This window comes from Amblyomma americanum, chromosome 6, assembly GCF_052857255.1.
Source record: "Amblyomma americanum isolate KBUSLIRL-KWMA chromosome 6, ASM5285725v1, whole genome shotgun sequence".
Lineage (NCBI taxonomy): Eukaryota > Metazoa > Arthropoda > Arachnida > Ixodida > Ixodidae > Amblyomma > Amblyomma americanum.
Window position 1 is genome coordinate 115,940,722 of NC_135502.1, and position 144,179 is coordinate 116,084,900.

Sequence of the window (144,179 nt, forward strand, 5' to 3'; positions counted from 1 at the left end):
TACAAAGGTTACGCGGCCTGAAAAGCACCATCAGCTAAGCGCAAATGAGTAAAGTCACATTCGTGAAACTGATAATCTTCGTACAAACAAGTCTTACGTACCTACACCTCCGCCTAGAGGCCGAGCATAGCTTGTGTAGAGGTAGCAAATGCATTATCAACGCCAGTTTACAGAGAATAGGAACGCGTAAAAGATGCCGCCATAAATATTCCTGAACCAGCTAAACAAGGTTATTTCACCTAATTCGTGTTTACGCAATACATGCTGGGAAAGCATGCGCGAAAACTTCACGAATATTTTATCAATTTTGAATGTTTTGTTTCATTCTTTGTTTCTGAAAAAATGACTCTTCATCGTGTCCAGATTGCATCTTTGGCGCACTTTGGGCACATGACATTCTTAATTGTGTTGGTTAAGTCCAAGTGTTAGCTACAACCAGTAAAGCGGGACTGACCGCATATTGCGCTCACACGTCGCGCATTGTTCGCGCCTGATTATATTTCAGCATCTAAAATCACGAAAGTTTCCTTTAGTCGGATTTCTTATGGAATCATCACTTTAAATAAGCCTAATTTACCGAACCCTCCACCAAGACTCCGCTCAGCCATGTAGCCGGCTCCGGGGTTGAAATTTCACACGACATTGGCTATGGCGTAATGCATCGTGTCACACACCGACACCTAATCGTCAGGAAATCCCGAGGCCAGTAATAGGCTTTTTTTAGTTTTCGACTTTGTCTTAAAGCATGTTTTGAAGCATGAACAAAGGATGAAGCAGCGTGGTTGCACAACGATCACATCGTATCTGAGGCAGCAACAACAACAATGATCTACCACGATGTAATTATAGCTAATGAACAACATTGGAAAGCAGTGAATCCCGATTATACGTGTTAAGCTATCTGGTAAGCACTGCAAGCAAAGATCGAGTCTGTGAGTCCCGACTTTAAGCCTTCCGCTTTCTTTACACCTCAATAATTGTTTCTGGGCGAAAGAAACAAAGCTCCTTTTCACCAAATTATTCATCTATAACAAGCGCCGTAAACAAGAGCCATATCTACTGCTGGTGCATAAAGTTATCATTTATATTCGTCCCGTAAGCACCACGTCAGTGTACACAAAAATGCCATTTGCATTAGGGCTGCAAGTACCATATCAGTTGACACACTCAGGAAAAAGGTACCTTATCTGTCACTAGAAATGGGTATAGAGTAAAATATTTTGAAGTGTGCGTTTTTCTCTTGTGCCCCGTTTCATAAAAATTCAAAAAATGACACACGTATTAGCAATAGTGTTTTATTTGAGTGCACAATTCTTAAGAAAGATGTCGTTGCAAAGTATCGTAGCACGCCGCCAAGCCAGCTCTACCACAGCTTTTCAAGTTTGTTATACGGCTTGGACTACCTGCAGAACAGCATCAGCAAATCGCTACAAAATGCATCCAGCGTTCTTGCTTTCCGCATTGATTCTACCGAAAAAATTTTCCTCGCCAAGAAGTTGAAAGCGCTCTTTAATCAAATCGATAAGGGTATCATCAGTGTAGGCGAGCGTAACTTACCAACACCACCGCCTAGCTATCGCCCGGCTTCTGTGTAGAGATAGCATAGACATCTGTAGCCGCAACATAGCAACTGCAGACACACCGTCGAGTGCCACGCCATGACCCTGCTTACGCAGAAAAATCAGTTAATTTTCTCTCGCACCTTCCCGTGTTTTCCTTGCGTGGTCTTTTGAGATATGTACAAATAATGCACAAGTTATTCACTCTTAAACAGCGTTATTTTCGCAGATGCTCACATTCGTAACATGAACCCCCTAAGCCTACCTGCAGGAGAATATTAGTAAGTAGTCGACAGCCGAATCTGAAATTCATGGTTTCTGTTTTGCTCATTAGTCAATAATTTTGATTTTACATAATGATAAAGGCTCCATTTAGATCTAACTGACAAGGGAATCACGGTTGTAAACTAGAGTCATTTACCTACACCTCCGTCTAGAGGTCGCCCGGCTCCTAGAAAGAAATATGGTACATTAGACACAGTAGGTCTTAAAATTAACATGTAGAAAACCAAATTAGTGTTAAACAGTCCCACAAGGGAACAGCAGTTCACAATTCGCAGCGAGGTGCGGGAGGTGGTAAGGGAATAAGTCTACTTAGCGCAGGTAGCGGCAGCTAATCCGGATCCTGAGCGAATATGCTAGAAGAATAAGATAAGGCTGGAGCACATTTGGCAGGCTCTCTCAGATAACGAATGGTTCTTTACCAATATCCCTCAAGAGAAAAGTATACAAGTACTCACCTATGGGGCAGAAACGTGCAGGCTAACGAAAACGGTTCAGCTTCAGCTAAGGGGCACGCAGCGAACTATGCAAACAAATGACAGGTATAACGTTAAGAGGCCAGAAGCGGGCGCCGTGGGCGACGGAAAAAACGCGCGTTAATTACACCCTATTCGAAATCAAGAGGAAGAAATGGGCTTGTGCAGGGCATGCAATGTGAAGGCAAGATAACCGCTTGTTCTTAAGGTTAACAGAGTGGATTCCAAGAAAATTCAAGCGTAGGGGAGGGCTTCAGAAAGCTAGGTGGGCGGATGAGATTAAGAAGTTTTTGATAATACAGTATATACAGCTGGCACAGGTCTGGGTTAATTGGAGAGACATGTGAGAGGGCTTTGCCTTAAAGTGTGCGTACTCAGGGTCGATGATGATAATAAACACGCTAATAAACTAACAGCAAACACGCTGCACAACCTGCCGTAGTACAGGCTCCATAGGAAGATTTAACGGTTAATTTTAGAAACTTCTGTGTCGGTCTTGCATCGTTATGAAGAATCTACGAATACTGAGTTAAAAGTTTTATTTATGCGCAGAATTTTTCATCAGCATAGACCGCTAACAAGTAGATGTCGGAACTGACTGTACGCGTGAAACTACATGGGAACCGCTAGCATCAAAGTTTTGCACATCATTTCCCGAGTTCATGCTTTCTGCATAGCTTCGGCTTCAACAGTTTTGACTCGTCAGAAACATGCAAGGTTCCTTGAATCTATTGCATAAGAGATCACTGTGGTAAACAAGCGTTAATTACCTACACATGCACCCAGAAATCGCTCAACCATGTCTCCGTCTCTTGAAAAAACATGTCATAAGGATGACTCATGGCTATATGCCAACAGTAGAACACCGTGGAACTTAGCTCTAAATGCATTCTAAGAGAAGAATAAGTAGTTAATTTTCATTGGTTAGCTCACGTGTCTTCAGCCTTTCTTTCAAGCATTTACGAATAGTGCACCAAATAATTATTCGCACATGGCTTTCTACCTGCGTGGATTTTTGTTTAGAGACATCAGCCTTCAGCACCCACTGTTGGCGGCTGGAGCACATCATAGCCAGAGTGTGGAATCTCTTTTGTACGGGTAAGAAAACTCGCCATAGACCATTGGGAACTTCAGTTTATGCTTTTTGCATTGCTTTTTCTACAACAATTTTTAGCGTTTAAGATGATCAAAAGTATCCAGCCAAATTCGTAAGTTTTCCATCAGTAAGCGGTACGTACCTACACCACCGCACAGAAATCGCCCGGCTCCTGCGAAGAGATATCACGGACACTTATAGCAGAAACGCCACTACAGCAAAAGCAGTCAGCACAGCACATAGCTCAATTGAAATTAATGACGCCGACTAATCAATAAGTTTTTCAAAGGGTTCTTCCTTATCTCTCGCGCTCGTACGCTGCAAGAACGAATATTTAGACATGTTCGGCAGACTATTTTTTGTTATACGGCTTAGCCTAAAGGGGAAGCACCAAGAGCAAAGCGTGCGACATTGATTCACGACTACATGCATTTCTCATTGCTTGCACATAAAAACCGTGACTGGGAAAAAGGACGCAAAGTCTCTTAATATCTGATTCATAAAGGTATCAGCATTCTTAAGCAGCGCTACTTACCTACAACAATGCTGAGATCCTTCAGCCATGTCTCCGGCTCCAGCGTAAATATATCATTTGCTATAGTAAAGCAAGAATGCCGTGTGTAGAAACGCCACGCAGGATACCGGCAAGGGCTTGAATTAAACAGGTTACAGAGGTAGTTTTTAGGTGTTTGATATTTATATTGCATCGTTTTTCGAAGAATCCGAGAATAGGGCATCGACTAGCAACACTTGGGGTTTTACTTGAGAGCAGTTTACTTAACAGGCATGTCTTTGTAAGGACTTGTAGTTACAGCTAAGGTCCTTCTGTGGGATCCTGTTACACGCGTTACATTACGTGCAAAGAACCTCAAGTAGAGCGCTGTACAACTCATTTCGAGTTCTCACAATTTCGCATTCTTTGTACCTCAATAATAATAAACAGCCAAAAATATGAAAGGTTTCTTGAATAAAATTCTTAAGAGAATCGTTTTAAGCCAGCTTCACTTACCTACACCACCGCCCAGAAATCGGTCGGCTCCTGCGTACAGAAAACATTCACACTAGCCACGCCAACATTCAAGCCGTAGACAAACAATGAGACAAAGTGGCATGAAATACCAGACGCACAATAATGAGAAGTTTTTCACGAGTTCGCGTGCTAACCTTGCGTCCTGCCGTGAAACACGTTCAACAAACGCAACAATTTATTACAATTCAAGTCCTTTATTGTACTCCATATTAACATGAAAGCATGAGCCAACCAGACGTTCCAGCAAATAAAGCCAATTAGTGCCTGCAGCAGACTTTCAAATTGTGATTATTTAGGTGTGCCTCCCTGAATATCAGTAACCTCTCGGAAGCCGGATCAGTCATTTTTAATGCCTAAAATGATGAGGGGTGGCTCACTTACGAACACCTCCGCCGTGAGATCGACCCGCTCCTCTTGACACATGATAAATTAATCGCACCAATATAGCCGCAGTGCACATGGTGCAGAATGTTGTGGCATATAAGCTCCGAAGCGGTATTAACCAGTCAATATTTCGATTTCGTATGTTTCTCTTGAGCCGCTCAGAAGGATGTACAATTTTTGCATCAGTATTGCATGAATATCCAGTATTTTAGCTAAGCGGAATTTGCTTACAGGTGAACAAGCAGTAATGATCTCCTAATCAAAGCCAACGCATATGTTTGGAATAGGTCGAAACTCATGACATTGGCTAGACTGCGCGGAAGGCACAAGCAGAAAAGCTCTACACACCGTATTTTCAGTTCATGCTTTGGATATTGCTCGTACTTTAATCGTTTTCACTTCGCAGCACATAGCTACATAAGATTCACCAACAAAACTAATTAGTTAAACGTTCATGCCTGCCCGGTTTCTCTGACATAGTGGTGCCGCTAATTATTGTCATTAATTTAGGTTCAGTTTCACTTTGTGTCTTCTGTTGAAGCATGAACCGCCACGGAATTCTTACGACGGCTACGCCCCTGCTACGACTGACTGAAACTAAATTTATACGGTATAAGCTACCGGGTAAGCAACACGAAAGAAGTGCAACCCACCGAGGCCGAACTTCATTCTTTTTGTATTGCAAGGCGCTCATTTTCTCTGGTGTTTTCAAAACGACGATTTTTTTGCTTAATTAAAATGATTGTTCTGAACTAACTCCTTACCTACGACTCTGCCAAGAGATCGCCCGGCTCCTGAATAAAGATAAACGCTTTAGACACACATGTTTTCAAGTATGCGCAGCTGTTGGAGAAGCGAATAACTCAATTTTTAATGGAGCGGACGTTTTCTGCATTGGCATGGTCAACCGCGATCTTATGATAGCTAATGAACAACTTTCGCAAGCAGTGAATCTCGAATATACGCATCAACCAGCCTGGTAAGCACTATAAGCAGTCATCGAGAAACTGTGTCAAGGTTTCATGCATTTCGCTTTCTTTCTCTCTTACCGCTGTTTCTCTTTCAAGCCCATAAAAAGAGGATTTGAAGTCACAGGCTCCTTTGCCAGGCCTCGCTACCCTACCAAGTAGAGCACCAGGCCGAGCAAAGCATGTACTTCTTTTGGGGAAACCGGTGGGTAACCGGCCTTCAGCGGTAGTTACCACAGTGGCGGCCAAGGGTTGAGCATCCACCTCGCGTGCGGGAGGTGTGGGGTTCGATGCCCAGTGCCGCCGAGTACCCACTGGTGAAAGAATGGGTACAAGCTTCCCCTGGCCTGGTGCTCGGCTTATTTAGGGTGAAATGCTTGGGAGTTGGGTCTCTGATCCCACCTTGAGAAGTCGGGAATACCTTGTGCCATGGCGCTCTTTGGCCATAGATGCATTTGCGTGTGATCATATGCAGGTAACGATATCACTTACATTAGGGCCACAGGTATGCCACCCATAGACACAGAGAAGAGTCAATAAATTACAGAGTCATTGATTAATACAGAGTCAATTAATTAGAAGTCCACGTTTGTCTCTTGGGTTCTGTTTCACAAAAGTTCCAAAAATTCAGTACCTAAAAGCAACACTTAGCATATTATATGAGCGCACTTTTCACAACACATCTGTCATAGGAAAATCTCAGTAAATCGGTAAGCCAACTTTTTAACATCCCGTAAAGTTTATGTTATATGGGCTGGACTGCCTGCAAACCACCATGAGCAAAGCATATATAGCAAGAAGAACTAGAGCTTGGCCAAGTTGTATCATGATTCACAAAGAAACGGCGCGAAATACGGGGACAAAAGAGAAAAATTCGCGACGCGCTGGTCCTGTCGTGTGTTTGTCTTTTGTCCGTGTGTTTCGTGCCGTTTTGTTTAAAAATCAGTATATAGCGCAACCTGAGTTCTTGCTTCCCGCAACGCTTACAACGAAAAAATTTTTCCCAGCCAAAAATTGGAAAGGACCCTTTAATCAAATTGATAAGGAAAACATCATGTACGCGAGCGTCACTTACCAAAACCACCTCCAAGAGAACACCCAGTGTTCATTCTTTCCATATTGCTTATAAGTCAATTAATTTGAAAGTCCAAAGTGATGGGTGGTTACATTAATCAAAACTGATAAAAGAATCAGCGTCATGAACAAGGCTTCCTTAGCTACTCCTCTGCCGACGAGCGCCCAGCCTGTGCATAGAATGACATGCTAGCAGCGCTAATATACCCGTAGTAGAGACGCTACAGAACATGGAGGAGTAAAGGTTCCATAGCCAGATTTACGAACTAATCTTTACGGTTTGGCATGTCGGTTTTCCGTCGTTTTGAAGATTCCACGAGTAGTTCCCCAATTATTCATGCTCATTGAATCCTTTAGTAACGAATGTTTTCGGGTTGATTATCAGATAACAATGCATTTTCCTGATTATATCTTAAGCAAACTGTCGCTTCCTTCTCACACCGTTTAGGCTTCCTACAAAATTAGACCTGAGCCACATGTTCGGCAGACTACGGGCTGATTATACGGACTGGGCTACCTACCCAGCCAGCGTCATGTGCAAGGCGCGAGACAAACGGCTCCGATTTCATTCATTCCTTATTGTTAGCACATTAATAATCGTAACCTTAGAAACTTCTTAAAATCATCCCCCCAACAAGCCGTCTGCAGACCCCTGCTATGCTTGTCTTTTCTTTTAATCGCGTCCATTACCCTCAAGTACCAGCGGTTATCTTGCCTTCACATTTTATGCTCTGCCCAAGCCCATTTCTTCCTCTTGATTTCGGTAGGATGTCATTAACAAGCGTTTGTTCCCTCACCCACACTGCCCGCTTCCGGTCTCTTAAATTTACATTTACCATTTTTCTTTGCAATGCTCCCTGCGTTTTCCTTAACTTATCCTGAACGCTTTTCGTTAGCCTACGCGTTTCTGCCCCGTAGGTGAGTATCGGTAAGAGACAGCTGTTGTACACTTTTCTCTTGAGGGATGTCGGTCAACTGCCATTCCTGATCAAAGAGAACTTGCCATATGCGCTCCACACCGATATAAAAGTAAACCTCAATGAACAGGCCGAAATGGCCTCGCTGTAGCAGATCAACCAGTTTATTTTTACGAATACGAATGTGTGTCTTGGAATCTTGTTTTAGTCGCAAGAATTGTTATACCTGAGAGGCCCTTATTTTTGCGGATGTTTTGTGTAGAAGCATGAGCCACCACCTTCTTCAACTTTTTACAGCTGAGCAATATCTCCGCTAAATATGAAATCTTCTGTTCACTGTTTAGGCTACATTGAAAGCAATCTTAACGGATCATGGTACAGCAGAGCCCGGTTTAATGCTTTCCATTTTGCTGGCTCCTCAGTGATTTAACGTTCGAAAATAAGAGAGATACATTATTGGAATGCATTAACGTATGATTGCTATAAAGAAACGTGATTGTCCTACACTTCCGCCCAGAGATTGGCCTGTTCCTGTGCAGTGATGCACCGGACATTATTGATATCAGCATTCCGAGAGTTTGCACCTTAGGGAACACACCGTCGTAAGGTTAATTTAAAGCAGATTTTTCGGTTACTTTTTAAAGTGCAGGAGTTTATCTTGAGATCGGATGAAAATATGCGCCGATAGTGCACCAAATATTTATACATAATAATTAGCCCTGTACTTTATAGGACGCCTTTTAAAGATTCCTGAGGCCCAAGAAGATAGAATTTAAATAAAAGCGCATCTTTGGCACACTGTGGAATCTTCATTACACAAGATATATTGCCTGAAAAGTTCCACGAGCAATCGAGTGACATCAAATGCTCAGTTCACGCTTCACATAATTCATTTCACTTCACTTGTTTGTCATTGTACCGAGACCCTTGGGATCGTTTCAGATTAATGTATACGGGAATCATTGCTGTAATAGAAAGTCACGTACCTATACCTGCCCGCAGAGATCGCTCCGCCAGGTCTCCATATCCTGCGCAGGCAGAGAAAGCTTGAAAATTAGCCAGGCGAGTACAGCAACAGTCGTGGCCTCGTCATTCTACTTCCGGCTACCGTTCGGTGCGGACGCGGAATCATGAGCTCCGGCGGAGCGGCGATAGCGGCCCTTGCTTGCCGCGGAAACAGGTTTGCCAGCGACGCTGATAAGGATTACGAGATCGTCCTGCCTACCCTGCCTACTGAACGTGTGGTTTTAAACACGGTTTTTCTGCACGGGGACGTGCGTGCGAGACCCTACAGGGTCGAAGACTTCAGGGACGCCCTCGCCAACGCTGGTGCGCTCCCCGACGTCGTGGCGTTGGGGGCGTACCAGATAAACCACGTGTGGGCGGTGACCTTCAGCACCGCTGACGCCGCAAAGAAACTGGCCGCCACGAAGGAGCTGGAAGTCAAGGGACGCCGCTGCATTGTTTTCGATCCAGAAGACCACCATGTAAAGCTGCGCCTCCACTGGATGCTTCACGGCGTCGCCGACGAGGACATCCGTACGGCATTCGCGGCGTTCGGCAACGTGACCGAGGTCACCCGGGAGCGTTGGCGCGTCGCCGGCATGAAGGAGAAGGGGTCCACCACGAGGACCGTGCTTCTGAAACTGAAGCCAGGTGTGAAGGTGGCCGACCTGCCCCACCAGGTACGAGTCGCTGGCGAGTTGGCTCTCGTGGTGGTTCCCGGGCGGCCGATGCAGTGCCTTCGTTGCGGCGGCACGGGGCACGTTCGCCGCGATTGCAAGGTGCCCAGGTGTTCGAAATGCCGGCGCTATGGACACTCGGAGGCTGACTGCGTTCGTACCTACGCGTCGGCCACCGGGCATGTAGCAGCGAGCGTCTCCGCAGAACTGATGGACGTCGTCGAAGCAGAGGAGGCAGCGAGCGGTGCCGACGACACGGGCAAAGCGGAGGGGGTGGCGGTGCAGCCAGCTGTTGCGAGCAGCAACTCCGACACGGCTGTGGCTCAGGAGAGCGGGTCGCCAGCTACTGACCCATCTTCGACGCCTGTGGAAACGCCCAAAGATGGAGCGAGCTCGTCCGTGCACGTGGAACGGAAAGCCGCCAGCGAGAGCCACGACGAAAAGGACGACTCCCGCATGAACGTCGGCGTGACTACACCTGCGAAGCGGCCACACGCCGAGACCAAGGCCGACGGGGAGAAGGCAGCGGAGCCCAGCGTCGGGGAACCGCCGGCAAAGACGCCCCAAGCACGACGGGCCGGTCTGAGACCGCGCCCAAAAGTTCCGGCTGAGAAGCGTGGCGGCGACAAGGCGCCTCCTGACCAGGAGCACGTGCTCGCGCCGGATGACACCGGCGGCGACGGCATCGTCTAGCGACATGCTTGGCGCGGGAGGTAAGCACCGTGCTTTCGGTCTCTTCTTCCTAAGTTAAAATGGCTTCTGCAACTCCGTTTAAAGTCGCCACCCTAAACGTCAGAGGCCTGGCAGGTAAAAGAAAACAAAGCCAGCTGTACAGACTTATAATGGAGCAAGATATTGATATACTGGCAGTGCAGGAGACTAAAGTCGATGTGAGGAAGAGACCGGGAGCATGGTGCGACGTTTCACGTCTAGGTATTTTGCCGTCGTTAGCCATGCTGTAGGCACATCGGCTGGCTGTATTCTTTTTGTTAAGAAGTTGCCGGGAATAGATGTTCACGGTCATCATTCGTGCTTGTCGGGTCGACACGTGTCCATAGATTTTTCGCTCAGTAACATAGACTGGCGCATTGTTTGCCTCTACGCTCCTAATGTGGTTAATGACCGAGCCGCGTTTTTTGAAAGCGTCGAAGAACGGCTTCGCACTGACAGATAGCTGATTGTTATGGGCGATTACAACTGTGTCCTTAGTGCGCGCGACAAGACAAGCCTCCGAGGTTTCCGAGACAAAAGCACCGAAGTGTTGTTACGAATGATTGTGAACTGCAACCTCGAGGATGTAGCAGAGTGTCTTGAAGGAACGCGTGCTGTAAGGTACACACGATTCGAGGGCACAAGTCACGCACGGCTAGACCGCATTTATGCATCCGCGGAAACTGTACCTAAATGCAATAGTTATGTAGTTATGCCGGTATCATTTTCTGACCACGGTTTGGTTCAATGCTGCATAGGATTCATTAAGAAGGGGAATGGTTTTTCATGGGAAATGTGGAAGTTGAATGACAAGCTACTTCAGGACGAATTTTATAACCGAGCTGTAAGGGAAGAAGTAGCAAAAATAGAACCAAGTAGCAACATGAGGATATGGCAGCAGTGGGAGCTCACTAAGGAAACTTTAAAATTAAAAGCAATAGAAAGAGCCACTTGTATACGTCATCAAGCAAAACAACAGGAAATTGAGCTAAAGACACTGCTTCAGAAGATGTTAAAACAGGAATGCCGAGCGCCTGGTAAATGGATGGAGGACATAAGAAAAACCAAACAAAAGCTAGAGATAATCGAAGAAGAACGTTATCGGGGAGCGTTGGTGAGGGCAAGGGCAGAAAACATGGCTGCAGGGGAAGCGCCAACGAAACGAGCACTTGGTTTGGAAAAAACCCGTGCCGAAAGAAATCACATTAACGAAATAGAATGGGGAGGTGTTTCCAAACCGTACATCGATCACATCAAAGGAGCCTTTTTCGAGCATTACCAGGCGCTCTTCGCATCGCACCCGGTAGATGTTATCACATTTAAGGAGGCGTTTCTAGCCGAGATGCCGCGTCTGGACGACGAAACTAAAGACAGATTAGAACAGCAGATAAATCAAGAGGAAGTCGAGCAATCAATAGATAGTTTAAACCCAGGAAAGTCGCCTGGACCGGACGGTTTCAGCGCGGCATTCTACAAAGAATTTAAACATGTAATTTCCCTGGTCTTGAGGGTAATCTTTAACGAAGCCTTTAAAGTCAAAGCACTGCCTCCGTCCTATGGGTCGTCCCATACTGTGCTGATTCCCAAAACAGACGACACAGACAGATTACGACTGGTGACAGCATACCGACCGATAGCACTCACTAATGTTGAGTACAAAATTTTTATGAAGATTTTGGCGCGAAGGCTGCAGACCGTGATTCATCACTTAGTTGGTCCGCATCAGACCTGCGGGATTAAAGGGCGGTCTATTTTTACAAATATTCACGTTGCGCGCAGTGTCTTAGAAACCTGTGATGACACAAATGGTAAGGTGGCTATTCTCCAGATCGATTTAGAAAAGGCTTTTGACTGCGTTGCCCATGAACTTTTGTTTGCAGCATTAAGCCATGTTAACGTTGGTTCTGTTATTCGCGAGGGTGTGGCCCTGGCGTACCGGAACTGCACGACGAAATTGATCGTTAACAAGAGTCTGGGGGCCCCCATTAGCGTGCAGCGTTCGGTGCGCCAGGGCTGTCCCCTCAGCCCCCTTTTATTTTGTATTTATGTGGAGACCCTTTGTTTGAAGCTACTGAAAAACAGAAGTATTACCGGATTCAGTTTACAAGCAGCCGAAGTAAAGGTTCTGGCGTACGCTGATGACATTGCTGTGTTTGCCGTTGACGAGGGAGGCATAAGCGAGGCCGTTCAATGTGTACGAGATTTCAGCCAAGCTACTGGAAGCGGGGTTAACTGGTCGAAGTGCCTCGGACTTTGGCACGGAAGGTGGGCATCTAGGCCGGAGCGGTTTGCCAGCGTGCCTTGGACGACGACGCCAGATAAATACTTGGGCGTTCCACTCGCTGCTTACCGTGACAGTGAACAGTATTGGACAGGACAGATTAAAGAGATACGGGAAAGAGCTGATAAGTGGAAAGGAACGACCTTGTCCATTTTCGCCAGAGCCACTGTTTGCAACTTGTTCTTTATCAGCAGGCTCTGGTACGTCATGCAGGTGTTGCACTGTTCACGGTTAAGTATTCAAAAGCTACACCGAATTTTCGCCATCTTTGTCTGGTCGTCTGAATGGGAGCGCTGCAGCCGGACCAACCTGTTCCGACGGGTTCAAGACGGCGGGCTGGGACTGGGCCATTTGTTTTTGAGACAGCTGGTCAATCGTTTTTTGTTTCTTCGGGACACAAGAGACCCGTTTTTTCGTACCGTATGCCAAGTTAGGCTGCGGCATCGGCTTCCAGAGTACATAGTCGGAACTGCTGACGTTTACAGTAGGGTCACCGGTTTTTACCGGGAAATCGTAGCCAGTGTAAGGTTTCTTTCCGCGCGGTTTTCAAATGACTTTCTGTCGACTGTGAAACGAAAGAAACTGTACCGTGCTTTGTGCGATGTAGTTTTCCCGGTGCCCTTGTACAGGGCCTTGTACAGTGGAGGCCAAGGCAAAGATGTTTTAAAGAGAGTTAAAAACATGCAGGTGCCATCAGGAACCAAAACCTTCTTTTTTAAGCTGCACACCGGAACCTTACCGGTTAAAAAATTTTTAGAGGGAAAGGAATTATTTTTACCCTGGGGTTCTCACTGTTTAATTTGCAGAAAGCCTGAAACAATAGACCATGTATTTTTACACTGTTGGGAAGGGGTTTATTTTTGGGATGTATTACAGCGAACCTTAAAGAATTTCCACTAGACCCGTATGGCATCCGTTACTTATGTGTTGAAAATGAGGATGGGGTGCCTTATGATTTAATAATGCTGACAGGCCTCCACTGTATATGGCGCTCGAGAATGGCAGGCTTTCACTGTGACCGAGACGCAAGACCAGCCCGAATCTACTTTCGAGAAAGTATGGACATGTTTCTGGCCATTCAGAAGGCCGCAGCGGAGCCTCCGGAGTGGCTCTGAAGACTAGAGCCACTCTTTACACTGCGTGAATTTTAAGTTGACGAAGCCAGACTCATGCTGGCTGACTTCGAGTCGGGTGTACATAGCGTTTGTCTTTTGTTGATTGTTTGTTATGTGCAATTTTCTGTGTCAAAGCCAGGCAATAAAGAAAAAAAAACACTCGTGGCCTCGTGGTAGAGCACCCGCCTCGTCTTCGGGAGGTAGTGGGTTCGACTCCCGCTGCCGGCCGGGTACCCACCGGTTTCCTCAAAATGGGTACAAGCTGTGATCCGGCATGGTGCTCGGCTTGCTAGGGTTACAGGTTTGGCAAAGAAGCCTGCGCCTTCAGATCCCGTCCTTGTGGCCTTGGAGTTGATAGAGACTTGACTGCCCACGGATTACTCCGACAAAGACATTTTCTAAGGAGTCGCATCACGTATTTTAAAAGTATTTTTCTTCTGTTTTGTTTCGAAAAATGTGATAACACTGCTACAGTTCTGTATACATGACCGGTGCTTGTTTTCTGTGCGCATGTCCTGCACATAATACAACTTACAAGGATTCGTGCGAATGGTTATTTACTTTATGGCAGATTGTAGATTTGTAATGTGCAGGTTGAGCGTCGCGAATTAAGGAATACCGATGCAAAAATCATCCAAAGTAAATAATTAGCGAGACACAGGATTTCCAGTCCATGCTTTGTTCGTTCCTTGTTCCTCAAAAACCGGGAGTGCTGATGAAGAAGTTAGCTTCTCTTTATTCAGGGCAGTAAGTGAATATTCATAACCTGCAAGTGTCACCTATCTACGCCATCGCCCGGAGATCGATCTGAGATGTGCGCACTATATGCGAAGGAATACCGTAAATAATATAGATGTGCGAATGTATCAAAACGAGGCGCATTCTGGCGTTTAGTGTAAATTCCTTTCCAGCCACTGAATAACAACCTCAATTTCGGCAATATTCTGTCATTGAAATCTGCTGAATCAATTTCATATCTTAGTGGGAGATTTTCTTTGTTACATTAGCAAGACGCTTTTTACTTCTCATGGGCTGAAATTTATGCTGAATGTATGGTTAGTGTGCTAGTTATTCATTCCTATTTTATTGAATAGAAGCTGTTCGGCCCTTTAAATAAAAATTCGCAGTGAATGTTTTCCTCCGGATGATTGCTGAAGGTTGCCCTTCGTGTAATAGTCCCTCCGAGGCATGACAACCTTGTGCATTAACTTCGATGTCTTTACTGGGCATGAATTTTCAAGAAGGCCGAATAAACCAAGTTTTAAAATCTCTTATCCCCCCGCTCACTCCCCCCCCCTCCTCCTCGCGGCATCCTTTTATTCTCATGTTGCGTGCAGTGCACTAGTATTTAACCTATTCTATTGTTGTGTGGTATGGGAAGCACAATTCCCGTGAGTACAAAATGACCTCTCAACTACATCGCTTCCGATTACTGTATTCATTTTTTTACCAATAAGTATTGAAGGTGTTCATGAGGGACCGCATATTTAAGCAGGAATCCAATGGGATGCAGTCCACCGCATTAAAGCAGAGGCTCAATAAAATAATATGTGCATGATTTCGTTGCTTTCTTCTCCGTCGTGAACATTGCACAGAAGACCGCGAAGGCTCTGTGAAAGCTGCTTAGCATTCATTGAATTCGTGTGGCTGCGCTTGGATAGACGCTAATAAGCAATTGCTCCTTTTGAACACTTCAGTTCTGTTTTCATGACAAAGGTGACAGGAAGCTTTCATATTTTGTTGCAGATTATTTCATTTTCTGTGCGGTGTGACATTCTTGATAGCAATCGACAATCTAAAAAAAAGCAGAAGTTGCGCCACCCAGGGTGGCAATGCAGAGCCCACACTTTTTTAAAGTTAAATTTATATGCAGCCCAGAGTTCCCACGAGAGCAACGAATTTCGACAAGCCCTGTAAAGATTCCTCGCATACATACCGGCTGCGCAGCCGGCCAAGACATTTCAAAACAAAAGGAACTTGATAAGTTAACCAAAAGCGCACTGCTTTTGGTCAAAGCTTCTACAGCAGTGGTATTATAAAAGCTTGAGTGTGCGGTGTCAATGCACGTCAAAAAACCCCAAGCCGCCGTGATGGATGCACAGTCCTCCGCATGGTGTCTCTAGTACCCCGTTTCCTATTTGGGACTTTCAACCCGTCATACCATAGCCCCGACATATCATACTATACCATACCGTACCATGCCATACTGTACCCGACCATACCATACTTTAGAATACAATCCTATACCATACCATATTAGACTGCTGCCTGCTGCCACGGCGCTTTCGCGCGACTGTGCACATTATCTTACAGCGCCGAATTGTTTAATGGTTTGGTACCATATTCTTTGAAAAGTATTCTTATTCAAGCTACTGCCTTTGCCGAAAGTAACCAAGCAAAGCGGTTGTTTTAAACGCCGCGTAATGGAGTCCACAAAACACACCTAAAGACCAAAAGGTCTAGACAGGTGAGGACAAAGGTTCTCCTTACCTAGCAGAGAATTATAAACTTAACGCCCTACAGTACAGCGAAAAACATAACCCGAAGACCGGCTAATTTGGCAAAGACAGTACAAGCTTTTTAGTGAAGCCCTGGGGCGAATGAGTGCGTATTAATATTAAACATCATCGCTTATTAGCGAAGTCTAATAAAAGCCCAAAAATTATGAATAAACGTGCTCGCGTTGTAAGGGATTTAGCAGTTTCTAGATGGATCTTTTTTTTGCAGTTCCATTGCAGTCTTTTTGCGAGAACTCTGCTCATTATATTCTTATCAGCGCACATTCATTACAGTGTCAAATTACAAAACAATATTCAAAGTAGTAACCTTTAAAACCAGCAATTTATCAGTTAGGATTCAAATCAAAATCTAGCCATAGCACTGTCACGCGTTTCATACAACCGGACAATTCTGGTTGTGTTGGCGCTTGAGCGATCGCTACTGCGATTCCCTTGTGAGGCTGCCTGCAAATTCTATTATCATAATTCCGTCCAGTTATTTTCACTGCACAAGAAAAACCACTGGCACATGTCTGCAAATTGTCTGTGTATTCTACCATCTGCAACCCTGCGAAAAGTCCCTGCGAACTACACTTTAACGCAGCCTCATTCAATGAGCCCTTTCCTCCTTACTGTCTGGATCTGCTCTCGCTACTTCTCCTAGATAAATGTCATACATAACGACTTCCTTTATCTCACTACGTATACTACACTGGTGTTTCCTCCCATGCTGGAGGATGCTCGCTTCCTTTATATAAATTTGCTTTTCTAGCGTGGTACTTCGGCTTTTATGTTCTCAATCATGCGTTGTATTGCTTCCTTAGATTTACACACCGCATTAATTATTACAACTTTAACAATTCCTTCCACAGCTATACAGAAAAAACGAGACCCTTTTTTACTAAGGGAAGCTCAAAGCAGGATGTACTCGCATAGACTAAGCACCAGAAGTGAAAGGTAGAAATAATCATCAAAGGAATAATCTGAGCAAAGGGTTGCTCAGCCATCTCTAGGTTGCTGTTTAAAGGCCTGACTGTTGCTCAACTGACAGTTGCTTACCCACGGAGAGGAGAGCCACCGTAGCAAAGACAACGAACAAATGTTGCGTGTTCCATGTCCAAGGCCTCAAAATTGAAATATGAAATGGCAGTCATACTCGGTTAAGACACCACAGGTGTAAAACGACGTCCACTCAAGTGTGTGCAAATAAAACACCACCAATTACCGAAAAAAACATTCTGTATACAATGAAACTTGGAGGAAATCATGCTAGGGCAACTTTATTGATTTATTTTTCGTGCAGTTCTTTCTGCTGTTAATCTGCAAGTATTAAGGAGCCCTGCTGTTCTTTCTTGGATGCGCTATAGCATTGCTTTGAGTTGCAACTTTTCCTCGGTCTGAAGCTAGTTTTATATGTTGCAAATAAGAAACAGCATGGAGCGGAACAATAACAAAAATAAACTTTGCTGCTGCAGATCTCTTGTGCACGTGTTGGTAGTTTCGAAAATGTCTTTGCGACCAAATAAGGGCTCATTGGGCGCGACGTTGTCTTCATACCGGGTGCGTCGCAAAGTTGGTTCCAACTTAAATGGTGACTTGTTCTTCAGTTGCAGCATGAATCAGAAGATGTTCAGTCCTGTATTACGCGCTTCACTTGCAGTACAGCCGAAGGAAAGTGCTCTCTACACTCATATCTTTGTGACCAGTATTTGAGTACATATATGAATTGCGGGAAACGCTCGAGCCAGAAATGAAATGCAACAAGTCTTCGCCTTTTCGTTTGCATGTCTCAATATTCTTTTCATAAATGAAGTTTTTCTTGGGTTTGTTGGTTCATGTTGCAGTATTAGAAACAGCGCGAAAGGAACGTGGACGAAGAAAGGAAGCCTCCTCTGTAAGTGTTCTTCTTCGTCCAAGGCGTTTTCTTTCGCGGTGTTCGCAATAATGAATTTACCCTGAGAATTTGTTTGCCGTACTATTCTATACATCCAGTGATTTTATATCTGCCGCATTGGCCTTGCGCGTGCTTCTAGCGACAGAAATATGACGTCGAAATGGTGAGCGAACAATAGAGATATTGAAACTTTTTAACGAGATGTTAAGATGCAAACTCAAAAGTGGGTACTGAATATCACATATTTCGGTCCCCGCACTTACCTGTCAGCAATTTGATAGTGCCTGCGTCTGTCTGTGAAAAGCAGGAACATATTGCACCCACTAGACTGTGATCCTTTACATAGCGGGTCTCAACTGCACCAAGCGGGAAACGTTAGCTACCCTGGCTCGTAATTAACCTGTGCTTTTATCAAAAGAAAAAAAGCAATCACATCAAGAACATACTGAAACTGAATGCTCACCGGAACTGTTTTACTTTAGTTCCTTTAATTAAAAATATGCAATGAGGTGCCAATCACATTGACGTGGTTCCTTAACACACACACACACACACACACACACACACACACACACACACACACACACACACACACACACACACACACACACACACACACACACACACACACGCACACGCGCACGCGCACGCACGCACGCGCGCACGCACACGCAAACGGGCACACATTTATGCGGACGATTAAACTACTTTTCTGCTAGCTCATATGATGTTTTTAATTAAAGACACAAAAGTATAGAAAGTGCAGCAGTGACTGAGAGCTTTCTGTTTCAGTGGTATATATATATATATATATATATATATATTCTTCAGAGCAGCATTGCTAAATTTTCTTGGCTGGTTGTGCAGGTTAGCTTCTACAATCCATATTGTTCAATTCGTACCAGCCATTATGCAGTTATGATCCTGCCATGACCTCAGAAGTGTGTTTGCATGGTGTTGACTGCTGGTCTGCTCTTATGATTACGTTGAGCCTAATCGAGGTCCCGGACAAAAGGAAACATTAAGGATAATTCTGAAAGAATTGCATTATATGAAGGCATGTAACGGGAGTCACGATGCAACATTTTCAGAGATAAACTTAAAACAAGCAAAACTAGAAGGAGTTCTGGAATTATGCAAGCCTTACGAAAAAAAGATACGGCAACTTGAGGAATCAGTGAAGCATTTGCAAAAAGCCTTGGCAACACAAGGCTAGAAAATGGTGGATTACGAGGACCACGCCCGCCGGAACAAGGTCGTGGTGTTTGGTATAAAAGAAAGCCCAAAATAAACGAGAGCTGACTGAGAAGAAAAGGACCTCTTGAAAGTGTGTGAAGACAAACAGGCGTCTCAGTGAGCACAATTGAACGGGTCCACCAAATTGCCAAACCCAACAACGATCCACCCCAGCCAGTAATTTTCGTCTTTAACTACAATGAAAAGCTTGCAATCTTTCCAAACTGTTTGAAACTCAAGGGTTCTGGGGTGTCGGTTTCTTACGATTACTCATACGTCACACAACAGAAAAGAAAGAAATTGCGGCAGTCCATTGAAGATGATCATCGCCCTAATGATAAAGCAAAGCTGGTCAATGACAAACTGCTGATGAATGACGACCTTTATGCGTGGGACGATGAGAAGCAGTGGAGGGTGCTGTTGCGTAGCACGAAGCAGCCTGAAGAGCTCTGACGCCTTGATAATCACGGGTTGACTGAGCTGAAAGATTTTCGCCTTATTTGTTTGAATGCGCGAAGTGTGTGCAACCAGCAGGAACGTCTTAAGCATGTTTCACTTTCTTACGATACACATGTGATGGTTATCTCTAAAACATGGTTGCAGCCTCATGTGCTTGACAGTTGCATTTTCCCACCTTCTTACATTGGCTACCGCAAGGATAGCTTATCGAGGGCAGGCGTAGTTGCGATTCTAGTTAAATATGGATTATCATCTCATGCTCTGCCTCCCATCGGCAGTGAGCATGAAAGTGTGTTGTGTCAAATTGACCTTTTTGGTAATCCTATTGTCATCGTTGGTGTCTACCGAGCGCGTGGAGTTCACCATGACTTTATGTTGAAACTGTGTGATCGGCTCGGAAAATACCGAAGACACAACATGACAATAGCAGGTGATTTGAAACTTCCAAATGTCGACTGGGAATCGGTGACTACTGGCACGCATGAAGTACCAAGTCCAGACACCCTTCTGGGCATACTGCTAGCTTATAATCTTACGCAGATGGCTCTATTCCCCACTCGTGTAAGTGAATCAACAGATTCAGAGTTAGACCTAGTCCTTTGTCCAAATGGCATAACAAACTGTACTACTGAAGTGCATGTAGAATCTCGGACCATAAGTTGGTGTTTTCTGGTTGCTCACTTCCACGTCGATCCCTGAAGATTTCTTCCAGGATCGTAAAGGTCAAAAATTTTTGCTTTAGCGGATCATCCTTGCATTGTTTCCTATTCAGAAGATTCACTACAATCATTCGAGAGTGGTGATGGTAATACATTTTAGGTAAGGTTCAGGACTCTCTGTCACTTCTGCCGGCGCAACTTTATTCCAGAGAGAAAAAAGAAGGCAGAAAAGAGAAGTCCTTGGATATCTAGAGAGATAATTCACGTTAAACGTAAGCTGAAACGATATCCGAGATAAAAAAGCGCTGCCATTTCTATCATTAGCAGCCTAAAAGCTAAACTTGCGCCACAGTTACAAGAATCAAGAGAGCGGTATTTTGGTGTGACGCCGGTCGCTTCGTGACAAAAAATCCCAGTAGATTTTGGCAGTTTCTCTCAAACAAAGTAACTAGAAAACTCGGCAAGATAATTGTCAACGACTCGGCCTTTACCGATAAAAAGGAGACAGCCGATGCTTTTAATACTTACTTCCAAAGCGTGTTTACCAAATCTAATACAACGTTTAATGACTGCTGCCTGAAAAGTCTCCAAAGAAGTATTACTATTAGCAGAGAAGGAATAGTAGAACTACTCCTGCGGCTAGACCACAAAAAATCCCCCTTCCCCGATAAAACTCCCTCTACCTTTCTTATAGTGTACGCTGAAATAGCAAAGAATTTTTTGATAATATTTATTAAGTCTGAAGAATCAGGCTTAGCACCAAATAAATAGAAAAGTTCCCACGGGGTTCCGGTTTCTAAAAGTGGCAACCGACTGCAAGTTGGTAATTACCGCCATATTTCACTGATTTCCCTTCCTGAAAAGTGCTAGAACAGGTACTCACCAAATACCTTGACAATTTTTTAGACCAGCCGGGAATAATGACCAAAGCGCAACAACGCTTCCGTCGAGGATTCTCCACAACAACACAGCTAGTGGTCACTGTAGACGAACTTGTCAAAGTGTTTGACCAGCGTGGCCAGGGCATGTTTTTTCAGGTTATTCCAAAGCCTTTGATAGAGTCCCTCATCATAAACTGGCAACAAAATTGAAATTAATAGGCATTCCAGATCAAATATTTCATTGGGTCACATCATATTTATTAAAACGAAACAGTTCGTCAACATTGATGGAGCCATCTCTCGATTCTTAGAGGTTTACTCAGGTGTGCCTCAGGAATCGGTTTTGGGTCCAGTACTCTCCAATATCTACATAAACGGCCTAAATGAAGCTGTTGAACCTTCTGCGTTCATAAAGTTGTTTCCGGATGACTGCAGTATATTTAATACTATCAAATTTGTGTCTGACCAGCCTATTTTGAACGCAAATCTACAATTATTAGCAAAATGGTGCAACGAATGGATAATGGTTATTAACTTTGACAAAACAGTTTCTTTCTGCATCAGTAAACATACTACTCAACTTAATTTTACATACAACGTAAATAACAACGCCATCAGAGATGTAAAAGGATATAAGTATCTAGGTGTCACAATAACGTCTTGGCTAAAATGGATGAAGCACATCGATAATATATCTTCCTCCGCCCGCAAAAAGTTAGGACTTCTCAAGTTTTGGATGGGTGGTTGCCCTAGTGCCCTAATACTAATACTGAAGGGATATAAATTCATTTTAAGGCCGAAGCTCGAATATGCCAGCATTGTATGTGATCCCTACACTACAGATGACACCCAAAAACTAGAAAAAAATGCAACGTCTTGTGGCTCACTTTATTTTCAACTGTTACTGGCACCTAGACTCTCCTTCTGCCCATGCTGAAACTTGCAGACTTAAAACCATTAGCAGATAGAAGAAAGCTCGTCTTAACTTCATTCATTCATTATACGTTTATCGACTTCGTATTCGATCCGAAAATCACATCGCTAGTGATTCTAGTCGAGCCTTACGCGAAAAGAATACCCTTAGCCTGAAACCTATTTTTGCACCCTCAAATACATATAAGTTTTCTTTTCTACCAAGAACAGTTGCTGAATGGAAGGATCTACCGCAGAACTTTTCGTTGCTGTCCAATCATTCTTAATATCTTCACTGCTGGCTTAGTAGTCGCACTATAAAAACATTTTCAATTGTTTTTTCATTGTTTATTTTGTGGCATCTCTAGTGTTCGGTACTATCGTACTTGCTTTGCTTTACCCCTGTATGTATTTCCCTCTTCTGCTTGGACATACATCATGCCCGCAGTACTCTTTTTCAGTTTTCGAGAGCAAGGCGTACATGCGGAAAACGTGGGTCCACAGACACCGCCGCCTATCCCGGTGGAGCAGCAGTTTGTACACGACGGTCTGTCATTGAAGGAGACATGTAGGCACTGAAGCCCGGAATCGATGACAAGGCGCTTGTTTCCTGTAGCAACATGGCCCATACCTGGAGCTTGTGAATTTGAAGTCGGGTCTTGAGCTCTCCCACCTTCGTGGAAATGCCTCTGAAGTTCCACTGCAGCACACCAGCACGACTGGAACTTGCCTTTCTGGTTACTAGCCCATGCTCTGTACAATAGCGGACGTCACGTTGGTCAACTGGTTGACCATAAACCGGAATAAAGAATTCGCAGAGTTCTTCGTGGTATTGCGGTAATCTGGGAAGAGGCGACAGGAAATGACACTGGTGAGCGGCAGGAAGGCGATGTTGCTGCGTCACTGATAGATGTGACGGATGATTTTGCTTGGAGTGTCAGCGCTGTAGAACATCAGAATACAGCTCAGGTGGTCTAACTAGCAGGCTAGGTAACTAATATTGAATAGTCAGCTTTTTACCTATTGCGGATCGCCTCCTTAACTATTAGGAGGCATGTAGCGCACCGTAAGTAACATCGACATCAGCTGTTAGAACTTCGAAAACGCAGTTACCATAGGCGCTGCAGCGAAAGACATTTTGGCTATTTCGATGAGTTTCGTGCACCTTAGTGAGCCCTTTGCCTGCAAGCTTCTCGAAAGCGCATTTAATTTGGCGCGATGTAGCGAATATTTGTTGGGCCACAGCGGCCAGAGTAACCGTGTGTTAGAAATTCTGAAAACTGATATCGTTGTTACTTACTGTAGGCCACACTCCTCTCAATAATTAAGGAACTTAACCGGAAGTGTTAAAGACTTTACAATTCAATATACGATAACGAGCCTAATAGTCAGCATGTCTTATCGGTGTTAAGATGTAGTAGAAAGCTGAGAATGCTATTATAAAAAAGAGATCTTCTAACTCAAAAAGCCTGTTTTAAAATTCTGTAAAACCTTAGGTGAAACACCCCTTATGGATGAAAAAAGGTTGAACAAAGCCTGGAACACACAGGAATCGTTAACGATAACATCGAACATGTAAGCGTTAACATTAGAACGCTGAACTCGTTAATGTGTTACGTTCGCACATTCAGGTAGAAGGCCTTTGTGCGTTGGCGTGTGATCATATCTATGACAGGAATGAAGTGCACTTCTTTAGATGCTCGGTGCGGCACACGTCAATATTAGTAGTCTGTGTGTGGTCGGTTGTGTATCGTATTGCGTTCACATGTGAGGAGGTGTACACTGAACAGGCGTGATATTGTTTGCATATTAGCTGAAAGGCCACGAAAGAGCATTTTCGGGATTTTCAAATAAACGAAGTGATTGTGAAAACAAAGGAATGTAAGCCAATATTTGAAGAAACTGTCTACTACAGCTGCATTGTAAGCAACGCGCGCTAGAGTCAATGAATGCGGTTAATATCAGAAAGAAAACCGGAGGCACGTGCATCAGCACGCCATCTATCACATTTGATGATGCAGAAGTACGTTTCTTGGGTAGCTCATGATGTGTCCCAGGCGGTATCAAACAGCGGCATGCTAAAGTTTTAAATAGATTGCCTCGTGTTACTGCTGCGCGTGCACCTTATTCTAAGCTGATAACTGTCGATTTTTTCTGAACGAAACTTTAGCTACCGGACAACGCCTCTGTTGTGTAGTTCTTATTATTCGTCCTGAATCCTTGTACGCGTTGAGGTTTTTCCTTCGACGTCACCCAACCAGCCCAACTTCCGATTCTACCGAAGTCAAGTATCGCCTTGCATGGACGCAATGTAGAGATACAACTTACGACTACACATACGAGTTCATTCGACACGCATCACATTTTAACTCGAGATCACATGGGATGGTGCAAGGAGTCTAACCTTTGCACCACAAACCGGCACACCGAAGAAGTCTATTATATGTGTTGTGTATAATACGGTTCCGCCGACCAATGCATCGAACGACTGAGACATGAAGCATATGCTCTTTTGATGCCGCAAATGTCATGCTTCATGCCATTCGAAGGTTTCTTGCCCGTACGAGAATTGAAGATAGCTGCTGGTCATGTGATCAAATTGGTGCAGCATCATGCAAAACGTAACCTCCCATCACGTGAACACGCGCGCAAAGCCGTCGGGCCCACATCTGAGCCGGTTTGCCCACTATGCTGGCGTTCCGCCATTTATGCACCATATGAGAGGGTGCCGAGACTAGCGCCACGTGGGACCGCCATTGGTGACAAAATTGTGGCCCACCCGTTCAGTGCAGAGAGTCCGGAGTGGGGCAAACGAATCGGCACTATTTGGCATACAAAGTTTTTAGGCGAGTTAAAACCTGGTGCGTGCGAGGGATTCATACCGACGACCTTTGTTCCTCGAAGCCGTAATTGGGGACGACATTGAGAGGTCCATGGTGGGCGAGCCAGTGGTCGCAGAAGATGCGGATGGTATAAGGTGAATTGTCGTTTCTGCACATACACGTTTTTACCCGAATTTGTTGAAAGCGTTGGTCAAAACGACTTAACTAACGCTCTTCATTTGGTATCGCATTCGCGATTCATTCATATAATTTTTTTCTGGCTTTATGGTGCATGGTTGAAGCACGGTTCAAGACAAGCTGCGTTCGAGTTGTGTGTCTCTGTTTTTGTGTATTTCGCCTTCTGCATTTCTTCGTTGCAGCTTGTGTAACGACTAATTACGTCCCGTTTCCTTCTGCAGCTTTGACGCTGTGTTTAAAAAATCTGATTTAGCCAGTACTATTTAACGGAGGGGTAGAAGCAAAAGTCTGGGCGTCATTTAGAATCACTCAGCCCAACATGACAATACGAGTCACAGGTGGCGATTTCAAAGGCACTTACATCGTAGCGGTTAGAACGAGTATATGATTTCCTCTCCGAAGGCATTTTCATTTTGATTTCCTGACACATTCAGTTTGTTTTCATGCCAGAGCACAAATGAACCTGTGCGTTAGAAAGAAGAAAACAACAAGAATAAAAAATTGGCTGCAAACAGGTTGCCACTCTAGCCTCGCGTTGACGGAATGCGAAAATTGCTATTGCAAAAGCAATGTTCATCAACTCAAGACAGCATGTAAGAAGACCCACATTTTGACAGAGCCATTTATTCTTAGACTAATTCATTTCGCTTCAGTGTTTCAGAAGAATTATGACGTGAAAGTCAAAAGAATGCACTAAAAGGGCTGTTGCGGTCTCCGTAGCACGCATTTCTATTATCCTCTGGTGATTTATTTTGTTTTTTTTCTCTTCGTGATGGATCATGACAAAGCTTTATACATACATAATCCTTCAAGTTTATTTAGAGTGATTTCTCTGCTAGGATAAAAAAATCTTGTGCGAGGGGGGGGGGGGGGGGGGCTACAAAGTCGAGCAGTCATTCTGATGTCCAACTTCTCGTTTATCCCAATAGACATAATTAGGCCGGCGTTTTGATGTTGCATTTTGTGGATTTCTGCAGCGCATCACATCGGCTCATGTCTGACTTGACATCGCAGTGAAATGCTTCCAGCCCCGTCTGCTCTGGCGAACCTGTATGCCCACTGGGTTTCTGCGCAGCCGGTCAAACCGTTCCAAATTGTCGCATATTCAAGCAACGCGAAATGAAGCAGAGAGGGTCCTCTTGTTGTAAAAAAAATTGCCATTTATGTAAACCAGATGTCTGATAACAGAATAAATACTGTTTCTCTGAAATAAATAATTGTGCTGATTTCATCGTGATGAATTTTCTACTCACTGCACTTCGCAACATGGACGACCAGCTCCTCCAGCGTCGCAGGCCGTTCCCTTGAAGGGTATTGTTTGGCTACGTCCCTGAAACCCGTGGAAGATGGCGAGACAGACGTTCGGTTACGAAGACTGAAAAATGAGGCAGATGAAATTTTTGCATCGTAAAGCAACGTGTATGCATGTCTCGCATTTGTCGCAGAAGTCAGTAGATTCTTTTTTGGCGGAGGCATCCTTGCTCTATCAATAATTTCTGAAAGAGCCAGAGCACCAATCAGTTTCTGGTAGAAATACGATAAGTTTTAGTCTGCGAATATTGACATGGAAAATTCACAAAATCAAGTAGCAGATAAAGTAGGCGTGAGGCGGCGAAGACGGAAATGAGGTTGTAACGCCGACAAAAATATATATCACATCGTAAGATAAGGCAAGTCCGTATTAAAATAGTATAAGTTGAAATCTCGTGCAAGAGCTAGGCGTAGAACTAGGCTGTCATCAAAACTGCACAAAAGAAAAAGAGAATAAGAGGAAAGGCAGGAATGTTAACCGGAAGGGTGTTCCGGTTGGCTACCCTGCACAGGAGAGGAGCGATGAGGTGACTGAAAAGGGTGAAGGAAGAGGAGCAAAGGCACGATTGGTTCCTCAATCAAGTCGCTCTCAGGAAACAAAACAGTGCCTTGTATACCTTGAGGACAGTCGTTTGATGTGGTCATAATCCTAGGATGCTATCTTCTGTTAAAGAGCAAGGATAGAGGCAGAGCAGGCCATAACGCAGCCTATGTGTTTAGGCAGCCAAAGCAGGGACACTCACAATGGAGATGTACAATTGTCTTTACGCAACCGTGCACTTGTTTCAGAGGAAGGGCTCTTGGCTATAAAAATCCGGAATCTGCATTGCTTTGTAAAACAGCACCGAGCCACAGACGGCAGAACAACCTTGTGTCGCGATGCGGTATATTGTGGGGAAGACGAAGACGAAGCCACCGTTCAGGGTCTAATGTCCTGACGCGACGGTTGAAAAGCTGATTGCTATTCCCAGCAGAAAGTGAGAGTCACAGCGCCAGCCAGCGTAGTGCAAACACTGTGTCAGGTCTGGATATAGGAATACAGACTGGAAGTCTGCAATGAGGACAGTTCAGGCAGCATCGTCCGCGTGGTTGTTCCTTTGATGCCCCATACAGATGCTTCAAAGTAAGCTGTTTGAGAGCAGCCAATGATGCACCGGCTATGTTCGCAATTGTAGGAATACAAAGGTGCGCCCGATGTTTATGTAGACTACATGAAGCAAACGACGGCCTTGTGGTAGAGGTGAATTGCGATGGAATTAGGCTAGGCTCTATAAGCATCAGTGTGATTTTGACGAATGTCCTACGCGGCCTAATTACCGGAACAATCACGGGATGATGGCAATGAAGCGTGTGAGGTGTCGAATATGTGCTGTCATTACGTCAACAGCAACGCATGCAGTAATTGTTTTTTTCCCACGCGAAGAGAACAGTTTCTGCTGTAGGGGCACATTTTGGCAGTCCAAGGCAGATGCGCAGAGTTTGCGCTTGAAACTCGTGAGAGAGAGAGAGAGAGACAGACAGAAAGGCAGGGAGGTTAACTAGGCAGCGCCCGGTATGCTACCCTACATGTTGAAAGGGGTACGGAGGGAGAGATAGAAAAGGGAGAGAACAAAGGAACATGATCACTTTTCCACATGTCTGTTGGCCGTTACTTGCAAGGTACTCAGGACACATCCTGATAGTTCACAATCTCGCACTCAGTCCTGAGTCCTTCAAGAACTTGAAAAGTGTCTTCAAAGCTGTCGCCTGCGATGAAGGCTTACTCTAAGGACCCAGAATCTTGGCTTCAGTAAAGGGCTGAGGATTTAAACGGCAGAGCGTTGCAGCAAGGAGTGCACGCTCACGCTGAAACCGAGGGCAGTTACAAAGAAGGTGTTCTATAGTCTCGTCGCACCCACAGATCTCACACGCAGGAGAGTCTGCCATTGCGATTAAGTTGGAGTAGGCATTCGTGAACGCCACTCTCAGCCACAGGCAACACAAAAGCGTAGCATCGCTGCGGGAGAGGCCGTACGGAGGACTGAGTTGGAGGAAAGGGTCTAGGCGGGGCAGACGGCATTTGGAGTTGCTAGTAGAGAATCATTAAGCTAAAATCTCTCTTCGGCCAACCATTCGCAGATGTCTTGCTGCATCGGCTCTTGTCAACGGTATCTGGACAATGTTGGCACTGCCGTGAGCCGCTCTAGCTACAGCGTCAGCTGTGCCGTTTCCAACGATGCCAGAGTGTCCCGGTATCCACTGGAAGACGATGTTATGACCCTCTTCCTGCGCATGGTGTTGGAGATGTCTTAATTCAGCTACGAGTTGATCGTGATCGCCATGGCGTAAAGAGGAATTAAGACACTGTAAGGCTGCTTTTGAGTCACAGAACACAGCCAATTTGTGGGGTGTTTGTGCACCGATGTACTGCACAGCCGCACGAAGAGCGGCCAATTCTGACCCGATGGAGGTTCTCCGATGCGAAGTTTGCTAGAAAATACTGGTCTGTCTCGCAGGAATGACCACGGCGTACGTTGAACTTGTACCTGAGACCAAACCATCTGTATACACATGAGTGCGGTCACAATATGCGGCTAGGAGCAGGCAGAGTGTCAAGTGTTTAATGTCCAGTGTCGATAAGTTCGATTGTTTCGTTATGCCAGGAATTGTAAGGCGCACGCATGGCTCCCGCAGCGCAGAGGAATGCCGGGCTGCCGGGGTGAACTGCGCTGGGATGGACGACTGGAGGGCTGCTATAACCTTTTAAAATGTTGCGTGTGGTCTTTGATTCGCCACTGACACAAGGTGGTGCTGGGGAATCCTTGTTAGATGCCGTATGCGGATCCGCAGGGTGTCAAGAGTGGGTAGTCTTGGGTGATTGCAATGGTAGCGACTGTTGATGTGCTGCGAGGGAGACCCAGGCACGTGCGAAGTGTCTGACCTTGTATAGCTTACAGGGCAAGCAAATTCGTCTTGCATGTGCTTGAAAGCACTGGTGCACTATACCGCAAATATCCCATAAAAGTGCTCTGTAAAGTTGCAGCATTGATAGAATCGAAAATCCCGATGATATGCCGTCAAGAAATCTGATCATGTGTGTGATAGACATTAATTTTTTCTTTACATTGCTGCAATGCGGGCTCCATGATAAATTCCGACCTATAACAATTCCTGAAAAACGATGAGATGCATGATAGGCAATGACATCGCCGTCAATAGTTAGCTTATAACGAGTCATACTTTTTCGCGTGAATGCCACTATAGCGCACTTCTCGGCTGACACACTGAGACATTGCACTCAGAGATAGGAGGAAGTTACGGTTGCTGCCCCCTGAAGTCTTGCTTGCACCTGGAGACGCGTCACAGAGTTGGCCCAGATGCAGATGACATCTGCATACATTGAGATATGGACGGTATTAGGTAGGTACTCCTGGAGTCTTATAAGTGTCATATTAAACAAGGTAGGACTGAGCACTCCGCCCTGGGGCACGCCCCAGTAGGTGTAATGAGCAGGAGTGGAGCCATCTTCACACATAATAAAAAATATAATTTTGGTCAAATAGCTTTGAATCCAGCTATACATCCGTCCACCGACTCCAACAGCCTCTAGCGCATAAAGGATGGCCTCATGTGCCACGTTATCGTATGCACCTTTGATATCAAGAAAACGTGCCGCGCACATGCGCTTCTGGCGTCTCTGTTACTGTGCTGTGGACACGAGATCAATGACGTTGTCTATAGAGGAGCGACCCCTTCGGAAACCCGCCATGGCATTAGGATACACGTTATTGTGGTCAAGGTACCACTCAAGACGCGCCCGAAGTATTCTTTCCATGGCCGTACCCACACAGGTCGAGCAGGGATTTCCCTGGTTTTTGAATGGTATCACGCGACTGCATTTCCACTGGGGAGGGACAACTCTATCTTGCCACGAGTGGTTGTAAAGGCTCAGTAGCTCTGTACGCGCGTCGTTGCCAAGGTGGCACAGCGCAGCATATGTAATGCCGTCCGGACCTGGTGCAGACGAATGCTTACATTCTGCAAGGGCAGCATCAAGTTCCTCACGAGTAAAGGCAACATCCATCGCTGAATCCCGTGATGCAGGAGTAACACGCTGGAAACCCGAGCTGGTCACTGCACCCGCGATCGTCCTGGTGAAGTCATTTGCAACTTCAATCTGATGGCGGTTTTGATTTTTGATGTAGAGCCAACACATAGAAAGGCTGTCTTTGCTGTAGAAGCGTACGAAGCCCCCGCACTGTCCGCCTAATGAGGGACATGGGCTTTCGAGGATCCAGAGATTGACAGAAGGACTTCCAGCGCTGTTCCGCGAGCGTGTCCATTCGTCGCTTTATTTTCCTTTGCACACGACGCGCCTCTCTCATGTCCCTTACGCATTCGGTCCGTCCGTAACGTCTTTCTGCACGCCGACGAGTAGCACGTAGATGGTCTAATTCGACATCAAATTCGATGCGCATTCTAGTTGACATGAGGAAGCCTCAAGCAGCCTTCACTGCTGTTGCTATAATTTCCTTCAAACTGGAAGTGAGAAAAAAGAAACTCGTGAAAATATGACTTAAAGGAAGACTGTAGGGCCTGTAATACATCGTAAGCATTTTGAAGCATATTTAAGAACTGTTTAGAAAGGAACCACAAATATATAGCTCTTTCCAGTTTAATTTTTTTGCGTGTTTTGTCGCGTTCAACTGAAATATCTTATTGGTCTGTTACGATGTTTGATAACGTTTTTACCGGAAAGTAGCTCTCTTGATCTATCGCTAAAAGTGGGAAATTGTGAATCTGTATAGATCGAACCAGACAAATCTTTCTTTTCACTGGATAGAAAAAAAATAGTCATTGGCTGCATATACCAGTCACCCTCGTCCCATGTCAAAGATTTCTGTTCGGCTCTACACTCAGTCTTAGGGGTACTGTCAATGGAACGAAAAAATGTTATAGTAATGGGTGACATCAATATTAACACATTAGATCCCGACCGCAGCTCATATGTAGACTATAATTAGTGTTAAAACTTTAGACGATCAAGTATTTCCCAGTGAAATGTGGGTGATGTCCTTAATTATGTGTTTACAGCTTCTTTTACTAACGATTTAATTACCGCAATTCCTCTTTACCCACCCACCCCACGACTTCTTGTCTATGAATTCCATTATAATGGATTTTGTTGGCATCGAAAAAATAATTGACCAGCTGAAGACATAATCATCATGCGGAGCGGATAGCATAGACTCGAAAATTTTGAAAAATACCAAAGTGTACAGTGCTATTATTCTTGCTGAACTTTTTCAACAATCTCTTGTGTCTGGCTGTATGCCCAGCGACTGGAAGGTGGGCAAGGTGGTTCACCTGCACGAAGCTGGTGTCAAACATTCTCCTAATAATTATCGGCCCATTTCACTTCTTAGCATCCCTTGTAAGATTATGGAACACGTCATCTGCTCTCACCTTGCCAATTTTCTTGAGTCAAATTCTTTTTTCAGTCATTGCCAACACGGGTTTTGTAAATTATTCTCATGCGAGACGCAACTTCTATGCTTTAGACAGGATCTTCATTTCATTCTTGACCGGGATTCCATGGCTGACTGTATATTCTTCGGTTTCTCCAAACTCTTTGACCAAGTCTCTCGCCAATTACTACTTTTCAAATTAAATAACCTAATCTCGACCCTAACATCATCTCGTGGCTTCAGTCTTTCCTCACTAATCGTTCTCAATACGTGACTGCTAATAAATCCAACTCTCCTTCCTCTCCAGTGGGCTCAGGCGTTCCCCAGGGTTCTGTCCTAGGGCCCCTACTTTTTCTCATTTATAATAATGACTTGTCTAACAACATTCCTTCTTCCGTATGTCTTTTTGCCGACGACTGCGTCATTTACCGTTAAATTAACAGTGACTCTGACACTTCTGTCCCGGAATCTTATATTAACTAAGTTTCAGAATGGTGCAAATTATGGCACATGGAACTTAACTTTAATAAGTGTAAACATTTGCGTGTTTCTCGACGTGAGACTGGAATAGCCACTTACGACCTTAATAATATTCCTCTTGAAACTGTGTCTTCGTATAAGTACCTTGATGTGCACATAACTTCTAATCTTTCTTGGAATCTGCATGTGGAATTTATTACTAACGATGCTAACCGCATGTAGGGTTCCTGCGCAGAAACTTCTCCCTTTCTTCTACATCAATAAAATTGCTCCGTAATAAAACACTTGTTAGGACTAAATTAAAATATGCAGCATATATCTAGAACCCTGACCTGTCATCATTAGCTGCTGAAATCGAATCTGTTCAAAACCGTTCGTCACGTTTTATACTTTAAAATTATCATCGTATCTTCAGTGTTAGTGCTATGAAAACTACTTTATCATTGCGACCTCTTTCACTCCGCAGAAAAATTTCGCACTTATGCCTATTTCATAAGATTTATTACTACAATCCCGTCCATAAGAGCCGGCTACTAACTACCCCTACATATGTTTCAGGCCGCATTGATCATCTTCGCAAACTAGGTGTTCCGTCATTCCATTCTAAACACGCTTTTTCTTATTTTGTCCCCGAAACTTCTGACAGTTGGAACCACCTTCCCAGGCACATTGTCGATATTTGTAATTCAAGTTCTTTTAAGACTGCACTATGTAATCTTTATTTATTGATTTTAGTCAGTTTTTCTGCGTTCGTTTTCGTTTTCTTTTGCTGTCTGCCGGAAATATTCTCTTTTTTTGGGAATTGCTGTTTTTTCCCCTTTGCCTTCTCGTATGAGCTTTGTTTTGTGTTCTGTTTTGTTCATTTTTCGCTGCGTTCTCGTTTCTTTTATTTTGTTTTTCTGCTGCACTGTATCTTATCCAATCTATGTCCTTCCCACTTTCCTCTTTAATGCCTTCCGGCCCTGAGGGTTTTTGAATAAAATATAAATAAATAAATTGACAAAACCAGACGTGCCATTTACCTGAGAAGCATCGCAAGCAGAACTCTTCAAGAAACTTCAGCGTCGTTTACAGTCCCCACGGGCCCTCGCGAATTTTGACGATAACGGCAATATTGAAGTTCATACCGACTCAAGCAGCGTGGGCCTAAGCGCCGTCGTTCTGAAAAGCGAAGTATTGGAGATCGTAATTGCGCACACGCTTGCCATTCTCTTTCCAAAGGTGAGGCTAACTATTTGAAAAGTGAGAAGAAGGACCCTTCCGGCAGCCTCGCTCGATAGAGTCAGCACCTCCGGGAGTCTGACGCCAAAGTCGTTTACAAGCACGGAAGTAAGCACCCTGATGCCGATTCCGTGTCAGTAGCCCCTACAGATGCACCGCTCCCGGACGACGATGAGGCCACCTTCATGGGACCAATCAGCTCCAGCTCATTTGCATAGCAGCAGCGCTCGGACCCCAACCTACACTTCATCGTTTATTTGGAAGTCGAGGTTTCTTCATCCCCCGCCTCGTTCAAGCGAGCAATGTCTTTATTCTGTGTACAGAATGATGTCCTCACGAAGAATAACTTTGCAACGAACAAAACAGCCTACATACTTGTTTTATCTGCAAGTCTCCGCGAAGGAGTTCTTCAGGCTTAACACAACAAGCCGACAGCTGGACATCTCGGGTTTTCTCGCACCTTCCGCCGAATTCAAGACAAGTATTACTGGCCCCGACTCTCTGCCGATGTCGCACATTATGCGAAAACCTGCCGATACTTTCACCGACGAAGGACGCTTCCAACCCAACCAGCATTATTGCTGAACCCCATTAAACCCCTCTTAATGCCCTTTCAGCAGGTCTTCATGGACTTGCTTGGCCCTTTCCCCAAGTCAACCTCTGGAATTAAGTGGATCGTCATAGGGACCGACTACATGATCAGATGCGCCGATGGAAAAGCCCCATCCAGAGGAACAGCATTAGAAGTCGACAAATATTTCGTTGAGTGGATTATTTTGCGACAGCCCCCCCCCCCCCCCCCCCCCCCCCCGCAATGTGCTCATCACGGACAGAGGAACAACATTCACGGGGGAAATGAAGCAAGTCATCTTGCGTTACAGCCAAACCAGCTACCGGAGGGCAACAGCATACCATCCGTAGACCAAGACATACCGAGGGTATGAAAAAAAACATCCACGATATGCTCGACATGTATGCCGATGCCGAACACAAGACCTGGGACGTCAATCTGCCTTATTTCGTCTTTGCCTACAAAACCGCAGTGGAGCAGACCATCTAGATGACGCCTTTTAGGCCCGTCCATTGCACGGAGGCCAGGTATACGCTAGACGCCATGCTGCCCAACGTTAAAAAATAAGATAACGTCGACGTCACCACCTACCATCAATGTGCCGAAGAACCTCGAAGACTTGCCCGATTACGGATCATAGACCACCAGTGTAGCGACGCCAGACGCTACAACGTACGAAGACGCAACGCGGAATAGAAGCAAGGAGACCGAGTCTGGGTTTGGACGCCCATTCGCCGCCACTGATTGAGTGAAATGCTTTTTGGCCACTATTTCGGCCCGTACAAGGTTCTTCGTCGGCTAGGTGAACTGGACTATGAGGTTGTCTAAGACAACATAACTGCATCCCAGAAGTTGTCCATGTCGTCCGTCTAAAGGCCTGTTATGGGAGCTAAAAATTAAATACGCTGCGTTTCGACACTCGGTGATTATTTTTCACAATCCGTTTTGTGTCTAGTCACCTTATCTTTTAAACCATCGGGCCGATACTTCTTTGAGAGCGGAGTAATGCAGTCTCTTTGTAGTGTTTGCTTTTTCAATCCTCAAACCTGCCAGCACGCTGCTTGATTGCTTTGTTTGCGATGCAAGACGCGCCGACATTTATCTCGAATGATCGCATCCAGGAGGAGCTGATTCTACGTTGTCCCAAAAAGTTGTACCTCTGTGGGCTTTATTCCGAATGTTTGCTATCAGCTCTAAATTTTGCACGGCCGAGAGCAGCGGGAATTTTATTCGACGACAGCCGAACACGATTGTTGCTACGCCGTCGCCGAGTGATTCAGTCCATTGTGGGCACAAGTCAGACGTATTAAGAAGTTTTGGTTAGACGCCATTTTCGCTGTATTCCCGGCCTACAGATTGGAGTCACCACTTCGTGACAATATGATGAGTTTCAACGAGCACGGACGCGTTTATCTCTGCTGTCTTCCTGCGTTGTGTGAGGCGTGGTTCATTGGATTTTATAAAGGTTATGAAAGTTTTGTTTCGGCTTTGTTTGGGGCTTAGAATGCCTGCGTAAAGCTGTCTCGTCCACGTTGGTTACAGAAATCTACATTTGCAGAAGAATGGTGAGTTGGGCTAGCTGGATGTAGTTCATTTTGGCGGTAAAATTCAGCGCGAATGGACGAAGGACCGTTTTGTCCCCTTTCTGCGTGCTTCGTCCGTTCGCGCTGAATTTTACCGCCAAAATGATCTACCCTTGCCACTGGCCGTGTTCGCAAGACCTGCGCGCTTGGCGTTGTTCAAAGGCCATATAAGCGATCAACATTTTGCCCACAAATCTTCACGCAGATAAATTCTTTGCACCATAGGGTCATCTTCCTAGCAATTGCTGAGCCACAGCGTCTCTATATTGCCTTCTCTACATGAATCCAAGCACAATGGCTAATGTAACTACGTCGTCTGAGAGCGCGAGCCAAAGAATGCTTCCTTTAAAATAGACACCTCCAAATGTACAACCTAAATGCACTTTTCACCCTCAGTGATGGCAACATGGGCCGAGCGTACGTCGTGAAGGCATTTGTGGTACACCCCAAACTGTACATATTGTATGTATCTAAGTCGTGGTAGGAAATCCTTTATCTAAAGAACTTTACCTGATAAAGTCTAGGCCGGGTCGCAGAGGAATCCATAGAATAATTTTGAAGCAATATTTTCATTTGAACTGCATAAGTAGCTGGTGGACTGGAAACTAATCTTTCAATGCACGTTATTTCTTGAAGAAATTTCAAGTAAGTGAAGAGTTTTGCGTCTGACTTTCAGTAATCACAAAATGTAATTGCTTTGATACATTTTACCCGTAACTAGAAAAACAAGAAAACAATCATCACCTTTTTCTTCTGATTTCTCTATACAGAAACAGAAAGTTATAGAACTATAATGTTACATATTAACGCAGTGTTTCTTTTATGATACTTAAATCAATGAAAAGAGCTACCACCAAGGTTCAAGGTTTGTTTATTGCATGTTTATGGTACAAGCTTAGAAAAACACCGCAATACAGAAGGAGGTCCAAAAAGACAGAGACTGTGGACGGGACCTCCTGTAAGAACAATTGCAAAAAAGAATTACAGTCAGCAGATGGAAAAAAATTTAAAGTTGTTGGCATCATTAAATAGCAGTGAGTGAAATACGTGAAATAATGGAAACCCTTATTTGAAGGAAAAATGATTACACACCTAATAGCGTACAGACCAATACACAACACAAATCATAGAATGATATAAATGACAAAACTAGTACCATTTACCATGTAGAATACTATTAGGGGGTTTGTAAAAACTGACGGAGAGCGGATTTAAAGGCACATATATTTGATGATTGCTTAATGCTAACTGGTAATGAGTTCCATAATGTGGCGGCAGAGAAACGAACTGTTTGCTTTCCATAATTATTGTTAGGTTTAGGGAATATAAAGTTACCGTGATTAGCAAAACGCGTGTCGTTGCGACGCGGATTTTGGTCACTGCTAGTTAGCGTAAAAGAAGTAGATCTCTAACTGATTTGTACATAAGGGTACATAATATGTAGTCCAATATTTTGGGCACCGATAAAATATTGTAGATAGGAGCAGACGAGGGGCATTTACAGAGTAGTGACTATAGGTGATAATTCGAATTGCTTGATTTTGGATAGCTTGCAGAGAAGATAAATGCGAATGATATGAGTGAATATGGGCGTGAATGAACAAGTAATAGAGGGAAATGAGAATGGGAACATGGAAATACGGGCGAACTTTAAATAATACTCTAATACCATACGCCATTTTTCGGGAAGTGGTTGTGATGTGGGTCTGAAATTTAAGATGTTTGTCAGTACCACGCCTAGAAAGGATACGTGATCAGCTGAAAGGATTCAATTTGAGCCTATGCTATTTTATGAGGTGACCTAAAAATTATAAAACTAGATTTGGATGCATTAATGAACAGCAAATTATTTCTGTACCAATCGAATACATTCTGTGCGTCAATGTTAAGTTTATCAACCACTTTATTTATATGTGAACCTGAGGTTAGGATTGTGTTGTCGTCAGCATAAAGAAAACAGTTGGAATTATAAAGACACCTAGGTAGGTCATTGAAATATAATAAAAATAGAAGAGGGCCAAGAAGGGAACCCGGTGGAACTCCAACGTTTGTAGTCTAGAATTTTGAATATGTTCCCGAGATGAACACCGCGTCTTTTCTATTGAATAAATAGCTTCTGATTAGCGAAAGTGCAGGCCCAGTTATGCCGACAGAGTCAAGCTTATTGAATAAAATAGCATGGTTGAGGAAATCAAAAGCTTTGGAAAGGTCAATAAATAATGCACCAGCAATGTTACCTGCGTCGATGTAGGATTTAATTTTATCGGTGAGAGAGATCACAGCTAATTCGGTGTAGAATCCCATTCGGAAACCAAACTGGTTTGGTGAGAGAATTTCAAGTTTTGTTAAGTAATTGTTTATTCAGATATCAATGGCTTTTTCAATTATTTTGCTGAAAAATGATAAAATGGCGATTGGGTGGCAGTTAGAAATGATTTGTTTCTGTCTCTTTTTGAAGTCTGGAACTAGCTTTCCCTTTTTCAATGCAGCAGAGAAAGTGCCTGATTTCAAGACCAGATTGACAATATGGGCGAAGACATCGCAAATGAGATGCGCCATTAACTTAATATGGGATGATTGTACATTATCGAGACCTGGAGTGGCGCCTTTCAGTATGCGTATTATTTTGCCGATTTCATCAGGAGAGGCAGGAAAAAGGAAAATGATATGGGGAGATCGTTGTAATGTTTGATTAGCGGCAGTAGTTAATACCCCTGAGGCTAGAGCAAATGAATTACTAAAGGCATCAGCAATGTCTGAGGGATTGGTATATGTTTCCTTACCGGAAGTAATTGTTGATATGGAAGCTTTCGAGTTGCTTCTGTTTAGGAAGGAATTAATAACTTTCCATTGCTAATGAACGTTATTTCGGGCGTAAGTTATTTCTCTTTCATAGTTCCTTCTTCTCGCTGTTCTAAGGAGCAAGCCTAATACATTAGAGTATTTCTTATAACGCGTTAAAAGCCTTAAGTTGAATGGTTGCTTTTGCATTTTCGATAGAGGTTCTCTTTCTTTCTCAAACTGTTTAAAAGGCCAGAAGTCATCCAGGTATTATACGGAGTTGAAAAGTTTTTATTGCAATTATATATTGTAGAACACTCATCGATAATATTAGAGATAATAAGAAAGAACGGACTGAATGCAATATCGGCGTCATCAAGAGCCTTAACCACTGACCAGTCAATAATAGCAACCCGTTCAGGGAATAATGCTGAGTTCAATGTTTCTTTACTGAACTGAGTATGCCTAACATAGTTAACACAGTCATCCAACTGTATAAACGTAGGGTAGTGATCTGCTATATCGGCTTCTATGACACCTGCATCAGGGGCGGACATTAGGTTTAATAAAGCGTGATCTATGAGGCAGCTTGAACCATTAGCGGAAATGCGTGCGGGAATGTTGATAAGATTTTCGAAGCCATGAGTATTTAAAACTGATATATAATCTACATATGAGGAGCAGTCGGGATATAATATGTTAATATTGATGTCACCGATTATTATAACATTTTTGCGTTCCATTGACAGTGCACCTAAGAGTGAGTGGAGAGCTGAACAGAAATCTTTGACATGGGACGAGGGTGACCGGCATATGCCGCCAATGACTGTAATTTTTGTATCCAGTGAAAAGAAAGATTCGTCTGGTTCAATTCATACAGATTCACAATTTCCCACTTTTATCGATAGATCAAGAAAGGTACTTTCCGGTAAAAACTTTATAAAACATCGTAAAAGACCAATAAGATATTTCAGTTGAACGTGACAAAACACGCAAAAAAAACTGGAAAGAGCTATAACTTGTGGTTCCTTTTTAAACGGTTTTCAAATATGCTTCAAAATGCTTACGATGTATATATAGGCACTACAATCTCCCTTTAAGCCATATTTTCACGAGTTTCAAGCGCAAATTCTGCGTATCTGCCTTGGAATGCCAAAATATGCCCCTACAGCAGCAACTGTTCTCTTCCCCTGGAAAAAAAATAGGTACTGCCTGCGTTGCTGTTGACGCCATGACAGCAACTATGCGGCACCTCACACGCGTCCGTGCCATCGTCCCGCCACTTTTTCGGTAATTAGGCCGCGTACAACATTCTCTCAAAGTAACTCACTGATGCTCATAGCGACTACCTTACACCTAAATTCACCTCTGCCCCAAGACCGTGGTTTGCTTTATAGAGTCTGCATAAACATCGGGCGCAATTTTGTATTACTACAATTACCAACAAAGCCGGAGCATCATTGGCTGCTCTCAAACAGCTCACATTGGAACATCTGAATTCTAACCACAATCACCGAACCCTTGTCTGCATAAATGGATCGGTCAACTGAAGCACTTCCTCTGGATCTGGGGTGATCCCGACGAGGTCGATTTTGATGAAGGTGAAGACAGCCTTCCACACGTTCTACACAGATGTGGAACTAGCTGCCCTTAGGGCTGCAGTTCAGTTCATCAGCAAAGCAATTCCACATGAATGGTCTGTTTTCACAGATTCTAAAGCAGGCTTTTAACCTGGAAGCTGCTCTACGCCGCTTGTCTCATGAACAACTGATTGCAGAGATTCGCGAGGTGTACCACTGCCCCATATCTAAAGGTCATGATATCATTTCTCAGTGGCTGCCTGGGCATTGCGGCATCAAAGGAACAACCACGCGGACGAGGCTGCCTGAACTGTCCTCATTGCAGACTTCCAGTCTGTATTCCTATATCCAGACCTGACACAGTGTTTGGACTACGCTCTCTGGCGCTGTGACTCTCACTTTCTGCAGGGAATAGAAACCAGCTTTTCAACCGTCGCGTCAGGACATTAGACCCCGGACGGTGGCTTCGTCTTCGTCTTCCCCACAATATACCGCATCGAGATGCAAGGTTGTTCTGCCGTCTGTGGCTCGGCGCTGTGTTTTAGAAAGCAATGCAGATTCCGGATTTGGATAGCCAAGAGCCCTACCTCTGAAACAAGTGCACGGTTGCGAAAAGACAGTTGTACATCTCCAGTGTGAGTGTCCCTGCTTTGGCTGCCCAAAGACATAGGCTGCGTTATCGCCTGCTCCGCCTCTATCCATGTTCTTTGACAGAAGATAGCATCCTAGGACCATGACAACATCAAACGACTGTCCTCAAGGCATACAAGGCACTGTTTTGTTTCCTGGGAGCGACTTGATTGAGGAACCAATCGTGCCTTTGCTCCTCTTCCTTCACCCTTTTCAGTCACCTCATCGCTGCTCTCCTGTGCAGGGTAGCCAACCGCAAACCCTTCTGGTTAACATTCCTGCCTTTCCTCTTATTCTCTTTTTCTTTTGTGCAGTTTTGATTACAGCCTAGTTCCATGCCTAACTCTTGCAAGAGATTTCAACATATACTATTTTAATACTGACTTGCCTTATCTAACGATATGATATATATTTTTTGCTGGGTACGGAGCAGCTACAAAATCCTGCACGCACCGTATGGCCGCCAGCATCCATGAGCAATTCAGGCGCCTGCAGGAGGCTGGATTCCCCGTAGTCCTTCTACTGGCAGTGTGTGAAAGCCTTCTGCAAAAGCTGAAAGCCCCCAAGGTTTCTTGTAGTGAGCAGGGGAGTGAAGAGATAAAAGGCAAGACTCCTGTCCAGGTAATACCATATTATCATAGGTTTTCACATAATTTCAAGAAGCTGGCAGCGCGTTATAATGTAAAAGTAGTTTTCTCTGCCCCATGTAAGCTTTCCAAGGTCTGCACTAAGAAAATGGAAAAACGAGATGACTGCACGATGAAACATCAAACAAAGTTTACGGAATGTAAAGCGAACGTTGTGTACAGAATTCCTATCAGTTGCGGGCGTCATTACATTGGGCAGACAGGAAGATGCTTCAATGACAGGGCCAGAGAACATAGATTATGCGTACGCAACAAATCAGGAAGTAACCTGGCCGACCATTGAAAAGCATGTGACACAGAGCAACAGAGTGGATGCTATCCAAAAATAGATAAAACAGAATTCTTGACATCAGCTAAAGGAAAAACGGAGCGTGAAGTCATGGAGGCGTATTTTATAAGAAAAGCTGGGAAAAAGTGCGTCAGCGCACCTTCTATTCAATTACTGGACAGTGAAGTTGAATTCCTTGATGGCTATCTGTAGGTGTGAACCATGTGTCAAAAATATTTATGGTGTTGTGAACTGGAACGGTTCCGCTTTTCCTTTGGGTTTTTCTTGCTGCTACTATTCCTTGGCATAATATTGACTTTTACCTCAGTTGTTATTTCCTTTCTCATATTTGCCCCCCCCCCTCGTTGTTTTAGCGTGGAGCCCTCTACACTCGTGTTTTTATACTTCTAGTTTTATCCTTTTTCTGTTTAGGTCTTTCTGTATTTTTCATATACATATATTTTCATTGTTTCCTAGTTTCAAACTTTTTCAATATTTTTTTCATTTGATTATGTATAGTATCACAGCCCTTCTCTGTTTTTGGCCTAAATTTCTGCTATCTTTTACTTCCATTGCCATGACCCATCAATGTTGTTTCCCCATTGTCATTCTGTCTTTCTTCACCACGTGCTTGTCTCAGTGTGGAGCCTTGTACACTCCCCTCATCTTTTAGTCGATCTGTTTATCTCCCTTTTTGCCGCGTTATCTGTTTGGTTCTTAACATTGACAAGCTTGTAAAGCGCTTTTTGCAGTAAGTTTCGGTACACGATGTCTCTTTTCTTTCAGTGTTCCCCCGGCACCGTGTTTTCATTTTGTTATTGTATCGTAATTTTTTTGCTTATTTTTCACACGCTGCAATCCTGATTGTGCTCTTCTTTGCGCATGCTCATCGCTTGATGGTGGTGATCGGCTCCTATATATTAGACGTGGTGGCTTTTCGAAATATAAAGTTGCAAGTTAGCGCCTGTCCTGTCCACTTCTGTGTCGTCCGTGTCCTTTTTGCGCTATGTTTTCTAAGTTATGGCCTCATTTCCGTCTTCGTCGCCTCATGCCTACTTTCACTGCTTCTCGCTTTTGAGGATTTTCCATGTCAATATCCGCAGACTAAAACAAATTGCATTTCAACCAGAAACTGATTGGTGCTCTCGCACATTGAGAAATTACTGGTAGAGCAAGGATGCCTCCGCCAAAAAGAATCTACCGAGTTCTCCGACACATGCTAGACGTGCATAGACGTTGCTTTACGATGCGGAAATTCCAGCTGCCTCATTTTCCGGTCTTCGTAACCGAACGTCTGTCTCGCCATCTTCCACTGGTTTCAGGGACGTAGCCAAACAATACCCCTCAAGAGATTGGCCTGCGACTCTGGAGGAGCTTGTCGTCCATGTTGCGAAGTGCAGTGAATAGAAAATTCGTCACGATGAAACCAGCACAATTATTTATTTCAGAGAAACAGTATTTAATCTCTTATCAGACATCTGGTGTACATAAAGGACAATTTTTCACAACAAGCGCAACCTCTCTGCTTCATTGGGCGTTGCTTGAATATGCGACAATTGGGAACGGTTTGACCAGCCGCGCAGAAACGCAGTGGGCATACAGGTTCGCCAGAGCAGACGCTGCTGGTAGCATTTCACTGCGATGTCAGGTCAGATATGCGCCGATGTGATGCGCTGCAGAAATCCACAAAATGAAACATCAAAAAGCCGGGCTAAGTAAGTTTTTTGGGATAGACGAGAAGTTGGACATCAGAGTGACTGCTCGACTTTGGAGCCCCCCACCCACAAGCTTTTTTTTATCCTCGCAGAGAAATCACTCTAAATAAACTTGAAAGAATATGTATGTATAAAGCTTTGCCATGATCAATCACGAAGAGAAAAAAAACAAAATAAATCACCAGAGGATAATAGAAATGTGCGCTACGGTGACTGTAACAGAACATTTAGTGTATTATGTTTACTCTCAGGCCGTACTTCTTCTGAAACACTAAAGCGAATTGAATTAGTCTAAGAATAAATGGCTCTGTCAAAATGTGGGGCTTCTTATATGCTGTCTTGATTTGATGAAAATTGTGTTTGCAATGGCAATCTTCGCATCCCGTCAACGCAAAGCTAGAGTGGCAACCTGTTTGCAGCCAATTATTGATTCTTGTGGTTTTCTACTTTCTAACGTACAGGTTGCTTTGTGCTCTGACATGTATACAAGCCGAAAGCGCCAGGGAACAAAAATAAAAGTGCCTTCGGAGAGCAAATCATATACTCGTTCTAACCCCTACGATGTAAGTGCCTTTGAAATCGCCACCTGTGACTCGTATTGTCATGTTGGGCTGAGTGATTCTAAATGACGCTCAGACATTTGCTTCTACCCCTCCGTTAAATAGTACTAGCTAAATTAGATGTAAACACAGCGTCGAAGCTGCAGAAGGAAAAAGGACGTAATTATTCGTTACACAAGCTGCAACAAAGAAATGCAGAACGCGAAATACACAAAAACAGAGACACACAACTCGAACGCAGTTTGTCTTGAATCGTGCTTCAACCATGCACCATAAAGCCAAAAAAATTATATGAATGAATCGCGAATGCGATACCAAATGAAGAGCGTTAGTCAGTCGTTTTGACCCACGCTTTCAACAAATTCGAATAAAAACGTGTACATGCAAAAACGGCAATTCATCTTGAACCATCCGCACTTTCTGCGACCATTGGCTCGCCTGCCATGGACCTCTGAATGTCGTCCCCCAACTACGACATCGAGGAACAAAGGTCGTCGGTATGAATCCCTCACACGCACCAAGTTTTAACTCGCCTAACAACTTTGTATGCCAAATAGTGCCGATTCGTTTGGCCCACTCCGGACTCTCTGCATCGAACGGGTGGGCCACAATTTTGTCACCAATGGCGGCCCCAAGTGGCGCTAGACTCGGCACCCTCTGATATGGTGCATATATGGCTTATAGGTCGGCCAGACGGCTTTGCGGGCGCGTTCACGTGATGGGAGGTTACGTTTCGCATGATGCTCCAGCAATTTGATCACATGACCAGCGGCCATCTTGAATTTTCGTACTGGCAAGAAACGTTCGAATGGCATGCAGCTTGACATTTGCGGCTAGGGATCAGACGCGTGAATTAGCGCATCAAAAGAGCATATGCTTCATGTCTCAGTCGTTCGATGCATTGTTCGGCGATACCGTATTGTACACAACACATATAATAGACTTTTTCGGTGTGCCAGTTTGTGCTGCATAGGTTAGACTACGCGCACTATACCCTGTGATCTCGAGCTAAAATGTGATGCCCGTCAAATGAATTCATCTGTGTAGTCGTAAGTTATATTCTAGAAAAAACAGCGCACACAGCACAGGGACCAAGGAAAGAACCGACGACACGAGCTCGTGTCGTCGGTTCTTTCCTTGGTCCCTGTCCTGTGTGCGCTGTTTTTTCTAGAATGACTACCTACCAACTCGCCCAGTCTTCCACATTGGCGTAAGTTATATCTCTACATTGCGCCCATGCAAGGCGGTACTTGGCTTCGGTAGAATATGAAGTTCGGCTGGTTGGGTGGCGTCGAGGGGAAAAACTCAACGCGAACAAGGATTCAGGACGAAGAATGAGAACTACACAACACAGGCGTTGTCTGGCAGCGAAAGTTTCATTCAGAAAAAAATCGACAGGTATCAGCTGACAATACGGTGCATGCGCAGCAGTAATACGAGGCAATCTATTTAAAATTTTAACGTGCCGCTGTTTGATACCGCCTGTGACACATCATGAGCTACCCAAGAAACGTACTTCTGCATCATCAAATGTGACAGATTGCGTGCTGATGCACGTGTTTCCGGTTTTCTTTCTGACATTAAACGCCTTCATTGACTCTAGCGTGCTTGGCTATAATGCAGCTGTAGTAGCCAGTTTCTTCAAACATTGGCTTACATTCCTTTGTTTTCACAATCACTGTGTTATTTTGAAAGTCCCATAATACTCTTTCGTGGTCTTTCCGGCTAATATACAAACTCTATCACGCCTGTTCAGTGTATACCTCCTCACATGTGAACGCTATACGATACACAACCGACCACACACACACTACTAATAATCACGTGTGCCCCACAGAGCATCTAAAGAAGTGCACGTCTTTCCTATCATCGACATGATCACCTGCCAACGCACAAAGGCCTTCTACCTTGAAGGTGCGAACGTAACACATTAACGAGTTCAGCGTTGTAGAGTTAACGCTCACATGTTCGATGTTATCGTTAACGGTTCCTGTGTGGTCCAGGCTTTCTTAAACCTTTTTTACGTTCATAAAGGTGTTTCACCTAAGATTTTACAGATTTTTAGAACAGGCTTTTTTAGTTAGAAAGCCCTTTTTTATTATAACATTCCCAGCTTTCTACTACATCTTAACACCGATAAGACATGCTAACTATTAGGCTGGTTATCGTATACTGAATTGTAAAGTCTTTAGCACTTCCGGCTAAGGTCCTTAATTATTGAGAGGAGTGTAGCCTGCAGTAAATAACAACGATATCAGTTTTTAGAATTTCTAACACACGGTTACTCTCGCCGCTGTGGCCCAACAAATATTCGCTACATCCCGCCAAAATACATGCGCTTTCGAGAAGCTTGCAGGCAAAGCGCTCACTCCAGTGCACAAAACTCGTCAAAATATCCAAAATTTTTTTCGCTGCAGCGCCTATAGTGACCGCGTTTTCGAAGGTCCAACAGCTGATGTCGATGTTACTTACGGTGCGCTACATGCCTCTGATTAGTTAAGGAGCCGATCCGCAAAAGGTAAAAAACTGACTATTCAATATTAGTTACCTAGCCTGCTAGTTAGCCCACCTGATCTGTAATCTGATGTACTACAGCGCTGACACTCCTAGCGAAATCATCCGTCACATCTATCAATGACGCAGCAACATCGCCTTCCCGCCGCCCACCAGTGCCATTTCCTGCCGCCTCTTCCCAGATTACTGCAATCCCACAGGACAACTCTGCGGTTTATTTACTCCAGTTTATGGTCAACCAGTTGTCCAACCTGACGTCCGACATTCTACAGCGCTTGGGCTAGCAACTAGAACTGGCAAGTTCCAGTCGTGCTGCAGCACGAGACATTCCCACGAAGGTGGGAGAGCTCAAGACACGCCTACAAATTCACAAGCTCCAGGTACAGGCCATGTTACTACAGGAAACCAACGCCTTGCCATCGATTCCAGGCTTCAGTGCCTACATGTCTCCTTCAATGACAGACCATCGTGTACAAACTCCTGCTCCACCGGGAAAGGCGGCGGTGTCTGTGGACTCACGTTTTGCGCATGTATGGCTTGCTCTCGAAAACTGGTGCACGTAGAATCAAGAGATAGTGGCAGTGGCTCCGAAATTTAAGAAGGGAACCGTTGTGGTCGTTTCATTTTACGCTAGACCAGCCGGCGGGTGCTTCGTCCCGTATTAATCTTGGATGATTAACAAGTGTTCGTCGGCAGTGTTCCGGGTGTCTGATTTTATTCAGAGGCGACTTTAACGCCCCTCACCAGGATTGGGGCACCCCACTCCGAGCCCTCGTGGAAAGCGTGTGCGGAAGGCCTTCACGGATGCCCAATTTGTGCTGATCAGCAGTCCTGGGTCTGCAACACGGCCAGTGCGTCAAATTCGCAGTGCTTCCTATGCTCCAAAACTTGGCGTGGTGGTCGGGACCGGGTACTCCATCCTGGCACATGGATCCAGACTACTGGGGAATTGATCATCACCCTATTATCATCGGTCTTCACACCTCACATTTCCGACCTTTAAGCTACAAATGTTCGGTGATCAACTGTTAAAGTTTTCGCTCCTGTATCGACAATCTCTCCTCAGATTCTTCGCCAATCCTTCTTGAGCGCATACAAAAAGCGCTCAACTGTGCTACAAATACCACCTGGACTGATGTTGGTTGACCGGCACTAGACCTCGGCCTTCTTAACTTGTGGGCGGCAGGACGTCAAGCTGAGCTGGCTGCTACACGAGACCCTTCTTCGTCCCAACTACGTAGGCGATTTCACTATCTTGCAGCTAAGGCACGCAAATATGAACGCGGGCTCTCTCGAAGGCAGTGGCATGCGTGGTGCGAACAATTTTCTGCAAAATCCTCGAATGCCTCTCACTGGCGAACATTGCATACATTGGAAGGCGGCCGCCGTTCGACTGACGCAGCAGCAACTGCATGCTTCACGGCTAAATTGTGGCCAGATGATGGAATTGCTTTCCATTCTTTATGCTGGAGTTGCTGCCTGCAATAGATGATGCGAAACGGAAAACAGCGCCAGGCCCGAAAAATATTCATTACGAGGTGCACGACAACCTTAGTAGCGCTGCACTCCCTCAACAATAAGACACCACAAACAAAGTATGGTTGAATGGCGTAGTGCCCGAGAGCTGGAAATCCGCTGTCGTGATTTTTATCCCGAAACCAGGAAAGCCTCTGACGGACCTTGACAACTTGGGAAAATCTCCTTAACTTCTACGCTGTGGAAGCTGGCAGAGAAAATGCCAGGGACACGATTGTCATGGTGGCTAGAGCAGCACGGTTTTTATCATCCATCCCAAATCGACTTTCGTCCATATATTGGTACAGAGGACGGGTTGGCTGTCCTGGCATCTGCACTTTCGTCATCTGCTCGCAGCCACAGTGTGCGTACTGTTTTAGCAATGGACGCTGAAAAGGCATATTACAACATCAGTCATGCAGCCATTCTGAACTCCATTGACATTCTTCATCTCCATCTGAGAGTGCGTAGTTTAGTCGAATCATTTTTGGAAGGCAGGAAATTAGGAATACGCCCCAGCGGCGAAGCAGTCGGATCATTTGTTCCTCTCTGCGGCGTGCACCAGGGATCAGTATTGCTGCCGAGGTTATTTATTGTTGCTTTCATCCCGCTGGCTTGGCGCTTACATGACATGCGTGACATAAAATTACTTCATTGCGCTGAAGACATCACGGTGTGGAGTACTCACCATGATCTCCGTACTCCGGAGGCTGCCCATCAATCTGCCTTTGATGCTACCTGTAATTACGCATCATCCATCGGACTTCAGCTATCCGTGCGTAAAACAACACGTCAGTCGCCAACCACTGGGGACGACGTAACCTTGCTGCAAGTCCAATCCGTCTTTGTCTACCAGGCACCCCACTACAAGAAAGTCCGAGTGTAAAAATCCTTGGCTTAATCATTCAACATTCAGGATCAGCGACTGCATGGCTTTCTCAGGCAAAAAAAAAGCTATTCCGACTTTGGGTTTGATTGGAAGAATTACTCCTAAAACTGGTGACGCAGGCTCGTTAGTTTTATTTCTTGGGGGGATAACGTCCCAAAGCAACTCAGGTTATGAGAGACACCGTAGCGAAGGGCTCCGGTAATTTCGACCACCTGGGGTTCATTAACGTGCACTGAAAGCACAGTACACGGGCCTCTAGAATTTTGCCTCCATCGAAATTCGACCGCCGCGGCCGGGATCGAACTCGCGTCTTTCGGGCCAGCAGCTGAGCGCCATAAACACTCAGCCACCGCGGCGGCGCAGGCTCGTTTGTTGCGCGGCAATTAGTGAGGGCAGTTCTGTAGCCACGAGTTGTTTATAAAGCACAGTTTCAACATCTTACAGGAGCCCAATGGGATCGCCTTGAAGCCGTGAACCGAGAGGCTATGAGGACCATTACGTGCCTTCCACGCATGACACCGGTCATACCCTTACAAGAGAACGGTCAGCTGAATACCTTTGATGAACTGGTGCAACAGCGCCGTGACGCGCACAGCCTTAAGGCCAGTCTATCGCACTCCACGCATACACTGAGGACTTACGCAACGTCACAGTCCATTCTTCAGCGGCCAACGCCAGTTCTTCCCCCATGGAAGTTTGTACAGCTTAGCGACAACAAGCCAACTGATAATCGCCGGCCAACATGTGGTAATTCGGCATTGTTGTTTCGCCAGAAATTTGAGGAACAAGATGTTTTCCTACCTGAAGGATCCATTGTTGTCTACGTAGACGCAAGCATACAAGACTGCAAAGCAACAGCTATCTACTGCCCAGACAGACCTTCCCTGAATGAAACCTCTTGGCATCAGCTTACGGAACACCTTTCGTCCTTTTGTGCTGAGCTGGTTGCAGTTCAAGAAGAAATCTGCTCCGTGGCCGAAATAACTATGCTACCTGCGGCCCGCGTTGTCATCCGCGCTGACGCTCTTCAAGTTGTCCGGTTGCTGCGACGTGTTAGCCGCTGTCTAACGGTATGTCAGGACATCCACTGGCTCGCGGCACCCATCCTGCAGCCAGTACGTATTGAGTGGGTCCCACGGGATCCGCTGACCTGTCAAAGCGAGGCAGATTTATCGACCCACCATGCGAATTCAGACTCATCACTACCTCGGCTCCTTCATTTGGAGACTTTTACTCTCCTTTCATCAAGAAAGGAACTCCTCCGGCGCCGCCCACTTGCTCTTGTCTCTCCGTGAGCGGTAACCCTCCCCCGTGGTCTTACCCGTGCAGAGGAGGTTGCGCTTTGGAGGATCCGAGTCGGGGTTGCCCTCACATCAGCCGTCACTCGGAAGTGGCCTCAGTACCGAGAATTGTTTCCTTGGCCAATGTGTCTGATATGTAAACACGAGGACATTAAAGCCGACATTCATCACTTACTGTTGGACTGCCCAGCTCTCAAGCCTTCAAGGATCCGGCACCTGATGGTAGCGGGTCTTTCACCAAACAAGCCTGCTTCATACATTGCCTGGACGCAGGGACCGTACCATCGTTCTCTGCTGGACTTCATCAAATGAGGTAGTTTTTTTCGTTCATTTAATCTCTAATACATCATTCATCACACCTTCACTCATCATTAATGCAATGGGGCAATAAATGTCGCTTTAAAATAACTCAAAATTGATTTTAAAAACTGTGTAAAGTCTTACGTGAAACATCCTGTATACTATTCTCAGAAACACTTGTCACCGAGAGAACTTTTTGTGTTATTAAATATTATATGCCTTGTAGCGTCCTTCAGAAACTTACTTCAGACCACGTCCTTTCGAAGACGGCCGTGCAGCAGCAATGAAGAGCAGTGTTTTCCTTTTGCCTGTATAGTATGATACGCTGTGCACATTCTGAGATGCAATAACCGCTATTGGCAGGAATTAAAGCAAAACACAATAAAGTGGTCGCTAATACCACACAGAATTCGTCTACAATGTGTGTCCAGTGGATCAGTGTCAGTGAGGGTCAGAAGAATTGATGTTCCAGTCGAACAGGTGATGCGCACTGGCGCGCGTATCAGGTTGCGGAAACCGTATAAGAGTAGTATTTTCAAAAGTACCACGTGAGGTACAGACGCACCGATCGTAACAACATTTGAGCACAGAAAAAGTATTCTTTTTTTTGTAAAACTGGGTCATTCCTATGACAACAAATAACATGATTCATGGCACCGTACTGGCCACAGCTCGTAGAGAGTCATTTTCGTTCAGGAGAAGCGTCGGGAGAAGACACTGATTCCACTCCTCGCTACAAGCTGCATTTACACTAAAGATGATTTGGTAGATTTCGATGTTTCTTAGAAATCAGTGAACAGTATTCTGTATGACTGCGCTTCGTTACAAGAGGTGGTAACGTTTTTCGAACTCTGCAATCGCCAAATGCATGGTGAGGATGCTATAACAATACCACTCCAATCGATTACTTTCCTCCTTTTACGAGAGGCCGAATGGGAGATACTCCCCAATTACGGCCGGATGCTGTTGTTGTGGTGTGAAAAAATCTACTGGCCAATGTAATAAACCTTCCAATACCAATGCAGATTACGCAATTGCGTAGATGCCTTTAAAACACTCCCAGTATGATTTTCTGCATAAAACAGAAAATAAGCGCCTCTCTAAGTCTGACTGAAGTTTTTGCTAGAAAAGTTTGGTGGTGGGTTGAGATGATCGGTCCTCAAAGTTTATTGCACGGGCGCTAAAATTCGCTGCTCCGTGTCTGCCTCCTTCTATACAGGTGGAATTTTTAGTGCCCCGAAAAGACGGCATTCTGAAATATTTCTTTCTCAACACGAAGAGCGCCGTGCTTTAACGGCCACCTATGCTGCCCACCCACGTACGATTCTGTTTATATTTCACTGAACTGAAGAAAAATTAAAAAAAAACACGCGCAGAGTTTTTTACCACATTGCCTCTAATAATAAACATTCCGAACCATTTCTTCTGGAACTCATACAAAAAAATTGTTTAAAATCAAGATTGCTTTAATCGCAGTATACGTAGCTGAGCGCCGATCAAATAGGGGTGGGGGCGTGCGCATTTTTTTATTTCATGGCTGAGCACAGCTATTAGCAACTAGCGTCATTTTCTGTGGTCACTGAGTGAATGTGCAGGTAAAAAATGGCTAGTCAAGCCTGTTCGATTTTTTTCTAATTTCACTACGCGATACTTCTTGTGTAGGAGTACACGCACACGCACGCACGCACGCGCGCACGCGCGCACACACACACACACGCACACACACACACACACACACACACACACACACACACACACACACACACACACACACACACACACACACACACACACACACACACACACACACACACACACACACACACACACACACACACACACACACACACACACACACACACACACACACACACACACACACACACACACGCACACGCACACGCGCGAACACACACACACACACGTATATATATATATATATATATATATATATATATATATATATATATATATATATATATATATATATATATATATATATATATATATATATATACTGAACAGCGGTTTCTTGTAGAGCTGGAAGGGCTGGCGGCATAACAGTTGCACAAACTGACCCAGCAGCGGCGGCACCCGTACGGACTTCCAGAACAAGCTCGAGCTCTCCAACGCGCGTGGCAGCCTTTCGCCGAGGCCGCCCAAACCTCTTCATCGTCGTCGATGGTGGCAAACTGTCGTATTCTTCATTGGAACTGCCCCGGCGACAAGATGGAGCCATCCTTGCGACTCAGGGCGAAGAGTAGACAAGGGCGTCGTAGTACGACTTTAGTCGGCTGACAATTCCATACCACAGAACAATATAATACGCTAAATACTAGTATATTGCACGTAATATGAGAACAAAAGGATGCCGGGGGCGGTGAGTGGGGGGATAAGAGATTTTGAATTTCTTTCGGCCTTGAAAATTCATGCCCCCTAAAGACATCGAAGTTACTGCACACGGTGGTCATGCCTCGAAGGGACTGATACACGGAAGGCAACCTTCAGTAATCATCCGGAGGAAAACATTCACTGTGAATTTTTATTTAAAAGGCCGAACAGCTTGTATTCAATAAAAATAAGAATGAATAACTAGCACACTAGCCATACATTCAGCACTAGTTTCAGCCCATGAGAAGTAGAAAGCGTCTTGCTAATGTAACAAAGAAAATCTCCCACTAAGATATGAAATTCATTCAGCAGATTGCAGTGACAGAATATTGCCGCATTTGAGTTTGTTATTCACAGGCAGGAAAGAAATTTACACTAAGTGCCAGAATGCCCCTCCTTTTGATATATTCGCACTCCTATATTATCTACGGTATTCCGCCGCATATGGTGCCTACACCTCAGATCGATCTCCGGACGATGGTTTAGATAGGTGACGCTTGCAGGTAATGAATATTCAGTTACTGTCCTGAATAAAGGGAAGCTAACTTCTTCATCAGCACTCCCAGTTTTTGAGGAACAAGGAACGAACAAAGCACGGACTGTAAATTCATTGTCTCCCTAATTATTTACTTTGGTAGATTTTTACATCGATTTTGCTTAATTCGCGAAGCCCAACATACTCATTACAAATCGACAATCTGCCATAGAGAAAGTAAAGAACCATTCGCACGAATCCTAGTAAGTTGTATTATGTGTAGGACATGCACACAGAAACGAAACACTGGTCAGGTATAATGAACTGTAGCACTGTTATCACATTTTCGAAGCAAAACACAAGAAAAATACTACAAAATACGTGATGCGTCTAATTAGAAAATATTGGTCGGAGTGATCCGTGGGCAGTCAACTGTTGCTGTACTCGCATGGCTAATTTTCATGCTTTCTCTGCCTGCGCAGGATATGAAGACATGGCTGAGCGATCTCTGGGGGGAGGTGTAGGCACGTGACTTTCTATTACAGGAACGATTCCCATATACATTAATTTGAAACGCTCAAACTTGGTGCACTATCGGCACATATTTTCAACAGATCACTAGATAAAGTCCTGGACTTTAGAAAAGTAACTGTAAAATCTGCTTTAAAGTAACCTCACGATGGTGCATTTCCTACGGTTCACACACTCGGGATGCTGACATCAACCATGTCCGGTGCATCTCTGCACAGGAGCAGGCTCTGGGCGGAAGTGTAGGACAATGACGTTTGTTTATGACAACGATACGTTAATGCATTCCACTAATATATCCTTCTTATTTTCGGACGTTAAATCACCGAGGAGCAAACAAAATGGAAAGCATTCAAGCGGGGTCTGTTGTACCGTGATCCGCTGAGATTTCTTTCGATGTAGCCTAAATAGTGAAAAGAAGATTTCATATTTAGCGGAGATATTGCTTAGCTGTAATAAATTGAAGGAGGTGGTGGCTCATGCTTATACACAAAACCTCAGCTAAAATAAGCGCCTCTCAGGCATCACAATTCTTGCGATTTAAAAAAAGAACCCAAGACACACATTCGTATTCGTAAAAATGAACTGGATAATCTTCTACAGCGAGGCCATTTTGCTCTCTTCCTTGAGGTTTATTTTATATCGGTGTGGAGCGCATATCCCAGGTTCTTTATGATCATGAATGGCAGTTTATAAACATCTCTCAAGAGGAAATTATACAACAGCTGTATCTTACCGGTACTCACCTACGGGGCAGGAACGTGTAGGCTAACGAAAAGGGTTCAGATTAAGTTAAGGAAAACGCAGCGTGCTTTGCAAAGAAAAATGATATGTGTAACTCAAAGAGACCGGAAGCAGGCAGTGTGAGTCAGGAAACAAACGCTTGTTAATGACATGTTAATGAAGGCAAGATAACCGCTGGTCCTTGAGGTAATGGAGGTGATTCCAAGAAAAGACAAGCGTAGCAGGGGTCGGCAGATCGTTAGTTGTGCGGATAAGATTCGGATGTTTGGAGGGTTACGATTATTAATGTGCTCACAATAAGGCATGAATGAAGTCGGAGCCGTTTGTCTCGCGCCTTGCACATGACGCTGGTTGGGTAGGTAGCCTAGCCCGTATAATCAAGATTACAGTCTGCCGAACATGTGGCTCAGGTCTAATTATTCAGGAAGCCTAAATGGTGTAAGAAGGAGGCGACAGTTTGCTTAAGATATAATCAGGAAAATGCATTGTTATCTGATAATCAACCCCAAAGCATTCGTTACTAAAGGATTCAATGAACATGAATAATTGGGGCACCATTCGTGGAATCTTCAAAACGACGAAAAACCGACATTCTAAATCGTAAAGATTACTTCGTAAATCTGGCTGTGGAACCTTTACTCCTCCATGTTCTGTAGCGTCTCTACTATGGGTATATTAGCGCCGCTAACATGTCATTCTATGCACAATCTGGGCGCTCGTCGGCAGAGGAGTAGCTAAGGAAGCCTTGTTTATAACGCTGATTCTTTTATCAGTTTGATTAATGTAACCACCCATCATATTGGACTTTCAAATTGATTGACTCATAAGCATTATGGAAAGAATGAACACTGGGTCCCGCTGCCCACGCTTCGCTAATATTGTGTCGCTGGTATGCAAAACCCTGTAATGAGGATTCGGCAGTCTGCTGGAGATATTACGTAGTATAAATTACTACAAGCTATTGGTGACTTATGTTCCAACTCTCAACGACCATATAAATAGGGCTTTTAGCAGGGTAAATAAACAGATATTTCAAAACAAGACGCAAGGATTATTTTGCGCAAAGAAGTCATAGCATGGTGCCCCACGGTGTATCAACTGTTTGTCGACTGGGTGACTAATGTTAGTTCTGTCTCTACACTGGAGCCGGGTGTTCTCTTGGTGGTGGTGTTGGTAAGTGACGCTTGCGCAGTGATGTTTTGTTTATCAATTTGATTAAAGGGTACTTTCATATTTTTTTGGCTGGGAAAACTTTTTTCGGTGCAAGCATTGCGGTAAGCAGGAACTGAATATGCGCTATGTACTGATTCTCAAAGAAAACGGCGCGAAACACAGGGACAAAAAAGAAACATACACGACAGGACCAGCGCGTCTCGAATTTTCTCTTTTGTCCCCGTATTTCGCGCCGTTTCTTTGTGAATCATGAAACCACTAGCCCAAGCTCTATTTCTTCTTGCTATTTATGCTTTGCTCATGGTGGTTTGCAGGCAGTTCAGCCCGTATAACTTAAACTACACAGGATGTTACAAAGTTGGCTCACAGATTTACTATGAGATTTTGCTATGACAGCCGTGTTGAGAAAATTGTGCTCATATAAAATACTAAGTGTTGCTTATATGAATTGAATTTTTGAACTTTTGTGAGACAGAACACAAGAGACAAACGCGGACTTATAATTAATTGACTGTATTAAGTTTGAGGCATGCCTACAATGCTCTTCTTCTATCTTTCTACGGGTGGCATACTTGCGGCCCTAATGTAAGTCATATCGTTACATACTGACGGCACACACATGTACGTTAGTGGCGCTGGTTTAGAACAATAAGTTGGCGAAAGGGAGCTTTCTTCAATTTTCTGCCCAGAAACAAGTATTCATGCGAAAAGATGATGATGATCACAACAGATTTTTATGGCGCAAGGGCATCTATAGCCAAAGAGCACCATGGTACAAGGTATTTTCGACTTCTCAAGTTGGGTTCAGAGACCCATTTCCCAAGCATATCACCCTTAATACGCCGAGAACTTGATGCGGGGAAAGCTTTCACCGGTGGGTACCTGGCGGCACTGGGGATCGAACCTTGCACCTCCCGCATGCGAGGCGGATGCTCAAGCACTTGGCCACCACTGCGGTAACTCCCGCTGCCGGCCGGTTATCCACCGGATTCCTCAAAATATGTACAAGCTTCGCTCCGGCCTGGTGCTCGGATTGCTAGGGTTGCCAGCCTTAGCAAAGGAGCCTGCGCCTTCAAATCCCGTCCTTGTGGGGTTGGAAGAGAGACAGCGCTAATTGAGAAACAAAGCGGAGTGCATGAAGTCTTGGCTCAGTTTCTCGATGACTGCTTGCAGTGCTCACGAGACTAGTTAATGCGTATGTTCGAGATTCACTGTCTGCGAAAGATGTTCATTAGTTTTCATTAAATTGTGGTTGATCATGCCTCTGCATAAAACGTCCGCTCCATTAAACAGCTAAGTTATTAGCTGCTCCAACGGTTGCCCATTCTTGAAAATATGTGTGATTAATGCGTTTATCTTTATGCAGGAGGCGGGCGATCTCTTGGCGGAGGCGTAGGAAAGGAGTTTGTTTAGAACAATCTTTTTAATTGAGCGACAGTTTGTCGTTTTGAAAACAAAAAAAAAGTTACCGCCTTGCAATACAAAATGAAGTTCGGCTTCGGTGGGTCGAACTTATGTCATGGGGCTTACCCGGAAGCTTAAGCCGTATTATTTTAGATTCCGTCAGTCGAAACAGGAGCATAGCCGTCGTAAGAATTCCGTGGCGGCTCATGCTTCAACAGTCGACATAGGGCGAAACTGAACCTAAATTAATGGCAATAATTAGCGCCACCACTATGTCAGAGATACCGGGCAAGCATGAACGTTTAACTAATTAGTTTTGTTGATGAATCTTATGTAGCTATGTGCTGCATTGTTTACTTTTGTTATGTCGCCGTTTGTAATATCTGTGCCCGATATTTCTTCGCAGGAGCCGGCGATCTCTGGACGGAGTTTCGGGAAGTAAAACTTCTTTACAAAGATAATACACAATTGAAATTTATTAGAGATATTTCATTATTTTGGACGTTCAAAATTTATCAAGATAAAGCAAAGTTTAAAGCATGAGTATGACTGCCGACTGTGGCGGATTTTGCTGATGATGCATTTATCGGTGTCTTACGCCATAAAAAATTCTTTGACATTGTGGGGATGCCGTACCTTAGCTGTAATCTAGCGGTGGTACTGTCTCTTTTTTCAAAACATGGCTCCATAGAAGCAAACTAGTTTTCCTTGAGCGGTATCTATACAGCTATATTTAATTATTTATATATTGTACCCTCCGTGCCAAAGGCATTACAAAGGGAAGTGGGTTAATTAGAATAAACAACAATGAAATAGAATACGGTGAAAATAGGTGTTACAAAATAAATTACCTCCAGAATAAAACAAATAACAACATCCAGAAAACGTAAATAGTATAGAAACAATGTATACAATACAGTGGAAGCAGATATAGCACAATCAACTTTCTTCAGAATAAACAGTATCAGCTACGGCGTCATGAAAGATTTTCTTATCAGGAATGGCTGCAATATCGAGGGGAAGGCGGTTTAATTCCACAGATGTGCGGGGAACATATGACTGAAAAGAAGATTTGGTGTGGCATGTTCGGATGCCAACCTTGTGGCGGTGATCTATGCGACGTGAAATGTATTCGTGGGGTGACATGAAATAGTTGTGAAGCGCAACGCTGTGATATAGCTTGTGAAATAGTGTTAGGCGACCAATTTTGCGGCGAGATTGTAACGGTGGGAGTGAGACGTTAGATTTCATGGCTGTGATGCTTGCCGTACGGTTGCAATTTGAAATAACGAAGCGAACGGAATTATTTTGGACTATTTCCAAGGAATATGTGAGGTGTTCATGCGTAGGGTCCCATATTGATGCTGCGTATTCTAGTTTAGGACGTATTAGTGTTTTATAGAGTAGAAGTTTAAGGGATGAGGGAGCGGTAGAGAAATTGCGACGTAAGTATACTAACATGCGGTTAGCGTTATTAATCACGTAGTCAATATGAATAGACCATGTTAAGTTTTGAGTGATATAAATTCCTAAGTACTTATATGTTTTTACCCAATCAAGAGGTCTGCCATCAAGATAATATGAAGTAAGAGCGTTGGATGTCCGAGAAATACCCAAAGGTTGACATTTATTAGTGTTTAATTTGATATTCCTGTAGTGCACCAGTTTGACACCAAATTAAGGTCTGACTGGAGAGTGTCAGTATCGTTGACGTGATTTATTTCCCGAAATATTACACAATCGTCAGCAAAAGGTGAATGTTAGAAGGTATGGCAGAAGGAAGGTCATCAATATAGATTAGGAATAGGAGTGGTCCAAGGACCGATCCCTGTGGAACACCAGATAGCACGTTAGCAATCGGTGAATTAGTGCTATTAGCATGCACAAATTGCCAACGAAGATTTATTTCATTGGAAGACGTAAGCATCGAGATTAAGATGGCTCAGTTTATGTAGTAGCAATTTATGGCATACTTCATCAAAGGCTTTGGAAAAGTCCAAGAAAATGCAATCAGCGCAAAATGAGTTGTCAAGTATGCGGTATAGCTTATCAGTAAAGGCAAGTAATTGAGTTTCACAGGAGTATGTTTGCCGAAAACCATGTTTCGAAGGCGTGAAAAATGAATTATCATCGAGAAAGGTAACGACATTCTAGAAAATGATATGTTCTAGTAATTTGCAGCATGTGCTGGTGAGCGGAATGGGACAAAAGTTTTTATAGCAGTGCATACCACCGGACTTGTGAAGTGAAACCACCTTCCCAATTCTCCCTTCGTTAGGAAGGCTTGCTGTGTCGAGTGACTTTTGAAAAGGTTTGGTTAGTATAACTGAACTATAAGCACAAGTATTTTAGGAATTTACCGCTAATCGCATCAAAACCAGGTGAAGAATAATTTTTTAAAGATTCGATTAATTTGGCTACACCAGGTGGATTGACAGTTATGGGTGGCACTGTCGGGAACCTGTGGTGCGGTATGAATGGAAGATTAACGCTTGAAATGGAGGGAAAGCTTTCAACGAATGTGTCATTCAGCATGGAAGCACAAAGATCATTGAGGATAAGTTTACCGGAAGCGTCTTGTAGACTGATTAATGGGTCGTTCGCAGGGTGTATAACGCGCCAAAATTTTTTAACGCTCGTTTTCAAAATAGTTGGTAATGTGGCAGTGTGCCGCAATGTTCTACTCTCGGCACATTCATATGCTTACGATATCTTTTCGAAGGAACCAGAGACTTGTCTGAGCGATCTCTGGGCGGAGTTGTAGGTGAGTGACGCTTGTTTAGAATGAAGATTACATTAAAATATCATTAAAGGAGCATTTCTTCTTACCGACAAGTGAATACGATTGGTTTATTGGTTTATTGGTTTAGTGGCGTTTTACGTTCCAAAGCGACTCAGGCTATGTGGGACGCTGTAGTGAAGGGCTCCAGAAATATTTACCACCTGGGTTTCTTTAACGTGCCCTGACATCGCACAGTACATAGGCCTCTAGAATTTCGCCGTCATAGAAATTCCGCCGCTGCGGCCGGGATCGAACCCGCGTCTTTCGGGTCAGCAGCCGAGCGCCGTAACTACTGAGCCACCGCGACTGGTCGAAGTGAAAACGACTAAAGTAGGGACAATATGCAAAGCATGATCTGAGAATACGGTGTGTAGAGGTTTTCTGATTGCGCTTTCTACGCAGTCTAGCCAATGTCATGAGTTTCGACCCATTCCAAACATGTACATTGGCTTTGATTAGGAGATCATTACTGCTTGTTCACCTGTAAGCAACTTCCGCTTAGCTATATTACTAACTATTCATGCAATACTGATGCAAAAATAGTACATCCTTCTCAGCGGCTCAAGAGAAACATACGAAACCGATATATTGACTGGTTAATACCGCTTCGGAGCGTATATGCCACTAGTTTCTACACCATGTGCACTGCGCCTATGTTGGTGCGATTAATTTATCATGTGTCAACAGGAGCGGGTCGATCTCGCGGCGGAGGTGTTCTTAAGTTAGCCACCCATCATCATTATAAGTATTGAGTATGACTGAGCCTGCCTCCGAGACTTTATTGATATTCAGGGAGGCAAACCTGTATAATCACAAGTTGAAGGTCTGCTGCAGGTACGACCTTGCTTTATTTGCTAGAACGTCTGGGTGGCTCATGCTTTCACGTTAACATGCAGTAGAGTAAAGGACTTGAATGGTAATAAATTGTTGCGTTTTTTGAACGTATTTCACCGCAGGACGCAAGATAAACAAGTGAACTCATGAAGAGCCTCTCATTATTGTGCGTCAGGTATTTCATGCCACTTTGTCCCACTGTTTGTCAACGGTTTGAATGTTGGCGCGGGTAATGTTAATGCTTTCTGTACGCAAGAGCCGGCCGATCTCTGGGCGGTGCTGTAGGTAAGTGAAGCTGGCTTAAAACGATGCCCTTAAGAATTTTATTAAAGAATCCTTTAATCTTTTTCGCTGGTTAATATTTTTGAGTTACAATGAATGCGAAATTGCAAGAACTCGAAATGAGTTGTACAGCGTTCTACTTAAGGTTCTTTGCACGTAATCTAACGCGTGTAACATGATCCCACAGAAAGACCTTAGCAGTAACTACAAGTCCTTACTAAGACATGGCTGGTAAGAAAACTGCTCTCAAATAAAACCCCAAGTGTTGCTAATTGATGCCCTATTGTCAGATTCTTCGAACCACGATGCAAGATAAATATCAAACTCCTAAAACTACATTTGTAACCTGTTTAATTCAAGCCCTTGCCGGTATACTCCGCGGCGTGTCTGCAAATGGTATTCTTGCTTTACTAAAGCAAATGATATATTTACGCTGGAGCCGGAGGCATGGCTGAGCAAACTCTTAGCGGATATGTAGATAAGTGGCGCTGCTTAAGAATGCTGATACCTTTATGAATTAGATATTAAGAGAGTTTCCATCTTTTCGCAGCCGCGATTTTTTATGTGCAAGCAATGAGAAAAGCATGTAGTCGTGAATCAATGTCGCGCGCTTTGCTCTTGGTGCTTCCCTTTTAGGCTAAGCCTTATAACAAAGAATAAAATCTGCCAAACATATCTAAATATTCGTTCTTGCTGCGTTCGAGCGCGAGAGAAAAGCAGGAAACCTTTACAAAGCTTATTGATTAGCCGGCGTCATTCTGCATGCTTCAAAACATGCTAGAAGACAAACTTGAAGACTCATAAAGTTAAGCCTATTAATGGCCCTAGTGATTTAAAGACGATCACGTGTCGTTTTGTGGCACGCGGTGTAACGCCATAGCAAATGTCTGTGAAATCTCAACCCCGGAGCCGGCGACAAGTCTGACCAAACTCTAGGTGGAGGAGTAGATAATTGAGGCTTGTTTATTGATTTCATGAAAAATTCGATTAAATGAAACTTGCTTAATTGTAGATGCTGGAATGAAATCAGGTATAACCAATACATAATGCATGAGCACAATATGCGGTCAGTCGTGTTTTGCTTGTTGCACCTAACACCTAGCCTTCCCCAGACAGTCAAGGTTCCAGCGTGCCGAAAGTGCACCAGAGATGAAATTTGAAGACGTTGGAGGCTCATATTTCTCCAGAAAACATAGGCTCAAAACAGAAGATGAACTACTGATGAAATATTCATGAATTATTCTTGACTGCTAAGTTTGAAATATACGCGAACTTGATGAAATTACCTCTTTAATCCTGTTAAGGAATATTTAAGGCGGCATGTTTCGCGCTGTACTATTCTCTGTAAACTGGCGTTAATAACGCCTTTGATGCCTCTACACAAGCGCTGGTTGATCTCTAGGCGGATTTGTAGGCATGTAACACTTGTTTTTGCGAATATTAAAAGTTTCATGAATGTGACTTTTTTTATTCGAGCTTAGCTGATGGTGCTTTGCAGGCTTCGTAACCTTTGTAACGTACACTCGACAGTCGGCCGATGTTCCTTAGAAAACATCTAATAAAATAGAAAAGTTTCTTAAGTATAAACAGATAGTGAAATATTCGTGCATGTCTCAAACTTTTGCTCAGGAGGATCACAAAATCAGAAGAAAGCTGATAGTTCTGTTCAGAGAAACTATCGCGCAGATTCGCTCAATGCATCAGCTCTTGTTGAGTTTTTGTGGCTGATGTCTTTGCTGTCTCTGTGCAGGCGCTGGTCAATCTCTTTGCGCAGGTGTTGGTAAGTGTCGTTTCTTACGAATGATGATTTCTTTACACGTTTGACAAAGGGCACCTTTCGTCATTTCAATCACTCATGTATATTGCATTTATTTCAATACCAAAAAGCATAAAGTACGGATGCGATGTGTCGTGCTTTCTCATGATGCTCAGAAGTGAACGCAATCTGTGTAATTAGGCTTCCAGTCTGCCAACATTCCGCTGTAGAGGCAACTAGAAGGCCATGGCGACTCATCCATCTCTAGAACGCATTCGCTCAAATAAGAAGCTAATTAGACAATAACAATTTGTTCACAATTCTTTGGTTTTGCGAAGGAGGATGCTGGAGATTTACGCGAACTAGAAGATATTTCCATATTGATCTGCTTCAAGCAGATCCATAAGCATGTTCTGCGCTGTCCACCATTGCGATAGTGTCGTGACTGATGTCGATGACTTTCCTGTACAGGAGCCAGGCGATCTCTGGGCGGAGGTGTAGGTAAGTGCACTTGCTTACAATGACGATTCCCTAAAGAAGATTGCTCAGTGGATATTTCATAATTTCGGAAGCTCAAAACTGTGAAGGAAGAAGCAATACGTAAATATTGAAGTTTGGAGCCGTTGCGTACCTGTTTTCTGATGATGCTAACCAAGCTGCTTGTCCCATTATTCTAGTTTTCAGTCTTCAGAACGGTGGACCTTAGCTGCAGTTAAGAGGTTTTGGCAATTAATGCTTTTAAGACAACGTCGGCTCCAATGAAATTGGGTCTGAGTGTAATTAATCAGAACACTATTCGTACATGCTTCGAAACAAAACCCAAGACAAGCCGATAAATTAGTAAAAAAAAAGCTGATTATTCTGGCCAACAGAAATCTTGACGCTGCGTTACGTGGTATGGTCTATCTTGCTGTATTGGTTTTGCTCGTTTTTATATCCCTAAAGAGCAGCCGGACGATCTCTGGGTTAAAATCTAAGTGAGTGGAACTTGTTCAGAACGATAATTTGCGTATCAATTAGTTGGAAAGAGTTCTTCACTTTGGACACTCAAAACATTGAAGGACATGCAGGAATAGAGGCTTACATGCTGTAGTAATTTTTCAAAGCCGAATTTGAATCGAATGCTTGCGGAGTTGACGTCTAGTTGCGCAAATATACGTATAAAAGAAAATATTCATGCGATAGAGCAAAATTCTAGTCAGTGATATAAATGATGTACAAAAATGTGTTAACGTCCAAAGAAGCACCACTTAACTTCAGTAGGTACGCTCAAAGTGAATCCAGTGTAACATAGGAGGGACATGCTATATGCATATAAATATTTTGTTGTGCTGCTGATGTCGACTGTGAACAAACTAGTTACAATTGTGAGTTTATCGTAGGCACTAGAGTTTGTTATAAGACGTCCGATGTGGGCATGAAGACAGGATTTTTTTAATGTTTCTGAGCTTCATCGCGTCGCCGAATCTTTAAGGTCACAAGCGTGAGTATCTTCCGACACCCCGCGCGAATGAACCACATCGTGGCACTGAACCTTCTTCTCATTCGTGACGACTGCGTGCGCTAATAAAAATTCGTGTCAATTATTTTAAAACCATTCTATAACTGCAAAACGACTTCAGTTCATCTCAAACATTTTTACCTGATTTGTGGAGCGCGTCGAAATGAAGGAAGTTGGATTCGCTGCTCGAAATATTCGAATCTTCGCCTAACCCTCTGCAAATCAAAGAGCATCAACCAGGCAATCTGCGCCGTGTTTTGCTCAGGTACTTTGGCAGGTAGTCAAAATCATATACTGATGCCGAAAACGTTTGCCAATAAAGGACTGCATGAGTATATATGAAGTTTGCGCTGTTCGCACATGCTTCAAAACAGGGGCAAGAGTAACACGGAAACTCATAAAAATTACCTCATCAATAAGTTTCAGGGATGACATGGGGCTGTATTCTATTCTTTGTGTTTTTAGGTGTAGATGTGTGATTAATGACTATGATAACTCTACACAGGAGCAGGGCGTTCTATGACGAACGCGTAGGTAGGCGAGGCTTGTTCGCGACAATGATTCTTTTAAAATTCAATTCGACTCCGACGGTAACTTTAATCGGGATCAAGAGTGTCGCGGTTAGGTTGTGGTGCTTACTAGGTAGCATAACCCGTATACTAAGGTGTGTACAGGACGACGGCTGGAGATCTTTCAATGCAGGTTATTTCTGGAAGAAATTTCAAGAAAGTTCAGTGTTTTGCGTCTTACCTTAAGTTATTAAAAAATGTAACTGTTTCGATACATTTTACTCGCAACTAGAAAAAAAGAAAGCAATGATGACCGGTTTTCTTCCGATTTATCTACACAGAAACAAAAAGCTATTGAAGTATAACGTTACACATTTACGCAATTGTTTCCCTCATTACTTCATTCCGTGAAAACATCTCCCTCCAGAGAGGTACTTTCCTGTAAAAACGTCACAAAACTTTGTAACAGAGCAATAACTTATTTCAGTTAAAAGCAACCAAACACGTAAAAAAATTAGACTGGAAAGAGCTATAATGAAGAGTTCCTTTCTAAAAGGTTCCTAAATGTGCTTAATGATGCTTACGATATAAAGGCCCTACCGTCTCTCTTTAAGTCATATTTTGGCGAGTTTCACGTGCAAGCTCTGCGTATCTCCCTGGGACTGCATAAATGCACCCCTACAGCAGCAACTGTTTTCTTCGCCCGGGAACAAACAGTTTCTGGATGTGTTGCTGTTGACGCCATGAGAGCACATATTCGGCATTTCACACGCGTTCATGCCGTTGTCCAGCCACTGTTCTGGTATTTTGTCAAAGCCGCTTACTGATGCTCATAGCGCCTACCTTCCATCGCAATTCACCCGTGCCTCAAGACCGTGGTTGCCTTTATGGAGTCTACATAAACATCGGGTGCACCCTTGTATTCCTGCAATTACGAAGAAAGCTGGTGTATCAATGGCTGCTCTCAAACGGCTCACTTTGAAACATCTGTATACTAACCACAATCACCGCATCCATGTCTGCATAGATGGCTCGGTCAACTGAATAATAATAGAATAGTCAACTGAATAGTAATCAAATAGTAATTTCACAGAAAAAGAGCACTTCGAATAATAACACAGTAAACACACAGATAGATCCGCTCCGCTCTTTCGTCACTTAGACATCACAACTTTCTTTGCTATGCGGGATTTCAAACTACCTTGTGTGGTTATACATATACTAAACCATAACATCCCACTATCATCATCTGTTTTTGAATATCCATCTCGTCCAACTAGAAATTTTTTCAGTTGTCATTTTAACCTTCAAGCTGTTAATAATGTGTACGGTAAAAGAACTATCGCCTATGCCACTGCTAAAAATTGGAACCAGCTGCCTGCTAACTTAAAAGTGGGTCAATTCTCAATCGCCGATATAAAAAAAAATTTCCGGAGCCAGCAATATTCGACTCCACTATAAGTCTGTGTTTTTCTTCGATGCATTCTTCCTTTCATTTTTTATTATTTTTTTGTCCTCCGAACTATTGTATAATTTCTTGAGCATTTCGCCTTTCTTTGTGTATAACTGCCGCATAACTGCTGTTACATGAATTCTGTGTAAAATACTGAGTTGTCTCGCTATAATTATTTTTCGCACTTCCTGCATAGGCCCAAGTCTAGCCGAGAGGGCTAAGGGCCCAGATGATTCACATGTGCTTCCTACTAGTCTTTTGAATAAAACTGATTTTGATTTGATTTGATTTGAACCACTCCCTCGGGGTATGTGGTGATCCCGGTGAGGTGCATCTTGATGAAGCTGAAGACGACCTACCACACTTACTGAACTGGTACGGAACTAGGTGCCCTTGGGGCTGCAGTTTAGTTCATCAGCCAAGAACCTCCACACGAACGGTCAGGGTTCACATATTCTAAAGCAGCCTTTTAACCTGGAAGCTGCTCTACGCCGCTGGTCTCATGAACAACTGTTTGCAGAGATTTGAGAGGTGTACCACTGCGCCATATCTAAAGGCCATGATATCATTTACCAGTGGCTGCCTGGACATTGCGGCATCAAAGGAAACAACCACGCGGACGAGGCTGCCCGATCTGTCCTTGGTGACGCACATGAAGTCTGTATTCCTATGTCAATAGCTTGCAAAATATCTGAGCTACGCAGGCTGGCGCTGTGGTTTTCATTTTCTGCGCGGATAGCAACCAGTTTATCAACCGTCGCCTAAGAATATTAGGCCCTGGACTGCGTCTTTGTCTTCCCCACACTGTACCGCATCGCGATACAACATTGTTTGCCGTCTATGGCTCGCTGCTCAGTTTACAATGCACTGCACATTCCGGATTGGGATGCCGAAGAGCCGTACTTGTGAAACAAGTTGTTGCGAGGAGAGAATTGTACATCTCCAGTGTGAGTGTCCCTGCTTTGGCTCCCCAAAGACATAAGCTGCGTTATGGCCTGCACGGCGGACTCCATCCCTGCTCTTTAAGAGAAGACAGCAAGCTAGGACCATGACGGCAGCAAACGACTGCCCTACGAGCCTACAAGGCACTGTTCTGTTTCATCGCAGCGACTTGATTGAGGGACGAATTGTGACTGTGCTCCTCCTCCTTCTCTTTTTTCAGTCCCATCTTCGCTGACTCCCAGTGCAGGGGAGCCAACAGTAACACCCATTACAGCCTAGTTCTATGCTTAACACTTGCCCGACACCTCGACTTATACTGTTTTAGTGCCGACTGGTCCTATCAATATATATATATATATATATATATATATATATATATATATATATATATATATATATATATATATATATATATATATATATATATATATGAAGGGAGCCAACAGTCACCGAAACCAAGGTGCATAGGGGAACGTTAATTTTTTTTATTTGTTATGCTTATCAGTGTTATCAGTGGGATAATAATGCTTAAATTAATAAATCGCTTAAAAAAAATTACTTATAAAGCAGCAGAAAAAACAACCATGCCGCCGGTGGGATCATAAACTTGTCAAACGGGCCCCTCATTTCATTTAACTTGTCTGCTAATAGCTTAACGAGGGTCTGGGTTCTGGCAGTCTTGATGCCATAGGTAGCATAAGAGGGCTCTCGCACAGTTTCCGCCCTCGCCGTTAGATGACGTTCTACGTCACGCTCGCGGTATTTGCTACGTCCGCCGCTATGGTCGAGTGTGGCGCTGGTGAACAATCTCAAGGCTCTCTTACACCCAGTAAACATAAATACCCACGAGAGCAGCAGATTGGACGGCCGTCACCTTAGCTTAGTTGGTAGAGCACCGGACGCGATATTCGGAGGTCCTGGGTTCGGATCCTACCGGCGGCATGGTTGTGTTTTCTGCTGCTTTATAAGTAATTTTCTTTTTTTATTGGCACTACTAGTTAAATAAAAATCATTCCCCTGTGCGCCTTGGTTTCGGTGACTGTTGGCTTCCGACACACACACACACACACACACACACACACACACACACACACACACACACACACACACACACACACACACACACACACACACACACACACACACACACACACACACACACACACACACACACACACACACACACACACACACACACACACACACACACACACACACACACACACACACACACACACACACACACACACACACACACACACACACACACACACACACACACACACACACACACACACACACACACACACACACACACACACACACACACACACACACACACACACACACACACACACACACACACACACACACACACACACACACACACACACACACACACACACACACACACACACACACACACACACACACACACACACACACACACACACACACACACACACACACACACACACACACACACACACACACACACACACACACACACACACACACACACACACACACACACACACACACACACACACACACACACACACACACACACACACACACACACACACACACACACACACACACACACACACACACACACACACACACACACACACACATGGCACATTGCAAATTATTGGCGGAGCAGGGATGCTTCCGCCAAAAAAGATTCTACCGACTTGAGTGACACAAGCGAGACGTGCATAGACGATGCTTTACGATGCAAAAATTGCAACTTCCACATTCGGTCCTCGTAACCGAACATCTGTCTCGCCGGCCTCCACTGTTTTCAGAGACTACCCCACGCAATACCTCTGAAGAGAATTACCTGCCCACCTGGAGGAGATTGTGGTCCCTGTTACGAAGTGCAGTGAATAAAAAATACGTAACGAGGAATTCAGCACAACTCGTTATTTCTGAAACACAATGTTTATTCTATTATCTGACATCTCATGCTCATAAAAGACGATTTTATTTACAACAAAGGGACCCTCTCTTCTCCATTGGGCGTTGCTCGAACATTGGAGAATTGGGTACGACTCGACCGGCTGCACACAGACAAAACGGCCGTACAGGTTCGCCAGAGCAGACGGGGCTGGAAGCATTTTGTTGCGATGTCAAGTCAGACATGTGCCGACGTGATGCGCTGTGAAGTCCACAAAATGCAACACGAAAACGCCAGCTTAATTTTGTCTGATCGGATAAACGAGAACTTGAACTGCAGAATGACTGATTATTTTTTTCTCGCAGGGAAATCATTCGAAATAAACGTTAAGGAATGTGTATTTATACAGCTTTGATATGACCACCCACCAAGAGCAAAAAAGCAAAAAAAAGCAGCAGACGATAATAGAAATATGTGCGACATAGACCGCAACAGCACTTTTTGTATTTCATTTTAAGTTTCTGACCATACTGCTTCTGAAACACCAAGTCGATTTGAGGCAGTCTAAGAATAAATGGCTCTGTCAAAATGTGGGGTTTCTAATATGTTGCTTTTTATTTAAAGAAAATGGATTTTTTGCAATGGCAATCTTCGCATTCCGTGAACGCGAAGGTAGAGTGGCAACCTGTTTGCAGCCATTTTTTGATTCTTGTTGTTTTCTTCTTTCTAACGCAGAGATTGCTTCGTGCAGTGACATGAAATCAAACCGAAAGTGCCAGGAAACAACGTGAAAAGTTCCTTCGGGTAGGAATTCATGTACTAGTTTTAACACCTGTGATGTGACTGACTTTAGATAGCGCCGCCTGTGCCTCGTATTATCATGTTATGCTGAGCAATTCTAAATGACGGCCAGACTCTTACTCCTACTCGTCCGATAAGGAGTACTAGCTCAATCAGATGCAAAAATAGCGTCCAAGCTGCACCATGAAACAGGAAGTAATTGCTGTAGCACAAGCTACAGCGGAGAAATTACGAAAGCGAAATACACAAAAACAGACACACAGCTCGAACGCAGCATGTCTTGTATCGTGCTTCGACCACGTACCATAAAGTAGAAAAAAATTAGATGAATGAATCGCGATTGTGAAATCAAGTGAAGGGTGCTTGCTAAGTTGTTTCGACATTTGCTTTAAACAAATTCGGATACCAACGTGTACATCGCGAAACGACAATTCGTGTGGTTCGCGCGCCGAGAACCTACAAATGTCGCCTCATATTTCGACTTCGAATACAAAAGGTCGTTGGTACGAATCCCTCACACCACCGGGTGGCAACTCGACTAACAACTATGTGGGCCAAATTGTGCCGATTCGTTTGCCCCACTCGGGACTCTCTGCACCGAATGTGTGGGTCGCAATTTTGTCACCAATGGCGGTCCTACGCGGCGCTAGTCTCGGCAGCTTCTCATACTGTATATATAGAGCGGAATGCCAGGTATCTAATATCTGATAATTAAAAACTTATTTAATATCTGCTACGGGTTCTATTTGAACCCATGATATTAAACTTATTTTGGAAATATGGCGGTGTGCTTGCAGCACTCCGGCACGGGTTGGTCCGGTATTTCACTGCCTCTAGGATCGGCCAGGCACATAACAGAGCGCGTGTTTTCTCTCAATATTTGCTCTCCTATCTTTCAACTCACCTACTTTCAGCACGCGGGAGTATTTGTGGTTCGGCCTGAGCCAGTGGGCAGGCCCGTGATCTTTCCTTTTCATTCTTCCTGACAACAGCAGCAGCAGCAGCGCCAACAATAGAGGGCAACCCAGCTGACGTGTCGGCCAGACGGATGCGTGGGCGCGTTCAAGTGATGGGAGGGTACGTTTTGCATAATTCTGCAGCAATTTGGTCACATGACTGGCAACCATCTCGAAATCTCGGACGGACAGGAAACGTTCTAATGCCAGTAGTAAGAGCAAAGGCTTTTAAAAATCACGCGGCTGAGTGTAATTACCTTATTGAAGTTTTTCTGGCAACATTGTAGATGTACCGGATAGCAGTCTGATTGAAAAATGTAGTTCCGAAGGATCCGGTGTTCCCAGTGCTGTCTTGTTTCTGGTGAAAGTGCCTTATGCGCCACCCTTTTTTTTTAATACTCAGTTAAAAATCCGTTTCTGAACGGGTACGTTTCGCCTTCTACAACGCGTGACACATGTGCTGTTAGGATTGCAGTTCATTTTCAAAAGCAGTGTTAGTTTCATCAATTCTTTTTTCTTTAAAGAGCATCCCTTTCTACCGAATTACAAAGCAGGATTGTCTATAAGTACAAGGTATGGCCGGTTTTTACCACCATCGGCGTGGAAATAGACGCGTACGAATTTTGCTTACAAATTGTGATGCATTTTCATGCGAATTATAATGAAAAATTATAGAATCGGCATTACTCGCGTCACCGTTAGAAGGGCCTGTGTTGCGGAAATGGCGACCGCCGTCTGTCAGTAGCCGATGGCAGGTGGTAACCTGCCCACAGGGCTAAAAACTTAGATGCTGCCTATACGGAATTACAGTACTCGGATTTACGACCTTTCATGACATAACGGATTAATCACCTCTTGATATGACGAAGCATAGAATGTCACCTCCACATAACGACCTTTAGTCTGTTATTCTCGGATACAACGAATCCATGCCCCACATTTCGGGTGTAACGAACATTAGTGTGTCCACGACGGACATAACGAACGTTTTGCTGCTAACATTTGCCGCGATCTACCCAAGTTCGCTGAAGAGATTTTTTTGTTCTTCCTCAGGAATGATAAGACGTAGATTACTGAGCGCCGGAGTTCAGTTTACACACCAGGGTACCAAAAATAAAGCTTTCTCCTTCATGGACAGCGTTTCTACAGCCATATTATCAATGCTTCAAGTTCTATGCATGGCATGAAGCCAGACATTTGAGGCTTAGGTTCGGACTCGTGATTTAGCGCATCAAAAGAGCACATTCTTCTCCGTCTCAGTCGTTCGATCCATTGTTTGGCGGGACCGTACTATACCCAACACAAATAATAGACTTCTTCGGCGCGCCGGTTTTTGGTGCAAAGTTTAGAGCCCTCGCACCATCCCGTGTGATCTCAAGCTAAAATGTGATGCGCGCCAAATGAATTCATCTGTGCAGTCCTAAGCGTATATACACTTTGCGTCCATGCAGCGCGGCACTTAGCTTCGGTAGGAGGGGAAGTTGGGATGGTTCGATGATGTTGAAGGAAAAAAACCCATCGCGAACAGAGATTCAGGACGAGTAATGAGAAGTATACAGCAGATTGAGAAGTACCCAACCAGCCCATCTTCCCGCCCTACCGAAGCTATATACCGCGTTGCATGGACGCAATGTACATCATGAGCTACCCAAGAAACGTACTTTTGTGTCAACAAGTGTGATAGATGGTGTGCTGGTGCAGGTGCCTCCTGTTTTCTTTCTAATATTAAGAGCCTTCATTGTCTCTATCTTGTGTTCGTTACGACGCCGCTGTAGTAGACGGTTTCTTCAAATATTGAGTTACAGTCCTTTGTTTTCGCAATCTCTGCGTTATTTTGAGAAGCCAGACAATGCTCTTTCGTACTCTTTCAGACGAATATTCTAACACTGCCAGGTCTGTTCAGTGTATACCTCCTCACATATGAATGGAATACGATTCACAACCGACCACACACACACCACTAATCTTGACCTGTGCCACTCCGAGCATCTAAATAAGTGCACTTCTTTCCTTTCATCGACATGATCACTCACCAACGCACAAAAACCTTCTACCCTGAAGGTGTGAGCTTAACAGATAAACGTATTCAACGTTCTAATGCTAATGCTGATATGGTCGATGCTACTTTATCTTTTCCTGGGCGGCATGAGGCTTTCTTTAACCTTTTTTTACGTCTACAAGGGGTGTTTTACATAAGATTTTACGCAATATTTAAAGTAGGTTTTTTGAGTTATAAGAGCAATTTTTTTACTACAGCGTTCTCAGCTTTTTAGTACTTCCTAATACAGAAAAGGCATGCTAATTACTTGGCTGGTTAACGTATACTGAATAGTAAAGGCTAACTCTTCCGGTTGAGGTCCCTGATTATTGAGACGAGTGGAGGCTACAGTAGTTAGAGTCGATATCAGTTTTAGGATTTCTTTACCCTCGGCGCTGTGGCCCAACGAAATAGCCAAAAATTTGTTTCGCTGCAGTGCCTATGGCAACCGCGTTTTCGAAATTCTAAAAGCTGATGTCAATGTTACTTACGGTGCGCTACAGGCATCTTAATAGTTAAGGAGCCTAACCACAATAATTCAAAAGATGACTATTCAATGTTAGTTACCTAGCCCGCTTGTTAGCACATCCGAGCCGTATTCGGATGTACTACACCGCTGGCAGTCCTAATCCGAAAAAGGCAGTCTTCGAAACCAAAAAGCTGATTTTTAAAAATTGTGTAAAGTAATAAGTGAAACAACCTGTATACTAGACTCAGAAACACTTGTCATCGACTGAATTTTTTTTTTTTTACCGTAAGCAACACTGGCCCAGGTTGAGCGGTTTCACGTGGCTCCTGGAGAGCTGTGCTGCGCATGCGCGAGGAGCAGTGACGTCACTACACGGCGCACAGCTGGCGCGTCGGAGCCGCCACGCCACGCACGCCTCGGCGGTCTGCGCATTCTCTGGAAGCCACATCACGTGATAAACCACGTGATTGGTCACGTGACCAACCGAGTGACCAGCCACAGCGCCGTGCCGTCGGCTGCTGCTCCGCACCACCTGACCGACCCCGTGGCCAAACCCCCGCACACTTACTGAATAAAAAAAAACTGTGTCGAGGCTATGAATCGAACCACTGCCTTTGGCGCTTGAGGTTGAGACGCTACCACTACGCCACAACGGCTCTTCTTTTCTTTGCTGCATGAAAATAGTGCCGAAAAGAAAAGTCTAAGCACGCTTCCGCCACAAAACACCAGGCCACATTACCCCTGCATGAACCCGCCTTCCAAAACATGAAAAGTCTTGGAGGCACACACATGCATCCAGATAGGGGAGCCAGCTAGGCGGCTTTTAAAAGGGCAGCATATACTCCCAGCACCAAAGTGCATTGTTCACGAAACAGAGATTTCGACGATCGGGTCGATTCGGCCTGGCGGTCGGTCATGCGGTTCTTCCAGAGACTAAATAGTTCCAGCTACATGAATAGGTCAAATGGCGCACTGTTTTTCTCAGCGGTCAAAAAACGAATACTGTAGGGTGTGATGTCAATTTCCTTCTTAATTTTTCTTTTTAAAATGTCCCAGAAGATAGCATAAATGCACAAAAACAATCGTCAATTGTCACTGGTGCATTGCACAGGTGACAATTCACCGTCCACGGCGCAAGCATCTCCTTAGCATGAAGCCATGCCTTCACAGGCAGCGTGGATGTGTGCAGCTTAAAGAAGAATGTTTTTGCGGTAGAAGAAATGCACATTCGCCTAACACGTTTTAAAACCGTGGTGTCAATGCACTTCACATATAAACAACGGTACAGGGAACAAATACTCTGTACGTGTCTGAGCCATTTGTCTTCTGCAGAGGCTATACAGGTAGTATAAATAAAAGCGCACAGTGAGGAAATTGAAGGTGTCCGCAACTTCCTTAAGGAATCCCCATAAAGGCCCCTCACGAGTGCGTCCCGTCGGTGCGAATAAAGGCAAATGAGCACTGAGACGCCTATTAAGCACGGCTACTAAAAAAGGGTGCTATGAAGATTTGAAAAGGAAAAAAAATGCACGACAAGCTGATGCGCGAATAAGTGAACAAGGCCGATTCCACCAGACTGTTGAGAAAGAAATAGGTTATCGCCACGAATGGGTTCCCATTGGGAACGCCATACGAATGCAGCAAATATTCTGTGCATCACTTGCACTTTCTTCTTCGTACAGTGGAGAACCTGCAGCACATAGGCAAGTTTTCAAATAAAAAATGTTGCAGACTTGGGCCCGAGCAACCACTGATAGTTCCCTACCCATCCAAGCCTGGGATTGTCTCCTCATGGAGGCTATCTGAGAATCCCAGTAGGCGCCACTGTTGCGAATTTGGTGAAGGGGAATCCCTTGGTAGTGAAGAGGCCCGCAGTCCCAGCTTATGCCACTCCGCCACGACGGCTCAAGGCTTGACTGTGAATAAATGCGCATGTAATAAATGCACGCCTTGAATATATTAACTTTTACGAACCAGATGTCGCCGCGCTTACGCTACATATATCCTGGCCTAACAGGGCAACGGCTTCATCAGTTTTCGTTATAAACATTATGTGCGCTGCAGCGTCCATCAGAAAATTACAACCTACCACGTAATTTCGCAGAGAGCCGCCCAGTAGCAATGAACAGTTTTTTCTATTCGCCTTAAGTATGGTACGCTGCGCTCTTTCTGAGATGCGATAAGCGCTGTTGGCAGAAATGAAAGCAAACTCAGGAAAGCGGTCGCTAATATCAGACATATTTGGTCTACAACGTGTGTCCAGTGAATCAGCGTCAGTGACGGTCAGAAGAATTGATGTTTCAGTCGAACAGTTGACGCGCACTGGTGCAAGAATCAGGTTGAGGAAACCGCAACAGAGTAGCATTGTCGAAAGTATCACTTCAGATATAGACGCACCGATCATACCAATCTTTAGAGCACGGGAAAAATTACATAAAGTTAATTTTTTAGAAAACTAGCTCATCACTATTAAAACAAATAAGAACCCTAGCACCGTACCGAAAGCCACTCGTAGAGTGTCATTTTCGCTCAGGAGAAGCGTCGTAAAATACGCTCATTCCGCTCCTCGCCACAAGCTGCGTTAACACTGAAGGCGATTTCATAGATTTCGATGTTTTTTTAGAAATCCGTGAGCAGTATTCTGTATGACCGCGCTTCCTTACAAGAGGTGGTACCTGTTTCCGACTTCTGCAATCGCCAGATGCATGGTGAGGATGATATAAGGATACCACTCGAATAGATTATTTTTCTCTCTTTACGAGTGGCCGACTTGATGATACTCCCCAATTATGGCCGGATGCTGCCGTTGTAGAGCGAAGAAATTCTACTGGCAAATATAATTAAACTGCCCTATCATTGGTGTTTACACAACTGCGTAGATACCTTTAAAATATTCCCAGTATGACGTTCTGCAGAAAACGAAATTAAGCGCCTCTCTTTAAGCAGGAATGAATATTTTGTTAGATAAATTTGATGCTGGGTTGAAATAGTCGGTTCTCAAAGTTTATTCTACGGGCACTAAAAATCTCCGCTCCGCTCCGTGTCTTCCTCCCTCTGTGCTTGTGGATATTTAGTGCTCCGAAAAGATAGCATTCTGAAAAGTTTCTTTCTCCACACAATGTGCGCCGTGCCTTAACGGCCACCTATCGCAGCCACCCATATAAGATTCTGTTTATATTTGAGTAAAATGAAGAAAAATAACAAAAAAACACGCACAGAGTTTTGTAGCACAATGCCTTTAATAGAAAACATGCTGAACAATATCTTCTAGAACTCAAACAAAGAGAACATGTTTAAAATCAAGATTGCTTTTGTCGCGATATATGTTGCGGTGCGCCGACCCAAAGGCGGGGGAAGGAGAGAGGGGGGCAATTTTTCTATTTCATGGCTAAGCACAGCGAATAGCAAGTAATGCAATTTCCTGCTGTCACTGAGTGAATGCCCAGGGAAAAAATTTCTAATCAAAAAGTTCTAATATATTTTTTAATTCACTACGCGATACTTCTCGTATCATTCGCAGTATATACTTACACGCACGCAGGCACGCGCGTACGCACACACACACACACACACACACACACACACACACACACACACACACACACACACACACACACACACACACACACACACACACACACACACACACACACACACACACACACACACACACACACACACACACACACACACACACACACACACACACACACACACACACACACACACACACAATATATATATATTAAAGCAATTACATCAAAACACAATGAAACCGACTGGTCTCAGTCACTGCTTTACTTCAGTGCCTGTAAATAAAAACATCCAATGAGTTGCCAATCATTTTGAGATTGTTGCTTGACATGTATATATATATATATATATATATATATATATATATATATATATATATATATATATATATATATGAGGACGAAACAACTTTTCCGCCTCAAAAAATTTGGGAAAACGATGTCAAAATGATTGGCAACTGATTTCATGTTTTCAATTTGAAGGCACCAAAGTAAAGCAAGTTGAGCAGTGGTTGATAAAAGCTGTCTGAATGGTATATATACGAAACAGACTTTCTGTTGCAAAAATTTTAGGAAAACAATGTCAAAATGATTGGCAACTCGTTTGATGTTTTCAATTAAAGGCACCAAATTAAAGCAAGTTGAGCAGTGACTGAAGTAAATCAGTGACTGAGAGCAGTCGGTTTCAGTGTGTTATTGATCTGATTGCTTTTTATTATTTTCATAAAAGCGCACATTAATTAGGAGCCAGGGTAGCTAGCATTTGCCGCTTGGTGCAGTTGAGCCCTGCTATAAAAAGGACCACAGCCCACTTGGTGCAATACGTTACTGCTTTTCACAGAGAGACGCAGGCACTGCCGAACTGCTGACAGGTAAGTGCGGGAACCGAAAACTGTGAAATTCAGTACCCACTTTTGAGTTTGCATCTTAACAGTTTGTTAAAAAGTTTCAATATCTCTAATGTTTGCTCTCCAATACTACGTCGTAATTCTATCGCTAGAAGCACGCGCAAGGCCAATGCGGCACGTATAAAATCACTGGATGTATAGAACAGTGCGGCAAACAATTTCTGCAGAGTAAATCCATTATTACAAACACCGCGATAGAAAACGTGGAGGACGAAAAGGAACACTTACAGAGAGGCTTCGTTTCATCGTCCACGTTCATATCGCCCTGTTTCTAATAATGCCACATGAACCAGCAATCCCAATCGAGAACTTCAACTATGAAAAAAATATTGAGGCATGCGAATGAAAAAGCAAAGGCTTTATTACATTTCAGTTCTGGCTCGAGCATTTGCCCTGATTCATATATGTGTGCACATATTGGTCGCAAAGTTATGATTGTAGACCATACTTTCTTTCTAGTGTACTGCAAGTGAAACGCGTCATGCAGAACTCAATATCTTTTTATCGCGCCCAGCGAGCTATCTTTGGGTCACAAAGACGTCTTCGAAACTGCAAACACCTGCGCGAGAGACCTACACCCGCAAAGTTTCTGTGTGCATTGTCCCGCGCCACCCTGTTTTTTATTTGAAACATACAAAACGAGCTTCAGGCCGAGGAGAAGTTGCGACTCAAGGAAAGACTACAGCGCGTTAAAGAAAGCAGAAAAGTGCTGCTTAATATTTTCAGAATAACTGCAGGAAGAACTGTACGTATTTTGAAGTCAACAAGCTTGCGCTAGCGTGGTTTCATTGAAGTTTCATTGTGTACAGAAACTTTTTTTCTTTCGAGTAATTGATGATGCTTCGTTTGCACACGCTTGGCTGGACGTCTTTTTACGCTTGTGGTGTCTTAACAAAGTGTGAATGGCATTCCATATTTCAATTTTCAGGCCTTCGACATGGCTCACGCACAATTGTTCGTTGTCTTTGCTACGGTGGCTCTCCTCTCCATGGGTAAGCAACTATCAGCAGAGCACCAGTCAGACCTTTAAACAGCAAACTAGAGACGGATGAGCAGCCCTTTGCTCTGTTTATTCCTTTTCTCTTCTTTAATAGCAGTTTTCTTCTGCTTCCTGCCCAGTTGATTATTTCTGCCTTTGACTTGCGTTACTTAGTCCGTGCAGGTATACCCTGCTTTGAGTTTCCCTTAGTAACAATGTGCCTCTTTTGTACGCTACTTTGTACCCTACATGTGGGTCTGCATGAACACTTTCAGTACCTTATGCTTACAAAAATGAGCACAATAGTGGAAAGCGATGCAGCTTGGAGGTCATTTTGGACTCACGAGCGTTTTGCTTGCCCATACTGTACAACAATAGAACAGTTTAAATACAAGTACACTGCGCACAACATCATAAAAAAGGATGCTGTGGGGGATTAAGCGATTTTAAAACTTGTTTTCTTCGGCATTCATAAAAATTGCGGCCACCAATTTACACCGAAGTTAGTGCACTAGGTTGTCGTTCTCGAAGGGACTAGTACATAGAGGGCGTGTTTTAGCAATCATACGGAGGAAGACATTCACTGAGAATTTTTATTTAGGATAGTTTCCTTGAATTTAGTGTAGCTATGTTCTGGGTTTTTTAGTTTTTTTATGTTGCCTCGTGAAATACCTGTGTCTGATATTTTCTCGCAGGGGTCGAGCAATCTCTCGCCGGAGGCGCATCTCTTGGCGGAGGCGTAGGTAAGAAGTTTGCTTGGAGCACTTATCCCGTTATAAATTTTAATCAATCAACAATTCGTTGTTTTTAAACCACAAATAAATTGAGTGCCCTGCACTGAAAAAGTATGTAGTCGGGCTGCAGTGGGTCGCACTTTCTCTTTGTGCTTACCCTTTAGCTTAAGCCATATCATTATAAATATAGTAGGCGAAGCAGGGCCTTAGATGCCGAGAGAATAATTCCTTGGCGGCACGTGCTTCAACAGCAGACAGTGCAAACTGAATCCAAATTAAGTTCAGTAATTAGCGGCAAAATTATGTCAGACAAAAAGCTCAAATATGAATATTTAACTCATTGGATCCCTTGATGAATTTAGTGTAGCTACGTTCTGTGTTGTTTACTTTTGTTATGTTGCTGCGTGTAATATCTGTGTCTGAAATTTCTACGCAGGATACGAGCGATCTCTTGGCGGAGGCGCATCTCTTGGCGGAGGCGTAGGTAAGGAGTTTGTTTGGAACAGTCATACCGTTATAAATTTTAATTAGGCAACAATTCGTCGTTTTTAACCCCAAACAAACTGGGTGCTCTGTACTACATAAGTACGAAATCGGACAGCGGTGGGTCGCACTTCTCTCTTTGAGCTTACACGGTAGTTCAAGCGGTATCATTGTAATTATAGTAAGCGAAGCAGGTCCTTAGACGCCAAAAGAATAAATCCTTGGCAGCTCGTGCTTCAATAGCAGACGGTGTCCAGGTGAATCCAAATTACGTGCAATAATTAGCGGCACAAATATGTTAGATAAAAAGTATGAAAATTTAGCTGATTGGTTTCCTTGATGAATTTAGTGTAGCTATGTTCTGTGTTGTTGACTTTTGTTATGTTGCAGGGTGTAATACCTGTGTCTGTACTTTCTACGCAGGAACCGAGCGATCTCTTGGCGGAGGCGCATCTCTTGGCGGGGGCGTAGGTAAGATTTTTCTTTGGAACACTCATAATGTTATAAATTTTAATTAGGCAACAATTCGTTGTTTTTATACCGCAAACAAACTGGGTGCTCTGTACTACATAAGTACGAAATCGGACAGCGGTGGGTCGCACTTCTCTCTTTGAGCTTACACGGTAGTTCAAGCGGTATCATTGTAATTATAGTAAGCGAAGCAGGTCCTTAGACGCCAAAAGAATAAATCCTTGGCAGCTCGTGCTTCAATAGCAGACGGTGTCCAGGTGAATCCAAATTACGTGCAATAATTAGCGGCACAAATATGTTAGATAAAAAGATAAAGTATGAAAATTTAGCTGATTGGTTTCCTTGATGAATTTAGTGTAGCTATGTTCTGTGTTGTTGACTTTTGTTATGTTGCAGGGTGTAATACCTGTGTCTGTACTTTCTACGCAGGAAGCGAGCGATCTCTTGGCGGAGGCGCATCTCTTGGCGGGGGCGTAGGTAAGATTTTTGTTTGGAACACTCATTATGTTATAAATTTTAATTAGGCAACAATTCGTTGTTTTTATACCGCAAATAAATTTAGCACCCTGCACTCTAAAAGGTATGAAATCAGACTGCGGTGGGCCGCAGGTCACTCGTTGTGCTTCTCCCGTAGCTTAGGCGATATCATTTTAAATATAGTAGGCGAAGCACGGCCTCAGATGCCGAAAGAATAACTCCTTGGCGGCTCGCGCTTCAACAGCAGGCAGTGTCAAGCTGAATCCAAATGAAGTGCTATAGTTATCGGCAGAATTAATCAGACAAAAAGCGCTGTAGGAACATATAACTCATTGGTTTCCTTGCTGAATTTAGTGTGGCTACGTTCTGTGTTGTTGATTTTTGTTATGTTGCAAGGTGTAATATCTGTGTCTGATCTTTCTACGCAGGAACCGAGCGAGCTCTTGGCGGAGGCGCATCTCTTGGCGGAGGCGTCGGTAAGCAGTTTGTTTGGAACAGTTATCCCGCTGTTAGTTTTAATTACGAAATTTCTTGATTGTTTCTGTTTGAAAAAACGCTATTCCTTTGAGCGACTCTAGGAACTACTGATTGATTCAACATTCTCAAATGTTTTGAAATAGGAGGAAAAAACGCAAGTAAATCTTTACTCCCTAAGCAGTTTCAGCATTTCGTCTCTTTCCACACGCCGAATCAAATAAAATCTGTGCACAATAATAAACAGAGTCTCTCTCATATTCTCCTCGCAGTAGGCGGACCATCTCTGGGGGGAGGTGTCGTTGAATCATAAATTTTAGCACGGTTCTTGGAACGACTCTCTCGTGAATTGATTGAACTGAGCGTTCTTCATTGTCGAAACTCGAATTTATTCTGTGCGTAACACGGCAAAAACCACCTAGTCGAAATCGAGTTGCGCGTTTTTGTGAAGGTGCTTATCTGGGAGTCAAACACACAATAAAAATACAACATTTTGCAAAAGGTAATCCTTAATATTTTTCAGAAAATCCAAAAAAGAAAAGCTTCTGCACAAATCGTCAACTGGAATTACATACTACGTTTATGTCATTCAAGCGCTATATTTACTGGCGTTAGGATGGAATATAGCAAGACAAACTCGCGAATTCATAATCATTAGGGATGGCTTACTGAACAGATATCTATTTCGCTATTTGGTATCGAGAATCTACTTTGTACTGACGATTTATTTCAATGATAGATGTTTCATGATACTCATGATATGTATCTAACGTTTCGTATTGATACGTCGATGCTTTGCGGATTTTGACTCGATCCATCCGCAATAACCGCTTTGAATTTAGTGACCTCATTGGAATAATAGAATAGGATTTAGAATGCTTGCAATCTTCATCAGCCGACCATTTTTTTATTTACATGTTGTTCGGTCATGCTGGTGTACGTGGTGTGAAACGCATGTTCGTAGGCCTTTTAAACTTGCAAAACGCAGCTCTTAGTATAATTATCTGCTGTTTTAGTTACCTATGTCGACATTTATTGTAATCATCGCATGTCATACGCGTTGACTGAATTAGTTTCAGAATGTTGCGTTGCGTTTGAAGTTATTATTTATTATCACATAAAATTCCTTAGATATATTTATTATTATTGCTTAGTGTTTGGCTTTTTTTGAGCATATCCTCAAAGTAGAAACCATGTGCAAATTATTGGAAGCAAACGACTTTTTCTGTTTACCGTCTCTATTTTCAGTAACTTCAATTCACATTCTAATCTCAAACGCTTTTATGCAGGTCCAAGATAATTTAGAAAGAGCACAGTTTTATGTTTCGAGATTTGTCAATCTTTTATTATTCAGAGGAAATGGATAAGTTCGACTTCATTACCTGGTACTCTATATTTTCTATACGTGGCATTATGCAATTTCCTTATTGCATCAATCTGGATAATATAGTTCTTCCTTGTTCTCATTTTTGCTCCATTTGCATATATCATCTTCGTAGGCTAGTGGTCCACCCAGCGATGTATCAATGAGCAGTGACCTGCTGGTTAGGATAAGTACCACATCTCACCTACAGTGTTCCTATTAAGCGCGATACATTTTGAGCAGAAAGAATTATCTGAAGCTTGGAGATATGCGTGGTAATTTCATGCTAGATTGAGGCTTGGAGATATCTGGAAATTATACTGAGTAATCTATCCGCTTTGTGCAAGTAAGCAAACGAACTAAAGGCATTTAAATATGGAAAGTCAGCTCAGGGTTCTTACCTTTGGTTGCAAGCTGCTGTATGGCGCATGTATTAGTCATTTTTTGAACCTTAATGGCTTGATTACGTTTGGCTGCAGGAAGGACGTATTGAAGAGCTCGCAAAGACATCGCTGAGCAGTCATTGTGAAAACTTTCAGGTGCGTGATGCAACGAAAAAATTTTCTAATCTGATTTTGAAATATTTAGTACGTTAGCGCAGGAACCTCATTCATCGATTTCGCCACAGTCTGTCTGGCCTGTAGCTAGCCTGGTTAGACAGGAAAGACATCTAGGTGGCCCCGCTGTTTGACAGGTCGTCCACCTAGGTCACATGACCATGTGGCGTGATCACAGCCTGCCAACAGGATTGTTAGCAAGCTGCCCATCCTGTCAGGTATCAGTTGAGCTAATGATTGGTCGCGATATTGCGAGATTCCAAGCAACCCCAGTGTCACAAGCCCCCCTGTTGGCAGCACGTCATGACAAGGCAGTCGGCAATCGATTAAACGTGGCACCACTCTTGTAGGAGTGTTAAGAGGACTGCCAGCGATCTATGAATATAAATAATGATTAATTTCGTATATACGGGCATTAACTCAATAATGCTATCTCGTCATATTCGTGAGATTGAGCTGAAGTGTCCCTTTCATTCCAGCACGCTAGCGCCAAGGCCCCGCACACCGATTTCGTGATCTCTGCCTGAAACCTGTGTAACCTGAAAACGAGTTTCGAACCAGAAACGAAGCCCAACTGTAAACCGAAGTTCTTTGGCACCTAATTTGCATTTGTTATAAGCTGCTAAATATTTCATCATTTTTTCTCCCGTGTACATTATTTGCTGAAAGAAACGAGGATAGAAAAAAGGAACGAGAGATAAAAGCTTTTCAGCCTTTTAGAGTAGTGACATGAATGGTGTAGTAAAACTTGGGTGTGTAGGCCGATACTTTTATAAAAGGGTTTCTTAAATTAACTAACGGCATTTTAACAAAGCACTGCGTTGTGATCTCGATTTATGTCATCATGTTAAGCTAAAAAAATCACTTTAATACTGATACATGACATGTAGTGCTCTGTCAAACCAAAGCTTCTTTGTATGACGCGTCTGAGTAATGTTCGCTAAACAAATATACTGGGACGAATATCCTTGCGCTTCGTATGAATTTGGAAGACATTTAGAATTTAATCAGAAGTTACGGGGGAAGTTATTAAGACGCAGATGACTCCCGTGCAATAATTACGTAGTTGCTATGACAAGCGACTGATATCAATTAATTGTTTTGTGGGCAATTCTTAATGGCTTTTACTCAAACAAGGCTATAAATATTTCTTACAGGGTTGCTGATTCGCGCTTAAGAAATGCGGCTGGGATAATCAAGGAGGTGAAGGTTTCAACGAAATAAATGATCTTTTTCGTTTTGACATATTGTATGATTGCAAAAATAAATTGTGACGTTTGAAGCCACCACTTGTAGCGTCAAATTCGTATGCTTTGTTCAATGCAAAGTGCTATTTTAAATTTTTGTTGATATTGATTGTTTAGGTCTCACAGTATAACAGTTATACATTTTCAGAAGAATAGGCTGCTTTCTGTGGTGCCAAAATGCATACTAACGATAATCAGTACACTTCTGCACATAGTTGCCAGCTAATAAGTAGCAACTATAGCTACAAGTTTTAGGAAGCTGTGCCGCTTATCTCCACTCATAACGCAAGACAAGGCTAACTTTTAACGAAGCATTTTAGATATCTGCTTTCATCACAATCCGTTTGGAAAGGTACTGTATACCAATCTGAGAAAAACAAGCATATAGACAGCAATACAAGGTCAACAATGCTCTTAGCCTTACGGCTAGTCGAAATTGCAGGCAGCATGAACTTTCGTGCGCTAAGAACGCTTGTTTTCTTAATACATTTTTTTTCTTCAAACTGTTCATTCTGAAATTTTCAAACTCAAAATAGGGTTTTCACTTGAGAGCTCATATTTTGAGAGAAATGACATTTCTCAAAACAATATTAAGAATTATGGTTTTTTCCGAAGGAGTGCTTTAAAACATATGCCAAAACGGTTACCACTGGTTAACACGACATTAAACGACAGCTGTAAGTCGCAACGGTGGAGGCACCTCTCAGCTCAGGGCAGTGACGCACTGCTTTACTGACACCTGCCAGTTAATATATAATGGCAAGACGTTGCCCGAGAAGAGCAAATTGGCTTGCACAGACCCCACCGGTTGTTGCACCTGCGATCAGAGGGCAGTGACCCATACGTTCAGCACTGCACGATTACGCGAGGAGGGATATCACTCCCAGGTACCTATAAATGTAAAGTTGAGAATGACTTCACGCATACGGTCGGCACTTCCGAATGCAACCTGACGCAGCAGCGGTAAGTCGGCGACTGCCGTCACTAAGTTGGCGCGGAGATCTAAAGGGCTGCGGCGGCAGCTACGTAGGGCCGGCTGCGTGAAATCGGCTTATACCACGCCGCAGAGTGCGGCGACACCGTTCATATTCTTTGTCTTCGTATTTTCGTCGGTGGCTTACACAGACTTCATAATTGAATCCCACCATTAGAAAACACGAACTTCTGTAGCTGTTTTATTGAAGCTCCACCATACATATGCTCTTCTATGTTCTACTTTTATTCAGGCTCGCACTGATAAGCTAATATTGTCACGCGCCTTCGTAGGATCTTGACGGAAGAAGAAAATCAACGGTTGTACGGATCGGTAGAGGAAAAAGAGGAGAAGGGACAGAATGACGTTCGTAGGACTCGTCGCGGTCCTGCTATAAATTCCCGTGCGTGCTCAGCACGCAACAGTTTAGGTAGAGGTGCGGGGTCTTAACGACGGAGCGTTCCATCCATTGAAGGAGCCGTAGACTCGCTGGCTTACCACTTATGCCATCGGACATGACGGGAGGCGACAATACTGAGCAACCAAGACCATCCAACACCTGGTCACATTATCGAGAGCCCCGGGCATTTTCTGGAAAGCCTCAGGAGGACGTTGACGAGTGGCTGAAACGCTACGAAAAAGTGAGCAAGTATAATCGCTTGAACGCTGCTACTAAACAGGATAACGTTGTTATCTTCCTTGCTGCCACTGCCTTCGACTGGTTTGACAATCATGAGAATTCCCAATGTACATGGACTGCCTTTACAAGCGCGATCAAGAAAAAGTTTGGCGACGAATCAGCAAAGAAGCGTGCGGAACAAACACTGTTTCACCGGGCGCAAGTACCAGGAAAAGCTTGCAAAGCATACATCGAAGCTATCTTAAAGCTGTGCAAGTTAGTGAATTCCAGTAGGCATGAAGAAGACAAAGTCGGCCACATCCTAACAGGAATTGCGGAAGACTTTTATAATAATCTGATTAGCAAAGAGAGCCTGAGCACCACCGTCGACGTTATAAAAGATTGAAGAACATTTGAAGCTCTCAAGCTGCGTCGAATTACGCCTATATTCGGAAGACTGGCTAATATCACCTCTGTAGCCAGTGTTGAAGCCTGTCCTTCACATTCTATGGCTGATATGATACGAGAGATTGTGCGCGAGGAATTGTCCAGATTCAGGGACACCCCCTTCTGCAGTGCAGAATGTTTTCGGCACAGTTGTGCACCGCAGGCAGATGTCACCGCCCTGTCCACTTACCTGTGCCCAACCTAGCGCCCCTTCGCATATGAACGATCGCAACAGCTATGCCCAACGTTATGCCCACCAGCCAACGGGAAGGAGGCCCGCCTATCCTGAAGGCGTGCATCGTCAGCAGCGAGTGCCTGGCTATATCCAACGTCACGACTTTGTTCACCAGGACAATTATGGCGATCGATGGCTCTCTCAACATTTCCGCTATAGGTGTGATATTGTAGGGCATATCGCTAGATACTGCCGCCGCCGTTTCCCGGCTGCTCAAAACTACCGGCCCCCGGTAAATTTTCAAGAAAAACGCTTTGCTTGCAACTTTTTTGGGTGTTTAATTAAGGACCTGAATTTAATCACAACTTGATTCAGTGCATAAGCGATGCAAAAAAAGGAAGATCCACGTAGGGCGGAGGTCAACGTAACCATAATATGTTCTATTCTATGAAGAATCCATCACAGCTGTGCACTGCTTTTATTTATGCAGAGAATGAACTCATAATGGTAATAAACTTTCACTCCATCACTTCTTTTTCTCTGCAAAGTTTAAAGCGGTATTTCTCACACCACAAAATAAAAATTCGACTGTGTTTGTACGTTCACACCGAAATATATATATATATATATATATATATATATATATATATATATATATATATATATATATATATATATATATATATATATATATATATATATATATATATATATATATATATATATATATATATATATATATATATATATATATATATATATATATTGTCAAGGCGTTTATTTGAAGCACAGGTCGGTTGGTCTTGGTTGACCGGCGACACGACGGGCACACTCACAGGCGTCGTTCGAAAAACCCAACTGCACTTCGTCTGCTTCTTCGTTGTCCCGCTTGAACTCGTCCGCTTCTTCGCTGCGCTGCGCCTGTCGGTCCCATTACAATTACTCTCCCTCCGAAAAAGGAGCCATCCTGGCGACTTACGGAGAGGAGAGGATGGGCGGGTCATAGTAAGGCTTTAGGCGCTCAACGTGCACAGTTTCGCGCCCCCGGCGACGGTGGTCCGAAGAGGGAACGAGCGGCTCAACGATATAAGTCACCGGAGAAGTTTGGTGGACAACCCGGTAAGGTCCGTGAAAGCGAGACAGTAGTTTCGTGGCGAGGCCGGGAGTGGAGGAAGGCACCCAGAGCCAAACGAGGGCGCCAGATGGGTATGACGCTGGAGGGTCCGGGGAATCCCGACGGTGCTTCTGATCCCATTGTTGCTGTGTGGTGAAAGAGCGGGCAAGTTGCCGGCATTCTTCGGCATACAGGTGAGCTTCGGAGAGTAAGGTGGTCTCGGAAGGGTCAGGGTGATAAGGAAGGATGGTGTCCATGGTGGATGTAGGCTCCCGGCCATATAAGAGGAAGAAAGGAGGAAACCCCGTTGTTGTCTGAGTAGCTGTGTTATACGCGTACGTGACGAACGCGAGCACTTGATCCCAGTTGGAGTGGGCGGTGTCAACGTACATGGCGAGCATGTCACTCAGAGTGCGGTTGAACCGCTCAGTCATGCCGTTGGTCTGGGGGTGATAGGCGCTGGTGTAGCGATGAACGATTTGGCATTGCTTGAGCTGGGCCTCGACGGCGTCCGAGAGAAAAACACGGCCGCGGTCACTTAGAAGTTCTTTTGGGGCGCCGTGACGAAGAACAAGACTGTGTAGAATGAAGTGTGCGACATCGTTCGCGGTAGCAGATTTGAGAGCCGCCGTTTCGACGTAACGGGTGAGATGGTCAACGGCAACGATGATCCACCGATTATTAGCCGAAGTAGTTGGAAGCGGGCCATAAAGATCAATGCCGACGCGGTCAAAGGGACGGCCAGGGCAAGGTAACGGCTGCAAAGGAGCGGCGGCGGAGTGGGGAGGTTTCTTGCGACGTTGGCAGGCGGTGCATGACCGAATGTGCTGACATATGTAGCGGTACATACCTCGCCAGTAGAATCGCTGACAAAGGCGAGCATATGTTTTCAGTACACCGGCATGGCCGCATTGTGGGGCGGCGTGAAAAGAGGCACAGATTGTAGCACGGAGGTGTCGAGGGATGACCAACAGCCACTTCCGGCCGTCGGGGAGGTAATTACGGCGGTATAAGAGGCCATCACGAACGGCGAAGTGGTGGGCTTGGCGGCGAAGGGTCCGGGTCGAATGATGCGGCGAGGGAGTGTTCAGGAAGTTTAGCAGCGAGGTGATCCAAGGATCCTTCAGTTGTTCGGAGAGCATATCAGGGATGCTGAACGAAGAGAATTCGTAGGCACAGACGAGGGCAGAGGTTGACTCGCATGGGAGTGGTGAACCAGAAAGGGCGTCGGCGTCCGAGTGCTTGCGGCCGGAGCGATAAATGACGTGCATATCAAACTCCTGGAGACGTAAAGCCCAGCGGGCGAGTCGGCCAGAAGGATCTTTGAGGGAGGATAGCCAGCATAGGGCGTGGTGGTCTGTGACGACATAGAAGGGCCGGCCGTAAATGTAAGGGCGGAACTTGGCAATTGCCCAAATGATGGCGAGACATTCTTTTTCTGTGACAGAATAGTTTGATTCCGCCTTGGTGAGGGCGCGGCTGGCGTAAGCGACGACGTATTCCGGATACCCAGGCTTTCGCTGGGCAAGAACTGCGCCCAAGCCCACACCGCTCGCGTCAGTGTGAACTTCTGTCGGACAGGCGGGATCAAAATGGCGAAGGATGGGGGGAGAGACCAGCAGGCGGCGTAAAGTGCTGAACGCGGTATCGCAGGCGGGGGACCAAGACGAAAGGTTCGGGCTGCCGGCAAGAAGCTGCGTTAAAGGGGCGATGATACTGGCGAAATTTCGGATGAAGCGGCGAAAATATGAGCATAAGCCTACAAAACTGCGAAGTTCTTTTAAGGTGGTTGGTTTGGGGAAGTCAGCGACGGCGCGAAGTTTGGCAGGGTCAGGAAGAACGCCGTCTTTGGAGATGACATGGCCTAATATTGTGAGCTGCGTTGCACCGAAGTAACATTTTTTCAAGTTTAGTTGGAGGCCGGCGTCAGTAAGGCTAGTGAGTACGCGCTGAAGGCGGTGCAGATGGGAAGGAAAATCTTTGGAAAAAACGACAATGTCATCTAAGTAACACAGACAAGTTTCCCATTTGAGGCCACTGAGAATAGTGTCCATCATCCTTTCGAATGTGGCTGGAGCATTGCAGAGGCCGAATGGCATCACATTGAACTCATACAAGCCGTCTGGGGTGACGAAAGCGGTTTTCGGACTGTCGTTCGCTGCCATCGGGACCTGCCAGTAGCCGGAGCGTAAGTCGAGGGATGAAAAATACTCCGCTCCCTGCAAGCAATCCAGTGCGTCGTCGATTCGGGGTAGAGAATAAACATCCTTGCGTGTGATCTTGTTGAGATGGCGGTAGTCCACACAGAACCTGATGGAGCCATCTTTTTTCGTCACCAAGACAACAGGAGAGGCCGAAGGGCTGTGAGAAGGCTGTATTATGCCGCGCCGAAGCATGTCGTCAACATTGTCACGGATGACGCGGCGCTCGCTCGGTGAGACTCGGTACGGTCGCTGACGCAAGGGAGCGTAGGTACCAGTGTCAATTGTGTGAGAGACGGCCAATGCGCGCCCCAAGGAGGGCTGGGAAAGGTCGAAAGAGTTGCGGAAGCGGCAGAGAAGTTCCAAGATTTGGTCACGGTAAGCGGACGGAAGGTCGGGAGCGATGTTACGACGAAAGACGTCGATGGAAATCGGATCGGGCGCTGTCGCACAACAGGCTAAGGCAGTAACTGGGGAGCAGGCACGGGTATCGGAGAACTCGGAAGCAAGAGCAGGGTCCAGTTCTTCAAGAGAGCCGAGGCATTCACCGCGAAGAACATACGACGGGCAAGAAAATGGGTTGGTGACATAGATGGAGCAGTGGCCATCGGAAATCGAGACAACGGCGAATGGAATGAGGAGGCGCTGATGGCGAGTGGCTGCTGCGGTAGGTGTGAAAAGAACAGGGCCGCTGAGGAAAGAGTCGGGGCGGAGCGGAACGAGGGCTGAAGAGGAGGGAGGTATGTCGGTGTCGGCAGCTACAAGAAGCTTAGCGGAGCGCACAGGTAGGTCACATAACGAAACATCCCACAGGGGAGAAAGCTCAAGTTCCGCACGGGCACAATCAATCACTGCACGGTGAGTCGAGAGGAAATCGCAGCCGAGGATGACATCGTGAGAGCAGGGGGTCAGCACAACAAACTCGATGGTATAGGCGACGTCGTTGATAGAAACGCGGACCGTGCAGGCTGCGATGGGGTGGATGCGCTGAGAGGTGGCCGTACGTAGTGAAAAGTCAGACAGCGGCGTTGTCACCTTACGAAGTTTGCGGCGAAGAGCATCACTAATTACTGACACTGCAGCACCCGTGTCGACGAGCGCGAGAACGGGGACGCCTTGAACAGACACCTCAATCACGTTAGCAGGAGAACACGGAGGACTTAAAAAGTTGGCAAAACACGCAGTTCTTGCCTCCTGAACTGCGGCAGTCAGTTTTCCTCTGGGAGAGGGTCCGGGCGGCGGAGCATCGGAGAAATGGAACGTCGACGAGGGGAAGGCGAGCGGCGAGTAGGGTACTGGGAGCGATGTGTAGAGGAGGCAGAAGAGACATTAGGCAAGGGCGGCCCGGAATCGTAGCGGAAATTGCGCATGAAATCGCCAGAACGAGGAGATCGCTGACGGCAAAAGCGTGCGACATGGCCCGGAAGACCGCAGGAATAGCATATCGGTCGATTGTCCTCGGTACGCCAGGGGTTCGTAGGGTTTCGGCGGGGTCGACGAAGCGGGACCTGCGGCGGGGGTATAGACGGCGGTGGAGCATAAAAGGCCGGGCTGCTAGGGTAGGCGGCAGAGGTGGGCGAGCGCCGTGTACCGGTGACTGCTTCAGCATAGGTGAGCGGCGCTGCCACAGGAGGAGGTGGGGGACTGGATGGCAGAACTGCAGCGACCTGCTCCTGAATAGCACGACGGATAGTGGGCGTGAGAGATGGCGCCAGGTCGTGCGGAGGGCAGACGGGGTCGGGAATGTGATGCAGCAGAGAAAGCTGGCGAGCGATCTCTTCGCGGATGAAGTCTTTAACCTGCTGCATGAACAGGGACTGCTCAGCAGACGAGCCACCAAGGGCCAAGCCAGCAAGACCCCCCGCAGGCGCGCCGGACTGCCGCGTAGATGCGCGTTGCTTGCGGAGTTCGTCGAAGCTTTGGCACAGCTGGATGACGGTAGCGACGGAGGTGGGGTTCTTCGCCAGCATCATCTGGAAAGCGTCATCGGCTATGCCTTTAAGTATGTGGTTGACTTTATCCCCTTCGAACATGGAGGGGTTGACACGCTTGCACAGGTCAACGATGTCCTCGATGTAGCTTGTGAACGTCTCGGAAGGGAGCTGAGATCGAGCACGAAGACGTTGCTCGGCGCGAAGCTTCCGGATGGCGGGGCGGCCGAAAACGTCGGCGAAGCTCGTTTTAAAGGACGACCAGGTGGGAAGATCGGCCTCATGGTTGCGAAACCATAGGTTGGCAACGTCCATGAGATAGAAGAGGACGTTGCTAAGTTTCACGGAATCGTCCCACCGATTGTAAGTGCTGATGCGCTCATAGGAGGCCAGCCAATCGTCGACGTCTTGGTCATCGGTGCCACTGAATGGAGAAGGGTCACGCTGGCGCTGCACCCCGTGACAGAGTACGGTGGCAGGGATGGGCTGCGATGGTTCACTCGGACCTTCCGGCATGGTGGCGGAGACGAGGAGCGTTCCACTTCGAAGTTCCAGGATGAGGACCGGGACGGGAACCGAGGCACCTCCACCAAGTGTCAAGGCGTTTATTTGAAGCACAGGTCGGTTGGTCTTGGTTGACCGGCGACACGACGGGCACACTCACAGGCGTCGTTCGAAAAACCCAACTGCACTTCGTCTGCTTCTTCGTTGTCCCGCTTGAACTCGTCCGCTTCTTCGCTGCGCTGCGCCTGTACAATATATATATATATATATATATATATATATATATATATATATATATATATATATATATATATATATATATATATATATATATATATATATATATATATATATATATATATATATATATATATATATATATATAGTGACGCTGGTGAACACTGTTAAGGTTCGCTTACACCCAATTGCTCACGAGCTACTGGATGCGTGCCACACCGTTCATTGCAAGACGGCGGCCTACCATCGCCAAACGAACGGCCTCACTGAACGCCTTAGCCGGACTCATGGAGACATGCTTGCCTTGTACAATCCTTCCGACGCCTCCAACTGGGATAAAGTACTTCCATTGGTCACTTATGCTTATAATACTCCCTCTCAAGCCACAATCGGGTTTTCTCCGGTTATTATTTTATATGGCCGTGAACATTTTTGTCTCCTGGATACTATCCTTCCGTACCACCCCGGCAGCTCTGAATGCACTTTTCTCTCTGATGTTGCCCGTCATGACGAGCAGTGCTGCCAGCTGGCTCGCTCGTTGACGAGTACCACTCAAGGCCTCCGCGCATATGCGAGTGACCGCGGCCTGTCCGAGCATGACTTTCCCACTAACTCGCTCGTCTGGTTGTGCCTGTGCCGGCTGCTTCCATGTTTGCAGTTAAGTACCTAGGCCATTACCAAGTCTTGGAGCGCACGTCACCTATGAACTACACTGTCGAGCCGGTGACCCCCTCTTCGGATCACCGCTGTCGGGGCCGCGAAATTGCTCCTGTCAGCCGGCTAAAGCCGTACTACGACCCCCTTGTCATCACTTCGCCTTGAGTCGCCAGGATGGCTCCCTCTTGTCGTCGGGGCAGTTGAAATGCAGAAGACGACAGTGTGCCACCATCGACGACGATGAAGAGGTTTGGGCGGCCTCGGCAGGCTGCCACGCGCGTTGGAGACCTCGAGACTCTCTCTGGAAGTCCGTACGGGTGCCGCCGCTGCTGGGTCAATTTCTGCAACTGTTACGCCGCCAGCCCTTTCAGCTCTGCCAGAAACCGCTCATCACTATATATATATATATATATATATATATATATATATATATATATATATATATATATATATATATATATATATATATATGTGTTGTGCGTTTTTATCGTGAACACTTTAAAATATTCCCCCGCCTCTACCACTGGCTCATTTGCCGTGAAACTGCACACAGAGCTTGCGTATTATGGTAACTTTTGTATCGTAGCAAGTTTGACAACGGTACTTACTTAGATGAGCCGTGCATGATGCGAAAACATAATCGTCTACGTAGAGATCGGCAACCAAAACCCGCAGACGACGCTTTTTCACTGAAGGGCAGCAGTGGCGCCATCTGTTTTCAGCAGCGAAAAGCGTCACGAGCGTCGAGGAGAGCGTTGCAAGGAGCGCGGGCCCATTGAATATGGCGTTCCGGCCGTTTCGTCTGCTTCAACTGAAGCGCTTACAACATTTTCGGGTAACTGAGCCGGAAAAAATACCAGAACAGCTGACTTAACGAGGCTTTACCTTTCAAAGAATATTGTTTGCAAAGCTCGTCTCGGCGGGCTTGTTGTAACGCTTTCCACTGCCGCAAACAGATGGCGCAACTGCCGTCCTTCACCGAAAAAGCGTTGTCTCTGGATTTTGGTTGCAGATCTCTACGTAGACGATCATGATTTCGCATCACGCACGGCTCAACTAAGTAAGCACCGTTCTCATACTTGCTACGATACAAAAGTTACCATGATACGCAAGCTCTGTGTGCAGTTTCAAGGCAAATGAGCCAGCGGGTGAGGCGGGGAAATTTTTAAGTCTTCACGATATATATATATATATATATATATATATATATATATATATATATATATATATATATATATATATATATATATATATATATATATATATATATATATATATATATATGTGTGTGTGTGTGTGTGTGTGTGTGTGTGTTTGTGTGTGTGTGTGTGTGTGTGTGTGTGTGTGTGTCCATTGTAACACAAGAAGTATCGCGTACTGAAATTAGAAAAAAAGTTCGAACTGGCTTGATTAGAAATTTTTTCCCTGCGCATTCACTCAGTGCCCACAGAAAATGGCACTAGTTGCTATTGGCTGTACGTAGCCATGAAATTAAAAAATACCCCCGCCCCTAACCCTATTTGATCGGCGCACAGCTACGTATACCGCGATTAAAGCAATTTTGATTTTAAACATTTATTCTTTACATGACTTCCAGAAGAAATGGTTCAGAATGTTCACTATTAGAGACAGTGTGGTATAAAAACTGCGCGTGTTTTTCTTTAATTATTTTTCTTTAGTTCAGTGAAATATAAACAGAATAGTACATGGGTGGGTAGCATAAGTGGCAGTTTCGTGTAGGGCAAGAAATTTTTCAGATTGCCTTCTTTTCGGGGCATTAAAAATTCCACAAGTATAGAAGGTGGCAGACACGGAGCAGCGAATTTTAGCGCCCGTGCAATAAACTTTGTGGACCGACAATCTCAACCGAACACAAAATGTTCTAGCAAAAACTTCAGTCAGGCTTAAAGAGAGACGCTTATTTTCTGTTTTCTGCAGAAAATCATATACTGGGAGTGTTTTAAAGGCATCTACGCAATTGCGTAATCTGCATTGGTATTGGAAGGTTTATTACATTGCCCAGTAGATTTTTTTCACTCCACAACAACAGAATCCGGCCGTAATTGGGGAGTATCTCCCACTCGGCCACATGTACAGTAAGAAAAGTAATCTATTGGAGTGGTATCGTTATAGCATCCTCACCATGCATCTGGAGATTGCAGAATTCGAAAAACGTTACCACCTCTTGTAACGAAACGCAGTCATGCAGAATACTGTTCACCGATTTCTAAGAAACATCGAAATCTACCAAATCATCTTTAGTGAAAATGCAGCTTGTAGCGAGGAGTGGAAAGAGTGTCTTTTCACGACGCTTCTCCTGAACGAAAATGACACTCTACGAGCTGCGGCCAGTACGGTGCCAGGAATCTTGTTATTTGTTGTCATAGGAATGACCTAGTTTTCCAAAAACTACTTTTTTTCCGTGCTCAAATGTTGGTACGATTGGTGCGTCTATACCTCAAGTGGTACTTTTGACAATAATACTCTGTTACGGTTTCCGCAACCAGATACGCGCGCCAGTGCGCATCACCTGTTCGAATCTAACATCAATTCTTCTGACCATCAGTGACACTGATCCACTGGACACACGTTGTAGACCAATTCTGCATGGTATTAGTGACCACTTTCCTGTGTTTTGCTTTCCTTTCTGCCAATAGCGCTTATTGCACCTCAGAAGGAGCACAGCGTACCATACTATACAGGCGAATAGAAAACACTGCTCTTCATTGCTACTGCACGGCGGTCTGCCAAAGGACGTGGCCTGAAGTAAGTTTATGAAGGACGCTACAAGGCATATAATATTTAAAAACACAAAAAGTTCTCTCTGTGACAAGTGTTTCTGATAATAGTATACAGGATGTTTCTCGTAAGTCTGCACACAATTTTTAAAAGTCAAACTTTTTGAGTTTTTTTAAGCGAGATATATTGCCCCAGAGCATCAATGATGAGTGAAGGTGTGATGAATGGTGTATTATAGATGAAATGAATGAAAACAAAATCTAGCTAATTTGATGAAGTCCAGCAGAGAACGATGGTACGCTCCCTGCGTCCAGGCAATGTATGAAGCAGGGTTGCTTGGTGAAAGACCCGTTACCATCAGGGGCCGGATCCTTGTAGGCTTGAGAGCTGGGCAGTCCCACAGTAAGTGATGAATATCGGCTTTAATGTCCTCGCGTTTACATATTAGACACCCTGGCCAAGGAAACAAATCTCGGTACTGAGGCCAATTCCGACTGATGGCTGGTGTGAGGGCAAAACCGACTCGGATCCTCCACAGCGCAACCTCCTCTGCACGGATAAGACCGCGGGGGAGGGTTACCGCACACGGAGGGACGAGAGCACATGTGCGGCGCGGAAGGAATTTCTTTCTTAATGAAAGCTGGGTAAAATTGTCCAAATGAACGAGCCGAGGCAGTGGTTAGTCTGGATTCGCAAGGAGGGTCGCTAAATCTGCCTGGCTTTGATAGGTGAGCACATCCCGTGGGACCCACTCAATACGTACTGGCTGCAGAATGCTTGCCGCGAGCCGGTGGATGTCCTGACATACCGTTAGACAGCGGCTAACACGTCTTAGCAAGCGCACAACTTTAAGGGCGTCATTAATAATTAATAATTGGTTTTAGGGGGAAAGGAAATGGCGCAGTATCTGTCTCATATATCGTTGGACACCTGAACCGCGCCGTAAGGGAAGGGATAAAGGAGGGAGTGAAAGAAGAAAGGAAGAGAGAGGTGCCGTAGTGGAGGGCTCCGGAATAATTTCGACCACCTGGGGATCTTTAACGTGCACTGACATCGCACAGCACACGGGCGCCTTGGCGTTTTTCCTCCATAAAAACGCAGCCGCCGCGGTCGGGTTCGAACCCGGGAACTCCGGATCAGTAGTCGAGCGCCATTGCGGATGACAACGCTGGCAGCAGGGAGCATAGTTATGTCGGCCACGGAGCAGAATGCTTCTTGAACTGCAACCAGCTCAGCACAAAAGGACGAAAGGTGTTCCGTAAGCTGATGCCAAGAGGTTTCATTTAGGGCAGGTCTGTCTGGGCAGTAGATAGCTGTTGCTTTTCAGTCTTGTATGCTTGCGTATACGTAGAAAACAATAGATCCTTCAGGCAGGAAAGCATCTTGTGCTTCAAATTTCTGGCGAAGCAACGATGCCGAATTAGCAGATGTTGGTCGGCGATTATCTGTTGGCTTGTTTTCGCTGAGCTGCGAAATCTTCCATAGGGTAAGAACTGGCATTGGCGGCTGCAGAATGGAGTGTGACGTTGCGTAAGTCGTCAGTGTATGTGTGGAGTGCGGTAGACTGTCCTTAAGGCATCGCGCTTCACGGCGCTGCTGAACCAGCTATGACCGGTGTGATGCGTGGAAGGCACGTAATGGTCCTCGTAGCCTCTCTGTTCACGGCTTTAAGGCGATACCATTGGGCTCTTGTAAGATTTTGAAACTGGGTTTTGTTAACAACACGTGTCTGCAGAACTGCCCTCACCAATTGCCGTGCAACGAACTAGCCTGCGCCACCAGTTTTAGGAGCAAATCTTCAAGTCAAAGCCAAAGTCTGAAGAGCTCGCGTTTTTGTCTGAGAAAGCCATGCAGTCGCTGGTCCTGATTGTTGAATCATTATGCCAAGGATTTTCACACTCGGACTTTCCTGTAGTGGGGTGCCAGATAGACAAACACGGATTGGACTTGCAGCAACTTTACGTCGTCCCCAGCAGTTGGAGACTGACGTGTATATTGTTTTACGCATGAATAGCTGAAGTCCGATGGATGATGAGTAATTACAGGCAACATCCATGGCAGATTGAAGGGCCGCTTTCGGAGTACGGAGATCTTGGTGAGTACTCCACACCGTGATGTCGTCAGCGTACTGAAGAAATTTTGTCACGGATGTCATGTAAGCGCCAAGCCAGTGGGATGAAAGCAATATTAAATAATGTCGGCGACAATATTGATACCTGGGGCACGCCGCAGAGAGGAACAAATGATCCGACCGCTTCGCCGCTGAGGCGTATTGCTAATTTTTTTGCCTTCCAAAAATGATTCGACAAAACTACGCACTCTTAGAGGAAGATGAAGCATGTCATTGGAGTTCCGAATGGCTGCATGACTGATGTTGTCATATGCCTTTTCAGCGTAAATTGCTAAAACAGTACGCACATTGCGGCTGCCGGTACATGACAAATCTGCGGATGGCAGGACAGCCAACCCGTCCTCTTTACCAATATATGGACTAAAGTCCATTTGTGCTGGGTGATAAAAACCGTGCTTCTCTAACCACCAACACAATCGTGTGGCTAGCATTTTCTCTGCCAGCTTCCACAGCGTAGGAATTAAGGAGATAGGTCGCAAGTTGGCAAGATCCATCGCAGGCTTTCCTGGTTTCGGGTTAGTAATCACGGCAGCGGATTTCCAGCTCTCGGGCACTACGCCATCAAACCATACTTTGTTTATGGTGTCTAGTAGTTGAGGCAGTGCAGCGCTACTAAGGTTCTTGTGCACCTCGTACTGAATATTGTCCGGGCCTGGCGCTGTTTTCCGTTTCGCATCATCTATTGCAGCCAGCAGCTCAGGCATAGAGAATGGACACGCAATTCCATCTACATCGACATCCGACGGCACTTGATAGACATGCGCTGGGATGCCTGCCATATTTAAACAAGCGGCTGAAGAAGACACAGCATCGTATTCGGGGAAAAACATTGGCGCTGCTTTTTTGGCGAAATCGTCAGGCCACAAGTTAGTTTCGAAGCATGGGGTTGCTGCTGCGTCAGTCGAACGGCGGCCGCGTTCCATTGTATGGAATGTTCGCCAGAGAGAGGCATTCGAGGATTTTACAAAACATTGTTCGCGCCACGCATGCCACTGCCGCCGAGAGAGGGCGCGTTCATATTTGCGTGCCGTAGCTTTAAGAGAGTGAAATCGCGTAAGTACCTGCGACGAACAAGGGTCTCGGTAGTAGCCAGCTCGGGTTGACTCCGTGACACCCACAAGTTAAGAAGGCCGAGGGCTGGTGCCGGTCGACCAACATCAGTCCAGGTGGTAGTTGTGGCAATGTTGAGCGCTGTTTTGTATGCGCTCAACAAGGATTGGCGATGAATCTGAGGAGAGATTGTCGATACAAGAGCTAGAACCTTTACAGTTGATCACCGAACATTTGTAGCTTAAAGGTCGGAAATGTGAGGTGTGAAGACCGATGATAATAGGGTGATGATCACTTCCCCAGTAGTCGGGATCCATGTGCCAGGATGGAGTACCCGGACCAGACCACCACGCCAAGTCTGGAGCATAGGAAGCACTGCGAATCTGACGCACTGGCCGTGTTGCAGACCCAGGACTGCTGAGCAGCACAAATTGGGCATCCGTGAAGGCCTTCCGCACACGCTTTCCACGAGGGCTCGGAGTGGGGTGCCCCAATCCTGGTGAGGGTCGCTAAAGTCGCCTCTGACTAAAATCAGACACCCGGGATACTGCCGACGAACACTAGTTAAAAAGCCAAGATTAATACGGGGCGAACCACCCGCCGGCTGGTCTAGCGTAAAATGAAACGGCCACAACGGTTCCCTTCTTAAATTTTGCATCCACTGCCACTAACTCTTGATTCGACGTGCACAAGTTTTCGAGAGCAAGGCGTACAAAGCGGAAAACGTGAGTCCACAGACACCGCCGCCTTTCCCGGTGGAGCAGCAGTTTGTACACGACGGTCTGTCATTGAAGGAGACATGTAGGCACTGAAGCCTGGAATCTATGACAAGGCGCTTGTTTCTTGTAGCAACATGGTCCATACCTGGAGCTTGTAAATTTGAAGTCGGGTCTTGAGCTCTCCTACCTTCGTGGAGATGCCTCTGAAGTTCCACTGCAGCACACCAGCACGACTGGAACTTGTCATTTCTAGTTACTAGCCCAAGCGCTGTAGAATGGCGGACGTCACGTTGGACAACTGGTTCACCATAAACCGGAGTAGAGAAGTCGCAGAGTTCTTCGTGGCATTGCGGTAATCTGGGAAGAGGCGACAGGAAATGACACTGGTGAGCAGCAGGAAGGCGATGTTGCTGCGTCACTGATAGATGTGACGGATGATTTCGCTAGGTGTGTCAGCGCTGTAGAACATCAGAATACAGCTCAAGTGGTCTAACTAGCAGGATAGTTAACTAATATTGAATAGTCAGCTTTTTACCTATTGCGGATCGGCTCCTTAACTATTAAGAGGCATGTAGCGCACCGTAAGTAACATCGACATCAGCTGTTAGAACTTCGAAAACGCGGTTACCATAGGCGCTGCAGCGAAAGAAATTTTGGCTATTTCGATGAGTTTCGTGCACCTTATTGAGCCCTTTGCCTGCAAGCTTCTCGAAAGCGCATTTAATTTGGCGCGACGTAGCGAATATTTGTTGGGCCACAGCGGCCAGAGTAACAGTGTGTTAGAAATTCTGAGAACTGATATCGTTGTTACTTACTGTAGGCCACACTCCTCTCAATAATTTAGGACCTTAACTGGAAGTGTTAAAGACTTTACAATTCAATATACGATAACAAGCCTAATAGTTAGCATGTCTTATCGGTGTTAAGATGTAGTAGAAAACTGAGAATGCTATTATAAAAAGAGATCTTCTAACTCAAGATGCCTGATTTAAAATTCTGTAAAATCTTAGGTGAAAGACCCCTTATGGATGTAAAAAAGGTTGAAGAAAGCCTTGACCACACAGGAATCGTTAACGATAACATTGAACATGTAAGTGTTAACATTAGAACGCTGAACTCGTTAATGTGTTATGTTCGCACCTTGAAGGTAGAAGGCCTTTGTGCATTGGCGGGTGATCATGTCGACAGAAAAGAAGTGCACTTCTTTAGATGCTCGGTGCGGCACACGTCAATATTTGTAGTCTGTGTGTGGTCGGTTGTGTATCGTATTGCGTTCACTTGTGAGGAGGTGTACACTGAACAGGCGTGATATTGTTTCCATATTAGCCTGAAAGACCACGAAAGAGCATTTTCGGGATTTTCAAATTAACGATGTAATTGTGAAAACAAAGGAATGTAAGACAATATTTGAAGAAATTGTCTACTACCTCTGCATTGTAAGCAACGCGCGCTAGAGTCAATGAAGGCGTTTAAAATCAGAAACAAAAACGGGAGCACGTGCATCAGCACGCCATCTATCACATTTGATGATGCAGAAGTACGTTTCTTGGGTAGCTCGAGATGTGTCACAGGCGGTATAAAACAGCGGTACGTCAAAATTTTAAATAGATTGCCTCGTATTACTGCTGCGTGTGCACCATATTCTCAGCTGATAACTGTCGATTTTTTTCTGAATGAAACTTTAGCTACCAGACAACGCCTCTGTTGTGTAGTTCTCATTATTCGTCCTGAATCCTTGTACGCGTTGAGTTTTTTCCTTCGACGTCACCTAACCAGCCCAACTTCCGATTCTATCGAAGTCATGTACCGTCGTGCATGGACGCAATGTAGAGATACAACTTACGACTACACAGATGATTTCATTTCACACTCGAGATCACATGGGATGTTGCGAGGAGTCTAACCTTTGCACCACAAACCGGCACACCGAAAAATTCTCTTATATGTGTTGTGTATAATACGGTCCCACCGACCAATTCATTGAACGACTGAGACTTGAAGCACATGCTCTTTTGATGCGCTAATTCACGCGTCTGATCCCATGCCACAAATGTCCTGCTTCATGCCATTCGAAGGTTTCTTGCCCATACGAGAATTCAAGATGGCGGCTGGTCATCTTATCAAATTGGTGCAGCATCATGCAAAACGTAACCTCCCATCACGTGAACGCGCGCGCAATGCCGTCGGGCCGACATCTGAGCCGGTTTGCCCACTATGCTGGCGTTCCGCCATATATGCACCATATGAGAGGGTTCCGAGACTAGCGCCACTTGGGACCGCCATTGGTGACAAAATTGTGGCCCACCTGTTCGGTGCAGAGATCCCGGAGTGGGGCAAACGAATCGGCACTATTCGGCATACAAAGCTGTTAGGCGAGTTAAAGCCTGGTGCGTGTGAGGGATTCATACCGACGACCTTTGTTCCTCGAAGCCGTAATTGAGGGACGGTGTTCAGAGGTTCATGGTGTTCGAGCCAGTGGTCGCAGAAGGTGCGGATTCTACAGGATGAATTGACTTTTCTGCATATATGCGCTTTTATCCGAATTTGTTGAAAGCGTTGGTCAAAACGACTTAACTAACGGTCTTCATTTGGTATCGCATTCGCGATCCATTCATATAATTTTTTTTTGCTTTATGGTGCATGGTTGAAGCACGGTTCAAGACACACTGTGTTTGAGTTGTGTGTCTGTTTTTGTGTATTTCGCCTTCTGCATTTCTTCGTTGCAGATTGTGTAACGACTAATTACGCCCTGTATCCTTCTGCAGCTTCGACGCTGTGTTTAAAAAATCTGATTTAGCCAGTACTATTTAACGGAGGGGTAGAAGCAAAGGTCTGGGCGTCATTTCGAATCACTCAGCCTAGCATGACAATACGAGTCACAGGTGGCGATTTCAAAGGCACTTACATCGTAGGGGTTAGAACGAGTATATGATTTCCTCTCCGAAGGCACTTTCATTTTTGTTTCCTGGCACTTTCAGTTTGTTTTCATGTCAGTGCGCAACGGAACCGGTGCGTTAGAAAGAAGAACAAGAATAAAAAATTCTCTGTAAATATGTTGCTACTCTAGCTTCGCTTTGGCGGAATGCGAATATTGCTATTGCAAAAGCAATTTTCATCAAATCAAGACGGCATATAAGAATACCCACATTTTGACTGAGCCATTTATTCTTAGACTAATTCATTTCGGTTTAGTGTTTCAGAAGAAGTACAACCTGAAAGTCAAAAGAATGCACTAAAAGGGCGGTTGCGGTCTCCGTAGCACACATTTCTATTTACCTCTGGTGATTTATTTTGTTTTTTTTTGCTCTTCTTGAACGATCATGGCAACGCTTTATACATACATATTCCTTCAAGTTTATTTAGAGTGATTTCTCTGCGATGATAAAAAAAGCTTGTGCGAGGGGGGGCCACAAAGTCGAGCAGTCATTCTGATGTCCAACTTCTCGTTTACCCCAAGAGACGTAATTAGGCCGGCGTTTTGATGTTGCATTTTGTGGATTTCTGCAGCGCATCACATCGGCTGATGTCTTACTTGACATCGCAGTGATATGCTTCCAGTCCCGTCTGCCCTGGCGAACCCGTATGGCCACTGGGTTTCTGCGCGGCCGGTCAAACCGTTCCAAAGTGTCGCATATTCAAGCAACGCCAAATGAAACAGAGAGGGTGTTCTTGTAAAAAAATTGCCATTTATGCACACCAGATGTCTGATAACAGAATAAATACTGTTTCTGTGAAATACATAATTGTGCTGATTTCATCGTGACGAATTTTCTACTCACTGCACTTCGCAACATGGACGACAAGCTCCTCCAGGGTGGCAGGCCATTCTCTTGAAGGGTATTGTTTGGCTACGTCCCTGAAACCCGTGGAAGATGGCGAGACAGTCGTTCGGTTACGAAGACCGAAAAATGAGACAGCTGGAATTTTTGCATCGTAAAGCAACGTCTATGAACGTCTCGCATGTGTCGCAGAAGTCGGTAGATTCTTTTTTGGCGGAGGCATCCTTGCTCTACCAATAATGTCTCAATTTGCCGGAGCACCAATCAGTTTCTGGTTGAAATACAAATTGTTTTAGTCTGCTAATATTGACATGAAAAATTCACAAAATCAAGTAGCAGTGAAAGTAGGCGCGAGGTGGCAAAGACGGAAATGAGGCAGTAACGCTGCCATAAATATATATCACATCGTTAGATAAGGCAAGTCCTTATTAAAATAGTATAATTGGAGATCTCGTGCAAGAGGTAGGCATGGAACTAGGCTGTCGTCAAAACTGCACAAAAGAAAAAGAGAATAAGAGGAAAGGCAGGAATTTTAACCACAAGGGTGTTCCGGTTGGCTATCCGGCACAGGAGAGCAGCGATGAGGTGACTGAAAAGGGTGAATGAAGAGGAGCACAGTCACGATTGGTTCCTCAATCAAGTCGCTCTCAGGAAACAAAACAGTGCCTTGTATGCCTTGAGGACAGTCGTTTGCTGTGGTCATGGTCCAAGGATGCTATCTTCGGTTAAAGCGCAAGGATAGAGGGGCAGCAGTCCATAACGCAGCGTATATCTTTGGGCTGCCGACGCAGGGACACTCACACTTGAGATGTACAATTGTCTTTTTGCAACCGTGCGCTTGTTTCAGAAGTAGGGCTCTTGGCTATCCAAATCCGGAATCCGCATTGCTTTGTAAAACACAGCACCGAGCCAAAGACGGCAGAACAACCTTGTATTGCGATGCGGTATATTGGGGGGAAGACGAAGACGAAGCCACCGTTCAAGGTCTAATGTCCTGACGCGACGGTTGAAGAACTGATTGCTATTCCTAGCAGAAAGTGAGAGTCACAGCGCCAGCCAGCGTAGTCCAAACACTGTGTCAGGTCTGGATATTGAAATACAGACTGGAAGTGTCCAGTGAAGACAGATCATGCAGCCTCGTCGGCGTGGTTGTTCCTTTGATGCCGCAATGTCCAGGCAGCCACTGATTAATGATATCATGACCTTTAGATATGGCGCAGTGGTGCACCTCGCGAATCTCTGCAATCAGTTGTTCATGAGACCAGCGGCGTAGAGCAGCTTCCAGGTTAAAAGACTGCTTTATAATCTGTGAAAATTGACCATTCATCTGGAAGTTCTTCGCTGATGAACTGAACTGCAGCCCTAAGGGCAACTTGTTCCGCACCTGTTGAGAACGTGTGGAAGGCCATCTTCATCTTCATCATGACCGACCTCGTCGGGATCACCACAGACCCAGAGGAAGTGCTTCAGTTGACCGATCCATTTATGCAGACATGGATTCGGTGATTGTGGTTAGAATACAGATGTTCTAAAGTGAGCTGTTTGAGAGCAGCGAATGATGCGCCGGCTTTGTTCGCAATTGTAGGAATACAAAGGTGCGCGCGATTTTTATGTAGACTACATAAAGCAAACCACGCATTTGTGGTAGAGGTGAATTGCAATGGAAGGTAGGCGCTATGAGCATCAGTGAGACTTTGACGAATGTCTTACGCGGCCTAATTACCGGAACAATTGCGGCACGATGGCAATGAAGCGTGTGAGGTGTCGAAAATGTGCTGTCATGGCGTCAACAGCAACGCGTACCGTAATTGTTTTTTCCCACGGGAAGAGAACAGTTGCTGCTGTAGGGGCATATTTTGGCAGTCCAAGGCAGATACGCAGAGTTTGCGCTTGAAACTCGTGAGAGAGAGAGAGAGAGAAAGACAGAAAGGCAGGACGGTTAACTAGGCAGCGCCCGGTATGCTACTCTACATGTGGGAAGGGGTACAGAGGGAGAGATAGAAAGGGGAGAGAACAAAGGAACATGATCACTTTTCCACATGTCTGTTGGCCGTTACTTGCAAGGTACTCAGGACACATCCTGATAGTTCACAATCTCGCACTCACTCCTGAGTCCTTGAAGAACTTGAAAAGTGCCTTCAAAGGTGTCGCCTGCGATGAAGGCTTACTCTAAGGACCCAGAATTTTGGCGTCAGTAAGGGGCTGAGGATCTAAACGGCGGAGGATCTAAACGGGCAGTTATAAAGAAGGTGTTCCATAGTCTCGTAGCACCGACAGATCTCACACGCAGGAGAGTCTGCCATAGCGATTAAGTTGAAATAGGCATTTGTGAACGCCACTCCCAGACGCAGGCAACAAACAGCGCAGCATCGCAGCGGGAGAGGCCGTGAAGAGGACTGAGTTGGAGGAAAGGGTCTAGGCAGTGCAGACGGCATGTGTAGTTGCTAGTAGAGAACCATGAAGCTATAAGCTTTCTTCGGCCAAGCATTCGCAGATGTCTTGCTGCATCGGCTCTTGTCAACGGTATCTGGACAATGTTGGCACTGCCGTGAGCCGCTCTAGCTGCAGCGTCAGCTGTGTCGTTTCCAACGATGCCAGAGTGTCCCGGTATCCACTGGAAGACGATGTCATGACCCTCTTCCTGCGCGTGGTGTTCGAGATGTCTTAATTCTGCTACGAGTTGATCGTGATCGCCATGACGTAAATCAGAATTTAGACACTTTAAGGCTGCTTTTGAGTCACACAACACAGCCCATTTGTGGGGTGTTTGTGCACCGATGTACTGCGCAGCCGCACGAAGAGCGGCAAATTCTGACCCGGTGGAGGTTGTCCGATGCGAAGTTTGCTGGATAATACTGGTCTGCCTCGCAGGAATGACCACGCCGTAGGTTGAACTTGTACCTTAGACCAAACCATCTGTATGCACATGAGTGCGGTCACTATATGCGGCGTGGAGTAGGTAGAATGTCAAGTGTTTAATGGCCGGTGTCGATAAGTTCGATTTTTTTGTTATGCCAGGAATTGCAAGGCGCACGCATGGCTCCCGCAGACACGACAGCGCAGTGGAAGGCCGGGCTGCCAGGGTGAACTGCGATGGGATGGACGACTGTTGGGCTGCTATAACCTTTAAAAACGTTGCGTGTGGTATTTGATTCGTCACTGACACAAGGTGGTGCTGGGGAATCCTTGTTAGATGCCGTATGTGGACCCATAGGGTGTCAAGGGTTATATACGTCGAAAGTGGGTAGTCCTAGGTGATTGGAATGGTAGCGACTGTTGATGTGCTGTGAGGGAGACGCAGGCATGTGCAAAGTGCCTGACCTTGTATAGCTTGCAGGGTACGCAAATTCGTCTCGCGTGTGCTTGAAAGCACTGGTGCACTATACCGCAAATATCCCATAAAAGTGCTCTGTAAAGTTGCAGCATTGATAGAATCGACAATCCCTATGATTTGCCGTCAAGAAATCTGAGCATGTATGTGATAGAGATTAGTTTTCTCTTTTCAATACTGCAATGCGGGCTCCATGATAAATTCCGACCTATAACTATTCCTAAAAAACGATGAGATGCGCGATAGGCAATGACATGGCCGTCAATAGTTAGCGGATAACGAGTCATACTTTTGCGCGTGAATGCACTATGGCGCACTTCTCGGCTGACACACTCAGGCCGTGCTCTCAGAGATAGGAGGAAGTTATGGTTGCTGCCCTCTGAAGTCTTGCTTGCACCTAGAGACCCATCACAGAGGAGGCCCAGATGCAGATGACATCGGCATGCATAGAGATATGAACGGTATTAGGTAGGTACTCCTGGAGCCTTATAAGTGTTATACTAAACAAAGTTGGACTCAGCACTCCGCCCTGTGGCACGCCCCGGTAGGTGTAATGCACGGGTGTGGACCCATCTTCACACATAATAAAAAATGTCCATTTGGTCAGGTAGCTTTGAATCCACCTATACGTCCGTCCACCAATTCCAACAGCCTCTAGCGCATAAAGGATGGCCTCATGTGTCACGTTATCGTATGCACCTTTGATATCAAGAAAAATTGCCGCGCACATGCGCTTCTGGCGTTTCTGTTGCTATGCTGTGCACACGAGATCAATGACGTTGTCTATAGAGGAGCGACACCGTCAGAAACCCGCCATGGAATTAGGATACACGTTATTGTGCTCAAAGTACCACTCAAGACGCGCCCGAAGCATTATTTCCATAGCCATTCCCACACAACTAGCCAAAGCTATCGGCCTGTACGATGGCATGTCTAGCAGGGATATCCCTGGTTTTTAATGGTATCACGCGACTGCATTTCCTCTGGGGAGGGACAACTCTGTCTTGCCACGAGTGGTCGTAAAGGCTGAGTAGCTCTGTACGCGCGTCGTGGCCAAGGTGGCACAGCGCAGCATATGTAATACCGTCTGGACCTGGTGCAGACGAACGCTTACATTCTGCAAGGGCAGCATCAAGTTCCTCACGAGTAAAGGCAACATCCATCGCTGAATCCCATGATGAAGGAGTAACACGCTGGAAACCCGAGGTAGTCACTGCACCTGCGATCGTCCTGCTGAAGTCAGTTGCAACTTCAATCTGATGACGGTTTTGATTTTTGATATAGAGCCAACGCACAGAAAGGCTGCCTTTGCTGTAGAAGCGTTCGAAGCCTGCGCACTATCCGCCAAATGAGGGACAAGTGCTTTCGAGGATCTAGAGATTGACAGGACTTCCAGCGCTGTTCCGCGAGCGTGTCCATTCGCACTTGATTTTCCTCTGCACACGACGCGCCTCTCTCAGGTCCCTTACGCATTTGGTCCGTCTGTAACGTCTTTCTGCACGCCGACGAATAGCACGTAGGTGGTCTAATCCGACATCAAATTCGATGCGCATTCTAGTTGACGTGAGGAAGCCTCTAGCAGCCATCACGGCGGTTGCTATAATTTCCTCCAAACTGGAAGTGGAAAAAAAAAAGAAACTCGTGAAAATATGACTTAAAGGAAGACTGTAGGGCCTGTATGTACATCGTAAGCATTTTAAAGCATATTCAAGAACTGTTTAGAAAGGAACCACAATATATAGCTCTTTCCAGTTTAATTTTTTGCGTGTTTTGTCGCGTTCAACTGAAATACCTTACTGGTCTGTTACGAGTTTTTACCGGAAAGTACCTCTCTTGATCTATCGCTAAAAGTGGGAAATTGTGAATCTGTATAGATCGAATCAGACGAATCTTTCTTTTCACTGTATAGAAAAAATATAGTCATTGGCTGCATATACCAGTCACCCTCGTCCCATGTCAAATATTTCTGTTCAGCTCTACACTCGGTCTTAGGGGCACTGTCAATGGAACGAAAATATGTTATAATAATGGGTGACATCAATATTAACACATTAGATCCCGACTGCTCCTCATATGAAGAATATAATTAATCTTAAAGCTTTAGACGATCAAGTCATTACCAGTGAAATGTGTGGTGATGTCTTTAATTATGTGTTTACAGCTTCTTTTACTAACGATTTAATTACCGCAATTCCTCTTTACCCACCTCACGACATCTTGTCTATGAACCCCATTATAATAGATTCTGTTGGCATCGAAAAAATAACTGACCAGCTGAAGACGTAATCATCATGCGGATTGGATAGCATAAACTCGAAAATTTTGAAAAATACCAAAAGTGTGCAGTGCTATTATTATTGCTGAACTTTTTCAACAAAATCTTGTGTCTGGCTGTATTCCTAGCGACTGGAAGGTGGGCTAGGTGGTTCCCCTGCACTAGGCTGGTGTCAAACATTCTCCTAATAAGCATCCCTTATAAGATTATGGAACATGTCATCTGCTCTCACCTTGCCAATTTTCTTGAGTCAAATTTTTTTTTCAGTCATTGCCAACACGGGTTTCGTAAATTATTCTCATGCGAGACGCAACTTTTATGCTTTACACAGGATCTTCATTTCATTCTTGACCGGGATTCCATAGCTGACTGTATATTCTTCGATTTCTCTAAGGCCTTCGACAAAGTCTCTCGCCAATTACTACTTTCCAAATTAAATAACCTCAATCTCGACCCTAACGTCATCTCGTGGCTTCAGTCTTTCCTCACTAATCGTTCTCAATACGTGACTGCTAATAAATCCAACTCTCGTTCTTCTCCAGTGGGCTCAGGCGTTCCCCAGGGTTCTGTCCTAGGGCCCCTAATTTTTCTCATTTATATTAATGAGTTGTCTAATAGCATTGCTTTTTCCGTATGTCTTTTTGCCGACGATTGCGTTATTTACCGTTAAATTAACAGTGACTCTGACACTTCTGTCCTTCAATCTGATATTAACTAAGTTTCAGAATGGTGCGAATTATGGCACATGGAACTTAACATTAATAAGTGTAAACATTTGCGTGTTTCTCGACGTAACACTGGAATAGCCACTTACGACCTTAATAATATTCCTCTTGAAACTATGTCTTCGTATAAGTACCTTGATATGCACATAACTTCTAATCTTTCTTGGAATCTGCACGTGGAATTTATTACTAACGATGCGAACCGCATGTTGGGGTACCTGCGCAGAAACTTCTCCGTTTCTTCTACTTCAATAAAATTGCTCCTTATTAAAACACTTGTTAGGCCTAAATTAAAATATGCAGCATATATCTAGAACCCTGACCTGTCATCATTAGCCACTGAAATTGAATCTGTTTAAAACCGTTCGTCACGTTTTATACTTTAAAATTATCACCGTATCTTCAGTGTTACTGCTATGAAAACTACTTTATCATTGCGACCTCTTTCAATCCGCAGAAAAATTTCGCACTTATGCCTATTTCATAAGATTTATTACTACAATCCCGTCCATAAGAGCCGGCTACTAACTACCCCTACATATGTTTCAGGCCGCATTGATCATCTTCGCAAAGTAGGTGTTCCGTCATGCCATTCTAAACACGCTTTTTCTTCTTTCGTCCCCGAAACTTCTGACAGTTGAAACCACCTTCCAGGCACATTGTCGATATTTCTAATTCAAGTTCTTTTAAGACTGCACTATGTAATCTTAATTTGTAGATTTTAGTCAGTTTTTTCTGCGTTCGTTTTCGTTGTCCTTTGCTGTCTGCCGGAAATGTTTTTTTTTTCGGGAATTGCTGTTTTTTCCCCTTTGCCTTCTCTTAAGAGCCTTGTTTTGTGTTGTTTTGTTCATTTTTCGCCGCGTTTATGTTTATTCTATTTTGTTTTTCTGCTGCACTGTATCTGACACAATGTATGTCCTTCTCACTCCCCTCTTTAATGCCTTCGGGCCCTGAGGGTGTTTGAATAAATAAGTAAATTGACAAAGGCAGACGTGCCATTTACCTGAGAAGCATCGCAAGCAGAACTCTTCAATGAACTTCGGCGTCGTTTACAGCCACCACGGGTCCTTGCGCAATTTGATGATAACGGCGATACTGAAGCTCATACCGACGCAAACAGCGTGGGTCTAGGCGCCGTCGTCGTTCTGAAAAGCGAAGTATTGGAGAACGTAATTTCACACGCTAGCCGTTCTCATTCCAAGGGCGAGGCTAACTATTCGAAAAGTGAGAAGAAATGCCAGGCCATCATCTGGGCTACGGCCCATACCTCTACAAAGGACCGTTGAGGGTGGTCAGCTATCACCACGCACTGCTCTGGCATGCCAGTTTGAAGGACCCCTCCGCCAGCCTCGCTCGATAGAGTCTGCACCTCCAAGAGTTTGACGCTACAGTCGTTTAGAAGTACGGAAGCAAGCACCCTGATGCCGATTCCGTGTAAGTAGACCCTGTAGATGCACCGCTCCCGGACGCCAATGAGGCCGCCTTCATGGGACCAATCAGCTCCAGCTCTTTTGCACAGCAGCAGCACTCGGAACCCAACCTGCACTTCACCGACTACATGGAAGTCGAGGTGTCTTCATCCCCCGCCTCGTTCAAACGAGCAATGTCTTCATTCTGCGTACATAATGATGTCCTCGCGAAGAACTTTGCAAGGAACAAAACAGCCTACCTACTTGTTGTACCTGCAAGTCTCCTCAAAGGAGCTCTTCAGGCTTAACACGACAAGCCGACAGCTGGACATTTCGGGTTTTCTCGCACCTTCCGCCGAATTCAAAACAGGTATTAATGGCTCCGACTGTCTGCCGATGTCGCACATTACGTGGAAACCTGCCGATGCTTTCGCTGACGAAGGACGCTTCCAACCCAACCAGCATTATTCCTGAATCAAACCCCTTTTCACTATTTAGGCCTTTTCAGCAGGTCTCCATGGAGTTGCTTGGCCCTTTCCTAAAGTCAACCTCTAGAAATAAATGGATCGTCATAGGGACCGACTACCTGATCAGGTGCACCGATGCAAAAAAGCCCCATCGAGAGGAACAGCATTAGAAGTCGATGAATATTTCGTTGAGTGCATTCTTTTGCGACCGCCCTCCCCCCTCCTCTATACCCCCTCCCCCCCCCCCCCCCCTCCCCTCGATGTGCTCATCCGGACAGAGGAACGGCATTCACGGCTGAAATGAAGCAAGTCATCCTGCGTTTCAGCCAAACCAGATTCCGGAGGGCAACTGCATACCATCCGTAGACCAAGACTTACCGAGGGTATAAACAAAATCATCCACGATATGCTCGCCATGTATGCCGATGCCGAACACAAGACCTCGGATGTCAACCTGCCTTATTTCGTCTTTGCCTACTAAACCGCAGTGGAGCAGACCATCTAGGTGACGCCTTTTAGGCCCATCCATTGCACGGAGGCCCGGTATACGCTAGACGCCATGCTGCTCAACGTTACCGAATAAGATAACGTCGACGTCACCGCCTACCATCAATGCGCCGAAGAACCTCGAATACTTGCCCGATTACGGATCAAAGACCACCAGCGGAGCGACGCCAGACGCTACAACTTACGAAGACGGCGGAAAATCATCAAGCGCCGACCAATCGTTAAAAAGGATGACGTTTCGGCCCCGGCTTACGGGGGCCTTGTTCACAATGAAAGAAAGACAGGAGTGAAAGTAGGTTATATAGGTTTCATGGTAGGACGCAAGCAGCGGGAGTATATCGGGGGTAGATTGCCTTCGTTGCGATTAAGCGTGTTTGCCGTCGTCTGAATATAAAAAGATTCTAGGTAAAGCCTTGTCGTCTTGTTCTTTTCTTTTCCGATTATCTTCCCGCCGTCCCAGTCGATGTCATGGCCCTCGGAGATAGCATGATCAGCCAGTGCGTTTGTTGCCACGCGCTTGTTCTTGACATCATTTTGGTGCTGCTGCAATCTTTTCCGAAAATCACCTGTTTCACCGATATAGACATGCTCACAATCAGCGCAGGCAACCCTATACACGGTGCCCGGGAACTTCTCCTTCTTTATCTTGTCTTTCACTGTAACCAACGCGTGTCGCAGCTTATGCGTGGGTACATGTGCGACGTCGACTTCGTGCGACTGGAATATGCGGGATAAACTTTCACTTACTCCGGGGACGTAAGGTATCGGAATCCTTTTCTTCTCTCGCTGGGGTTGCTGTGGCGGCGGGTGAGCTAGGCGATTCTCGGATTTTTTAATAAAAGAACTGGGATAGCCCGAAGCCATCAGGTCGCGGCGAACGGTGTCCAGATCTGTCTTTTTCTCTTCCAGCGTAGAGCAGAGGTTCTCCGATCGGCGGACTTCCTCCTCTGCCACAATGGTTCTGCTCCCGCTCTGTATGGACTGCCAAAGATCCACAAAGAAGGCAACCCAATGCGCCCAATCGTCGATTTCACCCGCTCCCCGCTTCACAAGCTGTCGAACTACTTGCATCGTGTTATCTCCCCTTTTGTCGGTAAAAGCGAAACGCACGTGCACAACTCACACGACTTCATTGAAAAGGTTCGCAACATGGTTATAGAAGATGACGAAATTTTGGTGTCATTTGACGTGAAGTCACTGTTTACGAGCGTGCCCACTGACCTGGCCGTGAAGTTTGCACACATGCGCTACAGGCGGATGCAATCCTACCGGAAAGAAAACCCATTGAAGTTCCATACCTCAGCAGACTTCTTCAGTTCTGTTTGTCCAACACCTACTTCACGTTCCAGGAGAGCATATACAAACAGGTTCATGGTACGGCTATGGGAGCATCAATTTCTGTCACCGCTGCGAACTTGACAATGGAGTCACTGGAGTCCCGCGCCCTTTCATGCTTCACGCCGCGCCTGAAAGTCTTTCTTCGTTATGTGGACGACTGTTTCTGCATAATCAAGAAATCGGCTGTGAGTACATTCCTTTTGCACCTGAACAGCATGGAACCGGCTATACAGTTTACCACGGAAGAGGAAGTAGATGGCCGTCTGCCTTTTTTGGACGTTCTGGTGAAACGCGACGGCCCTGGAATATCATTCAGTGTATTCCGGAAGAACACGCACACTGGCATGTACCTCAACTTCAGTTCCGTACACCCGACCTGTCACAAGAAGTCCGTTGTTGCCTCGCTTGTCGGCCGATCGGAGAACCTCTGCTCTACGCTGGAAGAGAAAAAGACAGATCTGGACACCGTTCGCCGCAACCTGATGGCTTCGGGCTATCCCAGTTCTTTTATTAAAAAATACGAGAATCGCCTAGCTCACCCGCCGCCACAGCAACCCCAGCGAGAGAAGAAAAGGATTCTGATACCCTACGTCCCCGGAGTAAGTGAAAGTTTATCCCGCATATTCCAGTCGTACGAAATCGACGTCGCACATGTACCCACGCAGAAGCTGCGACACGCGTTGGTTATAGTGAAAGACAAGATAGAGAAGGAAATGTTCCCGGGCACCGTCTATAGGGTTCCCTGCGCTGATTGTGAGCATGTCTATATCGGTGAAACAGGTGATTTTCGGAAAAGATTGCAGCAGCACCAAAATGATGTCAAGAACAAGCGCGTGGCAACAAACGCACTGGCTGATCATGCTATCTCCGAGGGCCATGACATCGACTGAAACGGCGCGAAGGTAATCGGAAAAGAAAAGAGCAAGACGACAAGGCTTTTCCTAGAATCTTTTTATATTCAGACGACGGCAAACACGCTTAATCGCAACGAAGGCAATCTACCCCTGATATACTCCTGCTGCTTGCGTACCATAAAACCTATATAACCTACCTTCACTCCTGTCTTTTCTTTCATTGTGAACAAGGCCCCCGTAAGCCGGGGCCGAAACGTCATCCTTTTTAACGATTGGTCGGCGCTTGAAGATTTTCCGCCATGAACATACCCGACCAGACGGGTTTCCGTCGAACCCTGGATTTCAACTTACGAAGACGCAACGCGGAATAAAAGCCAGGAGACCGAGTCTGAGTTTGGACGCCCCTTCGTCGCCGCGGGTTGAGTGAAAAGCTTTTTGGCCACTATTTAGGCCCTACAAGGTTATTCGTCGGCTAGGTGTACTGGACTATGAGGTCTTCTAAGACAACATAACTGCATCCCAGAAGTTGTCCATATCGTCCGTCTAAAGGCCTGTTATGGGTACTAAAAATTAAGGACGCTGCGTTTCGACACTAGGTGATTATTTTTTACAATCCGTTTTCTTTCTAGTCACCTTATCTTTTAAACCATCGGGCCGATAATTCTTTGAGAGCGGAGTAATGCGGTCTCTTTGTAGTGTTTGCTTTTTCAATCTTTAAAGCTGCCAGCACGCCACTTGATTGCTTTGTTTGCGTTGCAAGACGCATCGACGTTTATCTCGAATGATCACGTCTAGGAGGAGTTGATTCTACGTTGTCCCAAAAAGTTGTAACTCTGTGCGCTTTATTTTTGTAACTCTGTGCGCTCTAAATTTTGCACGGCCAAGAGCAACTGGCATCTTATTCGCCGACCGCCGAACACGATTGTTGCTACGCGTTCGCCGAGTGATTCATTCCATTGTGGGCGCAAGTCAGACGTAATAAGATGTTTTTGTTTGACGCCATTTTCGCTGCCTTCCCGGCCTCCAGATTGCAGTCACCACTTCGTGACAATATGATGAGTTTTAACGAGCGCGGACAAGTTTATCTCTGCGGTCTTCTTGGGTTGTGTGAGGCGTGGTTCATTGGGTGTTATAAAGGTTATGAAAGTTTTGTTTCGGTTTTGTTTGGGGCTTAGAACGCCTGCGTAAAGCTGTCTCGTCCACGTTGGTTACCGAAATCTACCCTTGCCACTGGCCGTGTTCAAAAGACCTGCGCGCCTGGCGTTGTTCAAAAGCCTTATAAGCGATCAACATTTTGCCCATATATCTTCACGCAGATAAATTCTTTGCACCATAGGGTCATCTTCCTAGAAATTGCTCAGCCACAGCGTCTCTACAATTGCCTCCTCTACATGAATCCAAGGACAATGACTAATATAACCATGTCGCCTGAGAGCGCGAACCAAAGAATGCTTCCTTTAAAATAGACACCTCCAAATATAGAACTTAAATGCACTTTTCACCATCAGTGATGGCAACATGGGTGGAGCGCACGTCTTGAAGGCTTTTGTGGTACATCCCAAACTACATCCTGTATGTATCTAGGTCAGGGTAGGAAATCCTTTATCTAAGGCATTTTACCTGATAAAGTCTAGGCCGGGTCGCAGAGGAATCCATAGAATAATTTTGAAGCAATATTTTCATTGAAACTGCATAAGTAGCTGGCGGATTCGAAACTAATCTTTCAATGCACGTTATTTCTTGAAGTAAGTGAAGTGTTTTCTGTGTGACATTCAGTAATCACAAAATCTAATTGCTTCGATACATTTTACCCGTAACTAGAAAAACAAGTAAACAATCATCACCTTCTTCTTCTGATTTCTCTACACAGAAACAGAAAGCTATAGAATTATAATGTTACACATTAACGCAGTGTTTTTTTTATGAATACTTAAATCAATGAAAACAGCTACCTCCAAGGTTCAAGGTTTGTTTATTGCATGTTTATTGTACAAGCTTAGAAAAACACTGCAATACAGAAGGAGGTCCCAAAGACAGAGGCTATGGACGGGGCCTCCTGTAAGAACAATTGTAAAAAATAATTACAGACAGCAGATGCAAAAAAAAATTAAAGTTGTTGGCATCATTAAAGAGCAGTGAATGAAATACGTGCAATAATGCGAACCCTTATTTGAATGACAAAAGATTACACACCTAATAGCGTACAGACAAATACAAAACACAAATCATAGAATGATATAAATGACAAAACTAGTACCATTTACCTTGTAGAATGCTATTAGGGGGTTTGTAAAAACTGACGGAGAGCGGATTTAAAGGCACAGATATTAGGTGATTGCTTAATGCTGACTGGTAATGAGTTTCATAATGTGGTGGCAGAGAAACGAACTGTTTGCTTCCCATAATTAGTGTTAGGTTTAGGGAATACAAAGTTACCGTGATTAGCAAAACGCGTGTCGTTGCGGCGCGGATTTTGGATAGTTTGCAGAGAAGATAAATGCGAATGATATAAGCTTCCCCAAGATGAAATAGAATACTGCATATGGGAGTGGATGAACGTGTAATAGATGGAAATGAGAATGGGAACATGGAAATGCGGGCGAACATTAAATAATGCTCTGATACCCTACGCCATTTTGCGGGAAATGGATGTGATGTGCGGCTGAAATTTAATATGTTTGTCCAGTACTACGCCTAGAAAGGATACGGGATCAGCTGAAAGGATTCAATTTGAGCCTATGCTATTTTATGAGGTGACCTAAAAATTATAAAACTAGATTTGGATGCATTAATGAACAGCAAATTATTTCTGCACCAATCGAATACATTCTGTGCCTCAATGTTAAGTTTATCGACCACTTTATTTATATGTGAACATGAGGTTAAGATTATGGTGTTGTCAGGATAAAGAAAACAGTTGGAATTATAAAGACACCTAGGGAGGTCATTGATATATAATAAAAATAGATGAGGGCCAAGAAGGGAACCTGGCGGAACTTCAACGTTAGTAGTCGAGAATTTTGAGTATGGTCCCGAGGTGAACACGGCTTGTTTTCTATTGAATTAATAGCTTCTGATTGGCGAACGTGCAGGCCCAGATATGCCGACAGCGTCCAGCTTATTGAATAACACAGCATGGCTGAGGAAATCAAAAGCTTTGGAAAGGTCAATAAATAATGCACCAGCAAAGTTACCTGCGTCGATGTAGGATTTAATTTTATGGGTGAGAGCGATCACAGCTAATTCGGTGGAGAATCCCATTCTGAAACCAAGCTGGTTTGGTCAGAGAATGTCATGTTTTGTTAAGTAATTGTTTATTCAGATAACATTAAATTTTTCAATAGTTTTGCTAAAAACGATAAAATGGCAATTGGGTGGTTATAAGAAATGATTTGTTTATCTCCCTTTTTGAAGACTGGAGTTAGCTTTCCGTTTTTCAATGCAGCAGGAAAAGTGCCTGATTTCAAGACCAGATTGACAAAATGGGCGAAGACATCGCAAATGAGATGCGCAACTAACTTATTACGGGATGATTGTATATTATCGGGACCTTGAGTGGCGCCTTTCAGATTGCGTATTATATTGCCCATTTCATCAGGAGAGACAGGAAAAAGGAAAATGCTATGGGGAGATCGGTGTAATGTTTGATTAGCGGCAGTACTTAATACCCCTGAGGCTAGAGGAAATGAATCATTAAAGGCATCAGCAATGTCTGAGGGATTGGTATATGTTTCCTTACCGGAAGCAAATGTTTCGAGCTTTCGAGCTGTTTCTGTTTAGGAAGGAATTAATAACTTTCCATTGCTAATGAACGTTATTTCGGGCGTGAGTTATTTCTCTTTCATAGTTCCTTCTTCTCGCTGTTCTAAGGAGCAAGCCTAATACATTAGAGTATTTCTTATAACGCGTTAAAAGCCTTAAGTTGAATGGTTGATTCTTGCATTTTCTTTAGAGGTTCTCTTTTTTCCCAAACTGTTTAAAAGGCCAGAAGTCATCCAGGGATTGTTCGGAGTTGAAAATTTCTTATTGCAATTATATATTGTAGAACACTCATTGATAGTATTAGAGATAATAAGAAAGAACTGATTGAATGCAATAACGGCGTCATCAAGAGCCTTAACCACTGACCAATCAATAATAGCAACCCGTTCAAGGAATAATGCTGAGTTCAATGTTTAATTTATGATCTGAGTATGCATAACATAGTTAACACAGTTATCGAACTTTATAAACGTTGGGCAGTGATCTCTTATATCGGCTTCTATGACACCGGCATCAAGGGCGGACATTAGGTTTGATAAAGCGTGATCTATGAGGGCGCTCGAACCATTAGCGGAAATGTGTGTGGGAATGTTCAAAAGATTTTTGAAGCCATGCGTATTTAAAACTTCCAAATAATCTATATACGAGGAGCAGTCGGAATTTATTAAGTTAATATTGATGTCACCCATCATTATAACATTTTTGCGTTCAACTGACAGTACACCCAAGAGAGCGTCGAGCTGAACAGAAATCTTTGACATGGGACGAGCGTGACAGTCATATGCAGCCAATGACTACATTTTCTTCTATCCAGTGAAAAGAAAGATTCGTCTGGTTCGATCCATACAGATTCACAATTTCTCACTTTTAGCGATAGATCAAGAGAGGTACTTTCCGGTAAAAACGTTATCAAACATTGTAACAGACCAATAAGATATTTCAGTTGAACGTGACAAAACACGCAAAAAAATTAAACTGGAAAGAGATATAATTAGTGGTTCCTTTTTAAACGGTTCTTGAATATGCTTCAAAATGCTTACGATGTATATATAGGCACTACGGTCTCCCTTTAAGTCATATTTTCACGCGTTTCAAGCGCAAATTCTGCGTATCTGCCTTGGAATGCCAAAATATGCCCCTACAGCAGCAACTGTTCTCTTCCCCTGGGAAAAAACAATTACTGCATGCGTTGTTGTTGATGCCATGACAGCACATATTCGGCACCTCACACGCATCCGTGCCATCGTCCCGCCAGTGTTTCTGTAATTAGGCCGCGTACAACATTCGTCAAAGTCACTCACTGATGCTCATAGCGCCTACCTTCTATCTAAATTCACCTCTGCCCCATGGCCGTGGTTTGCTTTATGGCGTCTACATAAACATCGGGCGCAATTTTGTATTCCTAAAATTACGAACAAAGCCGGTGCATCATTCGCTGCTCTCAAACAGCTCACTTTGGAACATCTGTATTCTAACCACAATCACCGAATCCATGGCTGCATAAATGGCTCGGTCAACTGAAGCACTTCCTCTGGGTCTGTGGTGATCCCGAGGAGGTCGAATTTGATGAAGGTGAATACAACCTTCCACACGTTCTAAACAGGTGCGGAATTAGCTGCCCTTAGGGCTGCATTTCAGTTCATCAGCGAAGAACTTCCACATGAATGGTCAGTTTTCACAGATTCTAATGCAGGCTTTTAACCTGGAAGTTGCTCTCGAGAACAACTGATTGCAGAGATTCGCGAGGTATACCACTGAGCCATATCTAAAGGTCATGATATCATTTCTCAGTGGCTGCCTGGACATTCCGGCATCAAAGGAACAACAACGCGGACGAGGCTTCCTGATCTGTTCTCACTGCGGACTTCCAATCTGTATTCCTATATCCAGACCTGACGCACTGTTTGTACTACGCTGGCTTGCGCTGTGACTCTCACGTTCGGCTGGGAATAGCAACCAGTTTTTCAAGCGTCGCGTCTGGACATTAGACACCGGACGGTGGCTTCGTCTTCGCCTTCCCCACAATATACCGCATCGCGATACAAGTTTGTGTTGCCGTCTGTGGCTCAGTGCTATGTTTTACAAAGCAATGCAGATTACGGAGTTGGATAGCCAAGAGCCCTACCTCTGAAACAAGTGCACGGTTGCGAAAAGAAAATTGTACATCTCCAGCGTGAGTGTCCCTGCTTTGGCTGCCCAAAGACATAAGCTGCGTTATCGCCTGCTCCGCCTCTATCCTTGCTCTTTAACCGAAGATAACATCCTAGGACCATGACCACAGCAACCGACTGTACTCAAGGCATACAAGGCACTGTTTTGTTTCCTGAGAGCGACTTGATCGAGGAACCAATCGTGACTGTACTCCTCTTCCTTCACCCTTTCCAGTCACCTGATCGCTGCTCTCCTGTGCAGGGTAGCCAACCGGAACACCCTTCCGGTTAACATTCCTGCCTTTCCTCTTATTCTCTTTTTCTTTTGTGCAGTTTTGATGACAGCCTAGTTCTACGCCTAGCTCTTGCACGAGATTTCAACTTATACTATTTTAATACGGACTTGCCTTATCTTACGATGTGATATATATTTTTTGCTGCGTTACGGCCTCATTTCCGTCTTCGCCGCCTCACACCTACTTTCACTGCTACTCGCTTCTCAGAATTTTCCTTGTCAATATTCGCAGACTAAAACAAATTGTATTTCAACCAGAAACTGATTGGTGCTCCGGCACATTGAGAAATTATTGGTAGAGCAAGGATGCCTCCGCCAAAGAAGAATCTACCGACTTCTGCGACACATGCGAGACGTTCATAGACGTTGCTTTATGATGCAAAAATTCCAGCTGTCTCATTTTTCGGTCTTCGTAACCGAACGACTGTCTCGCCATCTTCCACGGGTTTCAGGGACGTAGCCAAACAATACCCTTCAAGAGAATGGCCTGCGAGCCTGGAGGAGCTTGTCGTCCAGGTTGCGAAGTGCAGTGAGTAGAAAATTTGTCACAATGAAATCAGCACAATTATTTGTTTCAGAGAAACAGTATTTATTCTCTTATCAGACATCTGGTGTACATATAGGGGAATTTTTAACAACAAGCGCACCCTCTCTGCTTCATTTGGCGTTGCTTGAATATGCAATAATGTCGAACGGTTTCACCGGCCGCGCAGAAATCCAGTGGGCATACGGGTTCGCCAGAGCAGGCGGAGCTGGAAGCATTTCACTGCGATGTCAAGTCAGACATGCGCCGATGTGAAGCGCTGAAGAAATCCAGAAAATGCAACATCAAAACGCCGGCCTAATTACGTCTCTTGGGATAAACGAGAAGTTGGACATCAGAATGACTGCTCGACTTTTGTAGCCCCCCGTCGCAGAAGCTTTTTTTATCATTGCAGAGAAATCACTCTAAATAAACTTGAAGGAATATGTATGTATAAAGCTTTGCCATGATCAATTAAGAAGAGCAAAAAAAAAAATAAATCACCAGAGGATAAAGAAAGGTGTGCTACGGAGACCGCGACAGCCCTTTTAGTGCATTCTTTTGACTTTCAGGTCGTACTTCTTCTGAAACACTAAAGCGAAATGAATTAGTCTAAGAATAAATGGCTCTGTCAAAATGCGGGTCCTCTTATATGCCGTCTTGATTTGATGAAAATTGCTTTGGCAATAGCGATTTTCGCATTCCGTGAACGCGAAGCTAGAGTGGCAACCTGTGTGCACCGATTTTTTTATTCTTGTTGTTTTCTTCTTTCTAAAGCACCAGTTCCTTTGTGCTCTGACATGAAAACAAACTGAAAACGCCAGGAAACAAAAATGAAAGTGCCTACGGAGAGGAAATCATATACTCGTTCTAACCCCTACGATGTAAGTGCCTTTTAAATCGCCACCTGTGACTCGTATTGTCATGCTAGGCTGAGTGATTCGAAATGACGCCCAGACTTTTGCTTCTACCTCTTCGTTAAATAGTACTAGCTGCAGAGGGAACAGGACGTAATTAGTCGTTACATAAGCTGCAACGAAGAAATGCAGAAGGCGAAATACAAAAAAACAGAGACACACAACTCGAATGTAGTTTGTCTTGAACCGTGCTTCAACCCTGCATCATAAAACAAAAAAATTATATGAATGAATCGCGATAGCGATACCAAATGAGCGTTTGTTAAGTCGTTTTGACCAACGCTTTCAACGAATTCGGATAAAAACGTGTATATGCAGAAACGACAATTGATCTTGTACCATCCGCACCTTCTGCGACCACTGGCTCGAACACCATGGACCTCTGAATGTCGTCCCCCAATTTCGGCTTCGAGGAACAAAGGTCGTCGGTATGAATCCCTCACACGCACCAAGCTTTAACTCGCCTAACAGCTTTGTATGCCGAATAGTGCCGATTCGTTTGCCTCACTCCGTACTCGCTGCACCGAACAGGTGGGCCACAATTTTGTCACTAATGGCGGTCCCAAGTGGCGCTAGTCTCGGTACCCTCTCATATGGTGCATATATGGCGGAACGCCAGCATAGTGGGCAAGCCGGCTCAGATGTCGGCCCGACGGCTTTGCGCGCGTTCACGTGATGGGAGGTTACGTTTTGCATGATGCTGCACCAATTTGATCAGATGACCAGCCGCCATCTTGAATTCTCGTATGGGCAAGAAACCTTCGAATGGCATGAAGCATGACATTTGTGGCATGGGATCAGACGCGTGAATTAGCGCATCAAAAGAGCATATGCGTCATGTCTGAGTCGTTCGATGCATTGGTCGGCGGGACCGTATTATACACAACACATATAATAGACTTCTTCGGTGTGCCGGTTTGTGGTGCAAAGGTTTGACTCCTCGCACCATCATCAAGCTGAGCTGGCTGCTACACGAGACCCTTCTTCGTCGCAGGTACGTACGCGATTTCACTGTCTTACAGCTAAAGCACGCAAATATGAACGCGGCCTGAACGCGGCGGTCGGATCATTTGTTCCTCTCTCCGGCGTGCACCAGGGATCAGTATTGCCGTCGACGTTATTTATTATTGCTTTCATCCCGCTGGCTTGACGCTTACATGACGTCCGTGACATAAAATTTCTTCAGTACGCCGACGACATCACGGTGTGGAGTACTCACCAAGATCTCCGTACTCCGGAGGCTGCCCTTCAATATGCCTTCAATATACCTCTGATTACGCATCATCCATCGGACATCAGCTATCCGTGCGTAAAACAACATACACGTCAGTCGCCAACCGCTGGGGACGACGTAAACTTCCTGCAAGTCCAATCCGTCTTTGTCTATCAGGCATCCCACTACAGGAAAGTCCGAGTGTAAAAATCCTTCGCCTAATGATTTAACAATCAGGATCAGCGACTGTATGGCTTTCTGAGGCAAAAAAAGCAAGCTATTCCGACTTTGGATTTGATTTGAAGAATTCCTCCTAAAACTGGTGGCGCAGGCTCGTTAGTTTTAGTTTTAGGGCTATGAGAGGCACCGTAGTGAAGGGCTACGGAAATTTCTACCACGTGGGGTTCTTTAACGTGCACTGACATCGCACAGTGCACGGGCCTCTAGAATTTTGCCTGCATCGAAATTCGACCGCTGCGGCTGGGATCGAACACGCGTCTTCCAGACCAGCAGCCGAGCGCCATAACCACTCAGCCCACGCGGCGGCGCAGGCTCGTTAGTTCCATGGCAGTTGGTGAGGGCAGTTCTGTAGCCACGTGTTGTTTATAAAGCCCAGTTTCAACATCTTACAAGAGCCCAATGGGATCGCCTTGAAGCCGTGAACCGAGAGGCTGAGGACCATTACGTGCCTTCCACGCATCACACCGGTCATAGCTTTACAAGACAACGGTCAGCTGAATACCTTTGATGAACTGGTGCAGCAGCGCCGTGAAGCGCGCAGCCTTAAGGCCAGTCTATCGCACTCCACGCATACACTGAGGACTTACGTAACGTCACACTCCATTCTTCAACCGCCAACGCCATTTTTTCCCAGGTGGAAGTTTGTACAGCTCAGCGACAACAAGCCAACAGATATTCGCCGGCCAACATCTGCTGATTCGGCATCGTTGCTTCGCCAAGAATTTTAAGAAACAAGATGCTTTCCCGGATGAAGGATGCCTTGTTGTCTATGTAGACGCAAGCATACAAGACTGCAAAGCAACAACAGCTATCTACTGCCCGTGCAGACCTGCCCTGAATAAAACCTCGTGGCATCAGGTTACGGAACCCCTTTCGTCCTCTTGTGCTGAGCTCGTTGCAGTTCAAGAAGAAATCTGCTCCGTGGCCGAAATAACTATGCTCCCTGCTGCCCGCGCTTTCATCCGCACTGACGCCCTTAAAGTTGTCCGGTTGCTACGACGTGTTAGCGGCTGTTTAACGGTATGTCAGGACATACACTGCCTCACGGCACGCATCCCGCAGCCGGTACTTATTGAGTGGGTTCCACGGGATCTGCTGACCTATCAAAGCCAGGCAGATTTAGCGGCCCGCCTTGCGAATCCAGACTCATTACTGCCTCGGCTCCTTCATTTGGACAATTTTACCCTCCTTTCATCAAGAAAGGAACTCCTCCGGCGCCGCACACGTGCTCTCGTCCCTCGGTGTGCGCTAACCCCCCCCCCCCCCCCCCCCACCCCCCGCGGTCTTTCTTATGCGTGCAGATGAGGTTGCGCATAGGAGAATCCGAGTCGGGGTTGCACTAACACCAGACGTCACACGGAAGTGGCCTCAGTACCGAGATTAATTTTTTCGGCCAGGGTGTCCAATATGTAAACACGATGACATTAAAGCCGATATTCATCACTTACTGTGGGACTGCCCAGCTCTCAAGCCTTCAAGAATCCGGCACCTGTTGGTAGCGGGTCTTTCACCAAGCAACCCTGCTTTATGCATTGCCTGGTCGCATTGACCGTACCATCGTTCTCTACTGTACTTCATCAAATTAGCTTGTTTTTTCTATTCATTTAATCTCTACTTCATCATTCATCACACCTTCACTCATCAATAATGCAATGGGCCAATAAATTTCGGTTTAAAAAACTCAAAAATTGATTTTCAAAAGTTGCGTAAGGTCTTACGAGAAACAACCTGTATACTATTATCAGGAACACTTGTCAGCGAGAGACCTTTTTGTGTTATTAAATTTTATATGCCTTGTAGCGCCCTTCAGAAACTTACTTGAGACCACGGCCTTTCGCAGACCGCCGTGCAGTAGCAATGAAGAGCAGTGTTTTCTTTTCGCCTGTATAGTATGGTACGCTGTGCTCCTTGTCAGGTGTAATAAGCGCTATGGGCAGGAATGAAAGCAAAACAGAATAAAGTGCAGTAGCGTGGCTTTTTGGGCTTGTTGGTACATAGTTCCAATACACTGTAGCGCAGCAAAATACGACGACACAAGAGACCAGACCACTAGCGCTCGTGGTGTTCGTCTCTCGTCTCTTGTGTCCTCGTCTTTTGCTGCATTACAGTGTATTGGAAGAATAAAGTGGTCGCTAATACCATACAGAATTTGTCTACAACGTGTGTCCAGTGGATCAGTTTCACTGATGGTCAGAAGAACTCATGTTGCAGTCGAACTGGTGTTGCGCACTGGCGCGCGTATCAGGTTGCGGAAACCGTATCAGAGTAGTATTTTCAAAAGTACCACGCGAGGTACAGACGCACCGATCGTAACAAGATTTGAGCACGAAAAAAAAAGTATTTTTTTTGGAAAACTAGGTCATTCCGATGACAACAAATAACAAGATTCCTGGCACCGTACTGGCCTCAGCTCGTAGAGTGTCATTTTTCTTCAGGAGAAGCGTCGTGAAAAGACACTCATTCCACTTCTCGTTACAAGCTGCATTTACACTAAAGACGATTTGGTAGATTTCGATGTTTCTTAGAAATCGGCGAAGAGTATTCTGTATGACTGCGCTTCGTTACAAGAGGTTTTACCGTTCTTCGAATTCTGAAATCGCCAGATGCATGGTGAGGATGCTACAACAATCCCACAACAATAGATTACTTTCCTCCCTTCACGAGTGGCCGACTGGGAGATACTCCCCAATTATGGCCGGATGCTGGTGTTGTGGAGTGGAAAAATCAACTGGCCAATGTAATAAACCTTCTAATACCAATGCATATTACGCAAATGCGTAGATGCCTTTAAAACACTCCCAGTATAATTTTCTGCAGAAAACAGAAAATAAGCGCCTCTCTTTAAGCCTGAATAAAGTTTTTGCTAGAAAAATTTGGTGCTGGGTTAAGATGATCGGTCCCCAAAGTTTATTGCACGGGCCCTAAAATTCGCTCCTCCGTGTCTGCTTCCTTCTATACTTGTAGAATTTTTAGTGCCCCGAAAAGGCGGCATTCTGAAAAATTTCTTTAACTACAGGAAGAGCGCCGTGCTTTAACGGCCACCTATGCTACCCACCCATGTACGATTCTGTTTATATTTCACTGAACTGAGGAAAATAATTAAAAAACACGCGCGCAGTTTTTCTCCACACTGTCTCTAAGAGTAAACATTCCGAACCATTTCTTCTGGAACTTATACAAATAAAAAATGTAAAATCAAGATTGCTTTAATCGCGGTTTACGTTGCCGTACGCCGATAAAATAGGGGTGGGGGCGTGGGCATTTTTTTATTTCATGGCTTCGCATAGCCAATAGCAACCAGCGTTATTTTCTGTGGTCACTGAGTGAATGCGCAGGGAAAAAATTCTACTCAACTAGTTCGATTCTTTTTTCTAATTTCACTACGTGATACTTCTTGTGTAGGAGTACACGCACACGCACGCACGCACGCGCACACACACACACACACGCACACACACATATATATATAGCAGACAAGTTAAAGGAAATGAGGGGCCCGTTTGACAAATTTATGAAGGGAGCGAACAGTCACCGAAACCAAGGTGCATAGGGGAACGGTAATTTTTTTTAATGTGTTATGCTTATCAGTGGGATAATATTACTTAGATGAATAAATGGCTTAAAGAAACTTACTTATAAAGCAGCAGAAAAAACAACCATGCCGCCGGTGGGATCCGCTCACGACCTCCGAATATCGCGTCCGGTGCTCTTACCAACTGAGCTACGGCGACGGCTGTCCAATCTGCTGCTCTCGTGGGTATTTAAGTTTTTACTGGGTGTAAGCGAGCCTTGAGAGTGTTCACCAGCGCCACCCTCGACCATAGCGGCGGACGTAGCACGTCCTGTAATACCGCGAGCGTGACGTAGAACGTCATCTAACGGCGAGGGCGGAAACTGTGCGAGCGCCCTCTTATGCTACCTATGACATCAACACTGCCAGAACCGAGACCCTCGTTAAGCTATTAGCAGAAAAGTTAAAGGAAATGAGGGGCCCGTTTGACAAATTTATGAAGGGAGCCAACAGTCAGTAAAAACTTAAATACCCACGAGAGCAGCAGATTGGACAGCCGTCGCCGTAGCTGAGTTGGTAAGAGCACCGGACGCGATATTCGGAGGTCGTGGGTTCGGATCCCACCGGCGGCATGGTTGTTTTTTCTGCTGCTTTATAAGTAATTTTCTTTAAGCGATTTATTAATCTAAGTATTATTATCCCACTGATAAGCATAACACATTAAAAAAAATTAACGTTCCCCTATGCACCTTGGTTTCGGTGACTGTTGGCTCCCTTCATATATATATATATATATATATATATATATATATATATATATATATATATATATATATATATATATATATATATATATATATATATATATATATTGTAATGGGACCGACAGGCGCAGCGCAGCGATGAAGCGGACGAGTTCAAGCGGGTCAACGAAGAAGCAGACGAAGTGCAGCTGGGGTTTTTCGAACGACGCCTGTGAGTGTGCCCGTCGTGTCGCCGGTCTGTGCTTCGAATAAACGCCTTGACACTTGGTGGAGGTGCCTCGGTTCCCGTCCCGGTCCTCATCCTGGAACTTCGAAGTGGAACGCTCCTCGTCTCCGCCACCATGCCGGAAGGTCCGAGTGAACCATCGCAGCCCATCCCTGCCACCGTACTCTGTCACGGCGTGCAGCGCCAGCGTGACCCGTCTCCATTTAGTGGCACCGATGACCAAGACGTCGACGATTGGCTGGCCTCTTATGAGCGCATCAGCACTTACAATCGGTGGGACGATTCCGTGAAACTTAGCAACGTCCTATTCTATCTAACGGACGTTGCCAATCTATGGTTTCGCAACCATGAGGCCGACCTTCCCACCTGGTCGTCCTTTAAAACGAGCTTCGCCGAAGGTTTTCGGCCGCCCCGCCGTCCGGAAGCTTCGCGCCGAGCAACGTCTTCGTGCTCGATCTCAGCTCCCTTCCGAGACGTTCACAAGCTACATCGAGGACATCGTTGACCTGTGCAAGCGTGTCAACCCCTCCATGTCTGAAGCGGATAAAGTCAACCACATACTTAAAGGCATAGCCGATGACGCTTTCCAGATGCTGCTGGCGAAGAACCCCACCTCCGTCGCTACCGTCATCCAGCTGTGCCAAAGCTTCGACGAACTCCGCAAGCAACGCGCATCTACGCGGCAGTCCGGCGCGCCTGCGGGGGGTCTTGCTGGCTTGGCCCTTGGTGGCTCGTCTGCTGAGCAGTCCCTGTTCATGCAGCAGGTTAAAGACTTCATCCGCGAAGAGATCGCTCGCCAGCTTTCTCTGCTGCATCACATTCCCGACCCCGTCTGCCCTCCGCACGACCTGGCGCCATCTCTCACTCCCACTATCCGTCGTGTTATTCAGGAGCAGGTCGCTGCAGTTCTGCCATCCAGTCCCCCACCGCCTCCTGTGGCAGCGCCGCTCACCTATGCTGAAGCAGTCACCGGTACACGGCGCTCGCCCACCTCTGCCGCCTACCCTAGCAGCCCGGCCTTTTATGCTCCACCGCCGTCTATACCCCCGCCGCAGGCCCCGGTTCGTCGACCCCGCCGAAACCCTACGAACCCCTGGCGTACCGAGGACAATCGACCGATATGCTATTCCTGCGGTCTTCCGGGCCATGTCGCACGCTTTTGCCGTCAGCGATCTCCTCGTTCTGGCGATTTCATGCGCAATTTCCGCTACGATTCCGGGCCGCCCTTGCCTAATGTCTCTTCTGCCTCCTCTACACATCGCTCCCAGTACCCTACTCGCCGCTCGCCTTCCCCTCGTCGACGTTCCATTTCTCCGATGCTCCGCCGCCCGGACCCTCTCCCAGAGGAAAACTGACTGCCGCAGTTCAGGAGGCAAGAACTGCGTGTTTTGCCAACTTTTTAAGTCCTCCGTGTTCTCCTGCTAACGTGATTGAGGTGTCTGTTGAAGGCGTCCCCGTTCTCGCGCTCGTCGACACGGGTGCTGCAGTGTCCGTAATTAGTGATGCTCTTCGCCGCAAACTTCGTAAGGTGACAACGCCGCTGTCTGACTTTTCACTACGTACGGCCACCTCTCAGCGCATCCACCCCATCGCAGCCTGCACGGTCCGCGTTTCTATAAACGACGTCGCCTATACCATCGAGTTTGTTGTGCTGACCGCCTGCTCTCACGATGTCATCCTCGGCTGCGATTTCCTCTCGACCCACCGTGCTGTGATTGATTGTGCCCGTGCGGAACTTGAGCTTTCTCCCCTGTGTGATGTTTCGTTGCGTGACCTACCTGTGCGCTCCGCTAAGCTTCTTGTAGCTGCCGACACCGACATACCTCCCTCCTCTTCAGCCCTCGTTCCGCTCCGCCCCGACTCTTTCCTCAGCGGCCCTGTTCTTTTCACACCTACCGCAGCAGCCACTCGCCATCAGCGCCTCCTCATTCCATTCGCCGTTGTCTCGATTTCCGATGGCCACTGCGCCATCTATGTCACCAACCCATTTTCTTGCCCGTCGTTTGTTCTTCGCGGCGAATGCCTCGGCTCTATTGAAGAACTGGACCCTGCTCTTGCTTCCGAGTTCTCCGATACCCGTGCCTGCTCCCCAGTTACTGCCTTAGCCTGTTGTGCGACAGCGCCCGATCCGATTTTCATCGACGTCTTTCGTCGTAACATCGCTCCCGACCTTCCGTCCGCTTACCGTGACCAAATCTTGGAACTTCTCTGCCGCTTCCGCAACTCTTTCGACCTTTCCCAGCCCTCCTTGGGGCGCGCATTGGCCGTCTCTCACACAATTGACACTGGTACCCACGCTCCCTTGCGTCAGCGACCGTACCGAGTCTCGCCGAGCGAGCGCCGCGTCATCCGTGACAATGTTGACGACATGCTTCGGCGCGGCATAATACAGCCTTCTCACAGCCCTTGGGCCTCTCCTGTTGTCTTGGTGACGAAAAAAGATGGCTCCATCAGGTTCTGTGTGGACTACCGCCGTCTCAACAAGATCACACGCAAGGATGTTTATCCTCTACCCCGAATCGACGACGCACTGGATTGCTTGCAGGGAGCGGAGTATTTTTCATCCCTCGACTTACGCTCCGGCTACTGGCAGGTCCCGATGGCAGCGAACGACAGGCCGAAAACCGCTTTCGTCACCCCAGACGGCTTGTATGAGTTCAATGTGATGCCATTCGGCCTCTGCAATGCTCCAGCCACATTCGAAAGGATGATGGACACTATTCTCAGTGGCCTCAAATGGGAAACTTGTCTGTGTTACCTAGATGACATTGTCGTTTTTTCCAAAGATTTTCCTTTCCATCTGCACCGCCTTCAGCGCGTACTCACTAGCCTTACTGACGCCGGCCTCCAACTAAACTTGAAAAAATGTTACTTCGGTGCAACGCAGCTCACAATATTAGGCCATGTCATCTCCAAAGACGGCGTTCTACCTGACCCAGCCAAACTTCGCGCCGTCGCTGACTTCCCCAAACCAACCACCTTAAAAGAACTTCGCAGTTTTATAGGCTTATGCTCATATTTTCGCCGCTTCATCCGAAATTTCGCCAGTATCATCGCCCCTTTAACGCAGCTTCTTGCCGGCAGCCCGAACCTTTCGTCTTGGTCCCCCGCCTGCGATACCGCGTTCAGCACTTTACGCCGCCTGCTGGTCTCTCCCCCTATCCTTCGCCATTTTGATCCCGCCTGTCCGACAGAAGTTCACACTGACGCGAGCGGTGTGGGCTTGGGCGCAGTTCTTGCCCAGCGAAAGCCTGGGTATCCGGAATACGTCGTCGCTTACGCCAGCCGCGCCCTCACCAAGGCGGAATCAAACTATTCTGTCACAGAAAAAGAATGTCTCGCCATCATTTGGGCAATTGGCAAGTTCCGCCCTTACCTTTACGGCCGGCCCTTCTATGTCGTCACAGACCACCACGCCCTATGCTGGCTATCCTCCCTCAAAGATCCTTCTGGCCGCCTCGCCCGCTGGGCTTTACGTCTCCAGGAGTTTGACATACACGTCATTTATCGCTCCGGCCGCAAGCACTCGGACGCCGACGCCCTTTCTCGTTCACCACTCCCATGCGAGTCAACCTCTGCCCTCGTCTGTGCCTACGCATTCTCTTCGTTCAACATCCCTGATATGCTCTCCGAACAACTGAAGGATCCTTGGATCACCTCGCTGCTAAACTTCCTGAACACTCCCTCGCCGCATCATTCGACCCGGACCCTTCGCCGCCAAGCCCACCACTTCGCCGTTCGTGATGGCCTCTTATACCGCCGTAATTACCTCCCCGACGGCCGGAAGTGGCTGTTGGTCATCCCTCGACACCTCCGTGCTACAATCTGTGCCTCTTTTCACGCCGCTCCACAATGCGGCCACGCCGGTGTACTGAAAACATATGCTCGCCTTCGTCAGCGATTCTACTGGCGAGGTATGTACCGCTACATACGTCAATACATTCGGTCATGCACCGCCTGCCAACGTCGCAAGAAACCTCCCCACCCCGCCGCCGCTCCTTTGCAGCCGTTACCTTGCCCTGGCCGTCCCTTTGACCGCGTCGGCATTGATCTTTATGGCCCGCTTCCAACTACTTCGGCTAATAATCGGTGGATCATCGTTGCCGTTGACCATCTCACCCGTTACGTCGAAACGTCGGCTCTCAAATCTGCTACCGCAAACGATGTCGCTCACTTCATTCTACACAGTCTTGTTCTCCGTCACGGCGCCCCGAAAGAACTAAGTGACCGCGGCCGTGTTTTTCTCTCGGACGCCGTCGAGGCCCTGCTCAAGCAATGCCAAATCGTTCATCGCTACACCAGCGCCTATCACCCCCAGACCAACGGCATGACTGAGCGGTTCAACCGCACTCTGAGTGACATGCTCGCCATGTACGTTGACACCGCCCACTCCAACTGGGATCAAGTGCTCCCGTTCGTCACGTACGCGTATAACACAGCTACTCAGACAACAACGGGGTTTTCTCCTTTCTTCCTCTTATATGGCCGGGAGCCTACATCCACCATGGACACCATCCTTCCTTATCACCCTGACCCTTCCGAGACCACCTTACTTTCCGAAGCTCACCTGTATGCCGAAGAATGCCGGCAACTTGCCCGCTCTTTCACCACACAGCAACAATGGGATCAGAAGCACCATCGGGATTCCCCGGACCCTCCAGCGTCATACCCATCTGGCGCCCTCGTTTGGCTCTGGGTGCCTTCCTCCACTCCCGGCCTCGCCACGAAACTACTGTCTCGCTTTCACGGACCTTACCGGGTTGTCACCAAACTTCTCCGGTGACTTATATCGTTGAGCCACTCGTTCCCTCTTCGGACCACCGTCGCCGGGGCCGCGAAACTGTGCACGTTGAGCGCCTCAAGCCTTACTATGACCCGCCCATCCTCTCCTCTCCGTAAGTCGCCAGGATGGCTCCTTTTTCGGAGGGAGAGTAATTGTAATGGGACCGACAGGCGCAGCGCAGCGATGAAGCGGACGAGTTCAAGCGGGTCAACGAAGAAGCAGACGAAGTGCAGCTGGGGTTTTTCGAACGACGCCTGTGAGTGTGCCCGTCGTGTCGCCGGTCAACCAAGATCAACAAACCTGTGCTTCGAATAAACGCCTTGACAATATATATATATATATATATATATATATATATATATATATATATATATATATATATATATATATATATATATATATATATATATATATATATATATATATATATATATATATATATATATATATATATATATATATATATACGAACAAAACATTGGCTGGAAATCCTGTCTCACTAATTATTTCCTTTGGTAGATTTTTACATCGATATTGCTTAATTCGCGACGTCAAACCTGCACATTACAAATCGACCAATCGACATGTGCCCTAGAGAAAGTAAAGAACCATTTGCACGAATACTAGTAAGTTGTATTACGTGTAGGACAAGCGCACAGAAACGAAACACTGCTCACGTATAATGAACTGTAGCACTGTTATCACATTTTTCGAAACAAAACACAAGAAAAATACTTCAAAATACGTGATGCGTCTCCTTAGAAAATGTATTGGTCGGAGTGATCCGTGGGCAGTCAACTGTTGCTGTACTCGCATGGCTAATTTTCATGCTTTCTCTGCCTGCGCAGGATATGAAGACATGGCTGAGCGATCCCTGGGGGGAGGTGTAGGTACGTGACTTTCTATTACAGGAATGATTCCCATGTATATTAATTTGAAACGCTGAAAAGGGTCTCGGTACAATGACAAAGAAATGAAGGCAAACGCAATATGTCACGCGTGAACTCAGGATGTCATGTGACTTCATTGCTCGTGTTGCATTTCAGGGAATATATCTTATGTAATGAATATTCCACAGTGTGCCAAAGATGCGCTTATATTTAAATTATATCTTCTTGGGCCTCAGGAAACTTTATAAACCGCCATATAAAGTACCGTTAAAATTTTTATGTATAAATACTTGGTGCACTATCGGCGCATATTTTCAACAGATCACAACATAAAGTCCTGGACTTTAGAGAAGTAACTGTAAAATCTGCTTTAAAGTAACCTTACGATGGTGTGTTCCCTACGGTTCACACTCTCGGGATGCTGACATCAACAATGTCCGCTGCATCTCTGCACAGGAGCAGGCTCTGGGCGGAAGTGTGGGACAATGATGTTTGTTTTTAACAAAGATACGTTAATGCGTTCCACTAATATATCATTCTTATTTTCGCACGTTAAATCACTGAGGAGCAAGAAAAATGGAAAGCATTAAACCGGGGTCTGTTGTACCGTGATCCGCTTAGATTTCTTTCGATGTAGCCTAAATAGTGAAAAGAAGATTTCATATTTAGCGGAGATATTGCTTAGCAGTAATAAATTGAAGGAGGTCGTGGCTCATGCTTCTACACAAAACCTCAGCTAAAATAAGGGCCTCTCAGGCATCACAATTCTTGCGACTTAAAAAAAGAACCCAAGACACACATTCGTAATCGTAAAAATGAACAGCGAGGCCATTTTGCTCTGTTCCTAGAGGTTTACTATTATATCGGTGTGGAGCACATATGGCAAGCTCTCTATGATCAGGAATGGCAGTTTACCAACGTCCCTCAAAAGGAAAGTGTACAACAGCTGTATCTTATCGGTACTCACCTTCGGGACAGAAACGTGTAGGCTAACGAAAAGGGTTCAGTTTAAGTTAAGGAAAACGCAGGGAGCTTTGCAAAGAAAAATGATAGGTGTAACTCAAAGAGACCGGAAGCAGGCATTGTGAGTCAGGGAACAAACGCTTGTTAATGACATCCTACCGAAATCAAGAGGAAGAAATGGGCTTTGGCAGAGCATATAATGTGAAGGCAAGATAGCCGCTGGTCCTTGAGTTAATGGAGGCGATTCCAAGAAGACAAGCGTAGCAGGGGTCGGCAGACGGGTAGTTGGCCGGACGATTTTTAGATGTTTTTAAGGTTACGATTATTAATGTGCTTACAATAAGGTATGAATGAAGTCGGAGATGTTTTTCTAGTGCCTTCCCCATGACGCTGGTTGGGTTGGTAGCCCAGCCCGTATAATCAAGATTACAGTTTGCCGAACATGTGGCTCAGGTCTAATTTTGCAGGAAGTCTAAACGGTGTAAGAATGAAGCGACAGTTTGGTTAAGCTATAATAAAGAAAATGCATTGTTATCTGATAATCAGCCCCAAAACATTCGTTACTAAAGGATTCAATGAGCATGAATAATTGGGGCGCTACTCGTGGAATCTTCAAAACGACGGAAAACCGACATGCCAAATCGTAAAGATTACTTCGTAAATCTTGCTATGGAACCTTTACTCCTCCATGTTCTGTAGCGTTTCTACTACAGTTATCTTAGCGCCGCTAACATGTCATTTTATGCACAAGCTGGGCGCTCATCGGCAGAGGAGTAGCTAAGGAAGCGTTGTTTATAACGCTGATTGTTTTATCAGTTTGATTATAGTAACCACCCATCATATTGGACTTTCAAATTAATTGACTCATAAGCAATATGGAAAGAATAAACACTGGGTCCCGCTGCCCACGCTTCGCTAATAAGCTGTTGCTGGTATGCTAAACCCTGTAATGAGGATTCGGCAGTCTGCTGGAGATATTATGTAGTACAAATTACTAGAAGCTATTGGAGGCTTATGTTCCAACTCTCGACGACCGTATAAATAGGTCTTTTAGCAGGGTAAATAAACACACATTTCAAAACAAGACGCAAGGATCATTCTGCGCAAAGAAGTCATAGCATGGTGCCATACGGTGTTAACTGCTTGTCGACTGGGTGACTAATGTTAGTTCTGTCTCTACACAGGAGCCGGGTGTTCTCTTGGTGGTGGTGTTGGTAAGTGACGCTCGAGCACAGTGATTTTTCCTTATCAATTTGATTAAAGGGTCCTTTCAAATTTTTGGCTGGGAAATTTTTTTTCGGCGCAAGCGTTGCGGAATGCAAGAACTCAAGATGCGCTATGTACTGATTCTCAAAGAAAACGGCGCGAAACACAGGGACAAAAGACAAACATACACGACAGGACCAGCGCGTCTCGAATTTTTCTCTTTTAGCCGAAGCTCTATTTCTTCTTGCTATATATGCTTTGCTCATGGTGGTTTGCAGGCAGTCCAGCCCGTATAACAAAAACTACACAGGATGTTAGAAAGTTGGCTTACAGATTTACTATGAGATTTTGCTATGACAGCCGTGTTGAGAAAAGTGCACTCATATAAAATACCAAGTGTTGCTTATAAGTATTGAATTTTTGAACTTTTGTGAAACAGAACACAGGAGACAAACGCGGACTTGTAATTAATTGACTCTGTATTAAGTTTTAGGCACGCCTACAATGCTCTTCTCTCTGTCTACAGGTGGCATACTTGCGGCCCTAATGCAAGCGATATCGTTACCTACTAATGGCACACACATGTACGTTAGTGGCGCTGGTTTAGAACAATAAGTTGGTGAAAGGGAGCTTTCTTCCATTTTTTGCCCAGAAACAAGTATTCTTGCGAAAAGAAGATGATTATTATGATGATGATCACAACGGATTTTTATGGCGCAACGGCATCTATAGCCAAAGAGCACCATGGCACAAGATATTTTCGTCTTCTCAAGTTGGCTTCAGAGACCCATTTCCCAAGAATTTCACCCTTAATAAACCGAGAACTTGATGGGGGGAAGCCTGTAGCCATTCTTTCACCGGTGGGTACCTGGCGGCACTGGGGATCGAACCCTGCACCTCCCGCATGGGAGGCGGATGCTCAACCACTTGGAGACCACTGCATTAACTCCCGCTGCCGGCCGGTTACCCACTGGCTTCCTCAAAATATGTACAAGCTTCGCTCCGGCCTGGTGCTCGGCTTGCTAGGGTTGCCAGGCTTGGCAAAGGAGCCTGGGCCTTCAAATCCCGTCCTTGTGGGGTTCGAACAGAGACAGCGCTAATTGAGAAACAAAGCGGAATGCATGAAGTCTTGACTCAGTTTCTCTATGCCTGCTTGTAGTGCTTACCAGGCTGGTTAATGCGTATGTTCGAGATTCACTGCTTGCGAAAGGTGTTCATTAGCTATCATTAAATTGTGGTTGATCATGCCTCTGTAGAAAACGTCCGCTCCATTAAACAGCTAAGTTATTAGCTGCTCCAACGGTTGCACATTCTTGAAAACATGTGTGACTAAGGCGTTCATCTTTATGCAGGAGCCGGGCGATCTCTTGGCGGAGGCGTAAGAAAGGAGTTTGTTTAGAACAATCTTTTTAATTGAGCGACAGTTTGTCGTTTTGAAAACAAAAAAAAGTTACCGTCTTGCAATACAAAATGAAGTTCGGCTTCGGTGGGTCGAACTTATGTCATGGTGCTTACCCGGAAGCTTAAGCCGTATTATTTTAGATTCCGTCAGTCGAAACAGGAGCATAGCCGTCGTAAGAATTCCGTGGCGGCTCATGCTTCAACAGTCGACATAGGGCGAAACTGAACCTATATTAATGGCAATAATTCGCGCCACCACTATGTCAGAGAAACCGGGCAAGCATGAACGTTTAACTAATTAGTTTTGTTGATGAATCTTATGTAGCTATCTGCTGCATTGTTTACTTTTGTTATGTTGCCGTTTGTAATATCTGTGCCCGATATTTCTTCGCAGGAGCCGGCGATCTCTGGACGGAGGTTCGGGAAGTAGTACTTCTTTACATAGATAATACACCATTGAAATTTATTATAGACATTTCAATGTTTTATACGTTCCAAATTTAACAAAATAAAGCAATGTTTAAAGCATGAGTATGAGTGCCAACTGTGGTGGGTTTTGCTGATGATGCATTTATTGATGTCTTACGCCATAAAAGATACTTTGACATTGTGGGTAAGCCGTACCTTAGCTGTAATCCAGATATGGTACTGTCTCTTTTTTTCAAAACATGGCCCCATAGAAGAAAACCAGTTTTCCTTTTAGCGGTATCTATACAGCTATATTTATTTATTTATTTATTTATTTATTTATTTATTTATTTATTTATTTATTTATTTATTTATTTTACCCTCCGGGCATAAGGAATTACAGAGGGGAGTGGGTTAATTAGGATAAACAACAATTAAATAGAATACGGTGAAAATAGGTATTACAAAATAAATTACCTCCAGAATAAAACAAATAACAACATCAAGAAAACGTAATTAGTATAGAAACAATGTATACAATACTGTGGAAGCAGATGTAACACAATCAACTTTCTTCAGAATAAACAATATTAGCTACAGCGTCATGAAAGATTTTCTTATCTGGAATAGCTGCAATATCGCGGGTAAGACGGTTCCATTCCACAGATATGCGGGGAAGATATGACTGAAAAGAAGATTTGGTGTGGCATGTTTGGATGCCAACCTTGTGGCGGTGATCTATGCGACGTGAAATGTATTCGGGGGGTGACATGAAGTAGTTGTGAAGCGCAACGTGATAATATAGCTTGTGAAATAGTGTTAGGCGACCAATTCTGCGGCGAGATTGTAACGGTGGGAGTGAGACGTTAGATTTCATGGCTGTGATGCCTGCCGTACGGTTGTAATTTGAAAGAATGAAGCGAACGGAATTATTTTGGACAAATTCCAAGGAATATGTGAGGTCTTCATGCGTAGGGTCCCATATTGATGCTGCGTATTCTAGTTTAGGACTTATGAGTGTTTTATAGTGTAGAAGTTTAAGGGATGAGAGAGCGGTAGACAAAATGCGACGTAAGTATCCTAACATGCGGTTAGCGTCATTAATCACGTAGTCAATATGATTAGACCATGTAAAGTTTTGAGTGATATGAATTCCTAAGTACTTATGTTTTTACAGAATCAAGAGGAGTGCCATCAAGATAATATGAAGGAAGAGCGTTAGATGTCCGGGAGACACGCAAAGGTTTACATTTATTAGTGTTTAATTTCATATTCCATGTAGTGCACCAGTTTGACACCAAATTAAGGTCTGACTGGAGAGTGTCAGTATCGTTGACGTTATTTATTTCCCGAAATATTACACAATCGTCAGCAAAAAGGTGAATGTTAGAAGATATGGCAGAAGGAAGGTCATTAATATAGATTAAGAATAGGAGTGGCCCAAGTACCGATCCCTGTGGAACACCAAATAGCACGTTATCAATCGATGAATTAGTGTTATTAGCATGCACAAATTGCCAATGGTTTAGAAGGAAAGATTTATTTCATTGGAAGACTTAAGCATCGAGATTAAGATGGCTCAGTTTATGTAGTAGCAATTTATGGCATACTTCATCAAAGGCTTTGGAAAAGTCCAAGAAAATGCAATCAGCGCAAAATGAGTTGTCAAGTATGCGGTATAGCTTATCAGTAAAGGCAAGTAATTGAGTTTCACAGGAGTATGTTTGCCGAAAACCATGTTTCGAAGGCGTGAAAAATGAATTATCATCGAGAAAGGTAACGACATTCTAGAAAATGATATGTTCTAGTAATTTGCAGCGTGTGCTGGTGAGCGAAATGGGACGAAAGTTTTTATGGCAGTGCTTACCACTAGACTTGTGAAGTGGAACCACCTTCCCAATTCTCCATTCGTTAGGAAGGCTTGCTGTGTCGAGTGACTGTTGAAAAGGTTTGGATAGTACAACTGAACTATAGGCACAAGTAATTTAGAAATTTACCGCTAATCGCATCGAAACCAGGTGAAGAATCATTTTTTAAAGATTCGATTAATTTGGCTACACCAGGTGGATCGACAGCTATGGGTGGCATTGTCGGGAACCTGTGGCGCGGTATGAATGGAATATTAACGCTTGAAATGCAGGGAAAGGTTTCAACGAATGTGTCATTCAGCACGGAAGCACAAAGATCATTGGGGATATTTTTACAGGAGGCGTCTTGTAGACTAATTATTGGGTAGTTCGCAGGGTTTATAACGCGCTAAAATTTTTTAACACTCGTTTTCAAAATAGTTGGTAATGTCGCAGTGTTCCGCAATGTTTTACTCTCGGCACGTTCATATGACTAATGTTTACGACATCTTTTCGAAGGAACCAGAGACTTGTCTGAGCGATGTCTGGGCGGAGTTGTATGTGAGTGACGCCCTTTTAGAATGGAGATTACATTAAAGTATCATTAAACGAGCATTTCTTCTTACCGACAAGTGAATATGATTGGTTTATTGGTGTCGTGGCGTTTAACGTTCCAAAGCAACTCAGGCTATGAGGGACGCTGTAGTGAAGGGCTCCAGAAATATTTACCACCTGGGTTTCTTTAACGTGCACTGACATCGCACGGTACACGGGCCTCTAGAATTTTGCCTTCATAGGAATTCCGCCAGCGCAGCCAGGAACGAACCCTCGTCTTTCGGGTACGCTGCCGAGCGCCACAACTACAGAGCCACCGCGATTGGTCGAAGTGAAAACGACTAAAGTAGGGGCAATATGCAAAGCATGTTCTAAGAATACGGTGTGTAGAGCTTTTCTGATTGCGCTTTCTAAGCAGTCTATCCAATGTCATGAGTTTCGACCCAATCCAAATATTTGCATTGGCTTTGATTACGAGATCATTACTGCTTGTTCACCTGTAAGCAATTTCCGCTTAGCTAAAATACTAACTATTCATGCAATACTGATGCAAAATTGTATATACTTCTGAACGGCTCAAGAGAAACATACGAAACCGAAATATTGAGTGGTTAATACCGCTTCGAAGTGTATATGCCACTAGTTTCTACACCATGTGCACTGCGGCTATATTGGTGCGATTAATTTATCATTTGTCAACAAGAGCGGGTCCATCTCGCGGCGGAGGTATTGGCAAGTGAGCCACACCTTTTCATTTTAGGCATTCAAAATGACTGAACCGGCTTACGAGAGTTTACTGATATTCAGGGAGGCAAACCTGTATAATCGCAATATGAAGGTCTGCTGCAGGTACGACTTGACTTTATTTGCTGGAACGTCTGGGTGGCTCATGCTTTCATGTTAACATGCAGTTCAATAATGGACTTAAATGGTAGTAAAGTGTAGCGCGTTTTGAACGTATTTTACGGCAGGACGCAAGATAAACAAGCGAACTCGTGAAAAACCTCTAGTTATTGTGCGTCAGGTATTTCATGCCACTTTGTCCCACTGTTTTTCTACGGTTTGGATGTTGGCGCGCGAAATGTTAATGCTTTCTGTACGCAATAGCCGGCCGATCTCTGGGAGGTGGAGTAGGTGAGTGTAGCTGGCTTAAAACAATTCTCTTATGAATTTTAATAAAGAAACCTTTCATCTTTTTTGCTGTTTAATATTATTTAGTTACGAGGAATGCGATTGCGAGAACTCGAAATGAGTTGTACAGCACTCTACTTAAGGTTCTTTGCACGTAATCTAACGCGTGTAAAAGGATCCCACAGAAGGACCTTAGAAGTAACTACAAGTCCTTACTATAAGACATGCCTGTTAAGCAAACTGGTGTCAAGTAAAACCCCAAGTGTTGCTAATTGATCCCCTATTCTCAGATTCTTCGAAACACGATACAATATAGATATCAAACTCCTAAAAACTACCTCTGTAACCTGTTTAATTCAAGCCCTTGCCGGTATGCTCCGCGTCGTGTCTGCACATGGCATTCTTGCATTACTAAAGCAAATGATATATTTACGCTGGAGCCGGAGGCATGGCTAAGCGATCTCTTAGCGGATGTGTAGATAAGTTGCGCTGCTTAAGAATGCTGATACCCTTATCAATTAGATAATAAAACAGTTTGTGTCTTTTCGCAGCCACGATGTTTTATGTGCAAGAAATGAGAAAAGCATGTAGTCGTGAATCAATGTCGCGCGCTTTGATATTGGTGCTTCCCTTTTAGACTAAGCCGTAAAACAAAGAATGAAATCGGCCAAACATGTCTAAATATTCGTCCTTGCTGCGTACGAGCGCGAGAAATAAGCAGGAAACCTTCGCAATGCTTATTGATTAGCCGGCGTCATTCTGCATGCTTCAAAGCATGCTAGAAGAAAAACTTGAAAACTCATAAAGTGAAGCCTATTAATGGCCCTAGGGATTTAAAGACGATCACGTGTCGGTTTGTGGCACGCGGTGTAATGCCATGACAAATGTCTGTGAAATCTCAACGCCGCAGCCGGCGACAAGTCTGAGCGAACTCTAGCTGGAGGAGTAGATTTCATAAAAAATTCGATTAAATGGAACTTGCTTAATTGTAGATGCTGGAACGTAATCAGGTATAACAAATACGTAATGCATGAGCACAATATGCGGTCAGTCACGTTTTGCTTGTTGCATCTAACACCTGGCCTTCCCCAGACAGTCAAGGTTCCAGCGTTTCGCGCTGTACTATTCTCTGTAAACTGGCGTAATAACGCCTTTGATACCTCTGTACAAGCGCTGGTTGATCTCCAGGCGGATTTGTAGGCACGTAACACTTGTTTGTACGAAGAAAAAAGGTTTCATGAATGTGACTTTTCTGATCCGCGCTTAGCTGATGGTGCTTTGCAGGCTTCGTAACCTTTGTAACGAACACTCGACAGTCGACCGATGTTCCTTAGAAAACTTATACTGAAATAAAAAAAGTTTCTTAAGTATAAACAGATAGTGAACTATTCGTGCATGCTTCAAAAATTTGCTCAGGAGAATCACGAAAAAAGAAGAAAACTGATAGTTCTGTTCAGAGAAACTATCACGCTGATTAGCTCAATGCATCTGCTCTTGCTAAGTTTTTGTGGCTGATGTCTTTGCTGTCTCTGTGCAGGCGTTGGCCAATCTCTTGGCGGAAGTGTTGGTAAGTGTCGTTTCTTACGAATGATGATTCCTTTACACATTTGACAAAGGGCACCTTTCGTCATTTCAATCACTCATGTATACTGCATTTATTTCAATACCAAGGAGCAAGAAGTAGGGATGCGATGTGTCGTGCTTTGCACATGATGCTCAGAAGTGAACGTAATGTGTGTAATTAGGCTTCCAGTCAGCCTACGTTCTCCTGTAGAGGCAACTAAAAGGCCATGGCAGCTCATTCTTCTCTATAACGCGTTCGCTCAAATAAGAAGCTAATTAGACAATAACAATTTGTGCACAATTCTTTGGTTTTGCGAAGGAGGATGCTGGATAGTTACGCGAACTCGAAGATATTTCCTTATTGATATGCTTCAAGCATTTTTATGGAGCATGTTCTGCGCTGCCCACCCTCGCGGTACTATCGCGACTGATATCAATGATTTTGCTGTACAGGAGCCGGGCGATCTCTGGGCGGAGGTGTAGGTAAGTGCACTTGTTTACAATGACGATTCCCTAAGGAAGTTTCCTTAATAAATATTTCATAATTTCGGACACTCAATATTGTGAAGGAAAAAGCAATATGTAAATATTGAAGTTTGAAGCCGTTGCGGACCGGTTTGTTGATGACGCTAAACCAAGCTTTCTGTCCCATTAGTCTAGTTTCCAGTCTGCAGAACGGTGGGCCTTAGCTGCAGTTAAGAGGTTTTGGCGATTAATGCTTATCAGGCAACGTCGGCTCAAATCAAATCGCCTTTGAGTGTAATTAATCAGAACACTGTTCGTACATGCTTCGAAACAAAAGCCGCCAAGACAAGTCGACAAACTAGTAAAAATTAGCTGCTTATTCTGGCCAAGAGATATCTTGACGCTCTGTTACGTGGTATGTTCCATCTTGCTAGATTGGTTTGACTCGTTTTTTTATCCCTAAATAGCAGCCGGACTATCTCCGGGAGGGGATCTACGTGAGTGGAACTTCTTCAGAACGATAATTTGCGTATCAATTAGATGGAAAGAGTTCTTCACTTTGGACACTTA

General features: G+C 45.0%; 1 protein-coding gene across 1 annotated transcript; it reads left to right on the forward strand.

The window, feature by feature from the left end:
- The first annotated feature begins 10,165 nt into the window (after positions 1–10,165).
- On the forward strand, positions 10,166–84,655 carry LOC144095476 (uncharacterized). Its single transcript, XM_077629204.1, has 8 exons — positions 10,166–10,181; positions 77,701–77,793; positions 78,758–78,821; positions 79,504–79,551; positions 80,449–80,496; positions 81,402–81,449; positions 83,290–83,349; positions 84,525–84,655. Exons 1-7 carry the CDS (start codon positions 10,166–10,168, stop codon positions 83,324–83,326), a joined length of 354 nt encoding a protein of 117 aa, XP_077485330.1. The 3' UTR covers positions 83,327–83,349; positions 84,525–84,655.
- Positions 84,656–144,179: the final 59,524 nt, after the last annotated feature.

Bases quoted from the DNA above. Each gene is read 5' to 3' on its own strand.
- LOC144095476 (XM_077629204.1), top strand. The intron at 78,822-79,503 runs GTAAGCAACTAT...ATTTTCTCGCAG, and splicing joins GGTGGCTCTCCTCTCCATGG to GGGTCGAGCAATCTCTCGCC. The intron at 79,552-80,448 runs GTAAGAAGTTTG...CTTTCTACGCAG, and splicing joins ATCTCTTGGCGGAGGCGTAG to GAACCGAGCGATCTCTTGGC.